Raw genomic sequence first — 144179 nt, forward strand, 5'->3', positions numbered from 1 at the left:
CATCTTTAAAAATGCAAAACATTTAATTAGATTATTAAACCTTTAAAAAGACAAAACATTTAATTAAAAAATTAAATGTTTAATTAGAAAATTACATCTTAAATTTCTTAAATCTTTTTAATAATAAAACTTTTTAAAAGTTTTATTGTATTAATTTTTTTTCCTTTGATTTAATTGCTTTTTGTTATGTAGTTTATTTCTTTAATCTTCTTTTTCTGTCAAGATTTTAACCCCAACCTTAAAAATGAAATAAACCCTTAAATCACAATGAAAATACTTCTGTTGCCACAATCATGAGTTAGTCAATTATTCAGTTTATCAATTCAACTTTATTTGTTTAGCACCTTTTACACAGATGACAAAACTAAACAAGCAAAGAGAAAAAACTATGCTTAATCTATGACTAAAACTCAAAAACATTAAAAAAAAAAAAAAGATTCAACATGGTAATAAAATATGTTGTGTCCAGGGGATGGAGGGAGTTTATTGAAGTCTTCTTGGGCTCACATGGGAAATCATTTAAAATATAAACTTGATATTCAGTCTAAGGAAACTGCAGCGCGACAGAAGAACCAACAATATCTTCTTTTTTCTCCTTTAACGAGTCGACTCTTCTTGTGCTTTCAGACCAAAGAACTACAGACTCTTCACAACCTGCTCAAACTCTTGGTACAGGACCTCACCACACGGGTCAAGAAGGTTTCCATCTCATTTCTACTCTGAAGCTCACCTTCTCCTGCTCAAACTGCTGACAAATGTTTCTGCTGCTCTAAAGTCTGCTCTCCAGAACTTCCTAAAAACTCTCAAAGTCTCTTCTGCTGCAGGTTGCTTTGTAGAACTGTTCCAGAAAACCTCACTAAACCACATGGAGAGGCCTCAAGATAGTCGTCCAAATGAAACCATACAAAAACCAAACTAGCACAACCCAAACGCTAAAGTCTCCTGCAGCCTACCAGAGAACCTCTGAGAACAGAGAATCAGGACAGGAACTCTTACCTTCTGGACAACCAACGCTGGTTCCCAAACAAGAATACAGAATGTGTCTGACCAAAAACCTCTGAAGACTCACTACAGCCAAGATAAAGACACAACTCAGCTGTACCAAATCCACTAATCACTGCACACATTAGCACCATGTGCTAACTGTGGCTAAAGAACCACATTTACCAAGACAACTATCCAGTACAAAGCCCTAAAACACACCAAGAAACACATTAAAGATGATTTTACTGCTGGAAGATGCAAGCCAATGCCTAAAGAACAAACTACAGCAACAGAGTCAAACCCGGTTCATGAAGAGATGAAAAGAAGCAGAGGAAATGTTTGACTGCTGCTAAATAAGGCAGGAAGACACTGAGCTGCTCAGGTGTTCCTGATAACACCAAGCAGCCACCTGGACAGCCAATAGGAACACAGCCACCTGGACAGCCAATAGGAACACAGCTTACTGGAAGTCCAGAGGGCTGGGTTAGTGAAGGAAATTTAGTTTAAAGTTGAAGCAGAAAGTTAACAAAGAAAGTTGAAAACCACCTTCTGATACCTGAAATCTCTGAGTTTTCACACAAAGAACACCTGAACATGTCAAACTGGTTCCATAGTAGAACCATCATTGTAAAAACGTCATAGTATGATGTGTTGCTCAAAAAACATTAGGACCCGGCTGTCAGGGGACAAACATGTAAGAAACATGAGAACAGAGAGAACCCAACCAGTAGGTCACAGTTTATCATCCCCCAGTCATCTCCTGAAGTCCATATGGTGAGAGACATCAGTATCTGGTTGTTCATTTACCAGAGGATGCTTAAAATCATGCTGATGTGGTCTGTACTCTACAGTATTTTAGTGACTCAATAAATGCCTAAGTTGTTTTTTTAAAAATGCTTTTTAGTTTTTCATAAACATTTAACAGTCTATATGTAATCAATAAATGGCCTTTGCCTATCTTAAGAAAAATTCACTCAGAACTCTGATATGTTAACAGTACTAAATAAATCAATAAATACATGCATACACACAAAAATAAGTTAATACATTAACTGTGTTAAGATAAGATTTAGATTTTTTTTTTAAAAAGTTGTTTATGTTTTTGCAGAATCCAGTATTGCTCACTGGTTGGTCATTACATTTTGTTAGTTTGATTTCACTGTTTAAAATGATGCCACCTCTTTTCAGACAGAACCTGTGATAATAAAACAATACAAAATTTTTAGTTCCGTGTTAATAAAGTACTTAAAGCTTTAAGTATGGCTAAATGCTTTTTTCAAAATTAAATATATCATTCCTTAGGTGGTAGTGGCCCCAAGTTCAGTAAAGTTGGAAAGATATTCACAGATTCGGATTTCCAGCATCAATAACTCGTTAGATATAGGTTGTCAAAACATAAACGGTGCCTCTTTCCCATTGTTGCAATGCAGACAATGTGCTACAAGCCCAGTTTTATCAAAAGTAGCTGTCTTTCAAGCTACAGGAATAACATTGGTGTCTATGGAGTGAACAGGGTCCGTCTGCAATTTGCAAAACCGCTGCAACAGTAAAGAGAGACAAATATTCAATAACTTCACTCTTATACATTGTAGTGTCACTAAAATCACTGCAGCCTTCAACTGGCTCCTGTTGACAAAGTGTTTTAACAGAAATATAAATGCTGTAATTTGATTCTTTTAATGAACCATGTAACTTGAATGGATGTGATGCTGGTGTGACCACAGTGCACACGTCTGATGTTGCTCACAGTGGTCCAAGGGACGCTCAGGGAGTTTGTGTGTTTGCTCAGACTCATGAAAAATTACAGGGAACATTGGTTGTAACCCTTTCTGGCTCAGATGGAAATATTCTGCCCCATCACCACAGGACCTGGGGAAAGCTTGAAGCAACACTACGTGTCCAAACATCCAGAAATCAAGCTGCTGGCCATCCTGTTGCCATAGAGACGTGTTGTTGTCATGCCGACAACCTAGCCGGTATGTAATGTGATAAAACAGGGGATAAGGTGAGCAGATCACACCACAGAGATTCTCACAACTTTGCTGTGGAGCGGCGAGCTGGCGGTTCCTTTGAAAATCAGCCACCTCTCAGGGCTGTGAGTGCACAGTGCTCAGACATGGAGGGTTTGGAGGTCGCATTATTATTAACACAGATTACTCAGTATGAAAAGCCCAGAAAGACGGAGCAGGAAAGCTCACATAGGCAGGAGACACACACGTTGTAAAACAAAATAAGCAAAAGGGATTTGGCATGGAACTGGAAGGAAAGGAGCTGGATTTCATGCACTGGTTCCATAGAGCTTTTTCTGCTCACTAGAAGCAGTCAAAAGAACCCTGCATGGACACTTCAAAATACTCCTGATTTATGCCCGTCTGTGCTGTCCATATGTGCCTTGAATATCTGATCAATTCCACTGATGGTGCTCTGCGCCTGGGGGAGGGATGGAGGGAGACAGGAAGAGGGAGAAAGAGAGAGAATGTTAAAAAAAAAAGAGAGACATGGTGAGAAGACAGAAAAGCAATGGATGGGAGAAAAGAAAGAACAAAAAGAGAGCAAGAGAGAGAGAGAAAAAAGAAGCTTAGGTACACATGAGCACTCATGCAATATGCTCTTTTAAGTTGTGCAATATGTTGTTTTAAAGTATTTAATAATGGTATCTGAATGCCTGTATGTGGTCGACTTCCACAAATGTACCATGCAGCGATGTTTTTCTAAAAAAACCTCCCTAATAGCAGAAGTCATTGTATCGTATTGTAATGTAAGCTTATTGTAAATATTTCGTATGCTATCGAATCATATCGTATCGTATGGTATCGTATCAGGTCGTATCCTATCAGATCGGATCGTATCAGGTCATATCGCATCGTATCGAATCTTAGTACACTGACAATTATATTAGAGAAGGCTAACAAATGCAGGGAAAGTGAATGAAGAATGGTGAAAAAAATGAGACTGGATGGTGTTGGGCTTTGTCAAGCCCATTGACTGCTCTAATTATCCCGTATTTTCTTCAAAAAGGCTCGAAGTTATTGTTAGTCATTGCCCTGGGACTGGAATCCGCTCCTCATTTTCTCTGAAATTCAATTCCACTCCATCCTCCTCTGTCTTTTACATATAAAACACTTTCTTCAATTATTCGTCTGACGTTCATATCTGTATTATTTGACACCGTCGCCCTATTCAGAGTGACTGCTCATTTTGCCTCACTCTGCTGTGACTAGAATCAATCCCAGGCTCATTCCAAGATAGGCAGAGAGGGTGAAATGTGTGTGTGTGTGTGTGCATGTGTGTGTGTGTGTGTGTGTGTGTGTGTGTGTGTGTGTGTGTGTGTGTGTGTGTGTCGACCCTTTGTGTAGCTGTATGTTGAGTATGATTGAAGACAAGACGCAGAGCGAGATTGGAGAAGAAGACAGACCAGCAGAGGGAAGGCAATATAATTTAAAAGGTGTGTGCAAATGAGTGTTTTTGTGTGCGTGTGTGTGTGTGTGCATGCAAGAGTGAGGCCAAGGAAGTAAGTGTGTTGGAGAGTGTGTTCGGTGTAATGAAGGTGTTTCTAGCTTATCCTTTCCACGCTCTCTCCCTTGTGTAGGACAGCATGGTTTATTTGAGATCAAATGAGGCTACAATTACACGGTGGATGCCTTTCTCTCTCAATCGATTACAAACAAAAGGAGCATTCCATCAGAGGCTTTTAACTAGGGGTGCTGCTGCATACGTGGACATCTATAGCTTACTGAGTCGTTGTTCCTTTGCTTTGAATCTGTTGTCTTTAAGAATGGAGAGCGAGTGTTTTTCAAATGGATGCTTTCTACCCAAACAGGTGCTTAGCATTAAAGTGAAATTCAAGTGAGCAGTCTACTGCCATTTCTCTCCGAAAGAAAGTAGGCACTGGCTGTTCAAAAGGCCTCGAGAAGGCTTCAAATGAAATTTTATGCTGGATGGCATTTGAATATTTTAGCTGCGTGTTATATGCTGGTTCTGTATTATTTTGTGTATAATAAGCATGAAAAGTTTAGACAAGGAGGAGGATTGGGCAGGCAAATACAATAACTAAATAAATGTGTCACCTAATACATCAGGAGTAAACATGTCAGCATTTATCTCAATAATAAAAGCTGTCAACAAATATTAACAGTGCCGATAAAAATTACCCTTGGAAGTTCCCAGTTCTTCATTTTCAACATTAAATCATGGCCAATATCATTTGACTTTTACTCACAAGAATTTACCATAGAAGACCCTTTCATGTCAAAGTGAAAACAGACTATATAAAGTAATGTCAGTTAATCAAAACGAAAGTAAAGTCTGGTCAAAAACTAACTGACCATGATTCAATGTTGAAAAGCAATTAAAAAGGAAAACTTTCACAAACGTCATTATAGTTCTTAAAGTTATGATGTTAAGTAATTTCAGAAAGTTTTCACACCTTCTGATTTAAAAAAAAATGTAATACTTTGTAAATTTGAAATTTAAATTGCTAAAATTGACCATTTTCACCATCAGTCTAAACTCAACAACTCATTATCACATTGTAAAAACATCTTTTTTTTTTCTTTTTTTTTTTAAATTTTCACAGATTTATTATGGATCAAACTCTCATTTACAAAACCTTTTTTTTCTTTCTCCAACACTCTAAATTGTGGTCAGATGCATCCTGTTTGCTTTATCAGCTCTTGAGCTGTGTGTAGACCTTGAATTGAGTTCACCTTTGAAAAACTGAATGGTTTGGACATAGTTTAGAAAGTCACACACCTGTGTATATACTGTAAGGTCTCCCAATTCACACTGCATCACATCAAACAACACTGAGCCTTGAATTCCAAGGGACTCTCTGTCGACCTCCACGATAACTTCATCAATCAGGCTTTTATGGTAGAACCCAGTCTGAGTCAAAAAGAACACGACAGCCCACTTGGAGTTTGTCAGGTGGCATTTGAAGGACTCAGAGAGTGTGAGGAAAACAATTCTCTAATCTAAAACTGAACTGTTTGGGCAGAATTCCAAGCACTATATCTGGGAAGCATGAGGCACTGCTCATCATCTAGCTACTACCATCCACACAGTCAATCACGGTGGTGGCACCATCATACTTCTGGAGCTCTTGTTAGCGACAGGGACATCGAGACCGGCCAGAATTGCAGGGAGAGCGATTGCAGTCAAATACAGAGAGGTCCTTGAAGAAAAACTTCTCCAGAGTTTCTGACTGTCTCTGCACAGTAGAGCTGAAGTCCAGATTTAACACCATACAGCATGGACCTGAAGATGTCAGTTTACATTCCCCTTCAATCTGACAAAGTTTGACAGGCTCTTCCAAGAGAAAATGCCATAAATTGCCTGAATCGAAGTGTACAAAGCTTGGAGAGACTGACCCCGGGGGTTTCTACAAAATAAGCAATTAGGTTCTGAGTACTTTTGTAAATCCAAAATGTCTCTTTTTCTTAAAACCTGTTCTTACTTTCTTCTTGTAGGCTTTTGATTGTATTCCAATTGGTTCAAAATCCATTTAAAAGGTAATAAAGCTTGTAAGAAGTGAAATGGGGCTGAATACTAAATACTAAAGTATTTATGTTGGATGTTGAAAAGAATCAGAAAAGAAGACTATTGCGAAATTCATACACAACATTCTTCATATTCAACCAAATTTGCCCATAACTGAGATGCATTAGTGATATGTCTCATAATGTCTGTTATTCAAACTGCAAGCAGTCATTATCTGCAAACAAAATGCAAAAGTTAATTAACATGATAGCAAACATACTGTGAAGCTGTCTTTTTTGCCAGATTATCCATGTTATCTTTGCGCCATCTGTCTGAAACAAAATTGTATGTTGCCACCACGTCTACAGCTGACCTATAGCAAATTTGTCATTTAATGCCTGTCTCTGTCCCTCTGGTTTGTGTCCTTTATCTGTTTCTGATCACTGTTCTAAGTACACGGCCTGTTAAGAATAACTGCCAACTCTTAAACCAGCATTTGAGTCAGGCATGTCCTGTGTCTGTTGCTGTGAAACACAGACATTCAAATAAAAGGGAGCAACATGGGCACTCTACTGAAGTTCTCTTTCTAGTCACATCAGACATGTAAAGCTAGAGGTGTCTGTACCCAGAAAAAATAGATGGGCCTCTTTTAATTACTGACTGGCTAATTTATTGCAGTAGTAATTGTTTATTATGAGCTTACTTTGAATCTTTGACCAAATTGTTTTTGTTTTAAAAGTGATGTGTTTGAGCATGTTTTGTTTCAATATAATATTCCTCAATCGAAACTGAAGTCTATCACACATAAAGAGTCTTTATTTTAAAACATGTGGATTAATTATTAATTCATTTATTTATTACTCTGTCGAGGAACGGTGGAGTTTTGTGACAACTTGCATACGTTTGTCTGTCTGTGAGCAACATTTCTCAAAAACAGATTTGAATGAAATTTTCAGGGAAGGTCACAAATGATACAAGGGCCAAGTGATTAGATTTTGGCAGTGATACGGCTTATAGTCTGGATCGATGGATTTGTTAAAGATTTCTGTATCATTGCGAGGTAACGGCACAGCGTCACTGTAGCTATGACTACAAGTGAATGCTACATCAGCTACCTGCTGACGATCACATGATTACAATCCTAGTACAAATCCACCGCTGTGGACTTATCGGGACTTTTCCGTCTTTAAAGATACAAGGAGCAATTGATTAAATTGTGGGGGTGTTTCCGAGTCCCATCAATTCCCGCCACCCGCTACTTATTTAAGTCACGCAATTCAGTATCCATACATAACGTACATGTGCACAACACAAACCAGTGGTCAGTGCAAGGTCATTTTGTTTGGGGCCACATTTATATTAAATGGCCACATTCTATGTTGCCGTGATTTCTGCCACAAATTTTTTCAAGATTTCATTAGTCGGAAATGATACAACGACTGACCAGCCTTGGCGGAGTCCTGCACTCTGAGTGCTTTTCTTGTTATTTATTTTAAACAAACTAGCAGATTTACTGTGGCGGTAATTTCTCTTCACCTTGCCACTGAGACAGGTAGCCTTACATACTTGTTTAAGCTCATTACTGTCCTCGCTGACAATGCCAATAAAGCAAAACCTGAACTAGTGTGCTGACATCATCATTTTTCACATCGTGTTTGTTTTTCACACATCAGGCATCAGCTCAGTCAAGCTTCAAACATAAGCCCTGTATCGCACAAAGTTATGCAATGGCTGAGTAAACAACAGATTTCTACACAAACAATAACTCTGTCAGCTTCACTGTAGATCCTTCTACAAGGGATAAAAGCAAGCCACAGATCTAAGCTTTAATTCACCATCGAAGACAACTCCATTACTAGCTTATTGGAATTACATGCTGGGACGTGAAGGGTTGAAGATATGAAAGAGTATAAAAGAGTTTGAGTGATGGGATGAATGGGGATCAGTTTTGGGCCTAGGGGCAAATGACCCTATAAGCTATGGCTTCACTCTCCAGCTTATAGTTCCTGTATTTAGAGAGAAGAAGGAACAGCATTTTAAAGAGAGTTGTGAGAACTACAATAATGAGGAGAGAAAGGGGTTTTACACACATTAATAGGCAGGCTTAGGAATTAGGATGAAGCACAGTAGGGTAGCACCCTAAACTATAATAATTTAATTGTAAAATGCGTGATGAATATTTTGGGTCTTAGGAGTGTTTGCTCTTTGAATGTACATAATGTATGCAAACTTGAATTTAAGACAAAACCTTACGTTGATGTTGTTCTGCAATTTGTTTGTCATTTAGCAGTCAAGTCCCTGTACGAGTGTCAAATCCATTGAGGGATTCTAATAGAAATGGTGGTGATGTCTTTCACATTCTGGTCCTGTCCAAAAACAGACACAACAGCAAATACTCCCTCTCATGCTCTTATTTTTCTACAGAACTAAACAGAATGGCAGTATATTTCTACTTCTTGACTTGGAATGTGATGGCAACTCTGTGAAATAGTGAGTGATGTTTTGATTTCTTCAGGATTCAGTTTATATTTTACTGCTACATCATGCTTTCAATGTCCTTGAGGATTAGACTCCACAGTTTGGCCCGCCTAACCATATTTCTACTCTTATTTCAAGCAACACCACTTTCACAGTGTGATAATCTGAAGACGGTGCAACCACCGCTGGCTTGCAGATATTTTTGTACTCTCTGCGTGTGCAATTTCAAACAGATTTACTTGCAAGAGCAACATGTGACAATTCTCCAACACACACACACAAATACGTCCAGGATCTAGGTCACCTTGCGTTAGAATATTGACTTTTTGTCAAGGTAATCAAAATAAAAGGGAAGCAGACTCTGAAAGTGGCAAACATTTCTTGTAAAAGTACTCAAAAAGTGAATATCACTTTTTCTTTTCTCGTTGGCACTGCTTTAACCTTAATCTTTTGTACCTTTTGCACTCCGGGCCTCATTCAGAATTTACATCTAGCAGGTGTTTCCATATTCAGTGAGGGTCTTGCCCCGGTGGGAGTGGTGTGAGCACACAGGCAATAGGCACGCTGTGCTCATGCTGTCAGGGGGAGCTGCATGATCGGCCTCCCTTCGACAGCAGGCACCAGGGACCCAGATGAAGGAGATATTAGCTCCATGCATGTGTGTGTGTGTGTGCTCATGTAGTTGTGGGCAAATCCGCATGGGCTTGTGCATGTGTGTATGTATTTCCATGCCTGTGTGTGTTTATGTGCAAGTGTGTGTAAACATAGAGGAAGGCCTGCTGTTCCTGTCTGCTGGCTGACAGACAGTCTCTTGGTTAATGAGCAGCTGTCGACCATCACTATTCATGAGCCCTGTCACTCACCTCCACTCTCAAAGCACCAGCACCTGAAACCCTGAAACCCCAAGTCTCTCATTAGCCGCTGCAGCAGTATAGACACACACATCAATGTACAGTCTTTCTGTCATAAGCATACATTCATTCTACAACATGACCACTAGTTCTCTGTGTGTAAAGACGTAAAAAAAAAAAAGAAAAAAAAGAAGAATGAAAAAGAGCCTCGATCTTCAATAGAATTCAAATTGAAGCATTGTGGTTTTAACAGAGTGGGATCTGGTTTATTCAGGCAGGAAAACATTCAATCAGTACATCACTAAACTTTCATCTGATGCTGAAACAGGCACACATACAGGATTTAACTAGAAACGGCTGTTTGATGTATCCTAGGGGAAATGGAATGATGTATGTGGAAGAAGGAAATGTCAAAAAAAAGAAAACTCCAGTATGAAGATTTCTTAATGATAGTAGTTCTATGTTAACATTGGCCTGCTTTCTCTTCCTTTATACTAGTCGACTATATCCCAGAGAAACAGGTCAGGGCTTTTCAGTAACAAAGATTGGGGCTTCTACCTCCACACTGTACATATTGCTCAAACATCTTCTGTATATATTTGAGATGTTGAACTTTAAAGAAGGCTTGGCAGAACGTTGGTGTCCTTCTCAAACTCAAGGTTTTCTTTTGATTGCAAAATGTTCCTCCCAACAGGCACTGTTTCTGTCAAAAAGAAATTGTCATTCATTATGCAAGTACCACGGGGATGTTTGTTAGTAATACAGCTTTCCCAGCTCTCTCCGATTACTTCTCTGCCAGAAAATTCTCCCTTTACCAAGTCAAAGCTATGAACACTTTTGTGTGACCATACTGGGAGAGCACACTGCATGTGTTTGCATGAATAAGATAAAGACGGGTGTCTGAGCTACAATGCTTGATTATATGGCACGGAAGAATTGAAAAACTAGTCCAAAAGATTGAATCAGAGTTGGTGAGAAAGACAGACACAGAAAAAAACAAAGTGACTGCTAGAGTAATTCCCGATTGCAGATTCAGAATATTGCTTCATGTCTCAGGTTGGTTCTAAATTATTGAAGAGCAGTGGAGTCAGGCCCAATTGTACTCATTACTGTGAAACATATGAAAGCATAATTCAAACGTTGCTGGTTGCACCGACGAGCACAGAGAAAGGGATGCGCTATATATCCTCAGAAACTTGTATTGGCTACTCGAGCGTATCCATTTTGCTGGTATAAACACAGAGTTTGCATGACGTTGGCGATTTCACAAGTGACAGAAAACATTGTCTTTAGCCACTATATGACTTTCAGCACCCTCACAGCTCAAGCTAGGTATTTTGTCTTTGCAGTTCACCCCTGCCTTGCAAGATTTATGGAGAGTGTCCAGGTGCCCATGAAATGCTGCCACTTCTGATTCTGTGTGATAGAATAACAACCATGTCAGTGCCGCCACTGATACAGGACAGGGTGCATTGATCATTCAGAGAGGGAGACGGAGGGAAAAAGTGGGAGAAAGGGGCGGGCGGAGTGAAGGGAGAGGGGTGATGGAGTGAGAGGGTAGAGAGAAGATGAGGATTTCTTTGCATTCAGGACCACAGGCACGAGCAGTCAGACTCATTGAGGTAAATGGAAACGATTAGTTTCCCTGGCTTTTCAACTCAGGTCTTAGCCAGTGTACTCCTGAATCACCCAGTCTCTGACTTTGGCTTGTGCTCTTTTCCTCACTGCCTCGTCTGATTTGTGGGAAAAAAATCTTTTCTATTGAGTGATGGGGTCATGCAGCTACCACTCTCTCTCTCACTCTCACTCACTAACAAATCAGCAACACAGATACGCATGCACACACCGAGCTGAATACTGGTCCCCGGTCATTATTCCTCCTGTTTTCCTGATCAGGGCTAAGCTTCTTCATTAACACTGTCTGCCTTGGATTTATGAACAGCTGTTCATGTTTAAATTGGCCTGAGTGATTCATACAACAGGCCTGGCTGGTGAATGACTACCGCTCTCTCTTCTTGCTTTCTGATTCTCCTCATCCATCTACTTCTCTCCGTGTCCCTCTTCCAATCTGGTAAATAAGACATCACTGATTACTTTGGCTGTCTTGGGGAGCTTGTAGACAGCTCAGGTTTCTCTTTTTTTGCTGAGGACAAAGTTAAGTGAGGATGGCATGGAGGTAGCAGTGGTTGTAGCCGTGGTGGTTCATGCTGAAAGCTGCAGCAGACGGCAAATTACAAGTAGGATGTGTGTGTGTTGGGGGTGGCGGGGGTGTTCTCAAGCTGCGTGTTTAAATCTGGGCTCTCCGTCTGCCAGATAATCATCTGACACTCTCCGACACACAGGGCCTCGGGCTTCCGAATCATCGCCGAGCTGTTAGTCCACTCGCCCAGGGATTTCTATTTCCCTCCCTCGCCTTAAAGTCATTTTTTTCAAACTGCTTTACTAATGTTAGCTTTGTTGATAAGCGCCTTTGATGGAAAAGGCATCCGTGGAAATGATTCCCCCCAACCCCTTTGCGAGATAAAGGAGCTGTGGATGGGACCTGGCAGGAGAGGTGCTTGCATGCACACTAATAAGACAACAGCTGCTCAGCCACAAACGCTCATGGTTTCACATGCTAACCTAAACACACACCCAGACCCACACATCGAGGAGCACGTTCGGCACACGCCACAGATGATCCAAGTTATTCCCCACCACTTGTACAGTACAAGATGCTAAACTGAGAACAGCACGCACACTCGTACGAACATCAGTGGGGTGGAAAATAATGTCTGCCGTTATCTACTGTGACACAACATCCGGATTTGAGTGGACGCGTTGAGACGAAGGGAATGTCCCCATTCACCCGGAAATGTAGATATTCCCGCTGACTCTCTCTAATTAATCTGAGCATCTGTTTAATTTGTTCGTTTCTCACTGTGACTTTGTGACACGTTCAGCTTAGTCAGAATCAATGTCACAGGAGAGGAGCCGAAGGCAGGGAAAACTAGAGAGAGGGAGAATGGGGAGACTAGACAGTCCAACAAACAATAAAGAAACGTCTCTAACTTTCTCAGCTCCAGAATAATGAGACAGAGATGTGAGTGCAAGAGAGAGAGAGAGAGAGAGCCGGAGGGAGAGACAAGAGAACAAAGAGAAGAAAGATGGAACAAGAGACACAATATTCCAATACTCCCTCTTTCCAATCTGCAGCAACTAAGGATCTTGCTGCCTCTGCGTTACAATAACGTACTCCTGGGCCTAAAAGGAGCTCATCAGTGCCAACTATAGACCCACAGTTCTGCTCAAATTCTTGATGAAGCAGTGATCAGTAATGCAGAGCTGGCCAAGAGCTTAGCTCAAAAGTAACATTTTCAAATCTGTGTGGTAAAACTCACAAGGTGACTGTTAGATATCCTGTATCTTACAGAGATCATGTTTTCAGATCAGAATGTGTTAGGTTCAGTGTGTCACCCTGTAGATACAGCAGGGGTGATACCACAAAGATGTCATAGAGGTCCTGTCTAGATTCTGCCAAAGGGGAGAGTTCTACGGGAGCAGTGTCTTCCAAAGATTGTGCCCCCAATCAGTGATGCAGAGTTTAGCAATCTGTTGCATTGAGTCACAAATTCAATTGATTTAATCTTTACTGGCATGAAATTGAATAGTCACAACCATCTATTCAAATAATAGTTTATTTTTAAGAAAGGGGATCAGAGGAACAACAAATAAAGAGCAGTTTATATAGGTCAAGTTTTTTTTATTTGCTAGTGTTATGCAATATTATAATTATGTAAAAACACAGATACTTAAATGAAGTTTCCTGTTTGTAAGTGCCATTTCGACTACTACCCTGCAGCATAAATCACTGTCTGTTGTTTTTATAGTACAGTGGTCCCTCTCCCACGATAGGCGAAAATTCCCGAACCATATTTAGTTTATTACTTATATATATTTTAAGACTTTATAAACCTTCAACATACCCTTATAAACCTTTCCCACAGTCTTATAAACACTTCCTATGCTCTTAAAGACTTTCTACACTCTTAAATTTATGCAATTTTAACAACATATAAAATTTTACATGGTTGTTCACCAGTGAATATATTACAACTCAAATGATGAAGATGATGATGAACTAGCTGTGCAGTATTGATGACGATGAGAAGAATGTACTGCACAGTGATAATGGACAAGGCTAGATGCTGAACGCATGGGATATATGGGCGATGGAGGAGACTGATGCTACGGTGGCTGAGCCAATCAGCACCCAGGGCTGTACGCTACGCATTTTATTTGAATATTCTTTTAATATGTCTTTATATTGTTTTAATTTTTTTTTAGGCTAGAACATGCTTATTTTACCACAAAAATAATTTAAATAATATATAAAAATACCAATATACCGCAAAATCCCACAATATAGCAAAAAATCAGCAATACCACATACAATTCAAAATCTGCGATACAGTGAGAGTGAACTGCAATATAGCGAGGGACCACTGTATTGGTAAAACATAACAGTTTAAAAAATAGGGGGGAAAAGCTTCATTACACTTTAGAATGTTTTTGTTTTGAAGCACACAGCTCTGACAGAGATAGATATCTGGGATTCCCATTGGCTTTCACAGAGCTGAGCTCCTTGCTCAGCTGGTTTTTGAAAAGCTCCTCTCATTGCTTTGATTACATGGTGTGATGGATAACATGCATGTCGGTGGTTTCCAAATGATTGTCATGTTTGACAACTCAATTATAAGGGTTTATTCTTAATTATCAGTCCATCATAGATATTTTAACTCACAAACACAGACAATGGTTTTACATAGCACTGCCATGACACGAACAAAGGTTTGACACACAGAAGGGAAATAAAACAACCTTGGAAACACAATGTCACGGGAACGGGGGGTTTCTATTGTTGAAATCGTCCAATGACAGTCACACGGCTCTTCTGCTTGATCATTATTCTGAGGTGGTGGCAACAGATGGCCTTTCCTGGTCCAGAGCTTAGTGTAGTTAAAATAAAACTGAGTGGAAGAGAGCAGGAAGGAGAAAAAAACCAAGGTAACCTTTATTCCACCATTGATGCTAACCTTGAACAATGGTCCCCAAAGGGGATGAGAGATTTGTTCTCTAATGGTGCAAAAGAACAGGCTTTACAGTGTGTCTGTATGTGTGTGCACATGCATGTGCTGTGTAGCTGCACGAGTCTATGAAAATATAAATATTTTCCTGTGTGAATCACAAAAATATCCATCGGCGCAGCCCTTATTATCTCCACCAAAAATTACCAAATGTCCACAGCTGCATTTGCCATCCTCTAAAATGTCATGCCTGACCTCTTCTCTTGTTCTCACCATCTATTGTTCCACCCTTCCCTCGCCTCTCTCTCTCTGCACCACCTTCCCCCTTGAGAACTGAAACAGAGCTAATTGAAATAAATGAACTGAGGAGCAAATCGGTGTAGTGGGCAGTGGGGATTCTGATTGCATGCTTGTTGAGTGATTGTTGCACATCTAGTTGATAATGAAAAGCCTTGTCTGTCTATCACCCTCTGACTGGACATTGCAGACAAGCACACGCCCTCATGGATATTGTTTTAACCTGCCTCTTGGATCTCAAAGAGAAAAAAAGAAAAACAGAACGATTTGTTTTTTTTTATTTGCACATCAACTTTTGACAAATACATTTGTTTTTCATTCAGGCAACAGGTTATTGCTTTCAAAGACTTCAGAATAACTGTACAGTATGTAAAATTAGTACAAAAAACACTATACACAGGAAGGGCAGTGCATGCTGGGACAGGAGGAGAGGAATTAGTAATTGCACTGTTTAAATGCTATGAAACAAACAGAACAGTGGGGGTAAATTGCAAAATTACCTATGTTGGATACACAGGCTACTATTTAAGCCAGAGGAGGTAGACCATTTGTTAAAGGGAAAACAGAATTAACATACATGTCATTTCTGTAATATTTCACAGATCCATTTGTTAATTCAAAAAAGACAGTTTCAGCCAACATGCAGAGACAAATTGTACTGATGACACTGTCTAAAAACAAATGTTCCACAGAATGTGAATAATGCAACACTGTAATAGCACCCATGGTAATTTTACAGGGATGTTACAAATCTGATTGAAGAAAAATCTATAAAGGATGGAGCAACGCCTCATAACATGACAACATCATTAACTCCTATCTTGATGCTGTGATTTCTAGTTTAGGTAGTCAGTTGTTTGCAGATGCCAAAATTTCCAATCTCACTGGATTGGCAGAATGCAAATTTGGCTTAAGAGTGATTTTTTCCCTTTAGAGTGATCAACCACGTTTGCTCTGAACTGTTCCTCACCTCCTTGCAATGGCCCTGTGAAATTGGCACAATCAGCCAGAAGATGTGCAAAAAAAAAAAACAAAAAAAACAGCAGACAAGTCCCCAGCCTCTGAGGGTGTTTTGTGCTGCTGAAAAAGCAATAACCCTCTCACTCTCTAGTCCTATAATCCTGCCCACAGAGACACACAAACATAGTGACACAAAAATAACAGAATCATCTTTAGCACCACTGAAGAGCAAACCATGCCAAATGAACAGCAATGTGTTCTGTTCAAATTTCAACATATGAACAAAATAGAGAAGCGAAAAACTCTGAGTAGGGCAGAAAATTGAAAACAGGTTATGTCAGCAATTATAAAGACAAGCATGAAATGTCTCTTGGTATAATGGACTGCAGCTTAGACTAGAGAACATTTTAATCAGCATGTTTTTAATTCCCGCCTTGAAACATCCCCAACCTAGGTGCTGAGGCATGTCATAGCAAATATATATTCCACAGCAAAAAAGATGATATCCTGACTTATACAGTACTGTAGGCTGTGGAAACATGGAGGGCTCAAAAAGCTTATTATCAAGCCCACGGAGGGAAGCAGTCCAATAAAGGAAACAACCTTATTTGTTCAAGTAAGTGTTGGGTTCAATACCTAGCTACACCTAAAGAATACAAATCAAGGTAATTCACTGAGCAAACTGCAGTTGAAGGGTAAAACGGACAATTTATCATCCCTGCACACAGGAAATTAATTATACTGCTTGTGTGGAATTAATATGCAAGGCTAGTTCACAACTGCGATGCAATTGTCATTATAGTGAAATCCAAGCATGCAAATGAGTATGACGACGTCTCTGATTTATTTAGTCTTGGCCATTGTGAAACATTAGGTAGCAACTAGTTCATCCATGGTTTGCAGAAGTCCCACTCAACTGACCCATACCACAGGAAGACAGTTCTTCTCCATGAATGGACAGATCCGTCTTGTTTAAAAGTGGTCATCGTCAAGCGGCACAATCCTCATATTTCAAGAGGATTCATTACAGGACTCTCAAACAGTGAGATTAAAAAAAAAAAAAAAACAACACTTAAAATTAAATATATCTAACTGGAAAAATTCCCTTTGGTAAATGTGCTTCGTTCCCATGGTTGCATATCCTCTTTCTGGCCATTCTTCTTACTGCTGGAAAGCCACACACTATTTCACTGGCTGTTGAAGAGTCTTAAATAATCTACCACAAACCCACCACATACGTAATATAATAAATATTGTTTCGGGCAGCGGTTAAAGTCCAGTTTCTTTCTCTACAAATTTGCTTTGCAGGTATTCTTATCCATTTGTTGCTGAAAAAGATGTTTAACCATTAAAGCATACGTGTCCAACTTGGAATCCAAACTTCTGGTTGCTGCTGCCAAAGTCTGCTGGAGCCACATCTATAATCGGGAGCAGCTCTGCCGAGGGGGAGTCTATCTCTAAAACAGTCCTTTCCTGACCTTTGCGGGACTGAAAGAGAAATATTAAAGCCATTATTGGGATTTGCCTGGTTTAAACTGACTATCTCTCCTCACTCCATACTAAATTCCTACTCAAGTCAGTGATTTGATGATGACTCACATATTGAGTCAGGCAACAACAACAACACAATCGACAAAGACATTAGTTTCATTACGCTTAATTCCTTTGTGCAACTAGTCCGTTTCCCTGGCACATCCCAGCACTGACCTGACATCCATCATGCACTGCGCTGATGAAGGGGCTTTTGGTTTGTGTCAGCTCCTCGTCATTGCTGCCCCGGAAACGGAGGGCATGCTGGTAGGACCGGGAGGTGCTGTCAAACCAGCCTGCTGAGTTCTGGCAGGTGTAGGTGAAGCTCTGCTTGGCTGTGGCGCTCAATAGTTTCAGAAAGGTCAGCTGAACTACATGTACAGGGTTCCCATCTCTGTCATTGTAGGAGAACTGAATGACATAGATACATAGCCATTAGTGTACAAAAGAGGCAGAGAAATATAAAATGCCCTTTAGCCAACAACAAAACCATAAAATCCAATGAAATAAGAAAGATCACAAGTGTCCCTGCTTGTACTGATGAAGCCAATTATGTTTTCAAGGGTGGAAAAAAGACACAAAGTAGAAAGCAAGAGAAAAAAGGGAGAAAAAAAAGTCTAAGCTAATCCAAAGACCTGGTGTCAGTGAGTAAGTGAATTACAACCTTGATGGCACAGCTCTGTGATTATCTGAGAGTGTTATAAGACCTCTGATCAGGTGCACACGAGAGGCCTTGAATGCTAGTCAACGAAACACAGCTGCCAGTGACTTGCGCGAGTCATTCTCACTGCAGTTTCATTGCACATAATATAACAGATTAAGATCTCATGACAGAGTAAGCAGATTTACTAATATACATTTATGTGCAATCATGTGTACATGGATGGATTCACACATGCATGCCCACACATTCATGTAAGCACTCGTACAGTCATGCTCGCACTTCAATGTTTTGCATGAATATCATCCAAACACACTCCATTATGATGAGTAATATGCCAGAAAAAGATTGCTTGGCATTTGGAGCCAGCTGAGATTAATGGTAAGAGGTGATGCTTGATTTATCTTATTTATTTATTGTACCTGCTTGCCTTTCCTGTATCGGCTGTACCAGCTTCCTGGCTTCTCTTTGTTCCACGCTGCTAGTTTCACCTAGACACACAAAGGGAGAGAGGAAGTATGCGGAGGGAAATTTTAGGATCAAGGGATACAGGCAGTGATTCGTACCCTGATGTAATATGATGAGGTCAGCTTTGTAAATGCTGACTGCAAAAGACTGGAGACTCACCATCTCAATTCTTTTGTCAGGGTAGAGACAGGTCTCTCCTTCAGCTGTGAAGTTACAGTAGACCTTGATGGAGTCTCTGTGACAGCCTTGGTTAGGATCTATCCAGTAGTCTCCTACAGCACCCACAGAATTAGGACATCAATCAATCAAGCACCAAATGTTGATATAATGAACACATCAAGGGCAACAAAATGGTAAACAGCATTTGACTTAAGCATTGTACGTTAGAGAATAGGTGCAACATTTGAAGTTTTTTTCCCTGGACTAATTTTTCTTGGAGAAAGCTTTGGTATCAAAGCTAGTATAAAAAGCATCAACTATGCATCATTTCTTTGCTAACCATCTTTGTAGTCAGGTTGCACCATCATGAGCTCTTTGCAGGTCCGAGCAGGGCTCTCAAAAGTCCCGAGAGGCCTTCTCATAAGCTCCACCTCGTTTTTCATAGAAGACAGGGTGGCAAAGACTTCCTCCATTCCTTCAGCATCCTCCAGAGGTTGATCTCCCTGAAGGAGCTCCTCCATGTCCAAGCCTACGTCTTCCTCCCTGGATGGGACTACTCCACCTGCCCGATCTGAGTGCCTTCGTCTCTTCCGCCTGCCCTCCCTGATCGGCAGGGGCTCAACCATTTCTGCAGGGAGTCCCTGAGTGTAGCACAGAAAGGTGAACAAGCGGTCAAAGGGAAAACAAGAGAAAAAAGCTGGCACTGAGAAGGCCATGAAGTGGATCATTAGAGTTACTCACCGCAGGTCCTGGGGGGCCAGCACGCCCCGGATCTCCTCTGGGACCAACAGCACCCTGGAGAATAAAAGAGGACAAACTGTGTGTCAATCATGTCTCACCTGGAGCCTTTCTCACACCTCATGGCCGAATCCCGATTTCATCCAGGCAGATATGGCTGTTGCTTTATAGGATTATCCAGCTGTGTGCATCAGCACTCTGTGGTCAAAGCCTTGGCTCTCAAGACACACTATAGTGGTTTTCATAACAACACACACAGCAGAATCAAATCCTATTAAAAGGGCAAATGGAAAAATCACACATAAGGCAAGCGTAGCTGTACAGCAGGCTTTTAGTTCCAAAGACATGTGGTAAACACAGTAGAGTATTATGATTATGAAGCATGGTACATTTAAGCCAAAAAAGGTACTTTCTCTCACTTCCTAAGCATATATTCCCAGCAGCTGCTTACCAAGTAGAAGTGTGACTACAGGAATGGCAATATATAAATAAAACAGATTACTCGACTCACCGTGTCTCCCTTCGATCCTTTCTCACCAGCTGCACCCTAAGAGTGGAGAAGAAGAGTAAGCAAGCAACATAAACAAAGTCTAACAGCTAGTACTACTACTCACGTAAGAACTGCACAATACTAATCAGCTATTCATTGGAAAATCAGGCATGCATAGCAACAGTAGCCTGTAACCCTGCAATTGTGTATGCTAATGTTTAAGGCTTCCTATTATTGCATTTTAACTTGTCTGGGTGTGCTTTATAAACCATTGTCAGAAAAGATTTTATGCCATAAGAGAGACGCTATCTGAATAGAAAACTGTATATCTGCATTTTGCAACTGAGCATAAGAGTTGACCTTAACACTCAAGAGAATTATAGGATACATCATGTATGGCAAGGGAAACAATTCTTGATAAAAGCACAGAAAAGCACACTGCTGTAAGAGCTATGTCACTTACCGAGAGTCCAGGTGGTCCCGGTGGGCCAGTGGGACCAGATGAGCCGGCCACACCCTATGTACAAGCACAACCCTGTCTTGTAAGTGAACTGAATTTTATTTGTGTGACATTATCGCAGGTGAATTTTGTTGCATCTGTATTTACCTGGTCTCCTTTAGGTCCTTGTATACCCTGGTTTCCTGGCAAGCCTCTGTCTCCTTTCTCACCATGCTCTCCTGGGGGTCCTATTAGACCAATCAATCCACCGTGACCCTGCAGAGAGAGACGTGGCTCATCATCATTGTTTCCCTTGATTTACACCAGATGAACATTGTTGTCTCCATCAAGGGCTAAACACTTACCTTATCTCCCTTGGTTCCAGGATCTCCTTTTAATCCTGGAAGTCCCGGTGGCCCCTACAAACAATGTCAGATGTATTAATCAGGTACATCCCTGCTGTAGACTCTGAATAGGAAATATGCTGTTATTGTGTTGATTTTTTTTCATATGCAAAACTGCCTCTGCTTACACTTGGCAGCTTCTATTATCAACCATATTTAAGGGTCTTACTATTGGTCCTGGTGGTCCAGTCTGTCCTGGAGGTCCATTTAATCCTTGTTCGCCCTGGAAAATAAACACAGGAATTGTAGATGTGAGTAAATAGTCCAAACTTATGCCAAGTTTAAATTAAAATAGCATTTTGAATCCCTGGTCCCTCGATACTGACCGCAGGACCTGGAATGCCTCGAAGCCCTTCTGGACCAGACCTCCCTGGCTGCCCTTGGGGTCCCACTGGGCCTGTCTTCCCCACTGGACCCAGGGTTCCTGTCGCCCCCTATTAAACAGAGAGACAAACAACAACAAGGCATTAGAAGCAAAACTGATGAAAAAGGCTTGGCTGAAAGGCACCACATATTGCCACTGAGCTCAGTGTTTCTGTCCTTACCTTGGCTCCCTTCGTGCCTTGCTTCCCTTCTTTTCCTGCAGCACCTACATGGCCCTGATAGAGACAGTAGACATTAGCTGTTGTGACATTGGCATTAGCCCTTAACTGTAAATAAACACATAATGTAACTACATTCTTGTGCATGCACACAAACATATACAACACACTAAGCTCACCCTGCGTCCAGGAGGTCCTGCAGGACCGGGCTCTCCAGAGGCTCCAGGGGGTCCCTGTAGGAAACAGAATAAGTGAAAATAGAAACGTGTTGCCTCCTAGGCCTAAAGATACTGAGAAGAAAGCCATGACATGTCACTGTGACACAGAGAATACAGATTTCATCTAAGCTAACAAGAGCTAATCGTGTTAGTAAGTGAATAAATAAAAATGTTTACTGCTTTGCCAGGTTCTCCATTGTCTCCTTTAGGCCCTGGTCCACCATCTGCTCCCTGAAAAAAAAAGCGCAATGTGATCAAAAAAGTGATCAAAAACACAATGGCAATAAATTGTTATTTAAAAAAATAGTAATGCAACAACAACAACTACAAAAATCACTCACATTGACACCAGCTTCTCCAGGGGGCCCTGAATCTCCAGGGAATCCTATTGGACCCTATGGACAAAAACAATGAGTGATCATGCATGACATTAACAGACTGACTGACCTGATAACTAGAGCAAGAAAATGTCACTCCACAGAGACTCACAAGGTTGCCTTTGGGTCCATCTTCTCCTGGTGTTCCTCTCGGTCCTGGAGGCCCAGCCGCACCGGGGGGGCCAGAATCACCCTTCTCCCCTACATCGCCTTTACCACCCTAGGACACCAGCAAATCAAATGACAACCAGAGAGGCTGAAGAGAGTAACTGGAGAAAAAAAGAGCTTGAGCAAAATAAAAAGAGGAGAAGAAAGCAATATGACTTACAGCAATGCCAGGCTCTCCAACTGACCCAGGGTCTCCAGCTTCCCCATCCTCACCCTGATGGAGAAGGAGCATTTGGTAAGATAAAAACTCATCACACACACTGATGGTCCAGTATACACATGCACACCACCATTCTGCTGTATGTGCACAGTTGCTATTGGGAAATGCTGACCTTCTCTCCAACACCTCCAGGCTGACCAACTCCACCAGACAATCCAGGTGGACCCTGAGGCAAGAGGAGAAAGACAGCAGCTTGAACGAAAACATCATAAAACAAGGCCAAGTTTGAAATATTCATTTAATTTTGGGAAATCAAATTCTGCAGCATTGTGCAGTATTTTCTGTTTGTTTGTCAGCAGTTCTGCTCACAGAATGCTGAAACCGGAACAGAATTATCACAACATAAGGAAAACACTGAGTGCTAGTTTTTCTATGTGGATACTGTCTAAATCACAGTAGGGTGGATTCTATTTTCCCTCTCTCAGTCAGTTTACTTGCTTGTTTGTGCATGTGCTTGTGCATGAGTGTCAGCATGCACTCGTGTGTCAGTGTATTCTGTGTTGTGTCCTGAGACAAAACCAGCAAACACGTCTTTGGCAAAGTGCACAAACGTGAGAGCTGAATACAGCCATGCACCACTACCGAGCTCCTGTTGTCAACTGCTTTCCTTAAATGTAATCTTGCTCAATTTCGGTGCTTTTGCGCTACTCCTCTATCAATCCATTTATGGATCTAACCATCTCTGCACCACTGTATTTCCAAGCCACCCACGATGAAGCACTGGCAGCACACACACACACACACAGCTTGCTGCATCTCACTGCTGAATAATTGACCGGTATGAGAAGCTGCAGGGGGACGACCATTACTAGAGGTAAATATAACTACCTCTCAGGGATAATAGTCTGATACTTCTTAATGATTCATAGAGCAGTAAATATAACTTTTACCCAAGGATTATATCCTAATACTATTGAATAATTCAAGTTTCAAAAGAAATGGAGGGTCTATGGCAAGAAGTGTTCAAAAGAGACTGTATATGAAGAGGGCTGGGACATATAAAGGTACTGTAGTGATGTTTGAAAAATACCTTCATAACCTTCAAAATTCCATTTACAGATTTTTTTGATTTAATCCAAAAACTGAACAAGTTTAATGATGTAGCTTTAAAAACGCTTACAAAAAAACAAGAACAAAGAATAAATATTTTCAAAGCTCAATTAATTACCCTGAAAAGGCAAAGAGACCAGGCTAAAACATGACGGGCAGAAATCACAAAAAATTATGCACATTCATTCATCACGAGAATCCAAATTAGACTGTTCGGTAATGCTGATTACGCTGATTAGTATCACCAAATGAAATGGACCATGCTGGTGCATTTATAGTTTCAATCAAAATAATAATTTTATTATTTATAATCGGTGTATGTTCCATTTACATTTTTTATTTTCTGCAAGGAATAATATTTTGAGCAAGACATGATATTAACAGTTGTATTATGAAGATGCATTTGAGCAGCTTGTTCATAAACCATAAAGCCTGAGTGGAAGCCCACAGGGAAATTCTCCTTTTACTTTCTCCAGAGTACTTGTACGTGCATCGAGTGTTCTCTTTATATCTGCCTCTGTGAAACAGTAATGCTTGTAATGTAGTCAGGCCGTCCTTTAAATTGCGATTAAAAAAAGACATTAATAGGAAAGCTATGCTCTACCTCTCCACCGATGGGCCCCTGAGGTCCTCGTGGACCATGCTGTCCTGGAGGCCCCTGTGAAGAGAGAAATGAATTGTTAGAATCTGCATATAGTTCATCCATAAAACTCACACAGACATACAAATCGAATGTGAGCTGGTGCCTCCTAAATTAAGTAAGAGTTAGACGTCAGCCTACGGTGGATTGCTTTTGCAATGGCCCCAGTATCTATGATTATTATCACAGTGACATGATGAAGACGTCCAGACAGGTCATTACCCACAATATGACAGACTCTGACTCCTTCTCATTTTTCCCACCAACCCTCTCCCTCTCATTCTCTCTTATTAATAAGAAACCCCTCGCCTGTGATGTGCAACACCATATTCTCAGCAGACGACAGCATGCGATTTGACTCTTCTGTGCAGCTGAAGAGAGCGCCAAGCAATTAATCCTAACTGTGCTCTACTTCAGTTTCAGTTGAGTAGATGTTGGGCTGTGCTCTGAATCGGTCTGAAGTCTTGGAGGGAGCCTTGTGTTGTAAAGACACTGAAACAGAAAGACAGACAATCTGCCAAGAGAGAGACTGTGTAGGACTAGAGGAAACACATACCCTTATGGCGGAGAGATATTTCAGCATTAGAGGGGAGAATTCTGTGATCCGCAACACTCACACATGAATGAAACTTCCCCACCAAGTCTTCAGCATCTCTCCTCTTGTCTCTCTCGTGCTCTCTCTCTGTCTTGTTTTGGTTCCATTTTAATGCATTCCCTCCCTAATCTGGCTGTGGAGAAGAGGGGCTATAGAGAATCTTGTTGAGCGTGTGTTCATGGCTGACAGCGTTGTGAGATGACTGTCACAAAGGAGGATGCTCATTAGACAGCCAAGTCTGAGGCTAATCTGATTAGCAGCTGTCACACCGTCTTCCTGCTCACAATGACTGCCCCTCCTCTTCCTTACACTCCATTGCTTCACTGCCTCCTCTCTGTCACAGTTTCTTTTTCTTTTCATCTTTTCTCCCTTTCCTTATACATACAGGACCACCTATTCATTTTCTGGGGTCATCTTTTTTGCACATGATCTACAGTAGCCACAACTACTACTTTTCAGTCCTAAAGATCAACAGCACTTTAAAAAGGTGTATTCAGGATTAAAGGTTTAAACAGATTTCTTTCTTCTCAGGATTATTGTTGTGAATATCATAAGACATAATCAATACAGAGACATGTCCAAATACAAGGGACAGAAATAAGAGAATCTCTCTAATGCCATATTATCATAGTTGAGCATAAAGTTGGACAGCTAATTTGTAAAGGTCATTCAAAACCACAGAAAGTGTAAAAATAGTTCAGCTGTCAGCAGTGTCTTTATGTCGTAATTGTTAGACATCAGTTCGACAATCTCTCTTTCAAATCAGGCATGTGCATGCTGGCTTGTTGGCATTGCTTTCTAGGATCATTACCTGGAACACAGCCATAATTACCATTATTAGTTACACCTGTGCTTTTTCCTGTTATGAGAAGTCAAATTTTGTGCTTTGAAAAATGCCTATTCTTAGGAAAACACAAATTTAGCTATATTTGCCACAGTTCCACAAAAGGCGTGACGATGTCAGTTGTTAAACGTTGTCAGGGCTATTACAATAGAAACACAGCTCTCAGCTCACAGGCCGACAGCAGAGCAGCTAAATTTCTTCAGTCTTAATTTGTGTGCAAGCGTCTCCCACTAGCCTGTTCTAATCACAAAGCCAAGATGCTTTTCTCTGAATAGCAGTCTAGCACCTTGTTTCACAATCAGCATCTAAACAATATTAAGACTAATCATTGACCAGAGAAAACACAGCCCCACTCAAGACCACTTCCTGTAGTTTGGGGGCAGTAAATGTTAATGATTATCGACAAAGGAGAAGGTTGACTTACAAGTTTGACACGCAGCAGCAGAACCAGCACAGCTGGCGCTAATGAACTAAATAGGTGGTACTAATTAAAGTTTAATAAGCTCAGGTTTGTTGCTTTGTACAAGCAATAAGCCATAGACTGCTGATAACCTGAAAGTTTGAAATACAAGAACCAGGTCAGGTAGAATCTTAAAAACAAGATGTTTTAACTACCATCCTTGTCTTTTTCTATAACAGGATGCCCCAAAAAGAACCATATCCTTACCTTCAGAAACAATATTTATTTATTGAAAACAAGATGTTTTAACTACCATTCTTATCTTTTTCTATAACAGGATGCCCCAAAAAGAACCATATCCTTACCTTGAGAAACAATGTTTATTTATTACACTTTGTATTGCATTTTTCTGATAGAAAGGCATTTGGAAATTAATTCTATAGTACTGTTGTGCAATGGGAATACATCACTTTTTCCACTTTCTAATAGTAACATATCCTGCTAACAGCCAAGTCTTTGGTATATCTATTCTTAAAAATTAAATTTGACAAAATATTAAATACAACACAATACTGGTGTAAGTCTAAATGCACTATATTTTATCTTGCCAGCATAGTCAGTGCATAAGCTTCTTTTTCTTAAACCAAATGGGTGGTAATTGCTTGCTACTTGGACATAATTGCCATGTGCTGTGATGAATTAATTAGAGTTTATACAGAATGCCCCATATACAATGACAGAAAGTGAGTATCAACCCGAACAAAATCATATCACCTGTATAAAACTTACAAAAAAAAAGAGTAAAATAATCTCTGGCAAGTTACTTTCCTCAAGCTAGAAACCCATTAGACCCTAAATAGAAATACAAATTTACAGCATTTGCAGAAGCTCTGCATTATTCTACTAAAAAAATCTTTGCTGTCTTCTGATGAATGCATACATGTTTGATCTTCAAAGAGCCTTTGCTGATATTGGCAAGAAAATGAAGAAATACATTTAAAGGTTTTTGGATAAGGTGAGAAAAAGTGGAGTCAATATCAAATAACAGATCCAATAAGATTTCAGAACAATGCTGATGAGAACAGACTGATGCTAAAACATAATAGTCGAATCATGATGACTGTTGTATGGGCAGGGATTGCTGAGGAGTACTCACCATTGAGCCAACATGACCGCTCTCTCCTTTCTCCCCCGGTGGTCCTGGCATTCCCTAAAAATGCAGATGGAGTGACAGGCATTACATGGAAAAGGAGACACTCGGGTATAAATGTCAGATGAGATGGAGCAGTAGTTGGTTGTGTAATTTTCACCTGTAGTCCAGAAGGACCAGACGCCCCTTTAAAGCCTCGAGATCCTTCATCTCCTTTTGCTCCGTTCATGCCCTGCTGCCCACGAGGACCTGGCTCACCATCTGCACCCTGAAACATACACAGACAGGTCAATACACTTAACAGTGCACAACCCAAACCAGCTCATCATATGATTAGATGTTTTTTTATTATGAATTCTGTGTTATGGTTCATACAGGTGGCCCTGGCTGGCCCAAAGGTCCTTGAATTCCAGCAGGTCCTGGGGGTCCCTAAATAAGCAGAAGAACGATTCAATACAAATTCACCAAGGAAAGGACATGATTAAAGCTCATTACACCAGAGGATGCTTTGTCCAGACAAGCAGCTATTACACTGATTTACCCTGAACCAATTATAGGTCCATTTCGTCTGCTACCTCCTGGTGATACAATGTAATGTCATGTTACAACCATTCACATAAAATTAATACGCACAGCTTCTCCTTTGTCTCCTTTGCTGCCCTTCTGGCCTGGTCCTCCTGTTTCTCCCTAAGGAAACAAATGCACATACTTGCACAAGAGCCCAACACCCAACAAAAATGTTACAGCAGTACTGTAGCCCATGCTAGCTGTCCAACCTTGTCTCCGTCCTCCCCTGGAGGCCCAGGAGGTCCTGCAGCTCCTGGCAACCCTATAGGTCCTTGTTCTCCATCATGCCCAGCCGGCCCCACAGGCCCCTTATCTCCCTAGGGAGCAGATGGGAAAACAGCCCACATCTAGCAAATGCTACAATACTTATCATCCTCATATAGCAGCATGACACATTGATTAATGTATCATACCAGGAAGGAAACTCACTCCCAGGAAAGCAGTGTTGATCACATTCATACTTTCTCTCTGTCTCCTTTACCCCTCTGCTGCTCTCTGTCTCATAATGACATATTCCAAAGCGAGAGCACATGTTGTTTGTTACCCACTGGTGGGAGGTGATGGTGCAGTTTGCGTTAGTGGACATTGTTGCCTAAGAAACAAAATTAGTAATGTTCCAAATCTTACTGGCTCGCCTTTCTCTCCCATCGGCCCAGCAGGACCCACGCCGCCGGGCCGTCCTGGCTGGCCAATAGCGCCAGCCGACCCAGCAGGGCCCCTCTCTCCAGTGGCACCCTGGAAATAAGAGGAGAAGGTAAGCTGAAGTTAGTATATCACATGATTCACTCTTTTATTTAATTCAGTGGTCACGATGACCGGTCACCATGGAAACAGCCTCCTGCTTCATATGTCCCCGCGTTCTATATAAAATAGTGGCTGAGCATGGAGTAGGGGATGGGATGGAAAGCAATTTCACAAAATCAGACTTACAATAGATCCTGCAACACCTGGTAGACCTTCTCCTCCCTTCAGACCTGCAGGACCCTGGAGAGACACAAGAACAAACAGCCTTCACAATCAATCTCAATCTTCACAACAGACTTTTACTTTACTAAAGTCGATCACCTTGTGCAATACTGTTCAAGTTCACAGTGGATTGCAAGCTACATATTTTTAAGAAAATGTGCTGTTGAGAATGACAGCAGGACATAGGATCTGAAATATATGAAACTTAGTGGTACCATTGCACCAGGGGTTCCTCTGCTTCCTCTGAAGCCTTGAAGCCCAGCAGGGCCACTCTTCCCCGGGGATCCTTGTGGACCTGGGTCTCCCTGGAAACCACACATACGCACATATGTGGTTAGCTACAAAGCAAGTAGCCAGCAGATAGCAGGCCCTTATGCAGTCATAAATCACACAAACCAGCAAGTCACACCAAGTAAAGAGCGTTTATCTTTTATGAGCCATAATACACTCAACGCTGCGAGGTTTCCTCTGTTATTTATTAGCAAAGTAGAAGAAAGGATTAGACTCAGTAGATAAGATATTAAGGTAGTGCTGAGAGGGTCGTTGGGATTTATTTAATGCAACAGTAAAAATGTGATATTGGTGGGTTATTATGTTTCTGACATTATGATGAAAAGCACATACCTTGGCACCCTCCTTTCCGGCTGTTCCTGGTAAACCATGCTCACCTGGTGGTCCCGGTGAACCTGGATGGCCTCGATCTCCAGTTGGGCCCGTCTCGCCAGATTTGCCCTAAAAATATCCACAGTGTGTAACACACATGGCATAACACTTATTTTAAAATATGCTATTTGAAACAAACAACCGTTTCCTAAAGGATCAATGAAAATATCAGCGCTCTTACCTGTGGTCCAACAACACCTGGGGGGCCGGGGGGGCCATTCTTTCCTTGGAAGCCCTGAAGAAAAAGACAACTGAGTCAGGTGAGCTCAGGTAAGTGAATTGGAAGCCGTATGCATCAATCCTGTAATCTGAGGATTACAATGTTTTACTAGATTTAATGTTGGCCTTTCAGCTCTGACAGGAACTTCTGTAATTCACTGCTGAGGCCCTGATGTGTTTGCTGTGTTGACACATACAGTGAATCATGTTGATGTTTCTGTGAAGTTACTGTTGGACAGCGCAGGAAAAATGCTATATACCAAATACGTGTATTTGTTTTGAGACCAAAAGTGACTCACCGGTTCTCCTCTCTGACCCGGATGGCCTGGTAATCCATCCTTTCCAGGCGGACCCTGAAAAGGAGGCATTTTCATCATTGCATCACTGCAATGAAATTACTGTGACCAAAGGTGAATACAAAATGCAGGATGAGGCAAAAATGAGTAATATTAAATTACAGGACAAACACTCTTCAGTCCATTATAGCTGACTCACATTAGGCCCTTTAGGTCCTACTTCACCATTTCTCCCCTGTGGTCCTTGGGGACCCTAGAAGATAATAACACAGGTTGCCAAAATTTATCAGTGATGCCAAGATTTGTTTTTCAGGTTTTACAGCAATGACATTATGCAAGTGCTGCATGTACTATCTGATAGTGAAATGATTACCTGTTCTCCAGGGGAGCCTGGAGGACCATCTTGTCCAGCAGTACCCTACCATTTGGCCAAGGCAAAACACAAGTGAAAACACAGTCAAACATCAGCCACTCAAACACATTCTGCTTCCTGCCTGCCAAACAAATCTTTAGCTTTCCCAAGTTGGTCTTTGAGGGTGAGAGTGTAAACTGAAGCATCCCCTGCCAGACAGTAGCTTCTCACTGTGCCAGATGGCCTGTCATCTAGAAATGAACAGTAACAACCAGTTCCAACTCAGTCGGCACATTCATCCATACTTTATGAGACAACCAGGTGTGTGTTTATGTATGTGTAACTGTATGCACATATGTCTTTGTTTATGCCGGTAATCTCACCTTTTCTCCAGGTTTTCCAGTGGGCCCATTTGCACCTCGTCCCCCTCGGGCTCCCTATAAGAAAACAAACAGCAGTCTGATTAGCACATGCATAACTCATGGAGGTGGAAATAAATATGTGGTGATATGAAAACACTGCAGTGATTTAACAGTGTGAGTGACTCCCACAAGGTGTGGTTAACTGATGGTGTCTAATTAGGAGTCAGTATACTAAAATACGGTGTGCCGGCATTACACCTCCAGCTGTACTCACATTAGGACCTCTTTGCCCTCCAGAACCTGGCTGACCAGCTGGACCCTGCATTGTAAAGGTTAGCAATTATTTTCCACTTAGTTACTTACCAATATCGCCTACATAAAAAGTACAAGAATGCAGTCCTCACCCTTCGTCCTTTCTCTCCTAGGACCCCAGCCCCACCAGGGAAGCCAAGTGATCCCTGGAGACACAAGTAGAGGTTAATCAGCTTCAGCCCCACATTCATCACACATCACCCCCAACGTCTCATTAACTTATAATTAACTACTGTATCAAATTAAAGCAAATCTAATCCATGAGCCCAACACAGCATTAAATACACCATTCATCAACATGTAATGAATTGATGTCACTAATGAACTATAAATAAAATAGCCATTTTTTTTAATATGCCATTTATCATCCTTTATTTTAATCAGACAGGAAACAGTCCGGCCAAAGACACCCATCTTGCTGCTTAAAGCTCTGATGAAAGAACCTGAGAACGCATTAACTGGTCATAATGACCCATCGACGTTAAATCACCTTAGGACCTTGTCTTCCTGGGTATCCTGGCAAACCAGGCACGCCAAGTTTACCCTGTCAAATGAAAAATAGAATAAGAGTTACAGGAGAAATAAAGAAGACATATATTAAGAAGAATAACACACATCCATTCATTTACAATTTTATGACATACAATGCACTATGCATGTGCTGATACGGCAAGATCTTTCTAAATTATCGCCTATAGTGATGACATAAAGTCATACCTACACATGGACACCTGGAGCTGTGGCAACTTTTCCGTAGGAGTAGGTGACAAGCAGATGTAATAAATGTGAGGGCATTAAAATCCATATGTTCACTATTTCCAGTAATTAACCGCTCATTTTGAAAGAAAATGTTTTCACAAGTGAAAACGGAGCAAAAACAAATTCAAGTCTCTACCTAACATTCCAGGTTTTGCAGCATTATGGAGTTTTAAATTTGTAATTTGCCTGTTTGATTTTGCTCTAATTCTCCTTCATGTCCTGACCTTGTCTTGCAGTGTAATTTTCTAAAAATCTACCTTCTCGCCAGCTATTCCAGGAGGTCCTGCATCTCCTAGGGGCCCTGCTTGACCCTTCAGCCCCTCTGGTCCATCCTCTCCACGAGAACCAGGAGCTCCGTTATCACCCTGAAGTCAAGGATGAGAGTACAAGAAAAGTCACAATTTTATATTCTCTGAAAGACTGAGAAAAGATGATACCTGGGAAGTAATTAGAGGACGGACTCACCCTGTCTCCCTTGATGCCCATGTCACCCTTGAATCCAGGGAAGCCATCTTCTCCCTGTAATGCATTGAGAAGAGATGATGTGTAATGACTGCTTTTATATGGCATCATTTTAATATCATTGCCAAGTGTCCTTCAATGTGTAAACCACAGCTTGACCCTAAGCAACAGAGTAAAAGCTCACTTTCTGCTTTACTCACCTTCTCTCCTTTGCTCCCCTTCAGACCCCTAATTCCATCTGCACCCTGTGAAAAGTACAGAAGAACACTTCATTTAACTGGAATCACTGACAAGCCCACTCTCAGGAAACTATCCTGGATATGAAATAGTGTATTTCACCTGTAATCTGTGGAAATAACTCATCTTAAAACACCAAAATCATTTTAAAATGTGGATTGTCAAGCTTCCTCTAATGTGATATGATGTGATGATGTTGAGCCAAACTTTGGGATAAAATACCAAACCTGTGTGGATGCAAGAGAAAACAAACACCAAGTAGAATGCCATTTCATGACAAGTTCACTTTCTAGTCGTCATTTTTAAAAGCACACTGAGTCAAAATGGACTGTTCCACTCCTACGCACACAGCTCTGTTCTATCTGACTGACATTTCTCCGATCTGTCAACTATTCCCCACTCTGTTGTTAGTAGTCCCCTTGAGAACCAAGGTGCTCTCCCTCCACCTGTCACCTGTCAGTCATAGACTCAAACAGCCCGTCCATCACACGTAAACATACGAGCAGAATGAAATGTGCAAGGGAATAAATATATCAGTGGACATTATACAGGAGATCATGATGCGTTCATGTCTCACCTTGACTCCACGAGTCCCTGGGTATCCAACAGGCCCCTGAGCACCTGATAAACCCTATGTGGAAAAAGAAGAGTACAATAGTGCTTCTGTTTGAGTAAGTAGCAGCCAGCAATACTGCATTTCTCTGACCAGATATGAATGATCTTTGCACTCACTCACTGTGTCCCATCCATTATAGTTGGAGGGAAAAAAGATCAGAAATAGCAGCTGATTCTGATGAGTCTGACTCTAATGGGCTAATACTCTTGTGTAATAAAGATGATGACATTGTCGGAACACAATGATCATAATGATGAGCCTTAATGTGAGCGAATGTACAGCTACAATGCATTGCAAGAAGCAACATGAAATCGCTGCTTAAACATCTTCCTGTAACTCTACAGCAGACAAGCTTCAGACATGCAGTTACCCACTTGGATGCCTTTCTCTCCTGGGGGGCCTTCTCTTCCTGGGTGACCCTGAAGGGAGAACATAAATATCCAACTGACTTAGCACTGCAGCAAGATACATCATTATTGCATCACTTCTCAATATACAATGCAATAATGCAGCAAAAGAGGAATCCCCAGTGGCACTGAGTTAAGCACCATAAAGTATCATTGAGTGTCAGAGCGCTTTGCAGAACAATACAAGGAGAAAGTCATACAAATGGCTGTAATCTAAAAGTGTAACAAGATTTTTCACTTCATTCTAAGTGTCATACAGCTTTTTATTATTCCCTTTTAAAAAAAAGCCTCCTGTGTCCCCCTACTGGCAAATCACAGAAAATTTATGTTACAAATTCTATTCTCTTGGTATAAAATATGTGTACACATTCAAGTGTATACATGCATGTATTTATTGTCTGTATAACATGATATGAGTTTGTATTTCCAAGTTTCTGTGATGGAGGTACAGCATCTAACACTGTACAGAGTGGTATCTGGGCCTAGCTAACTCTGGATAACTGATGAACAACTGGTGCCAAAATGCAATGTTTGAATAAAGTGCAGCAAATCAGTTGATGTAGCAGAGTTGTCTTGCAACTTGAGTTGACTGATGAAGTAAACTCTCTAAGTATATGTGCATAGATACTGCATGAGCAAAGGTATGCAGAGACACTTGCATGTTTATTTGTGTTTGTGTTAGCACATGCATTGATGTATTTATGTTTTTGTGGGTACTTACAGGAGGCCCATCAATGCCTGGTAGTCCCTGCATGCCTTGTTTTCCCTGGGGACCCTGTATAGGACATACAGAGGCATGAATATTGGAGTTAAACTATGGAGATGTACAACATCTCCACTCGTACCTAAGAGACCACATTTCCCACTGTGCAGCTACATATTGTATTTATGAATAACTCCCATTTTCTATTTCTTTTATCAGTTTGGCCTCATGATGCGCGCCAGCCAAGACCGTCCCTAGTGTCCGTAAAGCCTGTGTGTGCTTCTTGAGTATTGATTTCCTGTCTCAGCCCGTCTTGTCTGAATGGGAGCCAAAAGCGGCTGGGTCACACTGTCCTGCTCAGCGAGCCTCCCCCGGGTACGTGATGACAGGGGTCACAAGGTTGCAGCTTTAATTCTAAAATGAAGTGAGAGACATGCTACCTACCTTCTCTCCTGGCAAGCCGATGGGACCCTGAGCACCAGGCAAGCCCTGGAACAAAACAAAGCATCAATCAGCTTAAGTGTCACAAGATTACTAGACGGCTGGGAACCTTGATTTCACCTGATTCTATATGTGTGACAATAAGGTAAGTGTTTATGTAAGAGTCACGAACAACATGTGTGGGCAGATGTATTGTTGATACGCTGGAAAACTAATAATAAGATTTACTTTTCTTTGTGTGACTGTAATACCACAGGATAGCAAAATTACATTTGTTGCTCTGGGATAAAAACATTGCATCTTCAAAAACAGTCCTTTCATTAGCTAATAAGAATTGCCTTTTCATGGAGTACATTGTAGTGTTGTGCAAATGGTTTATTAATGTTTTATATGTCCAAAAGGCCAGGGAAATTTCTAAGCCTATATACAAGCAAACAGAAGTTAAAAAAAAAAAAAAAAGCAAGAAGCATGGGAACAGAGTGCCTGTAATTATCTGGCAATTGATTGCCTACACATCAATACATACACAGGATGTGTAATGATGAGGTTTACTCCCACTGTGACATGATGGTTTTATTGTGTTGGTACGGTACCTGTGCTCCTGGATTTCCCTGTTGACCAGGGGGCCCTATTTCTCCAGATGGACCCTGAGAACAAGAAACACTGGTGATCACGCACCGTCTCCACATGATCTCTTTCATAAGCTTGTATCACATGCCCAGTGGACAGGTTCATCAGAAGGTCACACTAGCTCACTTTTACAAAACCCACTTATGCATTTTCATAGAGCTATTTAAACCAAGGATGTTTGGTGTATAAGGTAGCAGGACTGACCAGGTTGCCTTTTGACCCTTGTACTCCATCAATTCCATGAATTCCCTGTCAAAAAAGCACACAAACAGAATGCCACAAAACAATGGATGTAATGTCACAGTTGGATTTAAAAAGAGAAACAGTTCAATAGTTTCTTTTTTATCTTCAGAAGCATGTTGATAATTCCATGCACTGGAGAACATTTTATTGAGTTGGACAGACTGAATAGCTCTGATCCTGTAATCAAGGCGATGCTGACTTACCGGTTGGCCAGGTGGGCCAGGTGGCCCCCTTGGCCCAACAAGACCTCGAGCACCCTGGATAGAAAACACAGCAAATAGTCAGCACATTACCTGCATTCATGATGAGACTGAATGAGTGGTGAATACTAAATCACAAATCAAAACTAAGGAGAGAGAGCAAGAAAAGAACAGGGAGAGACAGACAATATATTTTAGTGTGTGTGTGCATGCATCTGTTTTGTAAGTGCTAGCGACAGAGACTGCGCTAGCCTGTTTCCGTTAGTGTATTTGTGTGCTCTGTTTTTGTCAGCCTCCCTCTTTGTAGGCTGGCCAAGCCACCTGTTCCAAAGCCACATCTGTGATCTCCTGGGAAGTGATTGATATGGAAATATAATCATTCAGGCCAGGATTTTATCTCTTCCCTCTCCGACTCTCTCTTTCCTCACTCCATCTCTCTTATCTTATTCACCACCAACCAAAATCCTGTCTTGTGTTTGTCTCTTACTGTCTGACTTTCCCATCACTCCCTCTGTCTAATCAAAATAGCTAGTTCCTCTCCCTTTCTGCATCTTTGTCAGTTAACACAATTTTCCTAAAATGTCTTATGGCAACTGTGTTTCTTCCTGCACTGGGTCATCCATTCAGAGGGACAGAACCCTGCTGAGTCTTAACCTCACCTACTGGGAGAAAGATAAGAGGACGAGTCATAACCAATTAACCAGTGTTCACTGAAGAGCCACAGAAACAACAGCTTCTTCGATGGTGTTGGTATAGTCTTTGTGGTTTCTCAGTGATCAAAAAGTGCTTTTCAGATAGAATCCCAAGATTTAAGAATCCTGTATTGTCATTTTATATATCATATTACGCTCTTGGTTACCATCAAGAAAGAAATGTCATTCCTCCTGGCCCAAGAGTGAACATAAATAAAATTAAATGAAGCAAAAGAGAATTAAAATAACGATGAAGAGCTGCCATAAGCATAAGTCGCACTGCCATCTCTATGACAGAATTGGAAGATACTGCAGCTCTATGCCATTGTATCCGAGATGCTGTTCTCCAGTGACCTTTTCTCTCTTAATGATAATGTGAACACTGTGGCAGCAATACATTAACAAGGAGTGACCATCGTTGCTTTTTTTCCATAGTTCTGTTGTATGATTCTCTCAGAAACTACAGCTAGAACTTAAATCCAGTGATCACCTAGAATCGTTTCAGGTTTTGTTGCGGAAATCAATTTCAGTGTTTCTGTACCGAGAAAATAACATTTGTTGTGAGTGGATTTCTGAGAGCCCAAAGCAAAGAGCTGATAAATACATCCTGAGTTTTTCATGTAGGGGAACAATAAATAACATTTTCAGACAGAAGTGTGCTTTAATGTGAGTGTCTACATTTGTGCATTATGAGGAAACATTATGTCCTTCCAGATGTAGATACTCACAGGTTCCCCTGGTTGCCCTCTCGGCCCCACAGGTCCATCAGATCCCTAAGATAAATAAGAAGGAAACAGATTCAACAAATACATCTCATGCGCTTCTCTGCTTCAACCTCAGGCGTGGATACATTTATATCCCCACAGACATAATCTGTGAAAATAGCTCATTAAAGAAATTCACTGCCTGACAGATAAAGCTCAACTATCTTCGAGCAAAGACTAATAGACCGCCCTCTCAAACTTCATTCACCTGCCTGCATTGATTATTACACTGGTCTACAAGCAAAATGCTTCCTGGATAAGAGTAGTGAAATTTTACCAACTTTTGGTCACTTTTAAAGAAAAAATAAGTCAGAAGTGCCAATTAGCTATAGTTTTCAAGATACAGTATTAGGTCAAATTGTGAAATTTCTTGAAAATTAATGAGAAATCGAGTCCCATTTCAAATGGGAATATATTTGTCTGAGACATAATCGATTTAAAACAGTGATTCCAAACAAGAATACTATCATGTTGAATAGAAATTTGATTGAGCATCATGTATTTGACACATTACTTGCAGAAAACCTGTGTCTTGAAAGTTAAGGTAATGTATTAATGTAGAGATATTTCTTGATCAGTAGCACGAGTTGACCTGTGGATTACAATTCCCATGCAGCCGTTTTCATAACTGAAAAGTTGCCAGGACCTGATATTTCTATGGAACTCTTGTGTTTTTTAACTCTGGAAGCAGATATGCCTCGAAACTGTGTAAACAATGCAGATAATTTCTGTTATATTTGTGGTGAGGTAACCTTTGCATCACAAAAGCAGACTCTAACAGCAATGGTGAGAAAAGCATACCATCTTTATTTTGGATGCAAAATAGGTGACCAGGACAAAAGCTGAGCCCCACATTATTGCTGTAACACATGTGCATCAAATCTACGCCAGTGGCTCAACAAGAAAAGAAAATCTATGCCTTTTGCAGTTCCAATGATTTGACGTGAACCAACAGATCACACTACTGATTGTTATTTTTGTATGGTACCCCCAGTTGCAAGTGGTATTTCCAGAAAGAAAAAATGGACAGTGCAATATCCTAATATTCCATCAGCTCTTCGCCCTGTGCCTCATGGAGAAGAACTACCAGTTCCTGATGCACCAGAATTTTACTCCTTGGACACTGATGATGACCAAGATGATGATCAGGATGCAGCTAGTCCTGAGCCATCAACATCAGCTGATCCAGACTTCAGGCTGTCACATTCCTCTCCTGAACCACACCTTATATCTCAGAGTGAACTGAATGACCTAGTGAGGGATTTGGAACTGCCTAAGAGTAAAGCAGAGCTGTTGGGCTCCAGGCTGCCACAATGGAATCTCCTGGAGAGTGATGTCAGGATCTCTAGCTTTCGTGATCACCAAAAAGGTCTGGTTGAGTTTTTTCTGATGGAAGGTGATCTGGTTTACTGCAGCGATATCAATGGCTTGATGACAGCGCTTAGCATCACTCATGATCCAGATGAATGGAGACTGTTTATCGATTCATCCAAAACAAGGCTTAAAGCAGTTTTACTCCACAATGGAAATGTTTTGCCATCCATTCCAGTTGGTCATGCCGTTCATATGAAGGAAACATATGAAAATATGAAACAGCTCTTAAGGTGTATAAAGTATGAGCAACATCAGTGGCAGATTTGCGGTGATTTGAAAGTGGTTGCACTCGTACTTGGGCTACAGGGTGGATATACAAAGTACTGCTGTTTTCTATGTGAACGTGACAGCCGAGCCAGGGAATCTCACTATGTTAGGAAAGACTGGCCGCTACGACAGTCCTTGGAGCCAGGAAAGAAAAATGTCCAACACTCACCCCTTGTTGATCCCCAGCATTTGTGCAATAAAACTTTAACATTAAGTATCTTGAAAAGAGTAGCCAACTAAGACTTTTAATGTTTGTTTTTCACTTAATTGTATCAAATTACATAAGATTTAGCAAGTTTTATCTCTGAAGCAGAGACTTCCCAAAATTTTGTAGACCAGTGTTATTACCCTGACAGAGCTTCTATCCTCCATATTTTCAACTCTGTGTCAGAGATGCATTGGCTACCTTTCATGTCTTTTGCAAATCTTGATACTGAATGAACTCCAACCTTCATAGCATAATTAAAAATGCAAGAGTTAATGACTACATTTCAGCAAAGCCTGCTTAAATCAGTGGTGCTTTACTATCTAAATGGTTGATCTGGAAAGGATTTCACTTTTAACCTTGCATGATGGTAAATTTGGGAAAAACAAAACATTGGTGCAGGAAGGGTTTTCTGTGTGTTGTTGGGTTTGTTTTTTTTGGCAAGTAAATTTTGCAAATTGTGCACTCACCTTCTCTCCTGGCTCTCCAACAGGCCCATGAGGACCGGGCTTTCCTCTGTCTCCCTACAAGATAAAAGCATTAGCCACAAGGCTCAAGATATTTAGGACTGTTCTGTTAATAGAAGAGCAGCAGCAAGCAGAGGCTTTTACACCGTCATCAGAAATCACAAAAATCTTTGTAATCATAATATGCAAATAAACATCTGCTATTTCGTGTGTAAGGTATTCATGCATGCCATGTTAGCAAGTTAGTGTCAGAATGACTGAATAATTGCAGAGACGATGTCAAGTTACTAAATCTAACTCACTCTGTGTCCCTTGTTTCCTGGGAGACCTGGCAGGCCGTCAAAGCCCCTGTCACCCTGAGAAGTAATAGAGAAGCAAGTGCATTAAACCCTGAAACACACACACATACGGTAATGTGTAAACATTAGCAGAATTGTACTGAAAGTCTCCCCTGGCAGAGCCTCCCATCTGCTCCGAGTGTGTTTCTGGGAGAGGGAGCTTTCAGATTAGCTGTAGGTCTGCTAAAATGCTGCTTTGACTGATAAAGACTTTGTTGTTCTGTCAGACTCAGCATCAGGGGAGACTGATTTATTTACTAAGCTCTTCCTGCAGCTGTTATGTATTGAGTTGCCTTGTTGTCAATAACATATAATAAACTGGGGGCTGCTTGATACCTAAAGGCTTACACTTGCAAGTGAAGATAGGTTGTTACTGTATGAGTCCTTGCTGCCTAAATATGTGTAGTGTGGTTATCTTAATGGAAAGTGAATTTAAGGAAAGTTAACACTAACAACAATAATGGGGTCTAACAACTGTCAATGCAGCATACACACAAATGTCAACCTAAATTGATATTAAGGCAATATATGCAGAATGCAGAATCGCAAAAGGCAGTGAGCTCTGCAGCTCACTTAGATGAGAATATTGCTATTGCAGTGCAGAGAGATCATACCTTAGAACCTGTTTCACCTGGAGCTCCACGACCCCCGTCCACTCCCGCACGCCCCTACGAGATAGTCAATCTAGTTAACATAAGTTCTGCTTCACAGTACATCAGGCACAGTGTGCTTTTAACACAGAACGCTGATAGAAAGATTTTCAGCGTGGAAATCTGCAATACTCAAGGTATCTCACCCTCTTGCCTGGCTTTCCATTAATTCCAGGAGGACCTGGCAACCCACGTGGTCCCTACATGAGAAATGAAGAGAGCAAGACAAACGGAAAAGGGGTGCAAAAAGGTAGGCAAGCAGACAAAAGGAAATCAATATTATGACATAAAAAAAAGCCTGGCGTGATAGAAGCAAGTAGTGAGGTAGAAATGATGTTAGGTCTTACAGGAGGACCGCTGTCTCCGTGGTCTCCTTTGAGCCCTGAAGGACCTGGAACACCCTATAAAAGGGAAAACAAAACGTCATTCTGCATTTTGTGATGCGCCAAACAAACAAAATACCAAGGACATGTCTTTTTACAGTTTTCCGTCCTGAAAACAGATTTCACAAGCAATCTATACTGAGTATTCATGAGAGGTTCGGAGAAGAGAGAGTAGAGCTTGTGCTTGGTCAGACAGAAGACAAGGTTGAGGTTAGAGGGTGGAGGAGCCCGTGAGGTATGATGTAAATTTGGTCAAGGTCACAGAAGCGCCTTACCAGTGGGCCCGGTCGTCCTGTCAGTCCCATTGGACCTGGAGGGCCCTTGAGTGACAGCTGAAAGAAAAATACAACTGTGTGGTTTATGTAAGCTGAAAAAAGGTACCCTTTCACTTTTAATCTGCAATGAAATGATTCTCATACAGCTTTAAATGACACTGCTATCACCACTGACGTCATAGCATATCATGATGGTTCTCTGTGCAGTGTACCTGGGCCTGCTGCAGGATAGCCTGTGCCTGGGCCTGCTGGGGAGACACCACTGGCCCCTTTTGGGAATCACCTCCATACTGGAACTGGTGGCAATGAAAAGGAGGAGTCAGTCCCCATTGCAGGATTCCCCAAATGTAAATGAAGTTCAATCACACAGCTCCCCCTTGTGGTCATGCCACTACACCACAGTGGGACAAAAAAAAAAGTGTGTTTGCGTGTGCATGTTTCATTGTGGTTTAAAGTCTTACTGGTAGCATCAGGAGGGTTCCTGGAGGACCTGGAATCCCATCAGCTCCAGGAAGACCAGGACGCCCTGGGGGACCCTGAAAAGAGTGAACAGGAAAAGGACTAAGCATTGGCTACCATGCTTTTAGTGTATGTGTGTAGATTTGTGCATGTTCTGGGGACTTATGCACCATTGAAGCCAAAAACAATCATGTAAATTATTACATTTTGAGGCAGGTACATTGTTTAAAAATAAAATCAGAATTACGTGAGTTGTAGTTTTGGTCTTGAGGAAACGTAAGTTAACATAATGTCCTCTGAAGCCATGGAAGGATGACTGTGTGGGTGTGCGTGTGCGTGTGTGTGTGTGTGTGTGAGGGAGAAAGAAAAGGCAAGACCTGGAGGCTAAACGGGGAGGAAAACATCACTATCTAATCTTTGTGGAAGCAACCTTTGCCTCATTTTTACAACATGCCACGCGCACGCACACAATCCCTTATCTTCTATTTATACACTGTAAATACACATCTTAAGTCATTTAATGTAGCATTGAGTCATAAAGATTTCAGTCAGAAATATCTGCATGAATCAATGGGAAGGTTCTTGGAACCACATTTTGTCAAAAAACTGACACATCCGTGAACCTACCGACAAAAGTTTAACTACGTTATCTCCATGGTCAGCATTTTGGTATATAAATATACACCCTGAATATGCAACAAAACGCATGTCAGTGATGATTAATGAAGCATATGTGGACAAGGTGTACCCATAGGTATAACAGCACATTATAGACATGAGCTAATTTATGTTTCAAACAGTGCTAAACAGATTTGTGTTACAGAGTGTCACACTGCAGCGTTAATGACGGCAACATTTTCTCTCTTTGCCTTTACATGCAATATTTACAGTACCTGTGTTTTGGGAATCGGGAGGATCTGAAGGCTGTTTTTGCATTTAAATCATACATATCTTTGATAAATAAATGGTGAAGAGGTATTTTTTGAATGCTCTGTGGTACATTTACCCTAAATGGTTGAACAAACTGTAAATATTTTGTCTCTGTACAAGCAGAAATTATCCTATGATATTACTACATGTAATAGATAAAACCCTTTACTGATTGTTTCATCTTCAGAAGAAATGTATGGTTATTCATATGTCTTTTAATGAAATTGCTAATGAAATGTTTGTTTATCCTGTCTTCAATATTCACTCACCGTTGTTGCATCACTTTCTGATATCATATTAGGAGATACAGCAGGTTTGCATGTTTATTAAGTGTGCTTAATCTAAACTATAATTAATGAATGGGAAAGTATACAGTTACTGAATGTGACAAGCTTGGAAGCCTTGGGGATCTGTATGGTAATAAACCTCCATAATCATACTTGCTAAGCAAAATTATAAAACCCATCAACTACTAGGAAATGATAGAGCATCCATCAGCGTGTATGTGTGTGTTGGTATGCGATGAATCATGGACAAAAACATTTAATTGAGCAATCGCATACGGGAACAAAATAAGAAAATCAGGCCACACGTGTGAGTCAACATCCATCCCTGAAGTCCAGCAGTTTCAGTGCAACAAACTAGGACACTGCGATCCCATGTTTCAGTTTAATGTCATACTCCGATCCACAGTTGTGTCCCTCAGGTGAAGGGTTCAAACTGAGGTCTAACCAACCCACTCAAAATTCAGCCGGTGAGCCCAGGTCCTAAACCACACTCACCAAGTCACCGGGATCTCCCCTGGGTCCTGGAGGTCCAGTTGGTCCAGCTGGGCCTGTAAGTCCCTGGGGAGGACACATTTACAGTACTCAAACAAGCATTAAAGAACATTACCATGGTGTAACTTTAATGAAATGATAATCACATTCTAATCCTCTGCATGCTTGATAAAAATAATCCCCATTTAGTTTCTTAATGTAGCCTTCTTATCTATGTTTTTTGTAATGACGCAGTGGTCACCTCATAGTGTGTTAGTATATGCAAACAAAATACCAACCAAAGGAGTATAAATCAGCTCTAATCAAAAACACAGTTGTTGGATATAGATCCAAATTCTCAACATTTAGCATCACATCTGCTCATTTCAGATAGAACTAGCTTACCTCTGGCCCTGGTAAGCCTGGGGAGCCTTCCACTAATGTACCCTAGAAACAAGCACAGACAGATTGTAATGTATATACACAGACTATCAAGTCCTTCATATGCTCATAACTAAAGCTCCTCTTCTCTTCATTAAATGCCTCCAGCATCTCACCGGTTCAATAATAGCCGGCTCTCCCTTCTGGCCTTTCTCTGCTCTGAGGGCAGCCTGAGGAGGAGAAACAGATGAAGAGATGTGGAATTGCTAGAAATCACTTGACACAGGCAATTGAAAAAGCGAACAGTCACTTGATGTACGAGTTCACTTTGAGATTTACCCCTCCGTCCCACGTCTCTGCTCTTTCCCGCTCCGCAAAGTCAAAGTCCTCGTACGTTTCATACTCCTCATACTCTGATTCTGTGGCATTCTTGAGATCTTCATATTCAAGAAACTGTATGAGAAATGGAAAATCCATTAGTGGCAGGTGTAGTGAATACCAAAATAGTCTCTAAGTGTTTCTGTTCTGGGGTGAAGGCACTTCTTGCATTTGCATTTACCCTACCTCATATTCAGTAACATTCGGGCCCACTGTGACTGTGGTAACTGGGAAATCATCATATAGGTTTTTGTAAAGGTCATCTCCATACTCCTCTACCACTGGCTCCTTCACTGGCGTGTCCTCCTGCAGGCCAACACTCTGTTTTAAGTGAGTCACAGCAAAGATGAACCAGGGGGCACCGAGCACTCGTTCGTGCCACACAGTGCCTCCTAGTAAAAGCACACTTTGTGATGTACAATATAAATGTTAGCGAAACAGGTGGATTTAATGGAAATGTGTTGGTTATCCGGGATACAGGCTGACAGGTGTGCAGTTAATTACAGTGCTGGAGTAATTAGCTGATGGACTACATCGGATTCATGTGGCAGCAAGGCAGAGACTGCTACACAAACAGTGTGAGGATGAAAAATTAGTTTACTTGGCAAATGAGCGAATAATAAGCATGAGGGAGACAAACAAAAAAAAAAATGAGGGAGACATAAACTGTCTGGATTTAAAATAATTCACACAGTTGTTGTGGCGTACTTATACCAGCATGTGTCATATCATTTAGGCAATTTAACTGGCATCTGTTTATATTAACCTTAACTGAACTGTTAAACCAGTCTGAAGAGAGTAAAACATATACAGTACTTAAACTGCCACACGCACCATGCATCTACTGCTGCATGTTCTCCAAAAAATACACACACAGCCATGATGCATGTCGCAAAATCATGAATTTTTTTTAATGTAAGATGCATTCTCCATGTTTTCTGGCAAGGATGTGGAGGAGGTGATGATTAGGATGGTGCTGGTTAGTGGTGGTGAGCAGCTGGAGAGGTGAGAGGAGGGAGAGGTGCTCTCTATGGTTAGGGAGTATTAAGGGAGTGAGTGGTTAGAACTGTAGATGATGGGAGGGGGATGGGGTAGACGACATCTACGGGTAAATTTGTCTACCTCCTCTGTAACCTTTGACACAGACAATGTCGTAGGTACCACAGTGGGGGCCTCAGTTGTGAAGTCAGGTTCATGAGTGGGCATCTCCATGAGGGTCTTGTCGAAAGCTTCAGTGGGAACGACAGTTTCGAGGGCGCTCTTCATTTCTGGCAGCTCGGTGGGCTGTAAAGGTTCTCGCGACTGATACTCAGGCAGTGTTGTCGACACTCTGAGGAAGCCGTGCTCAAGACCTTCCCCTTCGTGTTTCTTCTTCCTCGATCCCCTCTTGCCCTTGCCTTTGCCCTTGCGTTTGCCTTTAGAGCCCTTGTCTCTCTTCTTTTTGTTCTTTTTGCCTTTCCTGTCCTTTTTGGAGTCCTTCACTGGTTCAGCTGGCTGGTCACTTTGCATCAAGACATCAAGGTGGGAGTTCTTTTGTGAAAAAGTGGAATGTAAAATGAGAGCACAGGTGGAGGATGGAGAAAAAAAAACAAACACTGTTTTGAATGAAAATACAATAAAGGAAATAGCCTGCTTCAGGAAAGTCAAGCAATGCACACAGGTCCTGTGACGCCCGTAAAGGGTCAGACACCCACTGTGACTCCCACTGAGCTGGTAAAAACCTAAAGCAAACACGAAATGAGAAGGAACAAACACATTTCGAGCTGCTTCCTCTTGGTCAAAGTGGAAGACATATTTGCATGTGTGGTCAGAGGTAGCTTCGTGTCTGCTGCTACAAAAGTGCTAATTCTTTGTATGCTCTGGCAAGCGAGCAAACACACATTGTGTTATTCTCCAGAGTGATGTCATTGCATGGCAGTGATACAAATGGCCTGTGCCTAAAAATCATGCTGAAGGTCTGTGAAAGACATCAGTGATTTAGATCCACTTGTAAACAAGGTCAGTGTGTGAGGGAGAATGATGGGAAGTAGGTCAGTGGGGTGACAGATGTTGACATGTTCTGGATCACAGTTCATTGCTCAGCTGTAGTTCTATTAAAGCCAGCTGGATGACTAATGAAATGGCCTCACACCCCCATTAATGATCCATCCTTGGAGCCTTATCAATGACCTCACACATTATGTTGTGTGCTGACACATAGTAGCATGCACTAGTATGCACACATATTAGGGTTTCCTGTGGCATACACATAAAAAACGACACATACAGAACACATGTAAGTGTCCAGATAAACCTGTGTATTCTGTGCAACCCAGCCACACACACATCTGCATTCTTATCTCTATCTTTCACACACCTCCAAAGACATATACAATAATTCATATCTATGATAGACTCACTTTGTATTCACGCCTTGAGGAAAGGAAGCGCTGTTATATCATATTTAAATTACAGGCTTCTGGCTCTATGTGTGTGTGTTCTTTCTCAAAGAACACCTGACCTTAGAAATGTTCCACTGCTGGTTTCATTTCAAAGAAGACACTTCTACTTTGAATGATGAACTATTCTGTCTTAATCTCTCATATCCCTCATGGGAACACATACAGGAGCTCTTTTGATAGGTATGTTTGTGCTCGTTTTACTGGTTTGCTGTGAAACAAGGGCGTCTGCAAGCCTGCTTTAGCTGCCAGAGGGACTTGATGATGATGCAAGAAGAAGCTCATCATATTGCTTAAACCTTATCATAAAATGAAGAGCATCACCTAAAGAAACATGGAAAACACAATGAAACATTTAATAGAGTTAATCAAAATTCCCAGGTCTTTGTGTTAAAATAAACAAACACACAAATCATGTCTCTTTGTCATATAAACTGTGAAATAACTGTAAAAAGAGTTTTTCCATTAGACATTGCCTCCTCTTAGTGGCAATACTTGCCTTCTGCAGGTCCAGAGCTTGGCTGTTGTAGGGCAAAGCAAAGTCACAGTCTGGTATGTAGTTTTCACAGTAGCTGGCAGCAGCCTGGGGGTCTTCCAGAATCAGAAGTTGCTGGATATCTCCCTGAAACAAACAAGAGAGCAGACGGAAAGGAATCACCTCAGTAGAGCGCTGAAAAAAACATACAGCATCTGCTACTGCTCTGTCGCGGTACGTTTTGGAAGGACCAGAGAACCGAAGAGACTACAGCATCACAAATGCAGAAAACAACAAAACTGGCTGCACAGCTGGATGTAAAGCAAAGCGTAACGCAGTAGCATCAATAAAGTGCTACTACCGCAACAACCGCTCCTGACTGTTACTTCGCTGTGTTCCCATAACTCCAGGAGGGGCCTGACTGTGTACATGAAACAGTCAAATATTTCTCTATTGCCCCCCACTCAGGACCTTTCACGTAGCATTTTGTCCTGGAGGCATAGCCAGAGTGTATATACAAACATGCAACGAGACAGCACGGCTGGACGCTGCAGCACTGAACCCAAAGCCTCTAGTGGCTTTAGCGACTCTACATTCAGCATCACTCTTTTGTTCACATCATAGTAATGCATAATTCTTTGTATTGTTGAACAGAATATTAATCGATTCATCATTCAAAATAAAGCTAACTGACTCCTCATGTAATCATTTATCAAGCAAAACAACAAACACAATATCTTAATAAGAAATTATAAGTATTAACTGAATACGTTCGTCTAAAATAAATTTCAACGGGCATTTTTCATTATTTTTCCTATTTTATAGAATGACTAATGCACAGGAAAAAAGCAATCTAAAAGGTTTATTTGGTAGTGAACAATAATTATCAGCTGCAGTCCTAATTTCTATTAGACAAAAGTCAGACAGTAATTGAATATAAACAAAATGCAGGCAGCCTCACAGCACCATGTTTGACAAGATTTAGATTAAATTAGTGATACCAATCTATGCAAGTGACAGGCTAAAGCAAACATGTCACCAGGTGAAATGTTGTCCAGGGATGTCTGGGCAGCCATTTGTGATAAATTAAGTTAGATTAATTGCTTGATGTTGTGGTAATTATAGGTTCATTGTAATCTCTTTAATTAGGCTTTTGTGGCCAGAGGTGAAATGAATCCAAACATATCGCTTCTCTGTTACACAACCAGTTCATATATTTTCCATTACAGCTCAAATCACGCTATTTAGAAATGTATGTCCACACAAAAACTTGATAACCGTGCACAAAACTGTAAACCTAGGAATGACTGCACAGCATTCATTTATGTTTTAATAAATCAAACATGAAAGAAGTTGCTATCTACTTAGCCCCTTTTCTTCCAGTTTTGGCCAAAAGCCAGCGTCAAGCAAAGGAAATTATTGCACTCAAAGGTGAGAGATGGAAAGAGGGGGAGAGAGCAGCAACAGGGAGTTAATCCAATCTAATCCAATCTCAATTTGAGATCAAAGGCAATGCCTTCACAGAGAAGTTTTCCTGTTTTTCTTGCCTAGCAGGAGCCCTCTCCCCTAGAAACACGAGTAAAGTGTTGCCTAAAATCATTTATGCAACGCTATTCTCCATTTAGAATGGGGCATGGACATCTAAAGAGGAACATGCTGAAAAGGAAAACACCTCAGCTAAATCAACAAATATCTGATGGGTCACAAAAAATCTTTCATGAGGTCACACATGGCTCTGCTGGCAAAGGCTCATTAGTGTTTGCAGGAGTGAGGGCTCTGCTTTCCCCTGCTGTCTGAGGAAGGTGTCATGCCAAAGAGCTAACAGTTGCACTATTTCACCAAAATGCTAATATGAAGTACTTCTGAGGAGATGTCCATTCTTCTCTGAAAGCATAACTTGCTTTCTTGTGAGTCACAACTTCATGTGGGTGATGGAGCATCTGAAAGGTTTGTGACACACTCACTGTATTTAAACAGCATTTTGCTCCTTATTTGCTGAAAGCGCAACAGATGCTCACAACTAATCAAAAACATCTGACCACAAGGCAAAACATGACTCAAGCAGAGCTTCACTAATTTATTATGCTTCTCTAATATTTGTGGCAAATTGATGTGGTCGCTAAGTACTTGAAATAAACCTTCCCTTTAATGATATGCTCGACAAGACATTGTTTCAACATGTCTGCAACAGTGAGCCAAAACGATTCTTATTTCCTGTTCTAATTTAGATTTGAATTTCCTAACAAATAAATGCCGGGTTGGATCTTATCAGGGCAGTCAGCGTGTTGGAGGCACATACACAGGGCACACAGCAGCCAAGAAGGAGCACAACCAGACTGAATGTTTGCTTTACTGCAAACGCAAGCAAAGTGTTGAGTTTGAACACCAAACTTTTGTAGTCATTTGTAGGCAATCTGGAAGCAATAGAGACATTAGTGGCTGACCGCAGTCCTCATGCTCCCACGCTGAGCTCCCACGGTGGGAGAACTGGGCCGGAACACTGGCCTCCTCCCACAGAACCAGGGCCTGGGAACAGAGGCCCAGAGGTCAGCCAGCCTAATTTCTTTCCCCATGGTACCAGCCTCACCCGAGGTGTACAGCCCTGATGTTAAAGCATCCACACGTACTTATAGTGATGGATACATAACTGCACACACTGAAACTCATAATTTGCCACCACTTGTATGAATGAAGAACCTAAAACAGAAACAAATAATTTGGGGATTTTTCACCTGCTCCACAGAAAACAAGATTTAATGATTAAGATAGACAGATCAAATTGTTTGCACACTTCCATACACATGACCACAAAAACAGAACGGGTTGGACTAAAGGATGGATCTGGAGCACGGATAATATGAAAGGTATTACTCACCACTGCAAATTTGGTATTATCATTATAACTCTTCATATAAAATGATAAATAAGGGCATGGGGGTGTTTTTGGAGCAAAGCCAAAGATTAAATGGTGTCCAATGCTTCTGAAATATAGAGCCCACAAGGAGACACATTTCTTAACAGAAGTGGGAGTTAAAGTAATTTAAAAACCGGAAAGCCTGTCGGTGGCTGAGAGGGAAGGATGGAGAGGAAGCAGAGACTAGATCATGGTATGAGAGGGGCAACTGGGGTTAATTTAGGGCGAAGGGAAGGTGATGTTAATGTGTGGACAGGGTTATTGAGATAGTTAATGATGACACATGCAAAGCCAAAAAGCCAAAGGCATTCACTTGTCAGGATCAAGGGCATCTGTTTCTCTTGATGAAAGCGAAGAAGAATGTAGTCTCTGTATTAGGTTAATAAAAAGCAATACCAACCCTCCCTTTGTACTTTCTTAAATTTCGTACTTTCTTTTCCTTGTTGCAGACTGTGATATATTCTTGGGGCACTGGGGAGATGGTCATTTATCCGAACCTGATTGCATACCTCTTACCTCTACAAGACTGAATATCTTGTGCCTCTGTCTATTTTTTTTTTCCATTTTTTTCTTGCTCCATTGCTGAACAGACACAGAGCCCTGAGGACATGGCAGGGGAAGAGGCTTGAGCCGATCTCTATTTCGTGCTGCGGGTGAGAGATTTACAGTGGAGCCTCATTGGGAATGACAATGGAGCAGGGATTGCATATTGTCATGGGAAGCACAGACAATGATCTCTGACAATAATGGTTACAGCACTTACAAAAAGAAACTGGAGTCACTCTTGTAGTTTAGTTTGATTACTCTGGCGTTTCTTTTTTTTCCATGCATATTGATATGGACACGTATTCCAATTCATTTAAAAAGTGGATTAAAAAAAGAAACACTAAATTATCTGATCTTTCAGGTAGACACTTGTAAAAGTTACTTAAGCATAATTAAGTTCCTCACTGGTTAAACAAGAACGTAAGAAGGAGGTATTTTGCCTGGAAGAGCATCACAAGACATGACATACACATTCATAGTTGAGCCACGTTCTTCATTTTGAAGAACAGGTGGCCATTCACATGCACATCAGCATATCTATAGCCAGCAGATCTATACTGACAAATGCAAAAAGAATGTGTTATTTCTTGGCTTTGACTGGACATGTCTGAACAGCATGTCACCCCAACCCCACTCCTTCCTAAACACCTCTTTTTCCTCTCACTGCTTTGTTCCAGCATTACTTGATTGACAGGGGACCCCTGTCACCAGCAGCCTCTGTGAATTTACCTTTAAATATTTTCCTAAGTAGCTTCAAACTCAGGGGTAAAGGTTCCACAATTAATAATATAAATTTTATTCTGCTTATGCGACTGTTTCATAATTATATACTATTTTAAAATGAATATGTCACATACGATCCAATCTGCATTGCAATGCATTCGAGTTATAAAGAGAACACCTCAAATGTAGATGTTGTGCATATTTTTGCATTTTCATCACTAATTGAAAGAATGTTGACAATTAGTGCAGCATGAAGAAGTTATCCAGCCTGACCAATAATGAGTCCAAACTCTTATCACTTTACTCATCTGGCCATAAAAAAATCATAAAGTCAGTTTTGGATAAAAAGCAGTGAAGCTGTTCAGGCATGCAGAGGTGGGAGAGGCTGACAATGAACAAGATATCAGATAAATTTAAACAAGGTATCAAGATGTTCCCTACTGCGCCTTGTCAGATGATTCAGCTAATAAGTATTGTTTATTGCCGGAGTGAAACTAGGTCTCCCATTCCCTCACAAAGTTCACAAAATATACACTCAATTACTTCTCTCGTTTTCTCTGATGCAGAAATGCACAAAGAAACACAAACTTGCTGACAATAAAAGCATTCTTGGGCCACAGTATTTGAATAATTTAATATCTGCCCAACTAGATCTGCTGAAAATGTGAATACAATGAAAAACAGGGAACTGAATTGGGTAACAGTATGACACCCCAACAAAACAACTGACTATCCGTTTTCAGAGGCTCCTACACTTCGATAATGCCCTACCTCGAACATATCTTCATCCAGCAGTCGTGTCCCAAACACAGTGACCCCCTCTGTGCTGACTATAGCATTGTCCCCTCGCAGCAGATCCAGAGTCTCGACCCTCTGACAATCCAAGTAAAGGGTCACGGTCTTGCCCTGCACACTATAGGCTATCCGGTGCCATCTGAAAGAAAGATGAAAGACAGAAAAAGAACAGTTCAGCGTTAGATTGCTAAAATTGTAGTAGTTGAAGGATTTTGTATCTGATGTGTCAGCAGAATCTTGTTAAATGCTGTTTCACACCTCTTGCGAGTCGAACCAGAGGTGCCTTTGACTTTGAGAAGCTGTGGAGGATTGATTTTCTTAACTGCTCTGATCAGGTCAAATCATTATAACAAGGGGTCTGCAACTTTCTCATTCCCTTTAAAAACTCTCAAGGTCAAGCAGGTTGAGTGGGATGTATGAACCTGACTGCAGAGATGTGAGGAACCCATTCAGATGTCATGATTTAAGAAAGTATAGTTCGCACAGTTACATCAACAAGAGTTGCACAGCAGTGCTTGTGAATCTGATCTATTGAAAAAGGGTAGATATTTTATTAATATCTGGTCTACTGGAAAAGCTACAAGCCCTCGAACTACCCACTTTCCATCAGCCAGGTTGATCTTCTTGAAAGTAGGGTACATTTCAGGTGTGGGCCGCCCATGTTGGTCCTCATACAGGAAAACAGGCGACTGACCCACTTCGAGCCCCAGCTGCTGCATCCCCTGGTCATCATAGACTGAAAGCAGGAAGAACTGGGAGCCCTTTTTAGCTCGCATGGTTGTCATGAGGGAGAAATTCTCTGGAAATTTAGAATCTACAAAGAAAATGAGAGGAGGGGAGAGGTTGTTAAGCTATACAAGACAGAGCACAGCAGGGAGCAGGCATTTTTATAACATGCAGGCACCACCTACTGCTAGTCAGACCTGAGTAAAGATAATAATGATGAAAAATATTGCCAGTGAAAGCAGAGAGCACCCAAGTGGAAGACTAAGGGGAGCTAAGTCATATTTCTTGAGGTTTAACTGAGAGTAGACTGTGACACATTTCTGCCGTTTCTGGAAATTCTAAAATTACTGGATTGGATTGAAAGTCTATTCTGTAAATGAAAATAAAGAAAAAGTCCACTACCAGGGAAGAGCTGCTTGGTGGGAGCACTGAGCTGAATCTTTTTGATCTTGTAGGCCAGGTCTGTCTCCTCCATGCCCCTCCTGCTTGTGCAGAGACCAGCATCCAAGGACACCCCCTCCATGTTCTCTGACAGCTCCAGCACTCGCAGAACATCAGTGGGATCAGCTGGGAATGGAGAGAAAGAAAAATTAACCATCTGCCAATATATACAGAGCAGAGAGCAGAAATGTGCTGTTCTTGTAATTCATGCTCACATAATGTAGCTTATTCTGTCTCTTTAACCAAGATACTATTTACACGCTTTTATACAAGTTGATCTCCTGCTTTGTGTTCACGCCCGTTTCTAGCATCGCACGCGAAACTGTAAAAATTACATATGTTAGGGTGACGTTTATGGCAGATGGCGGCAGCATACTTTCAGTCTTGTCAGTTTAACACTTAAGTTCTGCCAGTGTGATAGCACTTTTCTGTCTGGCTCGGTTAAGTGCTGGTTGTTACTGAGCTGAAAAGCAGGGTTTAGTGTGACTGGAAGCTGGTTTTTAAAGTGCCGAGCCTTCCTGCTTCCTTGGAGTCGGAAGAGACGAGCTCCTCTGAGATGTGACGGCAGGTGGCCAGGCTTCTGTGGGTGTTATTATAGGAAAGGGGTGGTACATGGTCTAACCCATAATCCTACTGCAGCACACCTGACAGCTGACACCTGCACACTGCTCACCCCGCAGCAGCCAGCAACAGTATGTCTGCATCAGATTCATCACAATTTGAACGCTTCACTGGCATAAATAAGTGCATCAGTCATTCATGTATTCTCGTTGCTAAAACGTATGCCTGAAGATCATGTAAGATCAGTATATATCCCCATTCAAGTCCTTGTGTCTCAGGTCCAAAAGTACATATTTGAATACAAGATATAAGGAATATTGCTGAAACACAAGCAGAAAAACCAAACTCCCCATTGCTAGGCTGGGTTGTTTTTTGATGTGCAAATATATACATTGTCAAATTATGCTGATCTGCAATAAGCACGGCAATCGTTGCCTCTGTAGATACGACGTTTCTCCCAGTAGAAGGTTTCTCTCATTACAATGAGCCTGTGCTTTATTTGCAGTCAGCTGTTCATGTTATTAGATGTTATGCTGATAAAGTGCTGCCGTGAGCATTAGCCAAGATCAGAGCTTTGTGCACAGCCAGTCTCCCACCAGCTGCTAGAGAGAGCCGCTCAGCACTTAGCATTCCAGGCATCTGAAATGAGGATCCTAAACCCAAATTGCCTCCTGTAGCTCTTGCCACTCATACAGAGCTCGCCTTTTATTCTCCTTGTTAATTAAACATGTTTAGAGAGTTTACCGTTGCCCAGACATTGCTTGCAGAAAAACACAGCATTACACTTTACGGCGTTATTTATTTGCATAGCAGACGTCGTTTGCAAAGCAGATTTCAGACTCCCTTCGCATGGCAATGGGAATGTAAATAGGGTAAGCTATGACTTATAGCCAGGTTTTAACAATGGAAAACATAATGTGCAGATCTAAAGGTATTTAAGGCGTCAGGGCGTAATAAGTAACCAATGTGAATTCAATAATTATAGTAGCTGCTGAGTTCTAACTACTGAAACCATAAGGTATTATCTATAAAAATTAAGCAATACATTTTCACCCAAACATAGTCATATGGAATAATTATCAAATCTGCTCTGTTCATCACGACAGTAGACCAAGAAATAAATGTCGAGGGACAAGGTATCTTAACAGCCCAGTCACCCACACTTAGATCGCAAGTAAGGACACTGGCATTGTTCTCTATTACACATTTTTTTGGTTTTCAATCTATCTTGCAGTAGTCTGATTTGCTTTGACAGCATTTCATTAAATCCATTTTTTTTGTCTATATAAAATAAAATAGGTCGACAATACTGTTTTAAGAAAAATGTGAATGGGCAAGATCGCTAAAAATTGTAGTCACCCGACCACAGCACCCCCACTGCAGCAAGAAACATGGTGCCCCAGAGTTTTGTTATTGTAGCTAAAGATTCAGTCTTCATTAAATATGTAAGCATCTGCATTTCTGTCAGAGGACTTTAATTCTTAACAAAAGTTTACTTTGCACTTCGCATCATGTCTGGATCCTAATCCTTAATGTTTGTATTTCCCTGGACTGGTAGATCCCGAGTGAGCTCTTCATAGCTCTGCTGTGGCCTTGTTTGACTCCTGACTGCAATCAATTTCCTGTGGAGTAGCAAAGTTTAGAGTTTGTTTTTTAGTCAAAAGTCAGAATCTATTACATTAACTCTCTCTCTTTCTGTCTTTCTCTCTCTATGCCTCTCTGTCTTTATCTAGTTTGCACATGATCATGCACAGAGAGGAAGAGAGGTCATAAGGCAGGGATGTTTGGAACAGTCTGAATAATATTCTAAACTGAAGCAACGTGGGTTTAATCATGCAGGATTCTTCAGTTTCTGTCAACCCATCCAGAACAGCATCATAAAAGAAGCGATCGTGTTTCACTTTTGAGCAGAATTATTTCATTTTCAAGAATCCAGAGAAAATATGTCAGACCTTGAATCAAATAAAGAGGAGATCTGTCTGAACTACTTTAACTTTTAGAGCTAAACGTAGCTCAGTTCAGCTATGAGCTGACAGGAGACCGTTGACCTCTGACACTCACAAGACAACACAGAATAGTCAAAATACACAACCAATGCCACAGGGAGAAATCTGAGGCAAGCAGTAGAAACTCCTTCAAACAAAAGAAACTGCTTTAACAGTCATCTGTCAGTTAAATGTGCAGAGGGATAACAGACATCCCACACCCAAGCACTGAGGGAGAAGTTTGTTAAGCTGATTCAGTGGGAGTTGGAAAAAACCTGCATTGGACTTAAGAAGATGCAAACTTAATAGCTGCTGTGGCAACAGTATAAGCTAGTTGGATACAAGAATAACCCAAATAAAATACAATTATGTCTCTGTGGAGTATCGCCTGTTTCACAATTTTACCATTCCCGACTTGGCTTCAAGCAGAAAAACCCCAAGTAGTGGAAGGCTGCCATATGAAGGCTGAATCCACGCAACACTCAGTGAAGGAATGTTATCTACTCCATGCTTTGCATTTATGTCACCTTGAGTTACGCCAATTTTTGCAGGCTCTTTACCTTTCCTGCAGCACTGACTGTCTGAACAGGTTTTGCTTGCATTTCATTAGGCTTTATAGTTGTCATGTCCTTAGCTCACCTGCCAAATTGTGTTACTTCTAAAGCAACTCTGGGAGAGTAGACAAGCAGAAAAGAGAACAACATCTTCAAGGGTGCTCTGCTATGGCTACTGACAAACAAAACTGTCTCCACCAATTAGAGACATGTTTGAAACAACTTTGCAAGTTTGCAGCTTCGTAGATGAGATGACTGATGAGTCAGTGGGGTTTCCAAACGGGTCAGAGTAGGTGGGAAGAAGCTGGAACATCCAGCGAGTTTCACAAGCATCCAGCAATTCTGGGAGAGCAGCCATGGCTAATGCTCTGAACAGCATGTGACTTGTATGCAAGTACACAATAATACACATAAACACATGCGGATTGTAAGCCATAAGACATTTGTTTTTCTTTTATTTCCTCTTGTGTTTTATCTTTAAGACAACCGTGTCTGTCCAGCAACAGTGACAGACACAGTCTTGAGAGAAAAAGAGCTGAACACTCCAACTCACAGATTGGGCTCTATCCTTTAGAAATGCCACCGAACAGTCTGCAACTGTGTATCTTCTCTGGCTGTAAGACATTTGACACAGTATCTCCATACCCTGCAGGCATACAATTTAGCACCATTTCAGCCATACATGGACATAATGTGTTCTGTGTTTCGAAAGCAAATGACTCGGAAGACATTCTTTATGACTCACACCACCTACACTCCCTGCCCTGCCTGAAAATATCCCTCTCACACAAAGTACTACACTGTCAAAAACTATTGCATCTGGGAACTGGGGGATTTTAACAAGGAATGAAGCCAGAAAGAAAGACACGAGAACTTCCCATAGCATACTGGACCACACCCTGCGATGAGTAGAGGAGAAGAACTGACAGTTGTACTTTAAATTACTGTTTGGAGATGTTCACATATCGTATGTGAATAAAAAGAAGACGAGTGAGTCCGATTAATCTTACAAACACACAAAGAAAATGAAAAACAACAACAAAAAAAACAATACTGCAAAACGGAGATTCCCTTTTTCTTCACCAAAGTCCACATTGGTCCTTTTGTTTTTGAAATGGCCGACCCAGATGGACAAAAAAGTAGCTGACATTTAGATCAATCTATGCTAAATCCTGAATGGTTAGAGAAGAGTGAGCAGCCAAAGAGAACTCTTCAAAAACTAATCTGAAAATGTAACAGCGATGACTCCTTGTGAACATCCAAAATGTTCTTTGCTTGGTTTTTTTTCACTGCCTCTATACACATTCACACACACGATTCATTATTAATTATTGTTAGATACTACTCTGTTTGAAACATTCAAAAGAATCACTATTGTCATTATTGCTGTGACCAGTAATCGTGGAGCTCCAGTTGGTCCGAATCGCAACAGCAAATCTGAAACCACATGACGTCTCCAGAGCAGGAGACAATGCATGACCATGTGTTGAGCATCTGTACGTCATGCAGAAATACAGCAAGTATTGCATTCTTTTCAAATAACAGATTTTTCTCCCTAAAATCAGTTTATTGAAATTTCACTCCCTATAAAATCTCCATAAAAGCAGTACTTCAGAAAACATTGAAAATGTAATAAGCTGCGAAAGATTAATACAGAAAATTTGATGACAGATTCAGTGGAAGTGCTTGAATAAATCCAGACACATTTTCTCCCAGGCTCCGTAGAAGAGTAGCCTATAATCTAATTAGGACTGGGTGTGACCTTTTGTCTGGGTCACGAATGTGTGGACAAGAACTCTATGAGTTTGAGGAGAGCTAATACACACTGAACAGATGAAAATTTAAACACACGCACAAACAAAATGCCATTGATACGCTGACTGTACACGCTGTCACACCAGAATGAGCAAACAATCTGCACACATTGTTTACATGTAGCTCAATTCTAGTGTTCACAGAGGAAAAAAAAACAGCCCTTTGGAGCTCTGTCTAATGTTCTCTCTGAATCACTGCATCATTTTATGCATCCAACATTTTGCTCATTTGCTTACAAACAGATGTAATTCAGACATGTGAGAGCATATTTGAAATATCAGTGACAAAGGTGCATTTATTCTAACAATGAGAAAGTTTGCAGTGAGTAACTAAGAAGAGAGAGTGGGAGATATTTATCCTTCTGAATGTGTTTTGTGGTTGAGTCTGCTTTCAGTTAGGCCTGGCAGTTTAAGGCAGCAGTTGTGAAGATAACTGAGTAGTTTTTTTTCCCACATTTTCTAAGGGGTTAAAAGGTCATAATAATATTCAGAAGTTACACTAAAGGTGATGGTGATCAATCAGCAGGGGATATTAAGACACTGATATCCATTTTTAACATCCATCCATTATCTATGCACTGCTTAATCCTCATTAGGGTCACATGGGGGCTGGAGTCTATCCCAGCTGATTAGGGTGACGGCAGGGGACACCTGGACAGATCACCAGTCTATCAGAGGGCTACATATAGAGACAAACAATCACACTCACATTCACACGTACGGACAATTCAGAATCACCAATTAACCTCCCACAGCCCTCACCTTTTTGGACTGTGGGAGGAAGCCGGAGTACCCGGAAAAAACCCACGCATGTACAGGGAGGACATGCAAACTCCATGAAGAAAGATCCCAGGAAGGCGAAGATGTGAACTGGGGATCTTCTAGCTGCAAGGCAAAAGCGCTAACCACCAAACCACTGTGCAGCCCACCATTTTTAACATGCAATACCAAATAATCAAAATTCTGCATTATTAATACATATAGGAAAGGTGATTGACCAAAAGGCTTAAATATGAAAACAAATATTAAAATGTTTTAGTGTGTTCAGCCTGCTCTGCTGGATGTGAGTCAGTGGTTACATCCAGTCCGGTTATATTTTAGGTCTTGAAGGCGAGGGATTCTGCTGGAATCCGGCTACACATTTCCTTCCCATTCACATCAGCACCGCATTCTTCAAACTCCACAGTTTGTTCTGCTCATGTTTGCTCACAGTATGACAGGCGGACAGGCCAAAAGCTGCTTGGCCCACAGAGAAAACACCTGCCCCTCAAGGCCCCTAACTGGACAGACACGCCACACAAACACACACATACATCCACACTTCCATGCTTGTGAGGACTTCCTTTGACCGTAGTAAATCCATTCCCTAATGATAATCTCTGCTGCATGCCTGACATTGGCCCTTAACCTAGACTGACCCAATTTCAAATCACTAAACTCCCTTTATGAGCTCGGGGTGATAGCAGGTCCTTGTAAATTTTTAACATAATCCACCCTCACAACAAATATGTACAGACAGTTTTTTATGAACATGCACATAAACAGCATACGCACCTCAGGCACAGAGGATTACATACAAACATGCAAACGTGCACATGACCAAGCCCATTCCAGTTCTAACCCCCAAAGCCATTATTTAGTTTTTCAGACATAACACTGAGGCTGCTATTACAGAGTGTAACCAGAGTTGCCGAAATCAAAGCATAACACTGCATGTGCTACACACAGTCACACAGCATGTGTAATACAGCCAGTGACCACTTTGTTTGTGATTTTCAGGGATGTTTCAAGGAGTTTCTCAACAACTTGTGGCTCTGAGTGGAACACTGAGACTGAGATTTCAGCAGCTTATGTTCTATACTGAAGGACTCCAGGCAAGTTTCAGGGAAGCTGAAAAAGGATCCAGGTCACAGAGTTACTGAGGGCAGCATATTGTTTTCCAGAGTCTGCAGATGCCTTTGGAAGGAACTCTTCTGTGACCGCTATTGTGATGGATCACTATGATAAAACTTTTCTGGGGTTCATAAACGGGGATAAAGAGGCAGATGACATGTATGGGGACACTGCAAAGAAGTCAGCTCCTCTGATGTCTGCTCATTGCGATTCCACAGGAAGCATCTTCAGCTAGTCCCAGAGAAATGCTGCTTGGAGCATCCAAAGAAACACAGAGCCATAGAAGCCGGAGGGAAATGGAGTTTCTGGAAGCCAGATGTGTGTTGAATACTATAGATGGCAGGCCGGCGCCGAAAGTGTTTAAGCATCATTTCTACATATTAAAGACTTGTGGGAGTTCCAAACAGTTTGCTTCATCAAAAAGTCTGAGAAGCAGTTTGATATGGTACTTGCAGTATCAGCAACTTGGGACAGACATCAGCATATCTGACACTTCTGATGTTTAATGTTTCCATTAGAAGAACACTAACTTGCATAAAACAAGAAAACACTAGAGCTGTAATGTTCATGAAATTCCTCTTTTCCCGTTTTCTATCCTGTAAAATTCAGCTGCCTTTTTCATTTGTTTTCATTTGCCACTAATTTGTTTCTGGATCAAAGGCGAACAAGGCTTGCCGTCTTCCTTTGGGAGTCTGGTGTAGGATTGGCAAGAAGGCTGGATCAAACGGGATGCAGTGAGGGGGCTGTATGCACAATTTCCCCCCTGTCACAGAACCAGTTAAGGATGAGGCAGGGTATAAGCAGGAGGAGGCAGATGATGTAAACACAGAGATAAGGTATATAAAACAAAAACAAACACTCCCTACTCCCAGCCTTTGAATGGAATCAGAAAAAGGAAAGAAGGAAAAGAAAACTGAACGAAAATGTGTTAAGGCAAAAGAACAGAGGAGTCTGACTGAAACCGTGCACGTGTGCAAGAATGTCCCACTTCCTGTCGGTAAACATGACTACAAAGTGCTCTCTCATCTCGCTCGAACACACACAGAAAGCATATGGGAAAACATTCTTTCACTGTAATACACACATGCAAACAGACTGAGACACAAACGCATTATCAACCACATTCACGTATCTAAGACTGCCATATCTACAGCACCATATGTCCCGTGCACTTTTAAATCTGCTCAGCCCCTCACATCACACGGCCTCATTAGAGAGCAATGGACACCGCAGCCACTGTGCCACTTGAAAGTGATTAGGTCGGTTGGCTCACTTCCTTCTAATTTTATTTCAGCCAGTGAATTCCAGCAAAATCCTGCCAGCCATGTAGTGGGTGCCTGTGGAAAGCCATGAGTGAAAACGAAATGTCTTTAAACATTTGTGATGACCATGGAGTTCGTTTGTGCTGCTGAGACATGTCCCTCCATCGGGGAGGCTCTTAAACTGCAGCACCTGCAAGGAAGTAAGTCTGCACCAGCTGAAGACACTGACACGGCCAAAGGGCGTGGAGGCCTGTGTGGGTGACAGATAGAGGCACAAATCTATGCACAAGCTGGTTGTTAATATCCATTTTGGCAACAAGGAGAGCTTAAAATGGCTGTAGCACTTGCTGAACGACTTTGGAGGTGCAACAAATGTGGATGCCAGGACACACTTATTGACAGACACAGCTGTTAAACCGAGACCACAGTGTCTCCTTGCAGGTGGATAATTAAAAAATCAGTCCAGTTAATCCACTTCTACAAGTATTATTACTGAAGTCAGTGTACACAATGTGACCTGAGGCAGAAGCCTCAAATAAAACATGTCAAATATTTAAGTGTGCCAGAATAATCATGACTAAGGCAGTAAGAGTGTTAGTGCTAAGCGCCTTCACTTAAGACCTATGTGAGCAGAGGGCACATTAAACAGATCCATGACAGGAATTTTAATCTACTCAGTTCATTCAGTGTTCAGCCATTCACCTCTTTCTCAAGCCAACGTTAAAGCTTTTCACAGTAAACCGACGCCGGTCACAAGCAAACGCAAACATGACATCATATATCTCCTGAGATGGCTGTCTTACAGCACACCTGACGCACGACTCAAACGCAAATCTTGGCAACATGTTCGATTTAAATGACACTACAGCAGGAAAGGCGCAGTGATGATTAGTATGTAGGCATATGCAGAAAAAAATGTACTGAAATCATTAGCACAGTTCTGAGACAACGTCTACGAGTAATTTGAGTCAGCTCACACTTTTAATCCCAGCCTGAAGCAGCTCTCTTGGACGAGGAGCTGCATCACCAAAACATTTACGCACAAGGATCCAAAGCGAACCTTAAAAGACACAAATTGCGTTTTAGCTCTAATAACTTCGTGATGGCTGGGGGCCAAGTGATGAATCAAGGTGCCTGAAAAAGTCGAGCAAACTTAGATAAATGGGACAGTGCATCATTTAGGCTACAGAAGGCACTTATTTCTCACCGACAGGCTGCACCTCACCTGGCCGCCTTTATTAATTAACTGCAGGTGTTCAACTAGATACTTTACCAGCTTGTGCCGTCGAGAAGTGAAGCAGGATGAAAAGAAACAGCGGTATTGTCCAGCTCGACCTGCTCCCTATTAAATGGTCCATCTTTCAAAGCGGGGACCCCCGTCTCCTTCCGCACCCAGAACTTTGTAACTGCACAAGTCCTATTTGCTGCAACTATTCAGCCATGCGTAACGAGAGGGAAAAAAACGGAGAGAAGCCAGTCTGTTGCTCCACTTGCTTGATTGTTGGAGAAGTTTTGTTGTGATGGCTCCTCTCAGTTTCGCTGCTGCTCCTCTCATTCAATTTCTCCCTCTCTTCATCACTCCCTCCCTCCGCTCTCCTCCCCCGCCTCTTCCCTCCCACAGGACGGTGTCCTGGGACGCACGGATGAGCGGTGCGCCTGCGGAGGACTCCCTCGTAAATCACATTTATTACTCGCGGTAATTTGTTAGGTCTCACTTCTTAAAGGTTGTCATTACCTACAGATGTGATGTAGAGGGCAGCTCTCGTACCTCGTAACCTGTCAGTTTCTCGATTTTTTTGCAGCTCTAGTCAGTGTAGATCATATTATCCACGACGTCTGCGCCTGGGTATAACTTGGACAAAATACAGAGCATGCCAGTGACTTAAACTTTTATTTTTCCACCATAGTAAGCATGATATTGATGTTAATGATGATGATGCAAAAATCTGGTATTTATTTCCTAAAATGTGGCCCACAGGTTCAAAGATTACCTTCACTTAGATAAAGTGTTTTCTCAGCTCATTTGAACCCGGAAGATGGATCCAAGCTTTGATCTTTCCAGCAGCAGGGAGGCTAAATACACTTCAACATGAACACCTCTGGCCAGTTCAAGGATTAAGGCTTTTTTTCCAGACCGTGGAGGGTTATCTCCACCATCAGTATTAGCCCAGCATTGCAGCAGAGTTTCTGTAATGTTTGTTCAGGCTGCAGCTTGAACACTGTGATGCTGTCGGCAGAATCAGCTCAGGTTAGAGGTTGCTGGCTGCTGGCAATGCAAGACTAGTCTGTTTGATTATTTCAGGGACAGGCACACGTGGCCAAAAAACATCACTTAAAACATTAAGATTTATTATTGCACACCTCCTAAGTTTCATCCCCCTTTTTCCCCAGATCAATAATTCAGTCAAATCCACCAGAAAAAGAAGCTCCCTGTCTGTTTAACTTCAACAATATACTGAAGAGACAGATTTGAGGGTTTCTCCATTTTGCAATGAACACATTTTTACATTATGTCAAAAAGATTGGCGTAAAACATCAAGAAGCAAATACCATTAGACAGGAACAGGAAGATAGGAAGGAGATGAAATATATGATTAAGTCTCATCACCAACTGTTTAATACTGCAGGTGTCGTTTATCCCACTCATCTGTCAAAGCTTAAACCTATATAGTGTCAATCACCCACGGAAGCTGTATATAGCCTGCCAGAAATCTAATTAATTCTTAGAAAACTGCATTCAGTTGAGACATGCTCTGAGATTAAACTTGTAAAGACCTTGTCAAATTGGAAAACTACCAAAGATAATGTTTCTAGAGCCCAAGCTACAACAGGCCTTTATAAAGTAACTGGGAGATGAAGTCCCAGAGAAAATGTAGAGAAAATGAGCCAAACCATAATATATCAAGAGTCTCAACCGCAGAAAGAAGAAATGCATCCATTAAAGGCCACAATTCTAACTTTTGCCAGGGGTGTTGTGACATATCATTTCAAGCCAAACCAAACTCTTAGCCACAAGTTATTAGACACGAGACATCATTGACCCACAAACGATTATGATGCGGATCAAGAAATATGTTTACGGTAAGGTCAAGTTCTTCAAACTGAGGAACCCCCAAGGAATATGAAAGATAAAAGATACATTTCATCAGCCTTGGAGAAAGTACATTTTTGAAGCACATGTGCAGGACAGATTAGAGAGAACACAGAAATCTATGAGAATGCTCCCATTCTCGTAGATTTCAGGAGGAGGATTGGCAGAAACACCCAGATGACTGGACAGAGAAGCTGATCTGGTCGGTAAACAACAGACCCCCTGACCTCCCACTGTCTCCATTCTCAGTACCAGCTTAGCCAGTCTGAGTCAGAGCCACATTCCTAGCAGCTTTTAGCAGATAGTTACTAAGAGTCCAGTGGGTAGTCTGAGCTCTGGGTGAGAAATATTTGCAGAGCATGTGCTATGTACCTTTGTGCAACTACTGAACCTGTACGACTTACACATAATTATTCTTTAAAGACACACACACACACACACACACTCAAACCACTGAGGTTTCTAATGTACAAGAGTCCTTTATGACAAAATTACCTCATATTAATTGCACTCAGACTTTGGTTTGCTACATGACATGCACTAGACTTGCATTGATTTTGCAAAACATGCATTTAAATTATTGCTAATGGTGCGACCAAGACATGCAAGAAAATTGCCTGAAAATGTTTATGTACGGTAAATATTTTAATATTCCTTTTTTAACCAATATTAGCGTATACATGTTGCTATAAAGTGCTATACATACAGGATGATCTAAGTTTACGCTGGCAGTCTCTTTATCGTGCGATTTATTTTGTACATATTACAAATCATATGGAAACACAAGCTATTTAATTATACTCCATGTGTGTTTTGACATGCATTTATAGACGTGTGGTTAGGAGAACAGAGATGGTGTTTGGCAGGAAATGAATGTATCACAAACTTTAAAGAAGAAGAAAAAAGAAGGTTATGGATATATTACTGTTTAAGTTTTTGTCACATCTTGTTTTATTTATTTATTCTGTAATTCCTCAGAATGATTTATTGTGCTTACAGCATCAGAGTTTGATGTTCATCCCAAACTGGAAGCATCTCTCTCTCTCCCTATGCAAGCCATTCTGCACTGAATAATGACTGTGGACTTTTCTTATTATCTACTCGCAGAGAGGGTGGATGTGAAGTAATCTGTCATCAACTTGTATTTTGGGTCCCGACTGTGAAACCTTAATAATCCTCAAGAGGAGCAGATGAGCACTTAGGATTAGACACCCTAAGGTGGGCTTCCAATTGGATCTGCCTGCCGTCTGCTCCTTGTGTTAGAGAACATGCCAGAACAGGATAACAAGCCAACTCTCAGGTAAACTATGTATGCATGTTTCAGACGGAAGAGGCTACTGACTCTTTCAGCTTGCCAAAAAATTGATTTATGTATACAAAAAAATATTATCAGTGTTTTTTTCCTAGTATGTCGTCATAAAGAAATAGCTTCCTACAAATCATCTCAAATGTTACTCCACCACTTCCTTATAGACTCATGATGTCATTTCATTATATATTTTGTCATAAAAACTGTTTATTACCTTCCGCCATTGCAATATAATCAGGATTCAAAAATGATGCTTATCTACATTAATGTGATGTAATCTGACAACTAATTCACTGTCACTTAATTTCACCATTTATAGCAGAATCATGGATGCACCTTAGATAGGAAATCATTGTAAATGTTTGCGCATTGAGTCAATATCCATCTGCAATGTTTACAGTACCACATAAAAGAAAAGCTGTGTGGTCTCAGTGCTGATGGTGAAATAACAATGGTGGCGGGGATCTCACGCCCTTAACTGATCAGCAGAACAATTATAAAAGCAAGGAAACACTGAGCAATTCCACATTTTGCTTGTGGGGGAAAAAAATGTAGGCTAACCTGTCAGAAACTGTACAATTCCTGATTTGTGAAAGCACCTCAAGAGAAACGTGATTGTGCCACCCACTGACTGCTGATGATAGTATCTCAATATATCAGACAGCATGCATTCTTACATAAGGACTATCACCAAACCACATCTTCTCATACGAAACCTGTTAGAGGTATTCTGACTTTACCTGCCTGCAGTACAAGCGGGCGGAACGGGCGCATCAAACAGGATGTAGTTGTTTTTGATATTAACCACTTTAGGTATTTGGAATTTGAATAAGAGCTGTTTTCTGAAATGAGCAAGACCACCATCAGAACAGGGCCTGGATGCAGAGCTGTGTTATCAGATACATTACAAAGTCTGTTGCTAAAACCCACTGTAATGAAGTTGCCAAACCAGGGGTGTGACTTGATAAAGCATGTGGAAATTTCCCTCTTTTGCACTGGCCCAGTAAAAAAGGAGAACTGCCAGTCTGGCGATAATTATAATCATTAGACAGGAAGGGAGACTAAGCTAATTAACATCTGAGGACCATGTCTGTTAAATGAACTGCTCAAACAAAGAGACTAAATAAACTCAACCAGTGGCCACACTCATGCTCACCCTGCTGTGTTACCTCCTCTTCGCTGATTGTGTTTTCATCTCTGAATAACAAGGCAATTAAATTGAAAACTGCTATTAGTGGGGCTCTCAGGGTTATATGGAAAAACTGATGCCAAATATTTCTTTGAAAAGTCTTTCACACGTTTGGAAAGCCGCAGTCATTCTAAATATGTGAGGAATTTAAAAATCAGCAAATGATTTAGTCAAATGACTTCTGCAACATGGTGCCACAGTGAATAAGTGAACAGCCCTCCTGGGAATCCATCCATAGACTTTTCTTGCTTAACATCAAATGCAACTGGCACTACACTGCTGTTCCTATTTGCTGTCATTTTCTGACTGCCCTGTCAATGACCTGTATGTGGCAATGCTGCCAGCTTGTTTCTGCAAGAAATTTTGTGCCACAAAAATTGCTGCCTTCACGTCATAAACATGAAAAAATGCTGTTTGGGTTCAATGTAAATTGCACCATTTGAGAAATACTTTTTAACAGGTTGTGCCTAAGAATGTCCAGATAGTGTGCAATCATCAGCTGTGACTGGAATGAATGTTTCTAAGAATGTCATTCACTGGTGCTGCATTGATCTTGAGGGTGTTATTGCTGTCAAAGCACTCTCTATGCAGTGCTCATAATGTGTGGTCTGCAGCAACAACTTTAACTCCTTTTTTTGGTGCAGCTCTTATAACGCTTTCTCTCACTTAATGGTGTTCTATATCTGCCTCAGAACCTCGAAAACACTCTGGCTCATTTCTTTGCGCCTATTCTTTCACTGCTCAAGCCTCCCCTCTCGTGCACCGACCCCCAGCTACTCTTCCCCTTCGTCTCTTTCTTCGCCTCTGTTCTCATGAAGTTTGCATTCCACACCTCCTCTGCAGACTGCACACAAAAGAGTAGAAAGCGCCACTCCTGACCTGTGGCAAACATTCCAGTCCTCTGGGCCTTTTCACACAGCTAGAGTCCCTTATTCTTTCAGTAGCATCAGTCTGTCTCTTTTCCAACGCGACCTCATGGAGATGCCACCAGCAGGACGGCCAGAACAAGTGATAGTTAGGTCCTGTGCAAGTGGGGAAATATTACTGTAAAAAAATTATGTTTTTCTTTTAATGAGTGGAAAATTTCAGGCAATAATAATGTAAAGGAAAATATTTAAATGCAATGACTATTAATCTAACTTGGATTGTACATTTAGAACTCTAATCGCACATTCCATCTTTAATTATGATGAATGAAACCAGACTTCATACGGTCAGCTGGAAAAGCAGTGAAAGTTCCAGGAGCATCTGTTCATGTATCCTTAAAGTCAGTACACAGGAAATTGACTGTTAAACTATAAAAAAAAGAGGGTTTAGAGGGGAAGAGGGGATGGGAGTGTCATTTTCAATGAACTGGACTTTAGCAATGAGGTTAGAGATGATTTCCACCCAGGACACAGCTGGAGTATGCTCAGAGGTATCTGAGAGGTGAAAAGTTCTGAGGAAGGAGAATGAGAAATGTCTTGCTAGAGGAAGGATTTAATACTGCAGGTATACAAGCATAGAGGTGTAGAAGAGAAAGTGGAGAGGAGAAAGTTTGAGGTGAAAAGAGGAGGTTTACAACAAGACCTTAAAGGCAGAGACAGCACGTGCCACGGAAAAGCATGTATGAGCTTGCATTATCCCCTCCTCTTTGTCTCTGTCCTTTTGTGTCTTAGTGCCTCAATCCTCTGAAATTCCACAGCAGTAGCTTGGAGGCTAGCAGGCATCACTGGCTGCCCAGCACCCCTCCTCATCTCCATCCACACCTGTCCACTTTATCTTGCGGCACAAGGGAAAGCATACCAGAAACGCCCCAGACCTTACTCCAGCGGCTCGTGCCGGTTCTTCAAGCACCATATCTAGTGACTTATGGCCATCAAAGCACCCTCAGTTTCCTAATAGGGCCATAACTGACTCCATCAGTATTTTAACACTATGGCCATTTTTCAATCGAGATGCTCAGGTATTCTTATGGTTTTGACAGGAAGACAACCGCAGTCCTTTCACTTGAACCCATTAGTTTGATTTGACTTTAGCACAGGAAAACCTAGCTTTAAAATCTGAATTGAAAATGAGTTTTATGACTCAGTTTAAAGCATTAGCTGTACTTTCCTGTTCTGTGTCATAAAACAAAATCAGGAGCCAAATAAGTAGGAGTGACTTTGCATTAATGAGGTAGCTGGAAATAAAATTCCGGATGATTTTCTAAGTGCTGGTTCAATGTCAGCCGGCTGGTCGGTTTAGGTTTGTCCGTCACACATTTGCTCAGATCATCGCCTGCTGATCTGCCATAAAAATGCAAAAGGCAATATGCACCCCTGGCAATCTTCACACAGATTTTTGCCAATTTAATTTTGCAGTAGCATGAAGATATGACTATTTTTACGTGAAAATTTGGGGCTACTTACAGCTTTAGTGATCTGTTGTGTCATTTACAGATATGTGACAAAGGAGAAATCTACGTCTTCTGGAGAGATAAACACCCGTCTTACAAAAGATATTCCCTTCTTTAGTGTTTAGATGATGGTGATAAAAGGTGCTGTAACACATAGTTTTAAAATCTCACATAGTTTACTGTAAAGGTCAGAGAATATTCAGAAATGGAATCTCTACACTGGCGTTGTGATGGTTGCACTTGCAGCCTTCCAACCGTAACTGCTGGTGCCCCCACTAACCACTCTAGTTAAGCTGAAACACTTCACACTCAGATTTCACATACAAAAACACATAAAAAACAACACATTGTTTGCTCAACATTATGCTCATGAAGTGGTACTAATCTTTTTGTTTTACCAGTGCTGGGGTGTCCATGCTTCTGCTGCTGTGGTCATCTGGCTGGATTTGATCAAAAGCTGGTGACTTGGGAGCACCAGGCTTTTATACCAGAGGTACCAATCAGACCATACCAAGTGCTGCCACTTCAAGGGGTGGATCAGGTTCATTTGATTTATAAATTCCATTATTTTTTCTGATTTGTGTTGGGTATTTAGATCAATTTTGGGTTTGTTTATTGTTGTTCTTTTTGATTAAATTGTTGTTGTTAGTTGAGTTGTTGGTGTTTTATGTTTCACCTGTTGTGTTTATTTGAGCTGATCAGCCAGTGTATACACACAATATCAGTCAAAAGTTTGGACACACCTTCTCATTTCATGGTTTTCATTTAACTATTTTGTATGTTGTAGATTAATCAAAACTATAAAAGAATATATATGGAATTATGTTGTAAACAAAAAAGTGTTAATCTTCAGTATTAATCGACAATGTAGAAAATAATACAAATAAATAAAAACCATTAAATCATTAAACAATTAATTTTACCTCGTTTATTGGCTCAGGATTTACTTTTTTTTGTAACTTTGTCCGTCACAGGCTTCCTTGATTTTAAGATTTTATTGTTTGTTATTAATGTTTTAAATGGGCTTGTGCCTCTTTATTTAGCAGAAATTTAACATTTCTATACCCCGCTTAGAGCGCTGAGGTCAACCAAGCAGATGCTCTTAGATGTTCCAAGATTTAGACACAAAAAGAGCGACAATCAAGCCTCTACAGTAGCTGGATCTAATCTGAGGAATAGTTTGCCTCTTCATGTAAAACCGCTGAGACTTTAGAAACTGCTCAGTCGCTACAGAAGACTCACCTCTTCTCTTTGGCATTTCATCCAAGTAGAGGTTGACTTCCTGAATTCATCTTTGATTGTGCTGTTGCTTCTTTTAAATTCAGATTTGTCTTTTGGTCATTGTACTTATGTCTTACGGGTTGCTGTTTATAATTGTACAGCTCTTTGGTTCAACTCCTGTTGTTTTAAATGTATTTTATATATAACTTTGTCTTGACTTGACCTGACTTTGAGCCTTTGTGCGATATTAATAGGAGAATTAACATCCTGAAGAGACCACTCGCCTCAGGAGAAATGTTTCATCATAGGACAAAGGTGATCACTCCAATCACATTTGTATTAATTTGCAATGAGGTTTGCAATCTTCCTTAAATCTGACACCTCTGTAATTGTAAGTTGCTCTAAGACTCTCAGAAAAATACCTCAAAAGTAGCAAAATATATAAACTAAAATGTCACTGCAGTGCCTGTTGTTTTGCAGCCTGTCGGTTTGGATTTAAACCTGATTCTAATTTTATGATCTTATTTGAACTTCTGCTTGCCAGTGTGAGAAATGGGTCATAGCATAGCAATGTTTCAAATAAGCAGACATCAGTTTGTGAGACAGCAAAAGAAAATTGAAATCTAGGTAGGCTGACAGCCTGCTGTGTTGTCAGCACATCCCACAGTTTATCACAAGCAGCGATGATTTTAAGCATTTTTTTCATTCTTAGTTGGATACATTTGCCCTACAAAGTTTTCTAACTCATTCACTTTTTGCACACCTAAATTAATAAAACTGACATTTTTTTGCATGAATTTACCCCCCAAAAAATCCACAATGACAAAGTGTAGAACGTGCTTTTAAAGATTTCTGCAATTTTATTGAAAGGCAAAAATTGAAATCAACAAAAGAAGAAAACAAAAGTTTCCGCACTTTTGGTTCTGTGGCAACACAAATTGTGGTCGGATGGATGCTGCTTGTTTTAATTATGTTTTAGTGTGTCGCAAACCAGTCGCAAACTGAATGGACTGTTTAGAAAAGCACACACCTGTGTATATCAATTGACACTGCATGTTAGGACAAAAACAAGCCAGGATGCGTCTGTGATAAAACTGTTGCAAGGCATAAATCAGTTTAAAACCATCTCTAAAATGCTCCCAGGAGAATAGTGGCCTCAACAACTGTGAAATGGAAGGCGTTTGAAACCCCCAAGACTCTCTAGAGTTTTCTGTCAAGCAAATCTTATTAACTGGGCAGTAGAAGCGTGTTCAGGGAGTACACAAAGAACAGTCACACTAGCAGATCTTCAGAAGCTCTAGATGGGAGAATCTGCTGAAAGGACAACCATCTTCAGAGCACTTCATCAATCAGGCCTTTATACAGCAGCTAGACTGAACATACTGAGGAAAAAGGCAGCATGGAGTTTGTCAGACAGCATTTACAGGATGCTGAGAACTTGAGGAAAAATGATCAGGTCTGATGATTCAAAAACTGAGCGACTGACAGCTATTTAAACACTCTCTATGAATACCATCCTTACAATGAAACGTGGTGGTAGTTTGATGCTTTGTGGCTGCTTCTCAGCCGCAGGGACAGGAAGACTGGCCAGAACTGAAGGGAGAGGACGGAAGTTCATGGATGCTTCCCATCAAGTCTTACGAAGCTTGACAGGATCTGTTAAGAAGAATGAGATAAACTGCCAAAATCCAGGTGTGCAAAGCTTGTAGAGACTAACCCGAGGAGACTGGAAGCTGCACTGGCTGCCGAAAGAGCAATGGGAGTATTAAATTAAGGATCTGAATATTTTTGTGAATGAGACATTTCAGGTTTGGGTTTTTCTAATAAAATTTTCTAAAACCATGTTTTGACTTTGTCATTGTGTGGTATTAACTGCAGCTTGATGGGTAATATACCAGTTTATCTAATTTACGATACTCTAAAGTGTGATGAATGTGAAGGGGTCTGAATCATTTCTAAAACAAATATCTGCTTGAGGTGGATCTTTTTTTCACACAACAAAGCTAAACGTGACTTCTGTTAAGGGCCGACCTCTGACTGACCAGGACTCCACACACTGTTAAAATATGTCTGCCCTAAAGGAGAATTTCCTCTTTCAAAGTAATGGCAAAATGAATAGTTGCTCTTGATGATGGAAAGCTTATCCATAACTAACCTCACCCCCAGAGTGGACAACCAGCAATGGAAGAATATGGTGTCACCAGGGTGGAGACTTAAGCAGGGAAATATATATTCATCATTGTACGATTAAATTGTGCTTCAAAGAGCAGACAGAGCTGCTATCCCAGCAGTGGGATACATAATCAGGTTTCAAAGACTGGGGATGAAGATTTAAAGGGAATACCTGTAAATGTTGTGGAGATATTTTGAAGCCTGGACTCTTTCCCAATGAGAAATAAAAGAATCCTAAGCTGAAAAGATCCAACATTGTAAACCAGCTTCATTAAACACAAATGCTCTAATTATTCTTCTGTTGAGTAAATACATGAAAAATCCTAAACCATTCAAAATGTCTACTATATTCTCACATTTCCACAGCAAAGGGGACTGCAGATCTAATCACCATCAGGAGAACAAACAGTTGTGTTTGAAATTTCCACCATGTGAACTTGATGTGGTATTTAAATAGATGCAAAAACTTTCAAGAGAGTTTAAAGAGAAGCGCATGAAAGACATACTCCCAACAAATCATTCACCCACTGAATACTCTAGATTACTCTTTAGACCATCCACTCACCATCTGCTCGGACGCTATGAGGATCACTGTCAGAGCAAATGTTAAAACATGCAACAACAAAAAAAACAAACAACAAAACCACTGCGTTAAGTGAAAAATCCCGTCAGTTTGCATGTGATTGCATCACATTTAGCAGCAGGCCCAAACTTGACAGACTCTTGCACTGCGGCCTTTAATCAGAGGAAAAAGTAGTGAATCTTATCTGCAATCTTATCAGAGCAACTTTGACCCCTTATAACATCTGTCTAGAACAGAGTCCACGATCACCATAACAGATCCTTGCTAAGAACCTGATCCAGAAACAGGAACATCCCTAACATCCAACCTCACAACCTTTTTTAAATACTTTCTTAAATGTTCTTATTGTCTCACACTGATGCAGTTATATTTATTTATCTGCTGAGCCATAATGCATTCAGGAGGCCTGAGTGCTAGTTAAATGTGCTTCACTTTACTTTACCACAAGATGGCAGTACAATGCAGAGCAGTAGGTTAACTAAGTAACCTATAAATTAACTATTGTGAAACTAACCTCCAAACTTATGAAAGCCTAGAATGAGAAGCTTTACACATGAGAAGCTTTACACATAAAGCAGCAAATGATAAGAACTTGATTTAATTTATTTAGTATAGTATAGTATAGTATAGTATAGTATAGTATAGTATAGTATAGTATAGTATAGTATAGTATAGTATAGTATAGTATAGTATAGTATAGTATAGTATAGTAGCTATAGCATAGTATAACAGGACAACAAAAACATAATCACATTAATAGTAGTAGTAGTGATAATAATAATAATAATAATCATCATCATCATCATAATTATTATTATTATTATTATTATTATTATTATTATTATTATTATTATTATTATTATAAATATGTGATTTTTCTGAGATCATATTTGCAGCCAAAGTCGATTCAATTTTGTAGTTTCATCGAAAAGCTTAATTTATGTAAATGATAAAATTCCAAATTAAAACTTCTAGACAGTTGCATAGGCTACTTAAATACATCATGGAAAAATCAATCCTGTTGACAATTGTACCTCTGATAATGCATTAATCAGTGAGTGGATCCTACAGTTATTTGTTGCAGGGGTCACCAGCTCAGAAATCAAATAAGCACTGCCCCCTCCACATTGCGCACGTATGCGCATGCACGTCCTCACATTTTTAAGGAATTAACAAGGCTACATTTTGTGGGCAGGCGGCACCTATCACGTTTTTAAAAAGCTGCAAAGGGGTGTTTGCGATGTCACGTCTTTTTGGGTTACTGATTCTATTGAACATGTGACTGAATTAGGCGCTCACATGGCTGCTGTGGCTGCATGATCCGCTTTTCGTCTTTTAAAGTCCGGTGATCGGTAGCTCCCTCGGCAGCAACCATCCGGAGCAGAGGACCGCTGAAAAACACAGCGCCTACCCGGACAAATCATGGCGAACAGCGGGCAGAAAGTTGTGCTGATCACCGGCTGTTCCTCCGGCATCGGGTTACGAATTGCCGTCACGCTGGCCAAAGATGAAAAGAAGCGTTACCATGGTAAATGCGCTTTCTTCTTCATTGTTTCTTTGATCGGACCTATTAGTAGCAAGCCTATAACAGTGTGCTTCGCCTGAAAAGCTATGCCGTGTTTACTTTCCCTACACTGCTCCGCAGTCGCAACCAAGCGTCCTTTTACGCACAAACTTCGATTGAGTTTCATGCGCAACGCTCCGTCTTAGCGTCCGTACGTGGTTTGGTGTCGTGTCCATTGAAATAGCTAAACCCCAGTAATATCGGATCCATATCCTTTTGTAAGGACTGGGATCCAGTCGCCCCTTTGGTTCAACTATTATCATCTGAAAGCGCAGTTTCCAGGGTAGGGCTCTGCAAGGATGCCGCTTGCCAGGCAGGATTCATAAAAGGAGTCTTGTCAGTTCTCTTTCAAGTGACTTCTCCAGCACAAAGCCCCCTTTTATTGCAGTGAATTGTAGACCGCCTGCTCCGGTTTAGTGCCGTGTCTAATGTGCCTATAGTTCCCTCACTGGAGCGAGTGTTGAAAGGGGGACAAAGTTTGAGACCTGTACAAGCGAGAGTTCAGTTTAAAGCAAGGGCCTTGTTTGAAGTCTTCATTGGTACACAGTGGAGTTACGGTGTCCCACTTTGACATTGTTGGTCTGTGTGTCTCCTCTCCTGCTACCCAGCCATCATTAATGTCACTCTAGGTGTTGGAATTAAAGTCAAAACCTTTCCATGGAGGTCATGGAGCCTCAGACAGAATTATGTTACCCACCACACCTCTGTTGAGTGATGTTTGCCCAAAGACCTCTGTGACAAGGTTTACTTATGAACTGTTGCTCTATGCAGAATTACAGAATTCACATTAGTCCTACAGTGAGTGGGTTAACCCCAAAACCCTCAATTCCTGTTGTCATTGTGGATAATGAAACTTAGATGAGTGTTGCTATTCTCATTTTGCCACCTTGGGAACAACTGTGCAAGGGTTAGTTAGAGTTTTCTTGTTCTTTGGGGGCCACTAGGATCTGATGGGATTTATTACCGTGAAATAGATGAGCAAAACAAAAGCGATTAACTGCTCCCTCCCTCCCAACACTGGTTTGAGCAGATTTTTTTTTTTTCCCACAATGTGACCTGCTTTTAATACGGCCACATCTGAGCAGTGAAGCTGATCTGCTCTGTTCCTTTCGGAAATCCAGCCCGAGATTAAATATTGCATTGTGCATGAAGTAATAATTAGTTGCAGTAACATGCTCAAGATTTGGAGAAAACCCCAAAATACCCTTGTGTTTGCAACGCAGTGTTGCTCATTCAAGAATGTTTAAGCTACCCAAGAGTAATTCCTTCAGGAGCCGGAGGAACAATGGATCTCTTGTTCACTTCTCTACCAATACATAAATCTTTCCTGAGATGCTATTTATGCACAGTGTGCATCTGACTGCTAGTAAAGACGAGCTATATGACGCTAACAGCAGCATTCTAAAATTAAAAGTCCTGATCTGATTGCTGTACATCCTGAAATGTTACATCACTAACACAGCAACGCAACACAAAACCTCCACAGCATAGCAATCACTTTCTAATCTTACATATCCAACCTTGTCTCTGTTCAGACAAGAATCAGGTGAGGGTTTGCTTTTATCTGCCAAGGGCAACATGCAGATTTAGAACAAATGTTGTTTTTTCCTGCTTATTGCCATTGTGCAACAGCCCTGCCTCTCTTCTCTCTGTTAGATAACGTCAGTCAGCAAAGTGTACGCAGAACACACAACGTGGAAGGAGTCAACACTGTGCTGATAGCCGCTGTCACTGGTCTTGATAGATTCCAGTGCTGTATGTAGGTTAATGTTGCACAGCGTGTAAAGTTCAGAGGAAATCAATTCTGCATCCTGTAAACCAACAGGCGTGGGTTTTTTTTCTTTTCTGACCCATACGTCTGACACAACTTTGAATGTGTGTTCTTGCTTTAGAGTGTGCACCGAGAAGTTTCATTTAGTGGTAGTTTCACAGTCCTGTGTTACTTCATCAGCATTACAATGGCACACAGAAAAGAATAGTTTCTGATTCCTAAGCAAGTGTTGAATACTGAAAGTATGAATTTTTCAAAAAAAGGAACTCAGATAGTAAATCATTTTAATATGGATGATTTTAAGTTCTCCACACATTCATAACCATTTCTTTGCTGTTGCAGGTTGTGTTAAAGAGTCGATTCCTGCTGTTACAGAGGTTCTTTTTGTAAGCTCACATCATTTACATACCATTCTTTGTCTCTCCTTATCAGTCATTGCCACCATGAGAGACCTGAAGAAGAAGGACAAGCTGGTGGAGGCGGCTGGAGATGCATATGGAAAGACCTTGATGTTGCTTCCATTAGACGTGTGCAGTGATGAGTCCGTCAGGCAGTGCATCAACAATGTTAAGGACCGCCATATTGATATTCTGAGTGAGTGGAACAAAATGAAAATAGGCCCAAGGTCTTTTTGATCTGTTCCCTGTATGTGTGGGAATAAACATGTCTTCTCTGGTATTATTACAGTGGCTTATAAATAGTTTTATTAAGTAATCTAAAGTCATTTAGTATGCGCAGTATGAATTAATTCTAATTCTTATTAATGTGTAGAAATGATAACCATATAGAACACAAACCTTTACCTTCCCACTCTAGTAGCCTGTATTTAATACAAACTATAATGTATTTTTATTCGGGAGAGTTGCCCCTCTTCAAATCAAATCAAAAAATAAAATATCATATTACGGTGTTACTCTTTTTGCTTTGCAAAATAGGGGCAAAGATTTTAAAGATTCGTAACAGAAATGTTTTGAAACAGCGGCTACACTCTCCATGGTTTTGCGGTTGACTTGAGTAGGTGGAGGGAGGAGATTGGGAGAGTCTTTAAATTCCAGTGGGCAGATACATTATGCATCCAAACACAAAGGACCATCACGCTAGTGTACCGAGTGACGGTATTAAACTGAAACCAAGCCTTTACCTCAGTGTATCCACAACACCTTCTTTTTCTTAATCAGGGTCTGAAACAAAACAGAAGAAGTATTTCAAAACCTAGAAATCTCACCAACAATGTTCTGCGTCACCCTTCAGTGATTTTGTGTTGCAATGAACCGTATGTTCCCAGATTATTAACCTCTGAATAAGTCGTTCTTCTCAGGTCTTGTATTTAAACCTTTAGTCTGGATAAAGCATCTATTTTTAAATCTGACTCGCTCTTATTCTAAATCCAACATTACACCCCCCTTCACCTAAATTACTCAAGACCCAGAGGCCCTTCAACATAGACTGTAGTTACAGCTCATCCCTCTGTTGCTGTCACACACTGACATCTGGTGGCGATATCAAGTAATATCATCTGTAATCGATGAGGGTTTATTCTTACAGGAACTGAACACAAACTGCAGTTCTCCCTACATATCGAGCCAGCAACATCTTAAAAGTTTGAATCATTGCAAAGTTGGACATACAAGCACTGTGTCATCTGTGTTTTTTTCCTTGTCAGTCAACAACGCAGGTGTGGGTTTGCTTGGCCCCGTGGAGAGCATCAGCATCGAGGAGATGAAAAAAGTATTCGAGACCAACTTCTTCGGCGTGGTTCGCATGATCAAAGAAGTGATGCCCGACATGAAGAAGAGGCGTTCAGGACACATCGTGGTCATGAGCAGTGTTATGGGTCTTCAGGGTATGATCTGTGTATAATTAACAATGCACAGGAAAATTTGCAGTGCTCTTAAATGTGATCCAAGACCACAGGAGATGATGTTTACAGTTCTTAATGTGTAAAGGCTCGTTTTAATGCTTACTTTGTAGTACACAAAAGCACTGCATGCAGATATTTGTCAACTAATTTGGTTAGCTATGGCATCACCCATCCATCCATCCATTATCTATACACCGCTTAATCCTCACTAGGGTCGCGGGGGGGCTGGAGTCTATCCCAGCTGACTTGGGTGAAGGCAGGGGACACCCTGGACAGGTCACCAGTCTGTCGCAGGGCTACATATATAGACAAACAAGCACTCACACATTCACACCTACGGGCAATTTAGAATAATCAATTAACCTCAGCATATTTTTGGACTGTGGGAGGAAGCCGGAGTACCTGGAGAAAACCCACGCATGCACAGGGAGAACATGCAAACTCCATGCAGAAAGATCCCGGGAAAGCCGGGACGCGAACCAGGGACCTTCTCGCTGCAAGGCGAAAGTGCTAACCACTACACCACTGTGCAGCCCCTATGGCATCACATTTGCCCAAAAACATTATAACTTATGTTTGTCTAAGAATACAAGCAGAATACTTTAATTCCACATTTCCACACAACTGAGAATAACTGAACAGATTGTCTGTGGTGACAAGTGAAGAATTTAAAACTCTTCAAAATTATTCAAAATGTGTCACACGGGCTGAATAAATCAGACCGTGTGACACATTTTTACTCCGCCAAGGAACGTGAAGTTATGTGACGATCAGCGTATGCTTATCCATCTGTCTGTCTGTCTGTCTGTCTGTCTGTCTGTCTGTCTGTCTGTCTGTCTGTTAGCAACATTCCTCAAAAGTAGACGAACGGATTTGGATGAAATTTTCAGGGAAGGTCAGAAATTCCCACATTCTATGTTGCTGTGATTTCTGATCATCAATAACTAATAAACAAATGCTGCATTTCTTTAAAAAATGCTGCATATCTGACAATGCTTTATGGGGGAATGAACAGCCTTGGCGGAGTACTGCGCTCTCTGAGTGCTTTTCTTGTTACCGATTTTTATAATCTGCATTTTTTGCAAGTATTTTTTGGTTAAAAGTTGCAAAATGTTTGACAGAAGAAAATCTATTGTTTTTTAAATGTTTTTGTTTATCAGCTGTTAGTCCATGTTTTGCATTTTCAGTAAAGGTCTGCTGACATAACTTGGGTCACATAGCAAGCACTTGCAAATAATTCTTAGTGTTTGTTTTACCTTGTTAGAAATAGCACATTGGTGAGATTTGCCACAAGTTAAAGAGCAACCGATGCATTGCTAAGCTGACTTTCATAATTTGTCTGGCACCTTTGATTGATGTCTGCTGCTGCTTGAGTTCATTGACATTTGATAATATAACAAATTATGCCCTTTATCTGCTTGTTTTTGTTCTTGATACAGGAGTGGTGTTCAATGATGTTTACACTGCGTCTAAGTTTGCTATGGAAGGGTTCTGTGAGAGTATGGCTGTGCAGCTGATGAAGTTCAATATCCGGTACATTACCGTCTTTCCTCCACTCTTCCTTCACATCTGTCTTTACTTTGTACTATACATGCTTCCTCACTCTGTATCTAATTTGCCTCAGGTTGTCCATGATTGAGCCTGGCCCCGTGCACACCGAGTTTGAAACAAAGATGATGGAGGATGTGGCTAAGATGGAGTATCCAGGAGTAGATGCCGACACAGTTCGTTATTTTAAAGATGTTTACCTGCCATCATCCATAGATATATTTGAGGCCATGGGCCAAACACCAGAAGACATAGCCCAAGTAAGCGAATAGGTTTCTGTGCTCATTAACTGATGCAAACAGTCAATCATATATACACACTTTAGCAATAAAATCTGTCAAATTGTGCTTTCCTCTCCAGTGCACTAAAAAGGTTATTGAGTCAAACAGCCCTCGCTTCAGGAATCTGACCAACAGCCTCTACACACCCATTGTGGCCTTAAAATACGCGGATGAGACTGGCGGCTTGTCTGTGAACACCTTCTACAACCTACTCTTCAATTTCGGCCCTCTCATGCACATCACTATGAGCATCCTCAAGTGCTTGACGTGCAGCTGCCTGCGCAGACGCACCATCTCACCTAACTGAAGAGGTCCTTCAATCCTGCCCCTTACCCTTAACCTCCCAGTGTGTTGACCCCCACTGAATTCCTCAGTGCCTTTCCCTGAGGTTTTGGGCCGAGCAGGTAGACTAGAACCAGTAACCTGGAGAGTGGAGGCGCCTTTTAGTTCAGAGACACTACCATGATAAGCTTTGCCAGACAACATGCACAATTGCACAAGTTTGTCCCAGAGATGTTATATACAGGATGACCTCATGTACTGACACACAAACATGCACACACCACAATACAGAAATACAAACAACACACACATTGGAATATTGTACATACATATTATGAAGAGAAGGCCATGATTTGTCTTGGTTTCATGGGAGGAACGGAAAAACTGTAGCAGAAGTGGTTAGATATTGTGTAAAGCGAACACGCAGACAGAACACGAGACAGACATCAAAGCACAATTAATGAACTCAATTAACGAGAGAATAAGATTCTAGAAAATAATACTAGAATTTGTAGCCTAGATGACTTGACACTCAGGCTCATCAGAGTTATGACATACAGTATATACAGTACAGAGTCAGAATATATATACCTGCTTGTGTTGTGCCCTTAATTTCATGTTTGCCTTAATATAGTGTTCTCATGGTCATAACTGCTGTTGAATCATGTTTTTAATCTTTTGATAAACTGAATGTTTTTTGGTTTTTAAAGGTTTATGAAGGGTTGGGTCAGATACTTTTAATCTAGTAATTTGATTTAGAAATAAACAGAATTCTGATTTACCCACAGGTGTTTACTTTTCAGTTTTTTAAGGACCTTTGTGACTATTTTGACTTCATATACTTTATATGAAAGAATAGCAAGGTTTTTCACTCTGCCTGCAAGACTTCTTGGATACCAAGAGGGGGCAGTATTTCACTGTTTTCTGCTAGTAGCCAACCTGTGGATTTCACAGGACTGAACTTTTTCATAGCAGACATTTTGGCTTATCATTGCACAACAAGTACAGGTGTAAATAATGACATAACAAACTTAGAGATCCCATTTTGATAAGCTGGTTCCACAGTCCTGTTATTGTGTGCTTTGGCTCACTGGCCTGGCTTACTGCACCAGTATTAACTAAATTTGTTTGACCTGTGCTATTCCTACAATGCCAAGTCAAAATGTCTGCTTTAGAAGAGAGCGGAAGTTGTGAAGGAATTTGTCCTTAATGAGATGAGTGCAATAAAAATGAATTAAAATCTTTAGATTGTGTTGCCGACGTTGGCCGTTATGTTTCTATGAACAGGTTTGTTTCACTGGTTGCATTGGTTATAATTCATCGCTCCATAGCATAACCATTAACATTAATCATATTGATATTTTTGAAAGATAAAAGATTTTCATGCAACAACAATATCTTCTTGGGACCATAAGGGCCCGAAAGACGGGGTAAAAACACATACAAGGCCGCTTGGAGAGCACATGCTAGTGTTTGCATATGCATTTTTGCGAGTGATCCTGTCTGTGCACATGCGCACACATTAGCATGTGTTTGCATGCATGTGAATGTGTGCGTGAATGTGTTATACGAGCATGTCTATGGGCCAAGTTAGTGATCTGTTGATGGATATAAAGAGGTCATGGCCTGCTCCCCATCAAAACCCCTCCCTTGAACCCCCAACCCTCTCACACACACACACCCGGCTTTGTGCCGTGTGAGAGAATGTGACCTGGTTCCCATCCCTGAGGAGGGGTGAAAACTAATGACAACCTCAGACACATTGCGCAGCCCTGAGCCTCCCTCTCCAGCTGGCCCCCTTAGCCCATCAGGCTTGGACCCCCTGGTCCTGGTCCACACTGAGATAAGCCTGCAGTCTGGCCTGTGTAGCCTGGCCACAGTTTGTCCTACACACCCTGCCCCATCCCTTCATGCCATGTTATTGTACCCTTCTGTGCCCAGGCTGCTTACATGCACCCAGCATGGAGCTCGTCATAGGAGGACAGTGCAACTGGTTGCAGACCTGTAGTTCCTGTGCAGTGTACAATGAGTGCCGTGCCTCGGCTCTGTGTATGTGTCTTCATCAGAGGCGACAGCTCCGCACAATGGAACAAAGACACTGTCAATCACAATCAAATGGGTGTGTGTGTGCAGGGGGTGGAGGGGAAGGGGGATAGGGGATCCGAGTAGGATGGGGGAGGAGTCTGTATGTACTGAATGTTCAGGGGGATGCCAAGACCCAATGTGGGACACTGAAGGCTAATGGCAGGGGGTGGGTGGAGGGTTTGGGGCAGCAATGGGTGGGGTGCGTTGCACTTGGGAAAATGAGAGTTGGGGTGTGTAGACTTGAATGGAAGACCTATTTACTAATTGAATGAATGCAGGAGTTACGGCAAAGTCTCATTAAACAAGGGGTCTTATCAAACCATTGTTGTGTACCTTTGTTTTACAATCAAGAATGTAATTGTAGTATAATGAGGGTAATGTGATGGGGTTAGGTCTTCCCTTAATTGTAACCCTGTCACAGTTTCTGAGCAAACAAACACACGCTGGCTGTGTCAGCATGCAGCCTCGCTGGGTACTTACTTCTCAGCTAGATAGCAAATATGTCAGTGACAACTGAAAAAAGGAGAACTTCATTCGCTATCTTTGGCATGTTAGCAAGACACATTCTTTGCAGTCCATTTCCATTCTGTGTTGCCAGACCATTGTACTGCATCCTCCTTTAACTTTCATCATCACCAGAGAACCACACCTAAGTCTGACACAATGATGAGACGAGGGATCTGCAAAGGTCAGAATATTGTGAGAAATGAGTTGTGAAAATAAGAGACAGATGAGGAGAGAGTGGAAGTATGAAAGAAACCGAGGAAGCCAAAGAAAGAGAGAGAGCTGTGGGATGCTGTTATTAAGTGGAACTGATGTCTAGACAGGGTGCTTCAGACTGATCCCAGGTCAGCCTGGATCTAAATCAGGCTCCACTTATCTGTTTCTGTTATTGCTTCCATTGCTATCAAGGATAGATTCAGAATTATTCTGAATATTGTGACAGAATGGTAAGCAGAATAGCCGCTTGGTCCAGGAACAGATATAACAGCACAGAGGAAAGCTGAAAAAAACAATCTGGAGGTCAGCCTCCATTTAACATGCCTGCAAGTGACTGGGGAAGTAGCCACATGAGACATATTACTATCCATAGAGCTGAACTAAGGTCTGAGGGGAGCTATCAATCTTTATATAGTTAAAACAGGAGAAGTCCAGGTTGCCCTGTGGCCAGCCTGTGGTAGCCGGGTCCATGAGGGCAGCAGAGTCCACAGGGAGAAACAAACACACAACCTCCTCTCCCCTTCTCCCTCCCTCCCTCGCTGTCCTTTCTTTTTCTCTCCCCTTGTCGCTCGCTCTCTCTGAGGCCCACTGTCTGTCTGCCCTCTCCTCTGTCCTTCTCCATAACTCCACTGTGGAATGACCTCTCACAGACCCAACGTGGGTCACTTGTTTATTCACACATGTAGAGAGGGGTCATCATCTCTCATTCTGAGCAGAGCTGTTTGTTTGTAAGGGCCGTTCGGGATCGTTTCGAGCTCAAATAAATCAAAAGAAACTTTCTCCCGCTGGCCAGTCATACACATTGTTCTACAGACACAGAACTGCTATTGTCGCAGTCATTACAACATTAGTGTTGTCCCCTTTCCCCACTGCTCTTCCAGAACATAAACAATCCATCAGGAATTTCCAGACTGGCCTCTACCGTATCGCTTTGTTCCGCTCTGTTCACTCTCTCAAAACTGCCAGTTTCAGCGACTGTGAAACTCAGTGATTAGAGGGTTCAATCTGTGCAGAAGCTTTACAAATCTTAAACAAGGGGATGCTGCTTCATTGTGAGAGGCTTAAAGATGATGTAATCTGAGTTGAGGTAATACGATGATCTTGTTTTTTTATGGACCAAACAGTCAGTTTGGTGTAATATTCCATCAGATGAGTCTGACAGAAAAGCTACCAGTGTCAATACACAGATCTTACTCCAAACCTGAAAGTCTTGTTTTGTGGGCAAGACAAGGCAAGAAGCATGATGGAGTCTGAAAAAAAAAAAAACAGACATAGAGTAAACAACACACTAACAACATTAAAATGGGCATGCACACAAACAAATCATGCTTTTCTCACCATTCTGTGCACTCACATTTCTCGCTCTAACATATCATCTCTCCTTTGGTTTCCAACCTCTGCCACCATGGATCAGTTGTTTCTCTCTTTCTATGTTGTAATTAGGTGTCTGGGAATCTGGTGCGGACAAGCGTTCATATTTTTAATTTACAGAAAAGTAACAACATGCTTTGCTTCCTGGTTCGACCAACTCCAAAGAGGGAATATTTCCAACCAGGGCATGGTTATCCTTTTAATTTGTTTCCCAGGGATGGCTGAGTTCTTCTCCTATGCCTCTGGCACTGTGGGTTTAGTGGGTGGTTATGTGCATATGCATGTGAGTCAGACTGAGAGAGGACTCAAGGACAGATACCAAGTGGAGTACGATAGATAGATAGATAGATAGATAGATAGATAGATAGATAGATAGATAGATAGATAGATAGATAGATAGATAGATAGATAGATAGATAGATAGATAGATAGATAGATAGATAGCTAGATAGATAGATAGATAGATAGATAGATAGATAGATAGATAGATAGATAGATAGATAGATAGATAGATAGATAGAGGTGTAGAAAATGAGTCTCTGTGTGATACATAGTGACCTCATCGGCACATCTATTGAAGTCTGTTCTTGCCTGGCAACCCTGGCCACATCCCAGATTCATTTCCCTGCCAGAGAGAACCTTGCTCAGGACCTGATCAGCTCTGCCATGGATATGATCTATTCACTGTCGCCAGCCATAAAGATGAGAAACCATACGGGGTGCAGGCACACCCTTGCCAGGAAGCCTGTCTCAGCCCAAAGAGCCCACATCATTGTTTATTCAGCTTGAGTGCATCACATCTTGGCAGTGAGGGTGGGAGTGAATAGACATTCAAAATGTCAGTTCATAAGAAAGTAATCATAACATAGCTTCAAGTAGTGCTTCACTTAAGCATATGGAATCATGAAACTGGCTCTTGTGCACACTTCAGTGCTCCTCCACTGTGAAACCAGTAGGCATTTTGGTCATCTGCTTCTTTCAAGAGCAGATGAACGGTAATCTTTGTGCTATATCCACCAAGGCTGATTTCCCCCCCCCCTCATTTTTCATCAAAACAAAAGAATGCCTCCGTCTATTGACCGTGAAAAGATGTTCGTAGATTTGTCCCCAGTGAAGAGATGTCTTTGTTGTTTATCTCTATTGGTGAGCCGCCTCCATTTGGCTCAGCCTAATCAGAACACAAACACGCCTCTGTCGTTTGGCTGCTCTCCCTCTCACCCACCATTTCTCCTATCTAAGCCTGTCTCTTATTAACTAACACTACAAAGTAGATTCTATTTTCTGCCTCCTCAATTCATTTCCACTTCTGTTCTTTTACCTCTTCCCTCTCCTCTTAACACTTGTTTTATGACTGTTTGTGGATGTGCACTAAATAATCGCGCCGTACTGGTTCTCCCTGGCCCTTTTCCTCCCACCTTAGCCGCTGATTAGTTTTTTCTCTTTCATCCTCCTTCTATCTAATCTCCTCATGTAGATGGTGCGTGTCTCTCCCTGAGGCCCAGACACTGAGACCTGAGATACATTAACTTTGCTTGTCTGTGCACAGCCTGGTTTCGGTTGCCTGAGGGGAATTGCGGTGATGTAAAGAGAGTCCCTGAGGGAGAAGACTCTGTATTTCTGATGAATACAAGGTGGTCACATCCTGAAAGTGTTCAAACTTTAAAAAAAAAAAAAAAAAAAATGCATCCACTCTGTACTGTGCACCATCTAAACAAACATTTTGTGCCAAACATGGCAACAAGGAAAAGATGGAAAGCAGTTTTGTGACCAAAAGCTGCTAATAAATCAGAAGAGAATTTAAATCACAGCAGAAAATGTTATTCGTTAGAAGCTGTTGTACACAGACGTTTTAAAATGTTACTGTTACAAATGTCTTTGCATTAAATTTGGAACCTAAGATTAAATCTACTGAAACCTGAAACAAACTAAACAGTCTCTCTTTTTTGCAGTCAGTTTCTAATTCTAAACTGGACTTTCTGGATGACACAGTACCGTTTTCTGCGTTACTTAATTAAACAAAAAATGTGTTGGTCATTCGGAAAGCACTGTCATTCAAAATACAACACAAGTACAGTATGCGCCACTTTGTCTGCACTTCTGAAAGGTGAGAGACACATTATTGTGGATTTTTGCTCTTTGAGTCAGCTGAGTTTCGAGATGATTAGAAATGCACATTAACATCTGTTTGAGTGCCTCTCCTACAGTTGGATACAGTTATTTCTCAATACTGAGTTCCTGTTTGCAAAACACTTTCCAGTGAAACAATTGCATCTGGATTAAACTGTGGATATTTTTCAATAACTGACCACTTATTTCAAAATTTATGAGTAATTTGCTCAGTCAGCACGGAAACCACGAAAACTCCATGTGGAGTGTCTACAGTTCATTCTGTTTGTTTATATAGGATGCTCTTTTCAGAACTCTCAGTTTAACTCTAGATTCAAGAAGTATGTTGGAACAACAATAAATTAATACTTTGCTGAAATATATACAAAACTTGGAGAGGTCCATCCAAATTTAGAGTGGCTAAAGAAGGCAGAATAAATGTTAGGTTTGCGGTTAGCAAATACTGCCTTTTAAAAAAAAAATATGTGAATCAGTGCTTAGGGTGTAAGGTTTTGGCGTAATGTGGAAGAGAACTTAATTTCAACTATAGAAGACAATAACTCTTCTGTATATCTACAGTCTCTTGTAAGTGCATTTATTGTTAAATATACACTACCAGTCAAAAGTTTGGACACACCTTCTCATTTTATGGTTTTTCTTTATTTTTATGACTATTTACATTGTAGATTCTCACTGAAGACATCAGAACTATTACTGAGCACATGTGGAATTACGTAATAAACAAAAAAGTGTGAAATAAGTCAGAACATGTGTTATATTTTATATTCTTCGAAATAGCCACCCTTTGCTTTGATTACTGCTTTGCACACTCCTGGCATTCTCTTCATGAGGTAGTCACCTGAAATGATTTTCCAACAGTCTTGAAGGAGTTCCCAGAGATAGGATACCTTCAATAGGAATCTACAATGTAAATAGTCATGAAAATAAAAAATTAAATGAGAAGGTGTGTCCAAACTTTTGACTGGTAGTGTATGTGTACTGTGTGTGTACTGTGTGTATATATTGTGTGTAGATCCTAAGTGGAGACCCCCCGGGAACAAATGGACTATTTCTGTGCGGGGTGTTCATGTTTCTTCTGCCTTCTCCTCCATTTCCTTTGGATGCTCCAGTTCCACGCTACCTTAACAAAATGCACATTAGGTAATATGAACACCATTGCCACTGGCCACACAACTGGAATTGGTCTCTGGGAACTTTGCAAAAGCTTCACACTGCTCCTGATGCACGGCAGATGCAATGCAGAGGACCGGTGTAGTCATCGCAGAAAATTTAGTATTATTTAATATACAGTCATTTTTTAATACCATCTTTGTGTAAAATTCGAACAATATAATTAGTGTGATGCTTGGGATTTATTCCATATAATTTTTTAAAATAAAAATCCCTATGTGTTAGCCTTTTTCTGTAGATGAAAGCATAAGAAAGACAAAATGATGCATCACTATGATAGAAAATATATCACACGTCTCTAATATCAATGTTAAATTTTCCATTTGGAATTTGGTCATAAAAATAAACATATTTTTAAAGACAGAATTAAATGTTTCTATGTCATACTAGAGTGACTGGACCTTTCTGGCAAATCAAGGCCCTCTCCATATTTCCCCTGACCTGTGGAGAATGGCCTAACTGTGGTATTTGCTGAAGGTCAGGTCTGCCATGAGGACTGGGTAGGACCCCACTCATGAGATCGCCCACTTCCGTGGCTTTCTGCCAGGAAAGAACAGAGTGATGTGTTTGGTTCGTGGTGGGAAAAGCATCCCATGGAATGTGACTTCGAGGACCATGTGGGACCAGCAAGAGGGTCTTCCCTTTCTGAGTAAAAAGGCCTCTCCTCCTGAGGCTGTGGAAAGGTCACAGGTCAGCTGTACCCAGTGCCCACTCTCTGCAGCACACAAAAACCACAGCTGATGGTGCAACTCCATCCAGAAGCCCTCAGGGCAACGGTGGAAACAATTGGCTGCACAGCTAAACACACAATTCCTCTTGTACTCAACCTACGAAAACACAATGTGTGTTTCAGACTGTCATTGGTAAAGTTGTTGTGTGTTTTACACATTAATCTTGACTGTAAGTGTGATACCTTGACAAATGAGTAATGTCTGTGAGTCATGGAAAACTAGATGTTCTACCTGTGACCAAAATGTGTTAGTTTTCAAAGAGGACATGATGTAAAGTGGGACATACTTGCTTTTCTACTATTCACACAGTGTGTGTGCTTTTTGTCTTTCTGCACCTCTTCTTTAAAGTTTTGTTTGCAGTGTCTTGGTGCCTGAGGTAAGTATCCTCCTTTGTTTAGCTCATGACCAACTAGTGGGACTCACAAAACTACTTGCACATTCAAATCTAGTAAAAGAAGTTACTATTACATAAAAAAAGGGTCTTAACCAAAAACTGTTATAGAGATGTTCTCAGTCCCTATGTATATTTCTGACTTGTTTACATATACAAACCTGTCATCCCACTCTCTAGAGGTATTGTCAATGAAACATGGGAGAACATTCGCTCCAACTTGACCTCCACCACTTCCACTCCCCCTCTCTTTCTCTTCTTACAACACAAGCCCTCACAGGAAAATAATAAACAGATGAGTAGGATGGGAACAGCTCCCAGTGAGAGCAGCCAGGCACTTAGGCAAGCAGGCATCACTGCTCTGGTTCCCAGGCTGGAGGGAATCGGGCAGGCCTCGGCTTGACTGTCCCAGTGACGGAGTAGAACCAGAAAAACTCGACAGAAACTACCGTTATCTGTCACTTTCATGCCCCAACTTACCAGCACTACACACCCCCTTGCACAAGACTGTACACACAAACCGAGAAAACACGAGCCAAAGTATTATTTCTGCAGAGACACCTTTTGTGAGCAGTAGGTGTTCTGTCTTGTACACTTTGTGTGGTTTTGTCACAAGCAACTCCCGATGATTGGGTACTATAGCTGTTTGTGATGGGTTGTGCTCACAGTTGGGTAATCTTGAAGAGCAGTGGATTCTTCCAGGTTTGTGGGCCCGTGCCAGTGTAATCTGCAGACAAACACAGACTATTAACTAGTCCATTTCGCAGTAACTGCCCCCTCTTTCCCTCACCCTCACACACACCCACATACTGGAATATACAACCACTTGCACAACTCTTTCAACAGACACACATAAGCACTAGAAGGCTCTAAGTGGCTCTGTCCATCATGTGCACATATCGTCGGCATGTCCAGTCTCAATCTTATCAGAAACATGTTCAGAAATGTTCCCCCAATACTCAAACACACAGACAAAAAGACTGGTTTCATTTCCCTCCACTCCTTCTCCCTTTTTCATTCTCTCTCTGCAATTCTGGCACGGCCAGCTTTTGCAAATTAAACACAGATCTCCCATAGATGCAGGGCTGACAGCTCCAGCGACGTGCCAACACTACTAAACGTCTGGAGGTCAGAGGGTCTAGGAACACAGGATTATCCCTACTGACTCTCTTGAGCCAGACAAGTATTTCAGTTGGCTCTAACTGTATACACTTTTGTGTCACTTGGATCCATCTGTTGACCACTGACAGACAAACATGGCAATCATAGTGAGTTGATGATGTTTGCAAAAGCGTTGACATCATAGAAATATTGAATGACTGACTGACACACAGTGCACACACACAGATGCACACACTATACGCACACGAATGCCAATAGATACAAACAAAGTGGCTAATATAGGAGGGTGCATGACAACACAGGAAGACTGAAGTGAAGAAAGCGAGGGTGTCTGAACTTGACCAGGTGTACTTGTTTGTGTGCATCAATGAGTCATTCTACCGCCTCTAAGATCTGGCTTGTGGGAGTCTTCAGCCACCAATGTAAAATGCTCTTTCACTTCTGCTTCTGTGGAATCGAATGACTCCTCGGGTTACTCCTTAAACACTTACTTTGTTCCACAGCATGTGTAAAAAATAAGGAACATCCTTCATCACAGCCAGTCAACCAGGAGCCTGTGGAACACAGGGACATACACATTGAATGCAGATACATGCTTTGAAGGAGCAGAAGAAAAGTTGGATGCCTCTCTCAAATGTGGCATTAAGGGTTTGCACATACAAAGGAAGAAGGTTACAGAACAAAAGCACAAAGGAAATTTGCGGAAGCCATAGCAGTCTTCTGTGGCAGCAGCCTGGTCACTGTGGTGAATGTGTTGGAGGGTTTCGGCAGGGAATTGGGTACAGAGAACAGGCCCATGTATGGTGAAAAGTTGCAGACCCTCATTCCTCCAGCCTTACGAAAGACTATTTTGGGGCATTCTGAAGTCTCCCACGCAAGCACAACAATTTTGGGGTTAGTTCATTTATTTATCTTTTATGTTTTTCCATCTAATGAAGCCCAAGAGACGGACGTGTATAGTTGTTTTTGGCCTTTAAGGCAGGGAGAAGAGGAGGAGGGGTGTGAGTGAGTCTGCATGCCTGAGTGTGTGACTGTAGCCTGAACAATCATTGCATTCGGCACTTTTCTGCTTCAGACCAAAGCATCAGTGTGGCCGTGACTCAACTTTCATATCTGTAACCTATTGCAAAAGGTGTGTCTGCTTTGTAACACCACTGAGACTAACCCTGTCAGTGCAACAGAGTGAGTTTCTAGCCTGCCAAAGCTGGATGTGGCTGTAATTTATGGTTATTCTCATACACAGAGTTGGGAGAGGGGGAATGGGGGAGATGGCGTGGGAGAGACCCTGGGGAAACAAATTCTCTCTCTCTCACAACCCCACTGCAGAGGGCCAAGAGTGGGGTTATAACCTGATTTTCCTTTCAGATTTTCTTTGTTTGAATGTAGGCATGACACATACACACACAAGTACAGCAGGAAGGGATAAAGCATAAGAACACAGTCAAAACAAAAGCTCTTTTATCTTTGGAAATCAGTGTCTTTTGACTTGTCTGCTGAGCGGCTCTCATTTCTGGTGATAACTTTTAAGGAGATGATTATTATTATTATTGTTAAAACAAGATCATATAACTCTTCTTATCATACTTCTTTGCTGTTTTCACGTTGCTTAGCAGTTATTGGCAGTTTCATTTCAGCAATAATTTTACACACCACTCCACAAACATATAAAAAACATAAACGATGGGAGGAAAAATGCTTTACTCCTCCTCAGTTCTTTGCTCGCATGGACTTATCATCATGATGCAGTGTGTGTTAATGTAGCCGTGCGTTTATGTGTTAAGGTGGAAAGATAAAAGGGTCACTAAGGGCCATATGGAGCATGGAAGTCTTCATTAAATAATTGTGTTTGACTAAGACCCTCATAAAGTTGTGTGTTTTTTTTTAAACAGTCAGTGAGATGAAACAGGCTTTCAGCAGCAGTGGTGTGTGTGACATACTGTTTTTGGGATTGGTGACAGTTCTGCTATAGCTACAAGCTCTCAAAATATTTAGGACTGATGAACTCCAGGAAAGTGCTCACTTTCTCATCATAGAATGAGATTATTGATGGTTATAGCGTCTTTCAAAAGGAATGATCACTTGTTTGTTGATTTTAGGTCTCTTTTACACTCATTTTATATGTATTAATGCTATTTAAAAATAATAGAACCAGATATTTATTTAACACTCGCATGCAGTATCTCACAAGTGAAAATTCAAATAACTTGGAATTAAATTAATGAGACATATTCCAATACTTATCCAATGCTATACTAGGCATTATTATTATTATTAAAATATTGTTGCTCATGTTTCATTGTGCAAGTAGAGTTTTATTGCTATAGACATTCAAAGTGGGCCAAATTTTAACAATTTTGTGCGATTGCATGCAGCATACTTGATAATCTCATCATTTGCTCTCCAACTGAAATCCTAATTTGAGTAGTAGAACAAAAGTGAAGGGCTTTAACGCTAAAATACTCAAATAAAGTGAAAGCTCCATATTTTTCTTTATGTACAGTATCTGAGTAAATGCACTTAGATGCATTCCATTCTGTATCCTATCCAGGTGCAAATTGCCCTTGCTGTTGACCATGAAATCTTCCTCCTCCTCAGCTCCATAGGTTCTGCTAGGGTGTGTATGCAGCTTCCTCCTCTGATCCTGCCTCTTATCGCATGAAAGCTTGTGCACACCTCCATGAGCCCTGATGTGGGCCTACAACACGGTACACATGATAAGACTTTGGTTGTGGTATAGTCTTTCTGATGCCAGCTTTATCACTGAATGAGCCTGCATGGTTTTTGCTAAAAGTGCAACAATAACACACCTATCACACTCCTTTCCACCTCTTTCTCTGGTGGGATGAGTGTGAAAGATAAACTGTCAGAGTATCTCACAGAGATCAAGTTCCATACCGCACCATCAGGCCTAAAAGAAAACTCTGTGAGCAAGATATAGCTTGCACTGTAGATACATTTACAAAGGGCAAGAGAATGACTGCACTATATTTGTGCAAAGTACATTTTCACAGTAAGATTAATTGCAAACACAATGACAGCCAAACTTTGCAAAATGTTTATTCAATCTCTGCATTACAAGGCACATACACAAAGTTCAATCCCTGTTCTCCTGCTGTGCCACGCCATTACTGAAGCTCTGACCACTCTGTAAACACCGACAGGAAGTGATTTCACTAAGTGGATCTATCTCATTTTGTGGAGGAATAGAGCTTGTATATCCTCAAGAAACAGACCTCTTGCCACCTTTGTGCAGTCAGCTGGCAGGTTCCTTCTCCATTCTCTCTTTTTCTTTTGTTCCTCCCAAGTCTGCTTTGTTTTCTCACTGGAAGTTCCAACTCAGTATGCATCCCACAGATCAACACACTGCTGGTTTTCTCATAGCGTAAGCGTGTTGCTAATGAGAATGAGAATGACTGCTAAAATTGGAAACATGGCTAATTTTTTGACTTGATAATTATATTCCCCCAGCGTTTAGGACCCTCATCCGGATTGTAAGAACATGTGTGGGAGAAGGAGGAGGAAAAGAGAGACAGCTTATGGTTGCAATTTGAAGATGCTTTTTTTAGTTACTCTTAAATGTGGGAAGTCAAAGTCATTGAGCCTGGGGCGTCTGTGGGAAGGCAAGCTGGAGATCTGGGAGAGAGGGAAGTTTAGATCTCCTGGTGGAATTCTCTCACTTTCAACCAAGAGGGGTTTGGGGTTTTTAGGGGGCCATAGGTTTGTTGAAACTTAGGAATGCTTATTTACGTTAGATTGATTCAGTCTGTCACAGTAAAGAGGGAGGCACACAAAGTTAATCTGCAGGAAACGGAACATGCAGCCCACACCACATGCAGTTCTCTGTAATGTGGGAATCTTAAACCACATGACGCTGTAAATGCTGGAAGAAGGCCTGGAACAGAACCACAGATTATAGTTTAACCAGGGGGTAAAAGTCAAAAACTTCGGTGATCTTGCTGTGTTTTTGTGTGTGTGGAAGAGAAACAGAAAGACACGGAGAATAGAGTGAGAAAGGGAAAAAAAACAAGAGAACGTGAGAGAGAGAGAGAGAGAGAGAGAGAGAGACAGAGACCATGAATGCTTGAAATGGTGTAAAGTGCATCTTAGCCTTTCTCAGTGGTTCCCAGAGTCTGAGCCAGCTGGATGGTAACTGTCAAGTCTTTCCTACACAGCTGCCCTCCAAACTGATTAGAGAGAGCTGGCTCGCCTCACCAGCAACCACTGTGCTCTTTTATCCAATCTGAACTTGAGGAAAATGTGAAGATTACTCTGGTGGCTGTTTTTCACTTCTCACAATGTAGCCAGACAATCTGCCTCTGACATACTTATGACTGAGTGACATCTGGGAAATTAGAATACCACGGGTTTGTAAACACACAAGATTAATGGACAAATAATGCAGAGAAAGAGAGCTTTTTGAGCGTTAGTATTCTTAAAATCCAACTTCAAAAGAATGTAGATGACAGATGTGACAGCTGACCGGTGACATTGCTGAAATATATCCGTTGTGCGCATGGCTTTTTAAGACGTGGCTGAAATGCAGTCTGCCCATCTGTACAGGGGCCAGAGCGGCCTGTTCTAGCCGGAACACATCACAATGAAAAAAGCATCAAATCAGCGTGCTAATTCACAGTAAATCCTCTTAAAAGACTTCGTTCCTTCCTGTCACTCACACACGTACAGAGGTCACAACCTCCAGAGTGTATGGCTACAGAGGTTTTTAAAACCAGAACGAAAATGTCACAGTCCGGCCACAGGCCTCAAGCCATAGCATAAGAAATAAGATACCCACAAAACGGACCTTGTGCAAAAAAAAAAAAAAGCACAAAGGGGGGGCTTCAAAGACAGAGGCATGCAGATGAGGAGAGAAGTCATGTTGAGTAGGGAACATAAGATGCACTGATGTGGAGGTCACACTGGCTTTGTCTTAGAGAGCAAACCTGGCCACAACTGGGTCGTAGCAGGTGGCGAGCAGATTTTGTTACCTGGGCCAAAATGCAGTTGTGGTTTCAAAGTGCAGCTGGGTGAAATTGGCAATTGCCTCATGAAACAATAAAAAGAACCTGGTGTAATGCTCTCCCTTACAAAAAAACCATTTAGCCATACAGCCTGTGCTCTAGTGTTATGCGATTTTTACTCTGGAACAAAAGAAGGCATAAAAATCTACTTTAAAATGCGCATCATATCTCCACCAGAAACCACAAAATATTAGATACACTGGAAAATAAAAAAAATCGGTCTAAAAAATATTATGTGGCAAGAAGGTGCATTTTGAATTTCACCAACATTGGAGGTTGCATTTGGTACAACGAGCCTTTTTTTTTCTTTTACCCTCTGCTATCCCTACCCAGATCCCAACATGTCCTTTATCTTTTTTTCCTCAAGAAAGGTACGCGCAGCACTGCACAACAGCCGGAGCTGTCATTGGCAGGGCAGCGCAAATGAAATTTCGTTGTATATGAAAATGTGCAATGACCAATAAAGATTGATTGATTGATTTACGTTTTGTGTGGTGGGAATCTAATTTTAAGGCTAATGAGTTTTTGCATGACTGTGTCCAGCGCTGCCACTATCAGCGTGCATGGTTGATTTCAAGTTGGCTAATCAGATTCAGTGTTGGTCAAGTTGTGTTATCTGGGCTGCTACGGTCCACCAGTCCACCCATTCTGTGAGCTCTTAGTGGGAGTGCAGTTTCCATGCAGTCATGAACTATAAAGGAGAAGTCGTGTTGTCCCCCTGCAATAGTGTGGGAAAGTGCAGCTCTTGCTTCCTCTGCTTATTTGGACCAATCTGGTTATAAATGGACATTCACAAGCAGGCAGCCCTAGAAGGACAGCCCAGAACCCTCTAGTCACATTAGCCTCTTTAATATTCCCTATCTCAAGAGACCAGAGTTCTGAGACAGAGGTGCTGAGGGCCATGCATTTTTCCATTCAAGAGAGCAGAAAAAAAACAACACTGGTATGTTTTGAGTGGATGTTCAACTTGAGATGTTTACGACAATAATTTAGACTGACTCTCTGAAGCATGCGGTCCCCAGAGAGTTTGTTTAATTTCTGATTAATTGTGAGTTTATTTTTTCCCCATAATTCCTCACCTTTTTTTTGACAGCCCCTCTTTTCCATCTTTATGTCCAGTAAGGGCCAAAGAGGGCCATGATAGCAAAATAACAAGCTCGACAATCAGATACAGCTTACAACATGTGATGGTTTTGGCACATATTGTGCCTGTTGCACACTTGCACAGTCTCAAACTGCAACTCCACAAGGCTGTTTGGAAACCAGGAATTCTTGTGCAAGTTACATTCCGGGGCCTACTAGATCACCGCAGACATATTCCATATCATTGGATTACAGGCCTACTGAGGTCAAAGCACCCACAGAGGAGCTTCATTGTTTTGCATGGTGTCAGATCAGAAGCCAGTGGGAGGGAATAAGAGGGTCCTGGCCTATGTTCTTGGCTGAGGTTCAGATTGGGCTCACAGCTGCATAGGGAAGGTCCTGTAGAATCGTGTTCCTGAGCAGAGCTCTGACAGGTGTTGCATTAAAACCATCCTGAAACCCCTATCTTAGCGTTGATCCCCTCTTGCAGACGCCCCTGGAATGGCACTTTCTTCAGCACGCTGTTAAACCAGATGCTTATCTGTGACCAAAGTAAAGGCCAGCACAAGATCAGGCCCCCAGAGGGCCACTAAAGGAAAGAAGATGATTGTATTGAGGGACAGGAGTGAAAATGTGAAAGAGAATCGATGCCTGAGATAAGACTGAGGATCCTCCTAGTTCTATTTTGTTATCTCATCTTTTGGATTCCTAATATTATGTTCTAATTATTATCTCACATTCACCTCTTCTTTCTCAGTCTACTTATATTTATTCACAGTTTCATTCACTAAAATTCTAAATGAACAAAACTGCACTGCAGGTTTGGAATAAGAAAAAGAACAAAGTACAATTGCCCGGTCTTCTAGTGAAGTGTTTTTCTGTGTTCCTAGAATCCCTCACTTGGCCGTACCAGCAGCAGCTGCCAGTGTCGCTCTATCTAGCCTGGCGTAGAATGGCATTATACTTTTAATGGGTGATTAGTGTCAGATATCTGGCTGTTGCTGACTGGGCCTGAACTGTGGGAAATAGGCATGCTGGTTACACCTGATCCAAGGCTCAGTTTAGAGTTTCCTTCTGTTCGAAGAGGAACAGAAGGATCTAGCACACACAAAACCTAACTTAGAAGACAAATTCCACAGAATACTTCATTAAGATAAGCACAGTTCTCCCACTCATCTGGAAGGTGCTTAGCTGAACATTTTTTGGCCCCGAATTCCCATTTTCATTATGCAATATGACATTATGGCTGGTCCTCTCTGTGAAACTGAAGAGGCAACCTAATAGTCATTCAACAACTGCATTAGGGTCAGGTGAGATGAATTCCTCAGCTGAATGTTGATGCAACCTAGGGCTTGACTACACAAAATTAAAAACCGATATTTCCCCTCGATCTGTTGAGGACAATAGAGACACTGGAACATGGAACCTATTTTGTAACACTGCATGTGATTGACCAACATTGGTAAAATCTGTTTGTCTCTTTGAAAGTGTACATCTCACTGCAGATATAACAATGGGATGCTATTGTTTGTGTTTTCTATTGTGTTCAGTCCAAACTAACAATGGCTCAAATATTCTGGTTCCACTTATCTCCAATATCAAATTTACTGGATTTGGCTCTCTCCCGTTCTGTATTTTGCAAGGGCTTTGCGAACACAGTCCCCCAGTGTCTCCCTCGCAGCAATGAGCTGAGCCAGTCGCATGAGTGATGAGGACCATGTGCAAGAGCTCTGAAAAAGCATTGCCACCTAATCACCTGCATGTTGCACAACAGCCTCATGCAGCTGTTTAGAGAACACTGGCTGCTGGAAACAAACAGCAACACAGACACCAACATTTGGTTGTACCGTGAAGCAATGCACATGCTTTTCTGTGTTTCTTCGTTATTCATTCTTTGTTCATTGTGTGCTTCTTTTTTTTTAAGCCGTGTCTTTCTCCCTCTTTCTCTCTGACTCTGGCACAGCAGCATGTGAATGATGCTCTTCACCACAGCTAAGAGCAGCGGGTAGACAGCAGTCTGTGTGACGGCTGGGGTGTCCTCTCTAAGACAAAGGCAACTTGGCAGGCTGCTGCGCTGCGGCTGGATCAAACAGGCCTTGTTTATTGGACCTCTCCCTCTTTGCGCTCATCAGTGGCTGTGTGTGTGAGACTGCAGTCTGAAGTGTCTGAGAGATCGGTTCACTCCTGGAAGACGGGAACCACTCAGACCACACACAGGGCCTCTTCAACCACCACAAAGGAGGACCGAAACAGAGGCCGACACACTCACTGCTCATATGCTCTCGTAGTGACTTTTTCAAGTCACTCAGTTGGAATCTGTATTGATTTAAAACGCCCTCAAGAAAGAATTTACTGTATTTCTCTCACTTTTGACATGTTCATTAGTTTTAGCCTGTGGTGTCATAGTCTCAATTTTTCTCTCTCTCTCTCTACTCAGCTGCCTTCATCAACTCCCAGCCTTTCTTTCTTTCGGTCTGTTACTATGCTCGCTCTGAGAACAGTGTCCTGTTTTCCCATGGTGCTGCACTGGAATGTGTGTCTGTTAAAGGTGATATATATTTGCTATTGGGCGGCGGAGAAGGCCGTCGTTACTGTGCGATGAGGATAGAAGGGGAAAAGCCAAGGCTGAAGAGCAGTTCCCAGAGGCATTATTCAGCAGCTTCTCCTCTGGGAGCAGGGATGATATCTGAGATTTAGACAGTTAAGACTACCAGCGCTAAATCTTATCACAACATGACAGCAGCAGGCGGTGTGCGCAAGAAGGTGTGTTGGTGTTTTTAAGAAAGTGAGTGTGGTAAGTGAGAGATAATGATCAGCTTGGTAAGTCTGAGTGCAAAGTGTGGACGGATCACGTATGGACAGGTTGCTATCTTATCCTTACATCGACTGTTGAGTTCCCAGAGTCTCATTGGCACGCAGGGCTGACACTTGTACAGTACGGGAGATTTATGATTGAAGTTATGACTTCAGGAAGAGAAAAAAAAGAGGTTACGGTGCTTTCCCCTATCTGTGCCCCTCTCCTCTAAATGTTATGTGTTTGACTAGCAGAGAGAGTTCTTATTCTCCCATAACCTCCTATCTCTGCCCTTGATTCCCACGCTAAGCACCAGTGGTGATGGGAATGATCCAAAAACACAGGGACACTCTTAAATTCCAAAATTCTTGTGGTGGGTACCAATCTGTCACAGTTTTAAAAAGGGAGCAAAAGAAGGAAAGATTTACACACTGCAAACACTCAATTTTTAGTCTTAAAATCTTATTCTGTTACATTAAGGAGAGTGAAATTGCAAATGAAAAAATTAGACTCAAATTATATTAAATTCATCCTTTGTCCTGAACTTTATTGACTAAAATAGTAAGCAAAACATCAAACTGCCATCTGTGTTGGCTAGCAAGTTGTATAAAACTCTAATATCAATGTAAAAAGTTCCCACAAAACTGCAATAACACAACTAAACTGGTTTAAGAGTGGAAATTTTCAATAATTTGGATTTTGGACTTGTATTACACTTTTGAAACCAGAGCAAGAGAGTTTGGTTTCAGAAGGCTCCAATTACATCGCATGAGCTGTTTGTAGTAGTTGTATGGCATTTTTGGTCCTCTACTGGCCACAGTTGTTTTGGAGAAGGCGAAAATATAACAGCATGTAAATCACTGTATGTTACACTGACACCAGCGCTGGAACTATTTGCCAACATAACAAGAAGACAGTAATTTTCTCTATAGACTCTAAATCTTGTCGTATTTGTTTCCCAGTTCAGGGAGCAGCAGTAGGGGTGACCTTGCTGCCTCATATATTAAGGAGAGACAAACAAATTCTCATACAAGAAGAGGATTTTCATGTATGTTCACCCAAGGCCACCAGGCATTCTTATCTCTCCCTCATCGATCCGACCATGGAGAGCTGTTTTTCCCACACGGACTCCCATCACCCAGCAGCCTAAACAAATACACAGAGCCCGCCATCTGCGTGTGGAACGGCAAATCTAAGATGAAACACACTGAGAGGTCATTCACTAAAACATCAGAGCTACTGAAACTGCTTCACATAGTGGCCTATGTGTCTGGTAAAGACAAGTAAGGAGCAGTCAAGGGAGAATATAGAGAGCTGGGCATGACTGGCCGGTGGAAAATATTAGACTGTGCAGTGTGCCAGGCTGAGTCAGTTAGTTATAAAGTCATCCATTGGTCCAAACAGAGCATGTGTTTCTGTCATCAGGCGGATTGTGTGTCTTGAGTGAATGTCACTTTAGGAGTTCTTGTTGCTTTGAACACGCCAGTGTTTAGGCCACAGCCCTCATCGGGACAGAAAGATGAAACAGGCTTTAGCCTTGTTAAAACTGGGCCACAGATTTTGTATGAGCCACACGTGGGCAGAGAAGACCAAACATCCAAATAACTCAAAACCCAGATTGTGTAAAAATGAAACCCCCCACCTGTCTGAAGGTTTCAGTCAACTCAGTCAAGGTCAGACCTATTTAATCCAACTATCACTTTTTTGTTTTTTTTTTCTTAGAAAACTGTGCTGAGGCCTGCAAAACGAGGCTGTTTTCAATTCTGCGAAGTCATTCACTACCACTCACAACATTCAGCTCCCCTCTCAGCCCTGCTTTGTCTAAGACATGACATGATGGAAAATGTATTTTGCGAGGGTTGTGCTGAAAAGGAAATCCAGGCATTAGTCACCCGGGCCCCTTCAGTGCTGTCACAGGAATGACTTTCTGGCTTCAAGCAAATGAAAGGATTCCTGAGGACTCACCAGATTTTGCTCTCCTTTGAAGTCTCCTTACTGAGTGTCAGATGTCATCATTATTTAAACAGTGCATTGCAGTCATTGATTAGGCCCTGATTTCAGCAACCACAGGGTTAGTGGGACCTAATTGCGGTACGTGAACAGTGATTTGTAGTTTTTCGGACATGAACCAGATCATAAATTGAGTCCAGTGCTTCTATACATTTTCCCTTGTTGCCTTTTTTGTTTTAGACAATTAACTCGCTGCTTTATCAAGCTCCCTCCTACACATTGTCACTGGGATCAACATTACACATGGAAACATTAAAACTGAGGGTAGAACCGGCACGCTCTCAGGAATAAGATCCTAACCAAGTATTCAGGTTTCAGAAGAACTTCTAACAGCCAATTTGTGTAAAACCACAAAATAAGCAGACCCCATGTGAAGAAGAGAAATTCCTCATATGAAGGCGTGGGCTACCCACTTCCCTTGTTTGCGACCCCTTTACTTTTGTGCCTCAAGCCCCTCCACGATTCCACTGACCCTCTTCCTCCTTGTGCCCCTGAGGCTGCCCTTATTGTAGCAATGTGGGGCTTCAGTGCTGCAGGAGACAGGGGGAATTAGAACAAGCTGTTGAAACAGTACTTCCATGGGAGCGCAAGTCAAGAAGACCCCCGAGATGGCCCTTCTCATATATGTGGGAAATCCACCTCCAAAGCCCACTGCTAAGCAGGAAGTAGTCAGTGTCTCATATATTCACAAAGACTCTAAAAAAAACCCTGAGTCATACAAGACTGAAACACAATTCATAGTATCTGATAACAGCAAAGTCAGCGTGTACTGGAAGATTTGACCACGTGCTCATTTTATTGTAGTAGAATATGTGAAGGTGAATATGGGAGTTCATGCATTGGGGAAACGGATAAGGGAAATAAATCAGATGGCATCAGCTAGTTTGAATCACACACATATTCCTAGTAATTATGTCCCATAAGGGAGCCAATAGTGTAATTAGGGGTTAGTACAGAGCAGAGTGTGGACCACATCTGGGATTCCTGAGGGACTTCATGTCTCAGCATGTTCACCAGAGTGTGAGAACCTCAGCCCATAAGCACACCTAAACACACAGAGTTCCTCCAAATACAGGATCACTTTATGATCTTACATGACACGTTCTACCACAAATGGCAGAGTTTAATTTAAAAATGGTTAAATGTTTGATCCAATTTTTTCTCATATTTAAAGAAGAGTCATTGGTACTTCAGATACACAGTTTTTTTTGCCCCATAAGTGTGGCTTTGTGAGGAGGGTGCCAAGAGACTGTGAGAAGCCTCCAAGATGTTGGATCTCATGACACACAGGGCAGTCATCACTCTTTGCCTTGACTGAGTACTGAGTCAAGCAACAGGTGATTCCAGACCTGGATATCTCTGCAAAGCAGCAGGTGCGTGCCTTAGTCTAAACACCACAGCAGGAGTTCTTCCTTTACCACAGGAGAACCACAAAGAAAGTATACACAAGAGTAGCACAAACCCCCACCACCCCCTGAGGTATCCAACATTCTCTGAGTTTATTCTGTTAGGTTAGTCATGCCCACCACAATTGCTGAAAAGTTTGAAAACACAATTTTAAAGTCAAGTGTTCCAAATACGAATGTCAAATTTTAAATTAAAAAAAAGGGCTTTCAACATCTAGTTTCACTGATCATCATCCCATTGGTTCCTTGAAATTGTATTGTTTCTAAAAGAAGTGTGGAAAACAGATTGTGCAAGCACAAGATCCTGAAATATTAAAAATGACGTCAGTGTTGTGGATATTTTCTTTTTCTCTTAATGACAAATCTAAAAGAAATGCTGGTGAAAAGTAAAAAAAAATAAAAATCTCAGCAGTTCAGTGACTTCTGTTGGAGCCTTCACTGGCTGTCCTCAATCCTGTAATCAAGTGTCTGTCCGGCCTGCCATAGCTGTTCTGATGAAAGTCCGTGCCACATGTAGGAAAGTATGATAGGGGGCATCAGTGCTCCTCACATACCACACCCCCTCCTCCCCACCCAGCTTTGATGGTGGAGGGTTTGCAGGGCCTGACAGCTGCTCTTAAATTAGAGAGTACGAGTGAACACAACAGGACCCAGGAATGCCTGGATTGTCTGGATTGCCTTTCTCTTCCGCTGAGTCCTGGGAAGATGGCTGCAGCTAAGTCAAAGTTGTGCCAGGATGCACTATAATCCAGAACATCATATCTATGCATAATGCAGTCCTGACCTCATCACATTCCATTGGAAATGCCAGCTGGCTTAAAAACATCAGGGGGCCACATATTCAGGTGATGAATGGTGGAAGATTAATATAACTGAACAGCAGGGACAGAGGAATTGAACATGTCAGTTATATGTGACATGGCCGATAGTGTCTGCCATGGGCCCAACAGTCAAGCCATCCTGAGGTGAAACCTCCTCTCTCATGCATTATCACACTTCCTTCATTAGTTGCTGGGGAGACAGTGACCAGGTCATTGGGGTTAGTGTGGCCAGAGGCATAGTTGTAAAATTGCCCAGACAATAAAGTCAGCCTCAATAATGGTGTAGTGGCTATTCAGGAGAGATTAGCACTACACAGCCACGGGATCCACCCAGGAACATAACCTTTACCTAAAGCTCCAGGACACAAGGCAAAAAAAAAAATGGTGTGGGAGGAGGTTCACAGAGTTTCCAGACAGCAAAATGTGTGTAATGGAATTGTGAGGGGCTTGCATGAGGTGGCTGAGCTAGATAGTAAGATGAAAAGAGTAGAGATGGAGGAGCTTGAGATTAACAGTGTGGGGGCGAAAAGATGGGTGGGTTAGGACAAACGAAGGAAGAGAGATTAAAGGAGAAGGCTGATTAGTGATGGCCGGACAGCTGTTTGAACAACAGTGGAAGGAGGTGGAGAAGGAAGAAAAAGAGGAGTGACAGCACTGAGAGGAAAAGATGAAACGTTCATGGAAGCTTATAGAGGCACAAGTTTCCAGATAGTGAGAGGGAGGCTGGATCCAGCCGTCATGCTGATTTTCTCTTCCTCCTGCCATATACCAGCATGTTGTTTTTCTTCAATATGTTTTAATAAAAGTGGAATTACTGCAAGCCCTCCTCTCTGCTCTGCCCCTGGGTGGTGTGTTGTGGAATGTCTGCTGCTATCAGCCACTCCTTCCACCCCCTCTGAAACACAACCCAGTATTTTTTACATGGACTACTTGCTTCATACACTTGACCCAAGTGACCCATACTTAAAAAGCAAAACAACAAAAGGAAACAGTAAGCAGGACTTAAAATTCCTATGGTCCATGGTCCATCTACATATACGAAAGCAAGGCAATGAAATTTTAATTTATTCATAAATATTTCGAGATCTTTCTCAGTCAGAGAGCCTAAGACGGCCATGTCTAATCAATGTCCCGATAGATGATCTAATAAGGCACTTTGTGTTTGCGTGTGCATCAGTGGTGTGCTTGGAATAAACTACAAACAGAGTGGAAAACCATCACCTGAGAGTTTCCCTCTTAAAGCAGAACAGTTAGCCTTCAGGCACACAGCACTTCAGCCATATCGACCCCCAACACTTCACTCCAGTCCCACCCTGTCTTATTTCAGTGCTGCCTTCCTTATCATTCAAGTGTGCCTCTAGGCCAGCCACAGAGTGAAGAAGGAATGTCCATGTGCCTTTCAATCTATGTCGAATAAACCTACCATTTACCAAATTGACCCCTTTTTCTTGACTTGATTCTTGCTTTCACTCCTTAAGATGACTGCCAAGCATCATCTGCCATTTTTAACGAAGTCCAACAGCTGCTCTGTGGTGTCTGTGTACAATAACTATCTTCTTTGATCGTATTGAGTCGTGCTACACAGCACATCCAGTGTAATGAAGATGAGGAAAGTGGGGGTAATAACTGCACATGTAATCTCACACTGCTTCAGTGGGCTTGCACAAAAGGGCTGGGGGGCTTCCATGATGAACTTTGCTATCACAGACTGCTTGGTTACAAAACAAGTAGGCCTGTTGATTCTGGCAAGGAGTCAGTCTCACACTGGGCAGCATTACTATGGGACTTGTCGGCATTAACAAATAGCTCTCTATCTGCAAAGCCACAATAGCGTAGAAATATACAATATAAACTTGGCGGGTCAAATTGCTTAAAGCACAACAAAAAATTTAATAGCATTTACATTTTTTATGCTTGGCGTCTTACCTTGCAAAAATTAACTAACATCTCTGATGTAGGTTGCAAGGAGTTTGGTTTGAGGTAAAAAACCTTTATTTCAGACTATGTTCAGTTGTGTGTAGATGGTAGTTGGGGGTAGGCAGGTACAGGCTAATTATCCCATTCTTGGTTGCTTTGGTAGTAATTATACCCTAGTGGTTAAACGAGCATTGTTACTCACTGGCTGTTGTTTTGATTACACACTAGCCAGGTTTAGTGTTTTCTCCCTGTTCTTTTCTTAAGGAATATCCTGGCTCAGGAAGGCTCTGCTGGAACATGAAGAGGCACAGGTGGGGCTGTGGGTGCAGCCTATCTCACCTCAGTGTGTAAGTGTGGGAACCACTCCACCGCCAGTAGTGCATGAGTAACATAGATCCTGAGGGAGTGTGGCGTAATCTCCTCTAACGCACTCTTTCTCTCATTCACTGGAACACACACGTTCACCCAGGACACCGAGTGTACACGCATGCGTTTACCTCAATCAACATGCATTTGCAAACAGCAATCTTCAAATGAGAGCTCGTTCTCAAATCACATGTACACAGACATATTTGTATTGTAAATACAGTCTCAAGAAGGTAAACATTACCTTGAATCGATTCCATTGTTGGAGAAATCGATTGAACTTTGTAGAAGAAGCTTAATGACAAATCACCTCCTAACAATTAAGCAGCTGGACAAATATATGACATAAATTTGGTGCTTGGTTTGGTTTTAGTGATGGCATCAGTATTTGAAATGAATGCAAACCAACTCAAGAATGAACCTGCTGATGCCACGCAGAGTTAGAACCCATTCTACAAAGAAAGAAGTTGATAATAGGTGATAATAAGTGTTTGGTGATATCATGGCAACATACACTTCTTACCCATTGTTAGCTAGGACAGGCTTTGACTCTATGCATTGCCTGCCAGCAACCCTGCAAAAGAGAAATAGGTATAGAAAACGGATTGATAGATTAAAACACTTGATGAATGTCTTACATAAATGAACAGTAAATGTTTAGCTGAAAATATAAACAATGGCATAAATATTCTCGTTATGATTCCTTTAGTTAATCCTCCCCGACATTGCAAGGATTTCTGAATTTCCAGACAGGACTAAAGAATATTGGGACTTTTATAAATCAGGCGATCATTACCTTTGATGTTATTCTATAAGATTACCCTATCATCTTCTGCTCTAGGGAACAGTGCTGAAATATGACATCAAAATGTCTGAAAACCAGCCGCCCACTTGGAGCAAAATTGCACAAGTGGTAGCTAAGGACCCAGACAAAAAAGGTGATGCTTCCCTAAATTAATAACATTTGCAAAACCATGTGCTGCAGAAAATTATGCGCTCGGTTTTATCACAAATTTACCCGAGTGTACTGTGCTTAACTGCAAAGAATTGATTACGACATATACTGTGACCATCTTTGTGAAGGAATGTGAAGGAATGACAATAAATTGCTGTTCTAATACAGATTTTATAGAGCTGCGTTGGTGGGGTGGTTGGGGGCAGTGGGCTGGCAGCTGTTGCTGCTGTGCGGGGGCCCTCAGGTCTCGGCCTGCCCCTAATGGCCAGACCAGCTGTCGGAGTTCTGTCTGTCGGGGCGCAGGGCTTCAGGAGGCGGGGAGGGCATGAGAACTTCCACCCCCCTGTCCTGGGGGCGGGTCCCTGCCTTGTCTGCCCTCCTCTGAAAGGGGGTGATTGATGGCGCAGGGTTGACACCATGCTTCCCCAACAATTGACTCAGGAGGGATAGAGGATGAACAGAGAGCAGGGGACCCCTCCATGTCTTTCTCCTCTGGTTTTCAGAGGCAAATGTGGGATCAGTCGTAGTTATAATTCAGTCATTTTTCTCAATATGTCTTTTATTTGACATTTTTAGTGCAGCATATGCCACTCGAAACACTTTTCAAGGCTGTCAATGCCATAATTCTGCAGACAAACTGGAGTTATTTTCTGCTTTATTTGCTAGATTACATGGATTTGAACATGGTTTTGTAAAATGGCTCAAATGACCCTCTGCTTTTTGTTAAGATAAGCCCCCTTGTTGCAGCAGGCCTTTAGTGCCCTCTTGATTACACAAGTTCAATTAATCCTGACAACAGAGGGGAGATCCACGCTGACTCTAGGGTGGACAGCGTCCTGATCCCAAGCGTGTGCATCAGGTCATCAGTGGGTATCAGCCCAGAGTTTCGGCACCGGGGCCTGCTAACACAGACCTGACCTTTTGCACTAAACCCCAGGATCCTCCCTGGATCCCTTTCAGCAAGTCGCCAACACCTCCGTTCTCCTTTAAGATTTACAGCCTCATGGAGGGAGAGAGGAGCTGAAAGAGGGGAGTAAAGAGAGGGAGAAGAGGGGGCACTGTCCGGCAGCTGTTCACAGTGGTCTTAAGTAGCTATTTCACACGGAAACAGAGTCATAGCTCTCTGAATTCCTCCAGCTGGCCAGTCTCCAGCTCTGTCTGAAATGCATTCCTGCACAGAGATATCTATTGCACTCTCTCACTGCTGTGTGGATGCAAATGCCACTAGACTGAGTCTCAGTTAACTGTCCAACCTTCAGTAGATTTATATCTCTAGAGGAAGAGACAAAAAACTCCCACCTTGATTACAGGGGATCCTGATCTTGGAGAGAAGGATATTATTCCGACAAATCCCATAAGATCTTTGTCTTGTCCCACTACCTTCTAGGATGACAATTTAGTAATGAAATACTGGGTTCAGAGAACAAAAGACTACCCAGTAAAAATTCTATTTCCTTCCTTCTGTCTGCCCCAGTTCTCTGCAGAAACAGGACGTGTGTACACATACAGGATTTAATAGCCGTTTAGAGAGCTTGTGTGAAAGTCAAACACTTTTTCCCACAATCCAAAGAAAGATCCATCATTCAGATATGTTTACTTTAGGCAAAAAGCTCCAGTCTCTAAGTCACTCAGTGTGTCTATGTGAGAGAGTGGGTGGAAGCAAAAAGAAGAAAAGAATCCCGGTGAATGAGAATACAGAAAGTATGAATACAAACAAGACCAGTCAATGATGGACTCCAGGAGTATAGTGTAAACGAGCAAGAAGTCTTGTATATGATGTAAACTGAACAACAAACTTCATAGATGTAAACATATTTAAATGATTACATGACAAAAGGTATACTGTTAAATAGTTAAATACTTGACAACATTTTGACAATTAGTACAATACAAAGCAAAAAAAGAGATTAAGATAACTCTTTATCCATAAATACATTATTCACTTTTCAACGTAACCTCAAAGGACAAAGTTATTCCTTCCTTGTTTTTTTTTCTTTTTGCTTTTCTTGAATATAACAGTTGAAAGGTCACCTAAAAATAAAAGTGTGAGATCCTTGGAAAAACAGAGGAGATTTTTTCCTACTTGAAAAAACCAACTTCCCCCAACCCGAGAAAGAACAAAGAGCAGTTATCTTATCTCTATTGGATACAGTTGGGTGTGTGTGGGTGTGTGTTCGTGGGGTCTGCTTGTGCCTTTGTCAAACACAGAAACCACAAGTGTGCCGACTATCTCTTCAGACTTCAGCAGTCCACAAAACTTGAAGCAGAACTGCTGCAAACCCTGGATGAAAAAGAGATCATACAGTTATGAAGCAGTGATAAAATCAAAATCCATATAAACAACCTGAATCTTGCGCGACAATTGGCCCCGACGTCTGTCCATAGGGGGTCTCAGCTGCTGATTGGCCGTGACCGGTTTTTTAGAGGGGCTTCTAATCCTCTCCACACTCTCTGTGGGTGCTCTTCGGGCTTTTCCCACATAAATCAGTCTGGCTTGGGTGGTAAAGTCATCACGTCCACTGTGTCCACACACACTGCCTGTTAGCACCCCTATCACATGGAGTGTGCTAGTTCTGAAAGGCCACCAAGCATGAAAGGAGCGTGCTGGCTGACCACACTATGCTGTGGCAAATCACAAGAAAGGACAAACCCATATCATCTTTGTGTCTTTATTGAATGCGACCAGTGAATATTCACAGTGCTGAAAGTGAGTGAAACCTCAATGACTGGTTAGCTCCACATCAGACCAGCACATTGTTCAGGACCAATTCTCGACAACTCTTCTTAACAGAACTGCTTCAGCTCAGACATATTCTCAAGATGTCTGTGTGAGCAGTTATTTTGAAGCCAATCTACAAAATCTCTATTGAGTTCATGTCTGTGCTTTGACTGTGCCACTTCAAAGATGGATTTTCTTATTTTGATGTTTTTCCTGACATAATCCTGTAAGATAAACTGATAGACATGGGCATTATTTTCCCTTCAATGATGGCAAAGTGCCCCGACAAGCAGCTCCAAATCATGTTGCTCCCACTATAGTACATCAGCATCAGTCCACAAAGCATTTCTCAGTAGAATCATCGAGTCATAGCGCTCTTTAGCAAACTTCAGGTGCACAGTGGTGTTTTTAATTGGAGAGCAGCAGCTTGCTCCTTGGTGTACCATGGACACAATGCTCCATGATATCTTCTGCTAAGGTAGCACAGCCACAGTGCTAAATCCTTTCAGTTTATTAATAATTTGACTATTTTAAACGACTTCACCTGCATGCAAATCCACAATTGGTGAACATAACTCTTCTGATTACTTCTTGCAAAGCACTCAAAAATGTTTGAATGTTTCTATATGTTCTATAACTCTGACCCACATCTACAATCTTGCTTCATTCTTTAAATTCCTGACTCCAGTAAACTTTTGTTGATGTCAAAAGGGGCCTTGATGTCTTGGGCTTCACATTCTCTTTTCCAACTTACACTTTCAATGTCTGAGTATTCAGTGTTCAGTACAGATCAGAACAATCGTGATGTGTTATTAGCTGGACTAGATTACATGTAGTCACAATTATAAGTTTGAAACTTATCCATACTTAGTTTTTCTTGCCTGTGTGAGCTCTTACATTACACTGTTGTTATGAAGCTTTACCTCTCTTTTGAGAAAAATTCTTTGAAGCTTTAGATCAAATGTTTTTATGTTGGTTTACCTGCCTTGTAAGGACACACTCCCCTGCTGTGTGCAAGGCATGACCAGGTTAAGAAGAGCAGTGACAGCATGAGTACCATTTCGCTTTTCACCCATGGGTGGTCTTTACTTGTCAGGCTTTGGTCTTCTATTACTCTTGACACCGCAAAAGCACAGTATCATTCATATGCAACTCTGAATAAAAGCTTCTCTGTTAGCAATGCATGTCACAATAGTGCATGGTATCCCAAGGTATTAAATGCTCAAAGAGAGGAATTACAAATTTCCTTTTACAGCCGGGTATACAAAAACAGAAAGGTGCCGGTAAAAGTTGGTTCTGCAATAAATGTGAATACCAATACGTAGTAATTAAATGCAGAAGACCTTTTTCTTTAGATTTACCTATATGAGCACTGTTCAAAGAGGACTGTTGCTCTCTTTCCTGCAGAGAACAGAGTTATAAATCCTGACCTGTCACATCTTTGTTTGTGTGATTGGAGATTCCCCCTGAGTCCTGCGCGAGAACTTTGTCACCAGGGCTTCCACTCTCACAGTTTCTCTCCAATACAAACAAAACATTGACTTATTTGTTCTATTTGTGTGTCAGTGATTGTGTGTGCGTGTAGAGAGAGAAAGAGAAAGAAGACACAGAGACAAATATCACAAGATTAAGAATTCAGCAAAATTGCAATTTGCAGAGTATAGTATGTGATTAGATACAGTATTCTCTTTATTTCTGAAACATTAAAGTAGAGGTCATATTTCCAGAGTGAAGGACTTAAACATCCACTTCCACTAACGAAAACAGAGAGAAAAGACAAAGTGAAATGTTCTCATTGGCTCTGTGTTATGGAGTCAAGATGTGCGTGTTGTAATCTTCTCAAACAAAGCCTTTTGGCTTGGGATTGGGAAAATTTGGAAATTTTGCAGACCTTTCAACAGCACTCTTTGAAAGTTGACTGCAGGATGTCTAATTACTCAGGAGGGCTGAGGATCAAGCAACAGGAAAATGGAGAATGAAATACATGAAATGGCTAAAAGAATAGAAAGAGAAAGCAATATTAATAATAACTGTTTTTGTATTTTTTTATGTCATTGGATGAAAGTTTCTTTGTACTGCTATTACTAAACTTAACTTTTTCTATTATACACTACTGTTCCAAAGTTTGGAGTCACCCAGACAATTTCCATGAAAACTCATACTTTTATTCATGTGCTAACATAATTGCACAAGGGTTTTATAATCATCAATTAGCCTTTCGACACCATTAGTTAACACAATGTAGCATTAGAACACAGGAGTGATGGCTGCTGGAAATGTTCCTCTGTACCCCTATGTAGATATTCAATTAAAAATCTGCCCTTTCCAGCTACAATAGTCATTTACCACATTATCAATGTCTAGACTGTATTTCTGATTCATTTAATGTTATCTTCATTGAAGAAAACGCTTTCTTTCAAAAATAAGGACATTCCTAAGTGACCCCAAACTTTTGAATGGTAGTGTACATTTCTTTAAAAAACAGACACACACAGACAGACACACACACACACACACACACACACACACACACACACACACACACACACACACACACACACACACACACACACACACACATCTGCAGTCCTGGTGATGTTATGGTCTTCATCACATTCTTCTATCAGTGCTTTTATTACAGTACATTGATGACAGCATCTATTTGGGAGATTTTGCAATAACAACATTGTTAGACATGAAGAAGCCAGCAGCTATTTTCCAGGTGGATGATCAAGGCCTTCTGTTTTTCAGTGGAATGCAAGCACATAGTGCATTGGTAGACTGAGCGCACAGATAGTAGCATACTGTAAATACAAGTGTCTGACCCTGAGCACAATGGGAAACCTCTCCCTGGGATCGCCTCCAACTGGAAGCCAGTCAAAATACTGCCAACACCTGCCAGGGTGAGCTGGGAGGGCGTCTACTACGACAACCCCAGTGGTGAAAGACATATTTCACAGGCAGATGAAAACACAAAAACACGGCTTGTTACACTTCCTTGTAATAAATATTTGTATTACCTCCATGTTACTATCTAGTATGCACTTGTTGACACTGAAAGAAACACATGATCATCTGCAGTTAGATGATGATAGGGTGAGACTGTCAGTCAGCAATATCCGAGTGCTAACGAAGAATACAGGACTAAGCAATCGTGCCGCTGTGCACAAAAAAAGCTGAATCCAGCTATTGAAAAGTTTGCGCTGCCCAACTTTCATCACACGGTGGGTGCCAAATGAAGCAGGTGTCTGCGAGGCCTAACAAGCTCTTTTCACTGACCCCTATAGATGACGTCACGCGCACTAACGAACCTCACTCCAAACCAGCCTGCTACATTCATGGCCCTACCCATGCCTGTAATTTATTCAAGGCCAGCACCAGGAATAGTGTGGTGGAGGGAGGTTGGATGGGGGGACTGTGGTGTAGGGGCAGTGTGCTTGAATGTTAGTGTGCTGCCCTCCCCTGCAGAGAGAAACTGTGTCATAATGCTGGACTGCTTTTATGATTCAAATCAAGGCTATTGTCTCTGTAAGCAAGCGGCTCCGCTCTGTGCCCACAGAACAACCGAGGTACTATATGCTGGCTGTAGAAAATGAGTGCGCTGCCATAGGCTGAGGGGATGCTGGCTGAATTGAGGGAGCTAGACTAAGAGAGCAGGACTCCAATTCAGCGCATGGGCTAAGGGGATAACAGGAATGCCTACTGTCTGCCTCTACGCTACCATGTAAACACAATTCACTGTCTTATCTGCAATTCATCGACTGTAAACACACAAACAAACAGGAGAGCTGGCCCAGGGTTGGACACATTCCAATCTGCTACCATAATCCTTGTTCTTACTAAACAGCATCTGAGAGTTTTAGGGTTTGTTATCCATCAATTCAAAATATATATCTGATTTGAGGTAATTATCTTTGTGTGAATGCATAAAATTTTTTTTAACAGTGCTCAGTAGGCAGTGCAAGCAAAATAACCACAGTTTATAAAAGAACAGGTGGTCTGAGGTTCAAGATTTGCAGCAAAGAATTAAAAATGAACATTGTCCACTGTATACTATTGGGTTTCAGGTTTGTCGAAGATAATTCTTGGCCTTTTTCTGAGGAGTGTTGCCAAATTGTATTTGCTCTTTTAAAGATCAAATCTGCTGTAGAAGTTGTGTTTTGACTGAAGCAGCTTTTGAAACAGTGTCTCATCAAATATCTGGTTCCTGTGCTTAGATTTGGACCAAACACAAGTGTAGCTGGAGTTTTGATCAGTATTTTCCTGCATTCATTGTTTCAGTATTTGGGGTAAATGAAATTATTTTGTGTGTGTGTGTGTGTGTGCGTGTGTGCGTGTGTGCGTGTGTGCGTGTGTGTGTGTGATGGTGAGAGAGAGAGAGAGAGAGAGAGAGAGAGAGAGAGAGAGAGAGAGAGAGAGAGAATGAGGAACGAGGGGGCGGAGCTTCAGCAGACGCTGGGACAGATCGGGAAGGAAAAGTTTTTCAAAAGTTCCAGGAGGTGAGAGGAGAATCACAGCAGCCACGGCCGAGCTGCAGAGGATAATACGGGATTGGGACTTTACGCTGCGCTTTTCCGGCTGACTTTATGAAAAAATCCCCATCGATTTTTTTGGAGCCTTTACTTTTATGTGAACTTAACAAAGGATGTATTTCTACTAAAAGCCCAACTTGAAACGCTGGAAACTTTTCCACCGAAATGGAAGGGAATATTCCATGGATTATTCTGTCACTCTTATTGTTTATGTACATTTGCGAAGGTAAGACTAATTGTCCAGTTCACACTTGTTGCACTGAGGTCTGCTTTAAATCCAGCGGTAGACTGGACATGTATGGACAGCCGATCCACCGCCTGCTTCCAAGTAAAACTGAGGCTATCCTTGACTATCTAGGCTACCAATATGTACTATTTTGTGCCAAACTTTTTTTAAAAAATTATTCATTTATTCCATTTATTTAGTAGTTTATTAGCAATCTCAATTATAGGCATGATAATATAAGTTTTCCAATGCGCACAACGGATTATTGGAACACACCATTCTAATTTGCGCATCACGTGTCAAATTATCTCGCATTTACAATTGTTTTTGTAAAAAAAACATCTCCTACTGCTATGCAGATTAAATAAATACTTTACAAATAACATCCAAACTCTTTGGAAAGTACATTTTTATTCTGTGGGAAGATGCCACTTTCACTGACTTAACAAAACCCCCTCAAAAAGTGTAGAGGGGAAAATTTAAAAAGACCATTTAAATAAGTTTTAAAAAATGTTGTACTGATTTTTTTTTTTTAAAGGTTGAGCAATGACTGACAGCATTGGTGACTTATTGTCCTCAAGACAAACCCTTTTTGTAAGCAGAAGCAATCGCATTAAGTCATCTCTATGAAGGAAACACAAATGTTTATCTGCTTTCGGCAAAGTAAACACCAAACATGCGGGTGTGTCTGCAAGATGCCACAAGTGGCAATGGCCTGCTATCTAGACATCCCCATCAGGGTTTAAAGTATGATATCTTTCAGAGAGTTTATAAAGATCGACAATAACTATATCAGTTACAGTTTTGCTGTGATTTATTTGCTCAAGTGTGTGTCCTGTAAGTTTAGAGTGATGCCTACAAGTGTTATCAATTGTGTGCTTCTCTAACACATTTCTTTGATTTCCACAGGGTTCCGTTGTGTGGATAAGTACAGGCCTTGTGAAAATGGAGGGACATGCTTAGATTCACCCTCTCGATGCATGTAAGTGCAATATATCTAAAGATGTTCCAGGATAAAGAGTTCCCTTTCAGCAATGCCTCCATGTTTTCTCCTGGCTCAACACTTTCTAAGTTCAGCTTTTGCAAATCATTCAAACCCAAAGTGTTGGCTTTGTGTATGAATTGATTTACACAGACTATTATTTGTCAGGTGGTTCTTCAAAGGTTCGGGGTAAAGATTGATTTCCAGTGTGATGAAGCAGAAAGTGAATACGACCTCGTTGCATCCTGTTGCCTGTTCATTTTCCACGTAGAAGTGGTGAAAGACGGCACAAATTGATTATTCCTACACAGACGAGCATCAACAAGCCTCACGATCTTTGGCTGCCACCCTCATCTCTTGCACCTGTTGAAGAGCTTTGTCAAGCATAAATGGCAGCATTAAGCTGCACATTGAATAAGAGGTTTTGTTTTTTTCCTTTTGTCTTTCTTCTTGCTATTTTCAATATATATATATATGATTTTCATGCGTGGTTTACCTTTATTTTACTTTTGTAGTAATTTAACCTTAGTTTAATACTTTTAAAATCCTCCTTTGATGAACTGTCTTCGTTTCTCGCCTGTGTCTGCAGTTTTGAGCTCTTGCATCTTTTGACAATGATAAGGCTTTTGTTTTTCAAATTGGTGAAGGGGGTTGTGTGGGAAACTGTTACAATAGTCAAGTTAAATAGCCTATAGTGTCTTGCCTGGGGGTCTTTACCCTTTTTTTTTTTTTTTTTTTTTAAAAAAAACAAAACCCCTTTAGTTTAGGAAACATGCCTGAGTGTTTCAGATGGAGGGCATACAGTCACTGATAGAATAAAACTCTTTGGTTGGCAGCTGCTTCCCTCATAACAGTAGATTTATTACTTTATTGATGAGGGTTTGCAGTTCTCTGTACTCCAGGGGTCAAAGTTGAACCACTACAATGAACACACTTGTCAGGCAACTCAACATACACTCATATGTGGTGACACATATTTTCTCTCAATTCTTGAAATCCTTATTCTGCCAATAGGAGACATTGCACTCGAGCCAATGTGTAACTTGGCTGCATGTGAAACACTACCCACATTTTTTCAATCATTAGCCAAGCCCAAGATGATTGAGTGTCATTAAGTGAGTAAATCTATAATGTTTTCCAACCAGATCCCCTTTTTTCAGCATATCTAACATTGTATTGATGAGCAAATCATTTATTTGTAACCCCCCACAAAAGTAACTCTCCTATACGATGAGTGAAAATGAACACAGCACTCGCAATGTTTGGCCTAGTGTATACAAGAACCTCTAGATTTAGTGTAATCACATCACAGGGAATGTGTTTTCCTTCCATTTGTTCACCCTTTTTGTTCCTCCAGTCTGTTATGCCGTGTGCATGTCTGTGTACATGTTAGAGGTGTAGGAGTTGGCCATGTTTAATTACTACGTTGGTTCAGTGCCAAGAAAAAGAAGCAGTTAGAGTGCAAAAGGAAAAGGATTTCTAATGGACAGGGACATCAAATGTCATACCACACAGTGTAGACAGAGCCCCGTTGCAGGGCAGAGCAGTGGAGCGGAGCGTGGCCACATGAGAGTGGTCAGACCAGTCCTATGAGTGGTGGAGCCACCCCACCCCTTCCCTTGGGAGCCTACAGAAACGGGAGATCCAAAACAACAGAAAAGATCCTTTCTTCCACCAGATACCTGGCTGTAACCTGGCACCGCAGAACAGGGTGTATGGACCGAGGGAAGAAAGGCCACAGCAAAGCAAGGGCAATATGGACTAGAAAGAACCAAAATGCAGATACAGATACATGCTTTGGCATTTGCAAGGAATTTTAAAAAGCAGTGGAAAACACCCTATTAGAAACCACAGCTGTTCCACAAAACCACACACATTGTAGGGAATGTTTATCTGTCCGTCATAGTTGTCCAGAGAATGTGTTTTTTTTTTTTTTTTTTTCTTACGGGAATCAGCAGCTCAAGTGACAGTAGTACCATGTATATGGCAGGTGCTATTGTTACTGTCCCAGATACCAGTGTATCCTCTGTCTTGCCCCCCCCCCCCCCCCCCCCCCCCGAAAAAAAAAAGCAACAAAATACCACAGTTTAGCTTTAAAGTACAGGAAACCTTGTGGGTTTCTCTATGTCTCTGAGGTGGATTCCACACCAGGTAATTTAATAAAGAATGCAGGCCACTGTTGCTAACAGAGAATCACTAGTAATTCCCAGCTAAAAAGTAAACGCTGTCTCTGATAGCAGTTTCACCTGTTTCAGTAACCCAGTAAAAAATAAATAAATAAATCTGTTAATGGGTTCCTAGTGGCTTTATGAAAGCTGTCCCCACTAACTTGATATAAATATTAGCTGCAACAGCTGATTTATTAATCGCTTTATAATTGCAGAATGAGTAATGATAAATGGCCAGGGATCATTCTTAGTAACATTACTTCAGCCACAGTTGCAAACTAGAGTCTTTAAGTCCTTGTTACAAATTGTAACCCTGTGCTAGGTGTTAGTCCAACTCCTAAGCTGATGAATATCCTTCACTGTTGTAGTTGTAGTTGTGCATGTCTGCTCCAGAGCCGAAGAAGTTGCAAAGAAACTTCAGCTCTTTAAATCTGCCTTGCTATGATGATCACTTAACTTGGCACCTGATGGGTTTTTTTTGCATCGATACTTAGTAAAAAAAAAAAAAAAAATGTTTTCTTTCTATGAGCTTGCCATGGCCCAGAGTTTTGAACTTGACAGTGAAGGGTTGATAGTGTCACAGAAAGTGTGGCCTTCTAGGTGAGCAGTCAGGAAGTCCAGTTGAAGAGCCTTTGGTCCCCTCAGCTCCGCCCTGCAAGCAGAATGTGCTGCGCCAGAGGAGAGATAATTAGGCAGATTGAGAGGGTGTCATTCAGAGAGGATCCAGCTGGAGGGATTGGACTGGGGGGTAGGGAATGGGTAGAGGGGAGGCTGGGTAGCAGGGAAGGAGGGAGGGAATGGGCGGGGGGGGGGACCGCATATAGGACAGCTGGTGGATGTTGTGATGGTAATCCAGTGAAGTCAGATCTTGACAAAGGGAAAGCATAGGGCCAGGTGCTGCCATTGAGCAGTCAGTCGCCCCCATACTGTGAGAGACAAGCTTGTGGAGGAATGAAGCCGGTAGCCCACAGTCCCTCTAGCACATGTTGCTTCTCCCACAGTGCATCAGCAAACAGGTCTGCTCTTTTTGTCGCAGCACGGCGGCTGAGCTCTCGCAGCTCATCCTCTGTCTCTCAACGCAGTGGCAGATCGCAGATTACAACCGGCTCTTTCCTCTCAGATCCGCAAAGCTGAATGGAATGAAATGTGGGCCCTCTCTGCTGTCCGAGACCCGTGGACGAACACAGTGGTTGTCTTTATGTTTTAGAAATGCTTTGCCCTTGGCCTCAGTAGCAGAGTTAGAATATAAATTGTGGGTGTTGTATTTTGACCCCGTAGCAACTCCCAGCTTCCTAAAACATGATGAAAGAGGCCGTCTTGGACTTTGATTGGGAGCAGGCTGTTCAAACAGTGTGCAGTGCTATTTCTCCAATAAAATCTCAGTTTCACTTTTAGAAATATGGCAAAAACTGTGCATGTCCTTAAGGAAATAGCATATATAATCTTTTGCATTTTTCAATAAGGAAGTATTCCTTTTTTTTCAGGGTAGCCTTTCACTTTTCCAATTGAGAAATGTGGCACCTACAAATTAACTCTGTTGCAAACACATGTTGAAAACGTAATATTCACTAAAATTTGGTAATATACACACATGCCAAGGCACATATTTAGTGACAGACCGTAGCAAAGAGACAGATTATATTGTTGACTTAGTTCAGGGCACCTCAGGGCTAGTGTTTTCTTTGGCATCTTTATGGTGGATTAGAAAGGAATGCTTAGTAAGATTCCTCCTCTCCCTCTGGTGCTTTCAGGTTATTGTCTCTACCTCCCGTCCATTCACCCAGTTAGCCCCTTCAGGAATGCCTTTACCAAAACTGTCAGCCCAGTCTCATTGAAAATTACATGTTTGGAATGACTTGTTTGATTCACAATTAGTTACTTTGAAATTTTGTGAGGCAACATGTAGACCATATCACTCACGCTGCCCTGACAGGCAGATGGAGCCATTGTCAAGTCATTATCCATTAAAAACTGATGCACTGCAGAGTCACTAGATTTAAATGTGTCCATTGGGAGATGATTACTATTTGACAAAGGGGTTACACTGTTCAAGGGAGGAAGATTTGGGTTTGTTGTCCCTTCTTCTCTCTGGGTCATGACTGGAGACTGGGAGCTGTGGTTCCCAGGCCCCGTTAAAGGAAGTGGTGCCTTCTGACCTCCCTACTACGCACATCCTGTCTTATCGGAGAAGCTTAAGCAGCTTACTCAGTGCATTAAGGCCTCCACACTCCTCAGATTTTCTCATATTTTGCCTTATTTTATTTCATCTTCCCATCTCACTACATGGATACATTGTGCTAAAATTGCTTCCTCTTAAATTATTTGAAACTTCCTTCTGTGTATGCGGAGACGAAGCTCATGTACTCTCTCGCATATCTTACAAAAAGGAGTGTCGGTTTTGCCTTTACTGTGAGTTTGCACAGGAATATCCTGTTGGAATGTGTGTATTATTCCTTTGGGGTCGACGTATGTCTGAACTGCGTGCTTATGTGGGGATGTAGGGATAAGGCTGCCTCTGAAGTCTCATCCCCTGGCTGTTTGTCCTTATCCGGGAAACAATGACTTCTGAGGAGACATTCAGGCAGGTCTGATTGGAATAACTGAAGTCTGTCAGCAAAATATTCCTAGTCTCTCCCTCCCTTTAAGAAGAGGAAGGGATGGGTCCATCATTAAATGATTCAGGAAAGGCTTTCACTTTTCCACTGTGCACTCTTTCCAAAAGAAACTTGATTTTTACCCAGACAGCATTTTGCTAATGTTTACGTTTTTCCTAATTGAAGATATTTTCAGACATTTCGGGTCTTAAATATTGTGCTGCAATGGAAAGAAAACCAAACACACCACACTAATTTAGTATGTTGTACTTTTCTAAAATGTCTCATGTTTGTCTGACCCACATCTTTCTTTAACTTCTGTAGTGCTTCTTGGAATCACAGAAATTTAAATAATCTCTGGCTGTTTTTCTTTTAGTGTTCTTAAAACCTTTGTTAGTAGCCCAGGTCTAAAGCTATCAAGACTATGAGCCTGGGACAGTTTGTGCTGCTCTCGGTCGATGTGTGTGACAGTTTCTGTCAACAGTTTTAAGTGTGGATTGTATCTTATCACGTTATTGTACTTCTATTCAACCACAATCAATGTGCAGAAAATGTCTAACATGGAATGAATAGCAATACATGCTATTAGTAGGTCTGAGAAATCTAAACTAAGAAAGTCACTGGAGCAGTCATTTTGTTGTTGGTCTTTCATGCTAGGTTCAGGATGGGGTCTCTTCAATTTTGAAAGTTTTACAAAAATCTGGTTCAGTTTAGGTGGTTGGGTGGGGTTTTGTGGTTGAGTTCAATAGAGAATGCTTTGAAAGACCTCGACCCTGGGATTCATGCGATGTGGTTATGGGCAAATGCATTGCTATTTGAAAAATGTGAGGGTGTATTCTTTCAGATTGACACTGGACACAAATTTGTTTAGATAGTGTGTGAACAACAAGTAAAGTAGTAAAAAAAAAAATGCGAGCATGTGTCTGGCCCTTTTCATAGCAGTATTGCTGAGCACTTAGCAACGCTTAGCACTTTTTTCTCCTGGTGCAGTGGATCTGTGCAGTCTCCACCGCCAATGAAATGTCTGGCATTTCCTTGGAATCCTGGATTTATTTTCTTATAGATGTAAATCTGACCATTGAGAGGCTGTCAGAGGTGGAAAGGATTCACTAACGGGCATCCCAGCTTTTCCTAAAGAATGAGTTAAATGTCCTTGTACTCACATGTTTAATAATAAAGTTCAGGGGTGTTCTGGAAAGCTTTGGAACATTTCAGTACCTTCATTGTGTATCTAAACACAATTGTTGAAACAAATCTTGTCCTTTAAACAGTAAAACACCAATTCTTTTGGATATGATTGTACTTAATTGCCAGACTGAATTGGTCCGGCACAGCGCTCCGAGCTACCTGCATATGTAGGGTGATCAGTCCTCTGAAGTGCTCCAACTGTCCTTACAAAACCCTGTCTCTCATCACCCCCTTCTTCTCACTCTGGCTCCGTCTCACCATGGGTTACTGTTGCCAGGCTACAGCCCAGGCCTGAAAGACTAGCTGTTTGGGTCACTGCTCCCCCCCTCCCCTCAAAAAAAAAACTTTCATACAAAGGAGTTCTGACTACTTTAGCTCTTTTATTTGGGCCACAAAACATTCCCCAACCCCCAATCTGGCTCTTTGCTGAAAAAGAGAGAGCCAAGCTGAGGAGAGCAGAGCAGAAGAGGCTGCTGGAAGGAGGAGGGGGTGTGGATGGGCTCCTGTTGGCAGTGTGGTGTCAGTATGGACTCTCATAAAGGAGAGGAGCTGGTTCCTGCTTGCTTGTGGAAAGAGGGGGGAGGGAAAGAAGGCTGTGTTGAAAAAATAAGACAGTGTTGAAAGAGTTCTCCTAAAGATTCTAACATTTCTTTCTGTGTGAAATAATTTGTAAAATGTAAGCAACTTTAGCCCTCTTCATGGAGCAAAGAAGTTGAAATTGTGCCCCAAGTCCAAAGATGGCAGTTTTGTTGTTGCTCTTTCCTCTCCATTTGTCTTTGGAAATGCCATCAGAGATAGGAGGAATCCTTTATACTTGTTGCTTTGTGGAGCATGACTGTGTGTATGAACCGTGTCAGAGATTACAGCCTCTTTGTTCACAGGTGAGCCACCCTCTGACCTCTGGCAGAGTAGCTACTATTGTATAGAAGAGGATGAGCTCAGGTTACCCTGCTTCAGTGATCCAGAACGCAGGAAAACTGGCATTGTGTTACACAAGTATAGGTGACAGAACTCACTTACATAAATCAAATGGTTTTAGTTAGAAAATCCACTTACGTGATGCAGAACAACTGAGAATCACAGCATACCGAAAAAATGTTGTATTTCAATTTACAAAATGTGTTATAGTGCACTTTAAATTTTTCTTCTTTAAATGTTTGAAAAAGTTGCCATCTCCTTTCTTCTTCTTTCATAATTCTCTCACTGGATCTTCTCTTTTTTTGTATTCATGATACTACGATCCTCAGAGGCTGATGCTGGTTGTAAGTTTTTTTTCCTCTACATTTCTGGTGTGTAGTGATTGCTGCATGTGTTTGCTTTGTTGCAGTGATGGCTTCACACAGCAGTTTTGAAAATGTGTGATAAGAAGAGCTGTTCGTGCATGTGTTTGTGAAGGATGACCCTTGAGTGATGTGAAATGGCCCATGTGTGTGAGTGTTTTTCGTTGGTTACTGGGTTAGTCCCATGGGCAAACCAGCACAGTTGTTTTGGCTTAAAGTCTGGAAGGAGAGAGAAATGCCAGACACCGAGAGCTGGACTGACAGATGTGGACAGATGCATGGTGTCAGGACTGCAGCTGGCAAAAACTCTCATATGTTTTGACACGGAGAGATTACCCACTCTGGCTATCCCTCTGCTGCACCCAAAGACCTCCTCCTCCTCCTCTGTTCTACTCTCTTCCTCAAAGGTCAGAAGTCGGCACTCACTAAGTATGACTCAGAGGCCCATTGCACAACAGCAGTCTGCACCTGCCTTTTACATCCGCTACAAATAAAGTTGGGCTCAGGCACAGTTTCTGCCCTGGTGTTCCCATAGGCAGCAGAATCCACAAGATTATAAAGAGCCTGATAAGGAGACTTTCAGGTGAACCGACACAAAGTTGTCTCTCACAGTCCCGGCACTGATAGCACGCTGATTTGTGAGTTATGGGAGTAGTGTGTTGGCAGTGAGTCAGGTCTAGACAAAAGAATGTGTGTTTTGGCTGCGTTGTTCACTCTGCATTTGTAAGGGAGGAAAAATAATGTATCAGTCAATAATGCTATCATCACTCTCACCAATCCACCCACACACACGTGCACACATGCACACTAATACACACACAAATAAACAGCAGTACACTTAATTTTCATTGCTGAACACACCTTTATTCTACTTAGCCAGTATTTTAGTCTCTTTATCAGCATGCGCTTGTACACACAGCACTTCCTGGTGCGAGTTATTTTCTGTCCACGGAGAGTCATGATGGTCTTTGCAGATCAACAGACTGTTAAAATTCTATCTTTTTGATTTTCCTTGGTAGTGAAATGCCCACAGTACTGAGTGGCTTGAGAGGAATCTGACTGTCAGTCTGTGCTGTATTTTTCAGCCCTCTAAGCAACTTTCATCGTCGGTTCTTTCAAAGACCTCTTTGTGCCACATTTGTGTTTCATTTTTTAGTGACACCCTGGATTCCAGACATAGTTAATTTGCCTCTAAATAAACCCAGCCAAGCCATGACAAATAGCCATGGGGACCAAGGGTGGGGTTGGGGGTGATTGGTTGGGTGTCAGTCTTGCTTGTTTGTCTGTGAGGTTGCTGGGGTAACAAGAATTGTGCATTAGGAGCGAGTGCTGTGTTTTCAGACCAAAGGAGCAGGGATTACAGGAAATATGACATGACATTCCTGCTGGACCACTCTCTTCTCCTCTTCGTCTCTCTCTTCACCAATTGCACCTTTTAAAGACATTCTGTCCTGCAGAGCAGCCCCACCCCACGCTCTGCAGCCTGAGTGACATTATCATCACAATCAGACAGGGGACCTCTGACATCTGACCTCTCAGCGCGTGAGAGGAGGGAGTTGTTGGGGGTAAAGCCAAGCTGGCGCTCAGGGGGGCTTTACGAGATGGAAGAGTAGCTGTAGTAACTGTGCAGACTCTCTCTCTTTCAGCATGGGCTCTTGAGTGCAGTCTCACTTTAACTTCCTAACCAAGTGGCTTTGTGCTGACCTTGTACTATTCGCTGTGGGAAAAGTCTGTATTCCCTGTCATATGTAGTTCTTACACAATTAATCTTTTATATACAAACAAAGCGTGGCTTTGGAAATGTACTTTTTCTGCACTGCTCCTGTGTAAATGTACATTCTTGCGGATACTGCTGTGTGCTTGAATACTTCGCCTTGTGGTTCCTCCATTTCACTAGTGTCTTTGTAAAGCTGGAAGAAAAGCCAAACAAAACTGAGAAACCTTCAGTTTTTCTCAACCAGAGCAGAACAGTAAGAAAGAAAGCAGCTTATTTGAGTTAAAATCTAGATCCGTATCAGTCCACCCTCCACTGCCTAACTTAAAGCAGCCTCAGCTTCAGTTGGACTTTTTTGGAGGCAATTGATAATCAATGTGAAAATATTAATAATACAATTAATAATAATAATAATAATAATAATATGTAAAAGAGAACTAACTCTAGTATAGTGATGATGCTCCAGTTAAAGAGAACGGATGAAAACCTATTGTTGATACCGCCCAGGGGTTCCTCTCCAGTGAAAGAGAAGGCAGGGCCCAAGGGCGGGCCAGAACCCAGCTGTCACTGCCCTGCCATCAGCATCAAACAGTCTGTTTGAAGAGGGGGCTTGTCCCCAGCCAAGGCCTCCGTTGTGGGTGTAGAGTTACCAGCTCTTCGAAGCTTGTCTGAACTCCCATAGGACCTCTGTAGAGAGCTATGGGGAACCTTGTTTATATATTTATCGCAGCTTTTTCGAGGAGTTTACGTCAGGTTTACACAGGGTCTACACAGCCTGGATAGCAAAAGCAACACATTATCAGAGGAGTAGCAGCTTCAGTCCTCTGCCTGTATCCACACAGGATGTGTACAGGCACAGAATAGGTCACCCATGTTTTGGCAGCACTCTTGGCCCAAAGGTTGCACATGTAAAACAGAACAAAACTATACATTATGCTAATATAAACTATACTAATTAAAATAGAAACATGTCTGTTCCATCAGAACCACAAAAGAAGGATAACTGATAAACAAGGCTGAAACACCTTATGTGTAGACAGGCTGTTTGATCAAATAATGCAGTCTTGCATCAGAATACTGTTACTGGAAGAAGGATATGCTATTTCACTCAAATACCACAGCTGCTTCTCCTATTTGGTTCATATGTGCTGAGTGTAGTCCTTGCTTTTTTTTCTCATGTCAGGATTTGTTGGCAATTGCTAAGTTTCCAGACTTCTGTCTCTGGGTGTGTTCTTTTTCATATATGGGAACAAAGGGAGAACTGGAGTGTGGAAAAACCCTAACAGTGGAAGAGTGCTGGCTAACATGGAGAAAATGAGGCTTTCCAGCTAGAAACAACAATGTGTGCCCAATTAAGTATACAATACACAACGAGAAGGCGTCCTTTCATTTTTTTATCTTAATGTCTGCTTGTGGGTGGATGTGTGTGTTTGTCTTCCCCTGAACAATGTTTTGCATGACCTATACTTGTGTAGAAAACTGTGTTGCCCAGAAGCATTACTCAAGGTGTAAGTCATGCACCAGACCTTGCCAAGGTGTTACTGGGTCCTGACTGCCAAACACAGAGGATGATGAAATTTTGGCCTATGGTTTTCATCATTTAGCAGCCCTGTCTAAAACATCTTAGACTGTCAGCTTGTGACCTGTTATGACCTGTAGACCACATCCTAACGTGTGTGCGTGAATTTGTTTGTCCAGATGTCGTCCTGGATTCATTGGCCCTCTCTGTCAGCACCTGGATCCCTGTCATCGATCACCATGCCTGAATGGAGCAGCTTGCAAGAGCCAGGTGCTCAATGGTATCCCACAATACTCCTGTGTGTGCCAGAGAGGGTTTAGAGGTATGTCTAGAAGAAAATATCTTCATTCGTTAAACTACTCTGAAAATGAAGATTAAAAGTATTTTAACTGAATGCATTTTTTCTATTGAATCCCCAGGCCAAGACTGCTCTCTCATTGATGCCTGTGCCACAAGTCCCTGTGCCAATGGGGCCCGTTGTGTCAATTGGAACAACCACTATAACTGTTCCTGCCCACCTGGCTACCAGGGAAAGAACTGTCGCAATGACATTGATGAGTGCCGCAAGCCTGGCGTGTGCCTCAATGGCGGCCTCTGCATTAACACCCATGGCTCCTTCCGCTGCCAGTGCCAGCCTGGATACAGCGGGCGCACATGTGAGGTGTCCACACTGCCCTGCGCCCCATCTCAGTGCCTGAATGGAGGCACCTGTCGACAGACCAGCGACCATTCCTATGAGTGCGCTTGCCTACCAGGTAGAGTATCTCTCTCAGCATAGCATAGCATAGCAGAACATGTAGACAAACCCAGGGTCAGTATATATACCCCACTGTTTTCCCAGACCATCAGCACAGCACTAAAAGCAAACAGATTTTCCCAACGCGATGACGTAGCTATTAGTGTTGGGATTTTGTACTGCGTCTTAGGTCAGCTTCCTGCCTGCTATTAATAGCTACTGATGGGAGATGGGATGGTGGGAGAGTTGAAGAGGCAGCCTGCCTTCACTCTACCCCACTCTGCTGTCTTCACTACAGAAAGAATTTACTTTATGGGCCTTCTGGTTTCCCACTGGGGAGCTGAGAGGAAATGACTCCTGCCAGAGAGGAAGTCATTGAAACTGTGAGAGATTATAAAACAAGCAAACATTGAGGGGAGTGCAGACCCCTGAAGCAGGCAGGAGTCATGGCTGTTGCTGGCATCGTGTGGGAACTGTCATAAGAGGATATAAACAATCAGACACCCTCTGAACCTTTTTACTACCCTCGTTGCCTCACACCTTCTATGGTGTGGGAAATATGACTTAAGGTTTTAAGTACAAATGTTTAGAGTCTGAAACAAAGGCCATTGCCAGTGAATGTTTAATAAACTTACTGTTTGTGTGTATTTCTGTATCTGTGTGTCGTAACTCTTTTCTTTCTCAATTTGTGTCAGGTTTTGAGGGACACAACTGTGAGAATAATGTAGATGACTGTCCAGGTCACAAGTGTATGAATGGAGGAATATGTGTGGATGGAGTCAATACCTACAATTGCCAATGTCCACCAGAATGGACAGGTACAGCTCTTGAAATAAACTTTACATATATAGACTAGGTTGACCATGTGGGCGCTAATATGTCATCTCCCCAAACTAGGGCAATACTGCGCTGAAGATGTCAATGAGTGTCTCATGCAGCCCAACGCCTGCCATAATGGGGGTACATGTTTCAACACCATTGGTGGCCATACCTGCGTTTGTGTTAATGGTTGGACTGGAGATGACTGCAGTGAGAACATTGATGACTGTGCGATAGCTGTTTGCTTCAATGGTGCCACCTGCCATGATCGTGTAGCATCCTTTTTTTGCGAGTGCCCAGTTGGAAAGACAGGTAAGCCGGTTTGTCACGTCTTCTGTGCCCCTTTTGATCCTGTCTGTCAAATTCTTGACTGACGAATCTGTTGTTTCTATGATTTTGCCACAGGTTTGCTGTGCCACCTTGATGATGCATGTGTGAGCAACCCCTGCAATGAGGGTGCAGTGTGTGACACCAATCCTCTTAATGGCCGTGCCATATGCACCTGTCCTGCTGGCTTTGTTGGAGGGGCCTGCAACCAGGACATGGATGAATGTTCAATTGGTAATTCTGCTTTTTCTTCCAGCACTGCAGTCATTTGCACTCTGCTGTACGTTCTCTTTCAGTATGTTTTGTATACTGATTCTCAACCTTCTACCGACAGGGGCGAACCCATGTGAGCATTTTGGGAAATGTGTGAATACAGAGGGCTCCTTCCAGTGTCAGTGTGGTCGGGGATATGCCGGCCCACGTTGTGAGATTGACATCAATGAATGCTTGTCCATGCCCTGCCAAAATGATGCCACTTGCCTGGACCGCATTGGAGAGTTCACCTGCATCTGCATGCCAGGTATTTAGGCCTATTAAAGAGCATCTCCGTTAATATCTATAAAAATATCTACTTTGATTTTCTTTTCACAAAAATGTTTAGTTCCAAATGATTTAAATGCAAAATTCAGAAATTATGAATATGGAAATCCCCTTTCCCCCCCAAGAGAATCAGATTTGATGTAGCACGTTTTTAAAATGAAGGGGATCTCAAAAATTATTTTAACATTTCCAATAAAATGATACAGAGCACCTCACTATAGTGGGATGTCATTCACATGAGACAGACATAAGAACAGAAGAGAGTAGAACAAGTGATTATTTAAACTTGGCCTTCTAAAGAAACATTATCTACAGTGCTGCCATACTCACTGCCAGTGTAGACTATTATGTAATATATTCCCATTGACATTGGTGGTATTGAGGCACCTCTCAACTCTCAGTGCACTGTACAGCCAGACAGGGTATTAGTTTGGACTAAATGATAGTTTGGACACTCAGTGACAAAAACACAGCGAAACTCTCACGCACAGTCCTACATGGATCCTGGGGTTTTTGGAGCTATACAAATTAGAGCTGGGAGTTGGGTCTATAGGACTGGATGTGAGAGAGGGCGAGCAGTTAGGGGGAGGAGTGTGCTGTGAATACTAATGAGTGGTAGAGTGGTGGGAATGGAGCCGAACAATAGGGCCCCTCTGTGCTCCACTTTGCACCCCTCATACACACAGAGAGGGAAAGAGCCTTTTTCCCAGAGCCTCTCCCCCTCCCCCTTCATTTCCAGAGACAGGCCCTTCCTCCTCACCCTCCTCATCATCAGTCAGCCTGGCAAAGCTCATGCGGAGCTGCTGATTATTTCTGATTCCACGCTAGCCTCTCCCCAGGGGCAACACTCTGATTCACATTCTGTTTCAACTCAATGAAGGAGCCATCCATAGTTTGCTAACGCAAAATATATAACATGCATCTGGTGAATGGGACACTGACCCAGGGAGGGGTAATGCTCCATGGACAGTAGGGTGTGGTGATTTCAGGTCAGTGCAGTGGGAACTCTGGCAATGCTCTAGGGATCTTTTTTTTTTCCATCTTGTGGTTCAGCAGAGACCAATGTTAAAAACTCACACGAGTGAAAAGTTTCCCACAGATTGTCTTCCCAGTGCAAACAGTAGACACAATACACATGCACAGCATGCTGCTAAAACAAGTGTGTGATTTCAGTTTGAAATTCTGTCTTCTAGGCTACATGGGGACTTATTGCGAGATTGATGTAGATGACTGTGAGAGCAACCCATGCGTGAATGATGGCATCTGTCGGGACATGGTCAATGGCTTCACATGCACCTGCCAGCCAGGTAATACTTTTCTGAATTAACTACATTTTATTTGAGTGTTTTCATATCTATGTTGCCTGTTAACAACTTCAATCCAGTAACTACATGAGTAACAACAGAGAAGCAAAGTTTAAATGTCCCCAGAATCAGAGAAGGGAGGGTCAGCCTCACTGCTTCTGCCTGCTGGTGTTTAGAGCCACCACTCATATAAAAAGGCAAGCCCAAAAGGCTGCCTATCTTCTTGCCTGAACAAAGGCACTATTGTGACCCCCGCTTCCCTCCTCTCTGGAATGTGGAAGGGACAGCAGTCTCCCTCATCCTGCCCTGGTGGTGGTGGTGGTGGTAGTGGTGGTGGGAGGGGGACAGCAGTCCTGCTAATGAGATTCTTTTCCAGGTCCGCAATTTACATCTGGGACAGACGTCCCCCCTCCACCCCCCATCTAGCTATTGAGCCGGTGGAGCTGATGCAGGCAATGGAGGGGGGGGGGGGTCCCCAAAAGAGAAAACAATCCCACCGTCTCCTCAAACCCCCCCCTTTAGCAGCCCAAGCACCAACACACAGACCATCCTGACACTGTTAATCAACTGAGCAGTGTGCTACCAATGCACCAATTCACCCGTCTGGGCACTGTGCCCAGTGATTTTAGGCTTGCTCGTTTCTCAAACTTTCCGAACTACTACTGCCACTATAATAATAATAATAATAATAATAATAATAATAATAATAATAATAATAATAATAATAATAATAATAATAATAATAATAATAATAATATTAATAATAATGATAATAATAATAATAATAATAATAATAATAATAATAACCAATATCCAAATATCCAGACTCCATAGATGTGTAAAATTGTTGTTGTGCCGACACGTAAATTGCCATAGCCGTTACCAGAACCTACCTAAGTGAATCTGGAATTGCATTTTCCTATTCAAATATTTAATACCTCGAGCTACCAATATTAATTTAATTTCTTTTTAGATCTGCCTCAATTGTAAGTCCCTCCTCTAAAATATCATCAAGGTCACAGACTTCCCAAGGCAGTTTGCAGTGGTCATCTCAGCACTTGTCCAAGTGCACAAATGACATGTCCTTAACCAGTCGAGACACCCTCAAACCCTACCTTAGCCAGACATTACTAACCAAGCCACAGACCTCTGCCCTCCAAAGAAGAGCAGAAGTGCCCTCTGACCTCAGCATGGACCCTTCCACTGGACCTTCTTTCTGACCCCTAACCTCTATGTTTGCATGTCCCAGGCTTTACTGGCACCATGTGTCAAATCGACATAGATGAGTGCGCCAGCACGCCCTGCCAGAATGGAGCAAAATGCTACGACCGACCCAATGGGTTTGAGTGCCGCTGTGCTGAAGGTAAGGGATTCTCCACTTCTTCTCTGCCTAATACTTGTCAGTGTATAGTTGTCAGACAGTACTCATCTCAACAAGTCTCCCCAGACAGAAGAGCAGATGAGCCTTGACCACTTGTTTTGGTCTTTGTTAAGTATTCAGTTTTTAGGGGTGAGTTATTTCTCTGGGTGTCTGCTGGCCAAGCAGACTGACTTGAGGCCCCTAATCCCCCTCTTTCCTTCATCGGCTCTCAGGATCATGGGGTCACTAAGGACCAGCAGTTGGCAAGAAAGGAGCCATGGTCATCACCCCCGACATCTGTTCATCTGTTAAACCCCCATAGAACACCTTATGCTGTGTTTTAACTTTCATTCCTTCACATTCAATCATGTCCACATTTGGAAACAAAACCAGATATAGTTACCTGTGAAGTTTCCCACAAAGGCTGTATGTATAAGCTGGCTGTGTGTATACAGTGATATTTAGCATGTTTGTTTAGAGCAATGCCTATGGAGGAGTACGCTTCATTGTTTCAGTGGCCAGCTGCTTGGTATTCCCTGTGTTTGTGGGCCCCTTCTGTTGAGTGAAGTGGCCCTGTTTGACGTGGCGCAGTCTATTGTTCTCTCCACCACTGAGAACAAAAGCAAGACTGGGAGGCCTGTGTAGGGCCCTTCTTTACTGCTTTGCCCAACTCAGCATTGCTCCACACACATACCACGCAAACCAACAGTTGCTTGCCTAACACACAGACACTGTCGACATGGAAACCACAGTGGATTTGAAGCCAAAACTGTAGAGGCTTTTATGAAGAAAAGTGGGAAATGGACACAGAAGGTTCCAAAAACTAAATAGATTGGGGAAAAGAACACAATTAGAAATTTTACAAAGCAAGTAAGTGATAACGACAGGGAAAGTAATGGAAAGGAAAGCTGATATCAGGTTGTGAGGAAGTAAAAGCCTGAATCTTTGCAACCTGAAAAGTACCTTTTAATCACTTCACATTTATGTTTTTGCCCACTTCTAGGTTATGAAGGGACACTCTGTGAAAGTAACATCAACAACTGTCAGCCCGACCCATGCCACCATGGTACTTGTGTAGATGGCATTGCTAGCTACACCTGTAACTGTGATGCTGGCTATACAGGTTATCGCTGTGAGAATCAGCTCAATGAGTGCCACAGCAACCCTTGTCAGAATGGAGGCAAGTGTGTGGATCTTGTCAACAAGTACATCTGCCAGTGCCAACATGGAACCTCAGGTACCAGGAAAAAACCCAGAAAGCCTGTGATTTAACGATTTAAAAAATTACTTTTGCTGTTCAGGGCAATCACAGTAATAGCGACAAGTATATGTCTGCCCTGAGATACACCGAATCATTAGTTCTGCAATTGTTCAAATGTTTAGGACATTTCAGCAAGTCTAATGTGAAACTCTTTGTCCACTTAGGCAGAAACTGTGAAATAAACTTTGACGATTGTGCCAGTAACCCCTGTGACTATGGCATTTGCAAAGATGGCATCAACCGTTATGACTGTGTTTGCAAACCTGGCTTCACTGGTAAGACCCCCCTACCCCCCCACCTCTAAACATGAAAGCACAAATTTAACATGACAAAATCGATTCTCACTGAAATTGCTGACACACACATTTTGATTTTGTCTAACATCTCCCCTGCCAGGTCCCAAATGTAATGTGGAAATAGATGAGTGTGCATCTAGCCCCTGCAGAAATGGAGGAACATGTGTGGATGAAGAGAATGGATTTCACTGTCAATGTCCTGAGGGTTTCAAGCCCCCTTACTGCTACTCTCAGGTGGATGAGTGCGGCAGCAGCCCATGTGTCCATGGCTCATGCAGGGAGGACATCAATGGGTATGAGAAGTTAGAGCTTTTGTCAGCTTGTAGCTAATCCTACAGGTTTCAGCTAGCATATCAGGTCATTGTCATTTCACTTTTACAAAATAGTATCTCTGGGATAATTGACTGTACTATTGTATTTCCAGTTACCGCTGTGACTGTGAGCCCGGATGGGTGGGGAAGAATTGTGATCTGGACCGAAATGACTGTTTGCCAAGTCCCTGCCAGAATGCTGGCACATGCATCGACCAGCTCAATGGTTTTACCTGCAAGTGTCGCCAAGGCTTCAGAGGTTAGAGGCTGACACACATCAAAACATGCATTATAATTGAAGAGAGGAACACACATGTGTGGCACACATAGTAATTGAAGTCATAATTGAGGTTCTTGTAGAAAACTTCCAGAGATTTATTCTAAAAGGTCACTGTGATGTTGTCCATCTTTTTACTGTTGAATGACAATTGTCTACCTCCCCCTAGTGGTGAACTGAAAATATGTCGATGCATTCTCTAGTCACATTTACGAGTCCAAGACTCATCAAAACTCAGCTCTATTAAACGTTCCAATACCTTTTCCCTTTCTTTTCCTTTTCCCTTTTCACAGGTAACCTCTGCCAGGTGAACATCAACGAATGTGCATCCAGTCCCTGTATGAACAAAGGCACGTGTGTGGACGGCGTGGCAAGCTTCACCTGTCTGTGTGAGCTCCCTTACAGTGGACCCACCTGTGCTGAGGTCCTCACCCCTTGCTCTCCTAACCCCTGTGCCAATCATGCTGTCTGCACCCACACAGCAGATTACTTGGGTTACCAATGTAAATGCCAGCAAGGGTGGCAAGGTTAGCACATTTTGTATGCCATCATTTCACTCACTTATTGTGACATAATCTGTTTGGAAGCTTACAAATCATGTCTCATTGTACCCTTTTGTATCCTTCAGGTCAGTTGTGTAACACCGATATAAACGAATGTATCTCAAACCCCTGCAAAAACCGCGGGACCTGCACTAACATGCGTGGAGGCTTCACGTGCGCTTGCAGAGCAGGATATACTGGGCTGACTTGTGAAACAGACATCAATGACTGTGCTCCAAGTGAGTAGCCACATAAACTTATCTTGCTGAATTATTATAATTGTCTCTTGCTGTCAAACACAGTACTAGATCCATGTACATTACTGTATTTAACCAAAGTCATATTCTTCTGTTGTGCTATTAGATCCCTGTCAGAATGGAGGATCTTGCACAGATGGTGTGAACTCCTTCCACTGTAACTGCCTGCCAGGCTTCACGGGGCCCCGCTGTGCTTTAGAGATCAATGAATGTCAGAGTTCCCCCTGTAAGAATGACGGGACATGCACAGACTATGTTAACTCGTACACCTGCACCTGTAAGCCTGGTTTTACTGGCATTCACTGTGAAACCAACATCCCTGATTGCACCGAAAGGTGAGTGTTTGAGATATGGACATATCACATGTTTTACTTCATAAATTTGCTCATACGTGTTATAAATACTGAATATAATCCTAAAAATTCATATCCATGTTTTTACTCATGTTTACAGCTCCTGCTTCAATGGAGGGGTATGCACAGACAAAATCAATGGCTACTCCTGTACCTGCCGCTCTGGCTTCACCGGCTCCCACTGCCAGTATGAAGTCAATGAGTGTGATTCCCAGCCCTGCCTCAACGGAGGCATCTGTCAAGATGCCCTGGAGTCCTTCCGTTGCTCCTGCCCCAAGGGCTTTACTGGCAACCGCTGCCAGGTACACACACTAACAGACACTATCCTTATTAAGACCTTGAGTCTTCATGCTTTCATGTTTTTAAGACCACAGATTCTTAAGATTTCCATTCTGCTTACCCAGACACCAGTTGATTGGTGCAGGCGCTCATCTCCGTGCCAAAACGGAGGACGCTGTCGTCAGAAAGATGCATCTTTCATCTGTGATTGTACCAACGGCTGGTCAGGACGTTACTGTGATATCCCAAGAGTGTCCTGTGAGACAGCTGCTCGCCAGAGAGGTAGCGTATTTTTATGTTCTGTACATGGGGACATTTGAATTCTATTTCAGAGTTTGTGCTTTAACTGCATGAATAAAGTTCAATTTTCTCCAAAATCTTTCTAATTAGGGCTCCAGACAGATGAGCTATGCCACCATGGTGGTCATTGTGTCAACACTGGGAATACCCACTACTGTAAATGTAATTCTGACTACACTGGCAGCTATTGCGAAAGTCAAGTGGACCACTGTGAAGACAAACCTTGTCGCAATGGCGCCACCTGTAGGGGATATGTGGGAGGGTACCAGTGTGATGTGAGTCTGTTGATTTGTGTTGCTATGAGATTTATGGTCAGAATTCAACAAAAAATCTTTATTCATTTAGTGCTTTTTCACAGCTGTTGAGTTTATGTTCTTTTGAACTTCATGTCGTTACAGTGTATGCCAGGTTATACTGGACAGAACTGCGAGATAGAAATCAATGAGTGCCAGTCTCATCCGTGCCAGAATGGAGGCACATGCATTGATCTGGTGGGACATTATATCTGCTCCTGCCCCCCCGGAACATTGGGTATGCAAGCATATATACAACAGAAAACGCTGCTTATCGCTACAGAGACTTCACCTCATGTGATCAAGAAACAATACATACATAGTAATGTATGATATTCCTCTCCTTTTAAAGGTGTTCTCTGCGAAATAAATGTAGATGACTGTGACTCACCCTTGAGGATGCGCAGTGCTCCTCCTAAGTGCCTGAACAATGGCACCTGTGTGGACAGAGTGGGTGGATATCGCTGCAATTGTCCCCCTGGTTTCACAGGAGAAAGATGTGAGGGAGACATAAATGAATGTCTCTCTAACCCCTGCAGTCCTTCCAACAGTCTTGACTGCATCCAGTTGCCCAATGACTACCAATGCATCTGCAAGCCTGGCTTTACAGGTTAGACAGCTACCAACCATTCTCTGCCCCCTTGTTTCTTTCCTTTGCATTTTCTTTGTGTACAATACATTTTTAATTCTAAAGCTTTTACCATCCTTATTTTGTTTTCAGGTCGGAGGTGTCAGAGCAGGTTCAGTGTTTGTGAGTCTCAGCCTTGTCAGAATGGAGGAGCCTGTTCTCTAACCAGCAGTTCTTCCCTCGGATACACTTGCACGTGTCAACTTGTAAGTGTACATCCATATAAGTGATCCACATGTGTGTTGTTTGGCAATCACAGCATTTTTGATTGTGCATCAAAAGTTCATAACTGCAAAGTGAATATCTGTCTATCTTTAGGGTTATACTGGGCCAAATTGTGAAAGAAGCATGTCCTGTCGGGAGCTGTCCTGCTATAATGGAGGTAGCTGCGCACTTACCACAAGAGGGGCGCGTTGTACCTGCCTGTCAGGTTATGGTGGGCCCCAGTGTCAGCGTCGCAGCAATGAAGGGTGCTCCTCCAAGCCTTGCCACAATGGAGGAATGTGCACTGAAGAGACTAGCTTCCCATTCTTCCAATGCCAGTGTCAAAGTGGCTGGACAGGTAAACGGTGCGAGCAGAAGATCGACAGCGTTGAGCCTTCAATACCCTCATGTCCTCTGGCAGACTGTCACTCCAAAGCCAATGATGGTGTTTGTGACAAGGAATGTAACACATTCCCTTGTCGCTGGGATGGTGGCGACTGTTCTCTAGCAGTGAACCCCTGGGCTCGTTGTCCAGACCGTCGCTGCTGGCATGTCTTCAACAACAGCCAGTGTGATGAGTCCTGTAACAATGCTGACTGTCTATATGACAACTTTGACTGCAGAACCAAGGAGAAAGTTTGCAAGTGAGTTCATATTTACTGTTAAATGGATTCTCCACATTTTTATAGGCCTGAGAAAATTTGAGCTGATCCTTCTGTCTGTTATTTTCAGTCCAATATATGAAACCTATTGCATCGACCACTTTGCTGATGGACTCTGTGACCAAGGCTGCAACACAGAAGAGTGTGGCTGGGATGGCTTGGACTGTGCAGCAAAGGTTCCAGAAAACCTTGCTGATGGTGTCTTGGTTTTGGTAGTTCTACTGCCTCCTGAGGAGCTTCTCCGTACCAGTACAGCTTTCCTGCAGAAATTAAGCGCAATCCTACACACTTCACTGCGCTTCAGGCTAGACGACAATGGAGAGGCCATGATTCGGCCTTACACCCGCCGAGAAGCACGGCTCAAGCGGGAGCTACAGCCTCAACATGAGATCATTGGGTCAGTAAGGCCAACAGTCAACTTTAAAGTTGACGTCTACCATGTAAATTGTGCATTGTTCTAACACCTGCTTTTCTGCTCTTCATGTAGTTCCAAAGTCTACCTGGAAATAGACAACCGTTTGTGCTCTCAAGGCGCCGAGGACTGTTTCCCCACAGCTGACAGTGCTGCAGAGTACCTGGGAGCCTTGTCAGCAGTGGAAATGCTCCGTTTCCCTTATCCCCTCAAAGAAGCTTGGAGTGAGTAGGGATACTTGGAGAACACAAAGAGAACTAGTAAGACTAGTGAGGTACAAATATGTAATTTCTACTTCTATTTCTCTTCTCACCACAGGTGAAAGGATGCCAACTGACCCCATACCGTCCTGGGCCAAGCTGATTCTGGTGGGGATTGCTTCTCTTTTCCTCTTGATCATCCTTGTGATAGGCATGTTGATTGCTCGTAGAAAGAGAGAACACAGCACCCTTTGGTTCCCTGAAGGCTTCTTCCTCAAAAAGGAACCCAGCAGCAACAAGAACCGTAGGGAACCTGTAGGCCAGGATGCTCTGGGAATGAAGTAAGTCATTCGTTTGCAAATGTTAACACTAATGATATTGCTGGAGCGGAATTGCTTCAAGAATTTATTTTGAAATTGAATGAATTTCCTTAGGCTTATATTTATATATATATATATATATTCATCTATAAACAGACACATGCCAAAAACTGTGGAGGAATCTCTTCTTGGAGATCATAGTGACCAGTGGATGGACTCGGATTGCCCAGAAGCAAAAAGGCTTAAGGTTAGTAACACAACTAATTTACAGTAAATTGTCCTCATCAGTTTACATACACACAAGCACCAGAGTGTATTTGTACATTTTCGCAGTATGTCAGCCTGCTTTTAAACTTAAACTGGATTTTCTCTTTCTGTGAATTCAGGTTGAGGAGCCAAGTATGCTCTCAGACAGTGAAGATGCAGTGGACTGCAGACAGTGGACACAGCATCACCTTGCAGCCGCAGACATCCGGGTCCCACCCACCATGGCCCTCACGCCACCTCAAGGAGAGTTTGAAAGTGACTGCATGGATGTTAATGTCCGAGGCCCAGGTTAGTAGTGAAGTGATCTATATTGAAATACTGAGGCTGTGACTTGGACATACATTTTTACACTTTCTTCATACATCTGTTAAGTGCTTAAACGGACATAAACTCACCCATGCCTGTTTTCATCTCCCACCAGATGGTTTTACACCTTTGATGCTGGCATCATTCTGTGGAGGCGGTTTAGAGCCTGAGGTAGCAGAGGAAGAGGAGAATGAGGAGTGCTCTGCAAACATAATCTCTGACCTGATATACCAGGGTGCATCCCTTGCTGCCCAAACAGACCGCACTGGTGAGACAGCACTCCACCTGGCTGCTCGCTACGCCCGTGCTGATGCTGCTAAGAGGCTGCTGGATGCCGGGGCAGATGCCAATGCTCAGGACAACACAGGGCGCACCCCACTTCATGCTGCAGTGGCTGCAGATGCACAGGGTGTCTTCCAGGTAATCAAACATTTTCACACACTGCTTATTTGGCTAAATCGGTAATAGAAATGCTTGCAACGTATTTTAGAACATTTGTGTATGTATATGATATATGTATATATATATATATTGTATATCATAATGTTGAATTCAATCTTTTCTGCCCAACTAGATTCTCATCCGGAATCGAGCCACAGATCTTGACTCTCGTATGTATGATGGCTCCACTGCACTGATTCTGGCTGCGCGGTTGGCAGTAGAGGGCATGGTAGAGGAGCTCATCACTTGTCATGCTGATGTCAACGCAGTTGATGAATTGGGTATGTGTATAATTTTTCACTCAAGAGAGTGACCTGATGCAGATACTCCCATGTCATATATTAATATTAATACGGACACTGTTAATCTGTATGCTCTTTATTTGTTTGTCTCTTTTAGGTAAATCGGCCTTGCACTGGGCTGCTGCTGTTAACAATGTGGATGCCACTGTTGCCCTGCTAAAGAATGGCGCAAACAAAGATATGCAAGATCTCAAGGTATGTCATCCATTTATACTGTTTAACCACACTTTGGCATCATTAGGCTTAAAATAGAGTGACACATGTTTATATCTTAGACAGCCTGTTTATGTTTTCTTTTTTTTTCCAGGAGGAAACCCCGCTGTTCCTTGCAGCCCGTGAGGGCAGCTGTGAAGCTGTAAAAGTGCTGCTGGCTCACTTCGCAAACAGAGAAATTACAGACCATATGGACAGGTTGCCAAGAGACATTGCTCAGGAGCGCATGCACCATGACATTGTGCAGCTTCTTGATGAGTACAACACAGTAAGGAGTCCCCAGGGCCATGGAGGGCCTGGACACCACCTCACAGGGGGGCACACTCTGTCTCCTCTCATGTGCCCTCCCAGTGCCTTCCTACCTAGTCTGAAGAACACCCCACAAGGCAAGAAGAACCGTCGGCCTGGGGCCAAGGGTTCTGGCCTGGGAGGCCAACATGCTTCCAGCCTGAAGGAGTCAGTGAAGGCTCGCAATAAGAAGCTGACCCTGGACATGCAGAGCGCCTTACTGGAGAGCTCAGTTACTCTGTCCCCAGTCGACTCACTGGACTCACCACACGGTGGAGCCAGCAATGCTGGCTACATCACCAACCCCACTTCGCCTGTGGCCATGCAGTCACCAGGGCTTTTCCACTCCTCCATGTCTGTCCCAAACACCCCAATGGTACACAGTAGCATGTTGGAGGGAGGTGGCCCCTTTGCTGTGTCTCTAGCCCAGCTCAATGACCTGGGAGCTGGAGGAATGTCCTTGCAGGGACGTGTCTCTATGGCTTCAGACGTCAACCATGGCTATGTGCTGAGTTCAGGCCAGATGGGGCTCAACATGGGCATGGTCAGTCCTGTCAGTGTGCCCTTTGACTGGCACAACCGGATGACCCCCTCCTCCCAGTGCGGTCAGCAGGTAGTGAATATTGTGCAAAGCAACCAGGCAGCCATGCACCCCCAGAGTCAAGCCATGCAGCAGCAAAACATGCTGATGCACCAACAGCAGATCTACCGTAATGCCATGCTGCAGCCGACGCCTGTTACCTCCACACCCACTATTAGCCCGGTGAAGTTGCCTTCCATTGCTGAGCAGCAGCAACAACAGCAACAGCAGCAGCTCATGAATCACAGCATCACCAACCAACAAAGCATTGCCCGCATGGGCACCTCCACCCCGCCCACACCCCAGACCTCACAGCCCCCACCGTCCTTCTTCCAGCAGCAGCAGATGTCTCAACAGCCTTCTCAGTCCCAGCCTCCTGCTCAGCCCCCACAGGCATCCACGCCAACAGCCCAGCCCGCTCAAGCTCTGCCCTCCCAGCCCAGTGGCAGCACTGCAGGAAAAGAGGATTATCCAACCCCTCCCTCCCAGCACAGCTATTCATCCGCACTAGATGCCACGCCCAAGCATTACCTCCATTTGCCTAGTGAGCACCCATACCTGACCCCCTCTCCAGAGTCTCCTGAGCACTGGTCCAGTCCTTCTCCCCACTGTGTCTCTGATTGGTCAGATTCCACACCCAGCCCAGCAGTTGCTGTCCCTGCCCAGACCCAAATTACCCAAATTCCAGAGGCCAATGGCAAGATGCAGGTGTTTGCATGAAAATCCTATGGCCTTTGCTTGAAAAGGGACCTGGGGTGCAAGAATTTGTGGACTGGCTCTTAGGCCCGTCTGTGTTTTATGTGTCAGCCTGTTTCCAAGATTTTCATTGGATTTGGATTGACTATGTTTATCACGAGGACCGTCTGCTAGTGATTTTTGCAGAGAAAAAAAGTAAAGGGAAATGTGTGTTGTCTGAAAAAACGGCAGACAATTTAATGAAGTAATTCTGTCACAGATGGACTTGTTTTTTATTATAAAAAAAAAAGTATATGAAGAAAACCAAGTCTTTCATTTCAAAGACTTGGGGACACTCTCCTGAAAACTAACAAACATTTTAAAAGTAGATAAGAGAAAAAGTGAAAAGTTGAAGGGAATTTTATTTATTGTTTTTATCTATCTGAACTGCTTTTTAGATGTTTCTCTTTCTGTCCTAGCTTCTCACATAAAGTGCCATCCCAAGATGATTCACTGGTTCTAGCAAATACATTTCAAGAGTTGCTCTGCAGTAGTGATATGTTTGATTGAATTGTGGCAAATGATTACTTTCCACATGAGTATTATGAACAAGAATGTAGATGAGTGTCTCTGAAGCACTTCAAATGACCAGCCTTATAGGGTAAGTGTGGGTCGGATACAACATTTGACTGCAACGGATATTTATAATATATGGGTGGCATTTACTCCATGGCAGTTTTCTTTCTAACCATCCAAACTGAATGGGCAGAGTAAAGTTTTAGGTTTAATGCTTCCATTTGTAACTTGTCACTGACGCTAAAGGTCCCCATCTGCCAGTGTTACTGCCACCCTGATATCTTCAGTCTTTAAGCATGTTTTCATTCACTTTAAGAAAATGTTTCAAACAGAACTGTTTTCCTATTAAATCAGCCTCTCACTGCCCTTATGTTTTCTTTTTTATTTGTTTGTTTTATACTCTGTATATTTGTGGAAACCATGAATACCTTTTTTTTTTGAAAACATCACTTCAGATGTACTAAGCTATGCTTATATCAGCTGCTATTTTATATCACTCTTCCCTGCAAACATTCCTCCATTTTGCTTGTTTTGTTGAGTTTGGACGCTGTGCCTTTCAGCAACGCAGAACATAACTATCTCATGTTCTTGACCACATTAAATGGACTACTTGTAGCAGCACTCTCACCTCGTTCCTGCTAGTGTCTGCGGTGGAGCTGTGGTCAGTGTGAGGGGGCGGCTGCTGGGCTGTGACTGCTTATGCCCTGTCACTCCTCAGGGAGGTGTTTTATGGCATGCAGTGGGACAGTTCCCCTGCATCTACAGTAGCTTCCAGTCCAGGGGCCATGGAGTTGCATCTAAAGATGATTGCTAAAAGAGGCTGAAGGACAAAAAAACACTACTATGTAGTGCTGCACCCTTTAACTTTTAACAATTCTAAGATGAGACTCAGTCACTCAACTAAGACTTTGTGTAATGTCTGACCAACTCTTTTATTTTCTGAGTGTGCAGGATAGAGGTTCTCTTCTCCTTAACCTTTTTTTTTTTTGGACATTTCAACATAAAGTCAGTTGGTAATAGTAGAATTTTGAGAACGTAACCTTTGCATTTTCGTCTTGTGACAACATGAACAGAAATGAGTAGGCCACCACTCCTAGCTACTACTTTTGTGGTGACTTAAACACTGCCCCTAGTTGTGTCATAGACTGAGTTTATCTTTAATTCATTGTTTTATCCTGTTCGCTATAGAGTCAGCTACTGTTCTGTCAGACCTTGGAAACATGTTGTTCACAGTCCAGTTCACATCTTACTTACAAGGAAAACAGTTTTTTGTCTGTTTGTTTTATTTTTATATATAACTGGTCTTACAATTTCCATACCAGGTCGCACTAAGTGTTTTGTACATTTCAAACTCCCAATTTCTGTTTGTAAATATGTTTGTTCTGGTAGATCATTGCTTGAGAAGTCTTATGTTTCTAAAATGATTGTTGTGTACTAAAAAGGACAAAAATAAAAATGTACTTCATTTAGCATTATTTGAAGCTGAGGCTGTGACTGATATTTCATTGGTCTTGTGTTATTAGAACAGTCATAGATATTTTCTATCATTATTAATTTCAATACTTGTTTAAAAGTAGTTCAAAATCATTGTACATAAAACCTTTCTACAGTTTTTCTTTCTACAGTCAAACGTTGTAAAATAAGTTACTTATAATAAAAACTGTAGGGAACTACATTTTGTGTCCTCGTGTTCAGTAAGTGTTTCATGTTTTACTATTAAACAAGAAAGAGAGGGCAAAATGCAGATATGTCTCACTATATTACACATATTTTTAGCTGTGACCTGCAGATATTAGTTGCCACTCAATCCCGTGGAAATGATGCATTTGTACACAGACTTAACTCCTCATGACTTTCCTGAAGTTGATTTTTGTCTCCGATTTTGTTAAATATGGGTGACTCAACCCAGAGTCACACAATTATGATGCCAAATTTACCCAATGAGAATTACCACAAAAATGTGCAACTTCATTAGAACAGTAAGGGTGAGTTTGCTGCAAACAATGTTCCCTGTAATTTTTCATGAGTGTGAGCAAACACACAAACTCCCTGAGCGTCCCTTGGACCACTGTGAGCAACATCAGACGTGTGCACTGTGGTCACACCAGCATCACATCCATTCAAGTTACATGGTTCATTAAAAGAATCACATTACAGCATTTACATTTCTGTTAAAACACTTTGTCAACAGGAGCCAGTTGAAGGCTGCAGTGATTTTAGTGACACTACAATGTATAAGAGTGAAGTTATTGAATATTTGTCTCTCTTTACTGTTGCAGTGGTTTTGCAAATTGCAGACGGACCCTGTTCACTCCATAGACACCAATGTTATTCCTGTAGCTTGAAAGACAGCTACTTTTGATAAAACTGGGCTTGTAGCACATTGTCTGCTTTGCAACAATGGGAAAGAGGCACCGTTTATGTTTTGACAACCTATATCTAATGAGTTATTGATGCTGGAAGTCTGAATCTGTGAATATCTTTCCAACTTTACCGAACTTGGGGCCACTACCACCTAAGGAGTGATATATTTAATTTTGAAAAAAGCATTTAGCCATACTTAAAGCTTTAAGTACTTTATTAACACGGAACTAAAAGTTTTGTATTGTTTTATTATCACAGGTCTGAAAAGAGGTGGCATCATTTTAAACAGTGAAATCAAACTAACAAAATGTAATGACCAACCAGTGAGTAATACTGGATTCTGCAAAAACATAAACAACTTTTTTTTTAATCTAAATCTTATCTTAACACAGTTAATGTATTAACTTATTTATGTGTGTATGCATGTATTTATTGATTTATTTAGTACTGTTAACATATCAGAGTTCTGAGTGAGTTTTTCTTAAGATAGGCAAAGGCCATTTATTGATTACATATAGACTGTTAAATGTTTATGAAAAACTAAAAAGCATTTTAAAAAAAACATCTTAGGCATTTATTGAGTCACTAAAATACTGTAGAGTACAGACCACATCAGCATGATTATAAGCATCCTCTGGTAAATTAACAACCAGATACTGATGTCTCTCACCATATGGACTTCAGGAGATGACTGGGGGATGATAAACTGTGACCTACTGGTTGGGTTCTCTCTGTTCTCATGTTTCTTACATGTTTGTCCCCTGACAGCCAGGTCCTAATGTTTTTTGAGCAACACATCATACTATGACGTTTTTACAATGATGGTTCTACTATGGAACCAGTTTGACATGTTCAGGTGTTCTTTGTGTGAAAACTCAGAGATTTCAGGTATCAGAAGGTGGTTTTCAACTTTCTTTGTTAACTTTCTGCTTCAACTTTAAATTAAATTTCCTTCACTAAGCCAGCCCTCTGGACTTCCAGTAAGCTGTGTTCCTATTGGCTGTCCAGGTGGCTGCTTGGTGTTATCAGGAACACCTGAGCAGCTCAGTGTCTTCCTGCTTTATTTAGCTGCAGACAAACATTTCCTCTGCTTCTCTTCACCACTGAACCGGGTTTGGACTCTGTTGCTGTAGTTTGT

The 144179-nt window shown here is 41.8% G+C and overlaps 4 protein-coding genes across 9 annotated transcripts in view; 2 read left to right on the forward strand and 2 right to left on the reverse strand.

Annotated features, from left to right (window-relative positions):
• Positions 1-16941: 16941 nt before the first annotated feature.
• Positions 16942-62656, reverse strand: col5a3a (collagen, type V, alpha 3a). Of its 5 annotated transcripts, XM_035952564.2 has the most exons (67): positions 62364-62655; positions 52983-53147; positions 52455-52668; positions 51831-51993; positions 46901-47023; positions 45086-45493; positions 44150-44269; positions 43925-44038; positions 43762-43815; positions 43610-43651; positions 43229-43291; positions 41519-41593; positions 41270-41353; positions 41058-41114; positions 40747-40800; positions 40546-40599; positions 40364-40417; positions 39714-39767; positions 39415-39468; positions 37063-37107; positions 35646-35699; positions 35404-35448; positions 35163-35216; positions 34573-34617; positions 34147-34200; positions 33393-33437; positions 32980-33033; positions 32366-32410; positions 32169-32222; positions 31961-32068; positions 31435-31488; positions 31037-31090; positions 30907-30951; positions 30654-30707; positions 30292-30336; positions 30118-30171; positions 29922-29975; positions 29585-29638; positions 29365-29472; positions 28956-29045; positions 28705-28758; positions 28402-28509; positions 27984-28091; positions 27841-27894; positions 27583-27636; positions 27368-27475; positions 27214-27267; positions 24183-24236; positions 22641-22694; positions 22469-22522; positions 22253-22360; positions 22105-22158; positions 21941-21994; positions 21725-21778; positions 21549-21602; positions 21330-21437; positions 21173-21226; positions 20965-21018; positions 20768-20875; positions 20624-20677; positions 20182-20217; positions 19674-19727; positions 19273-19573; positions 18933-19045; positions 18728-18796; positions 17822-18055; positions 16942-17602 (listed from the first exon to the last, which is right to left on the reverse strand). In XM_035952564.2, exons 1-67 carry the CDS (start codon positions 62446-62448, stop codon positions 17456-17458), a joined length of 5610 nt encoding a protein of 1869 aa, XP_035808457.2. In that variant the 5' UTR covers positions 62449-62655; the 3' UTR covers positions 16942-17455. The 5 variants fall into 5 exon arrangements, with proteins under 5 accessions (XP_035808457.2, XP_035808458.2, XP_054861264.1 ...); XM_035952565.2 differs by lacking the exon at positions 45086-45493; XM_055005289.1 differs by lacking the exon at positions 45086-45493 and having other exon boundaries at positions 44150-44284.
• An 11543-nt stretch (positions 62657-74199) lies between these two features.
• rdh8a (retinol dehydrogenase 8a) lies at positions 74200-81120 on the forward strand. The gene is made up of 6 exons (XM_023279579.3): positions 74200-74560; positions 76800-76961; positions 78031-78210; positions 79668-79761; positions 79853-80036; positions 80137-81120. The coding sequence occupies exons 1-6, from the start codon at positions 74455-74457 to the stop codon at positions 80362-80364; spliced, it is 954 nt and encodes a 317-aa protein (XP_023135347.1). The 5' UTR covers positions 74200-74454; the 3' UTR covers positions 80365-81120.
• Positions 81121-113644: 32524 nt separating this feature from the next.
• Positions 113645-142352, forward strand: notch3 (notch receptor 3). The gene is made up of 33 exons (XM_023279581.3): positions 113645-113903; positions 114813-114885; positions 125528-125670; positions 125768-126103; positions 126780-126902; positions 126982-127215; positions 127309-127464; positions 127565-127750; positions 128964-129077; positions 130324-130437; positions 131438-131671; positions 131860-131970; positions 132092-132284; positions 132416-132561; positions 132873-133106; positions 133208-133360; positions 133485-133713; positions 133832-134033; positions 134136-134292; positions 134401-134585; positions 134709-134841; positions 134956-135213; positions 135325-135437; positions 135550-136079; positions 136168-136494; positions 136585-136733; positions 136828-137050; positions 137186-137276; positions 137416-137584; positions 137718-138022; positions 138177-138324; positions 138443-138540; positions 138653-142352. The coding sequence occupies exons 1-33, from the start codon at positions 113843-113845 to the stop codon at positions 140144-140146; spliced, it is 7422 nt and encodes a 2473-aa protein (XP_023135349.2). The 5' UTR covers positions 113645-113842; the 3' UTR covers positions 140147-142352.
• The window catches only part of zmp:0000001048 (retinol dehydrogenase 8), a 17563-nt gene continuing 14415 nt past the window's right edge, over positions 141032-144179 (reverse strand). For both annotated transcript variants that reach the window (XR_008599723.1, XR_008599719.1), the window contains exon 9: positions 141032-144179. This exon is cut by the window's right edge and continues 633 nt beyond it. The gene's annotated coding sequence lies outside the window, so the exon portion shown is untranslated.

Source organism: Amphiprion ocellaris, chromosome 19 (genome assembly GCF_022539595.1).
Source record: "Amphiprion ocellaris isolate individual 3 ecotype Okinawa chromosome 19, ASM2253959v1, whole genome shotgun sequence".
NCBI classification, from domain to species: Eukaryota; Metazoa; Chordata; class Actinopteri; family Pomacentridae; genus Amphiprion; species Amphiprion ocellaris.

Coding starts and splice junctions, on each gene's coding strand:
- rdh8a (XM_023279579.3), top strand. CDS start 74,455: ATGGCGAACAGCGGGCAGAAAGTTGTGCTGATCACCGGCTGTTCCTCC. Junction 74,561..76,799: donor TGAAAAGAAGCGTTACCATG/GTAAATGCGCTT, acceptor TCTCCTTATCAG/TCATTGCCACCATGAGAGAC. Junction 76,962..78,030: donor CCGCCATATTGATATTCTGA/GTGAGTGGAACA, acceptor TTTCCTTGTCAG/TCAACAACGCAGGTGTGGGT.
- col5a3a (XM_035952564.2), bottom strand. CDS start 62,448: ATGGACCATTTAATAGGGAGCAGGTCGAGCTGGACAATACCGCTGTTT. Junction 35,449..35,645: donor CTGGCCCACCTGGCCAACCG/GTAAGTCAGCAT, acceptor CTTTTTTGACAG/GGAATTCATGGAATTGATGG. Junction 22,361..22,468: donor TTGGAGAGCCTGGCATTGCT/GTAAGTCATATT, acceptor CTGGTGTCCTAG/GGTGGTAAAGGCGATGTAGG.
- notch3 (XM_023279581.3), top strand. CDS start 113,843: ATGGAAGGGAATATTCCATGGATTATTCTGTCACTCTTATTGTTTATG. Junction 134,586..134,708: donor TGGGAGGGTACCAGTGTGAT/GTGAGTCTGTTG, acceptor ATGTCGTTACAG/TGTATGCCAGGTTATACTGG. Junction 137,277..137,415: donor CAGAAGCAAAAAGGCTTAAG/GTTAGTAACACA, acceptor CTGTGAATTCAG/GTTGAGGAGCCAAGTATGCT.